Source organism: Salvelinus alpinus, chromosome 5 (genome assembly GCF_045679555.1).
Source record: "Salvelinus alpinus chromosome 5, SLU_Salpinus.1, whole genome shotgun sequence".
Taxonomy (NCBI): Eukaryota; Metazoa; Chordata; class Actinopteri; order Salmoniformes; family Salmonidae; genus Salvelinus; species Salvelinus alpinus.
This window is the reverse complement of record NC_092090.1, coordinates 77,746,553-77,890,731: the sequence shown is the minus strand read 5'-3', so window position 1 is coordinate 77,890,731 and position 144,179 is coordinate 77,746,553. Positions and strand designations below refer to the sequence as shown.

General features: G+C 43.1%; 4 protein-coding genes across 4 annotated transcripts in view; all 4 read left to right on the top strand.

The window, feature by feature from the left end:
* LOC139576862 (immediate early response gene 5-like protein) overlaps positions 1-726 on the top strand; it is a 1,548-nt gene extending 822 nt beyond the window's left edge. Inside the window, exon 1 of the mRNA XM_071403405.1 lies at positions 1-726. This exon is cut by the window's left edge and continues 822 nt beyond it. Coding sequence (XP_071259506.1) covers positions 1-213 — 213 coding nt within the window. The 3' untranslated portion in view covers positions 214-726.
* Positions 727-1,140: 414 nt separating this feature from the next.
* Positions 1,141-9,587, top strand: LOC139576860 (carnitine O-acetyltransferase-like). The gene is made up of 14 exons (XM_071403404.1): positions 1,141-1,959; positions 2,909-3,187; positions 3,535-3,653; positions 4,900-4,953; positions 5,566-5,731; positions 5,881-6,055; positions 6,269-6,447; positions 6,564-6,664; positions 7,389-7,508; positions 7,605-7,727; positions 7,838-7,973; positions 8,072-8,134; positions 8,280-8,417; positions 8,640-9,587. Exons 1-14 carry the CDS (start codon positions 1,933-1,935, stop codon positions 8,853-8,855), a joined length of 1,896 nt encoding a protein of 631 aa, XP_071259505.1. The 5' UTR covers positions 1,141-1,932; the 3' UTR covers positions 8,856-9,587.
* Positions 9,588-24,112: 14,525 nt separating this feature from the next.
* LOC139576859 (neuronal calcium sensor 1-like) lies at positions 24,113-52,610 on the top strand. Its single transcript, XM_071403403.1, has 8 exons — positions 24,113-24,493; positions 33,280-33,304; positions 42,902-43,040; positions 46,482-46,560; positions 47,005-47,093; positions 47,385-47,462; positions 48,151-48,264; positions 50,959-52,610. Exons 1-7 carry the CDS (start codon positions 24,430-24,432, stop codon positions 48,247-48,249), a joined length of 573 nt encoding a protein of 190 aa, XP_071259504.1. The 5' UTR covers positions 24,113-24,429; the 3' UTR covers positions 48,250-48,264; positions 50,959-52,610.
* Positions 52,611-56,369: 3,759 nt separating this feature from the next.
* hmcn2 (hemicentin 2) lies at positions 56,370-129,140 on the top strand. The gene is made up of 81 exons (XM_071403402.1): positions 56,370-56,917; positions 61,282-61,352; positions 61,697-61,855; positions 61,946-62,068; positions 66,130-66,301; positions 66,439-66,545; positions 66,665-66,785; positions 66,868-67,131; positions 67,231-67,375; positions 68,489-68,610; positions 68,828-69,100; positions 74,242-74,383; positions 74,718-74,845; positions 75,634-75,747; positions 75,858-76,016; positions 76,210-76,404; positions 77,655-77,750; positions 77,927-78,054; positions 78,149-78,293; positions 78,916-79,028; positions 81,333-81,492; positions 81,617-81,776; positions 83,309-83,436; positions 83,574-83,825; positions 87,126-87,209; positions 89,121-89,312; positions 89,424-89,554; positions 89,783-89,930; positions 92,776-92,902; positions 93,499-93,656; positions 93,844-94,122; positions 94,247-94,389; positions 94,502-94,652; positions 94,775-95,014; positions 95,145-95,258; positions 95,408-95,595; positions 95,782-95,878; positions 96,025-96,186; positions 96,430-96,543; positions 96,653-96,849; positions 97,004-97,085; positions 97,206-97,337; positions 97,481-97,624; positions 98,606-98,765; positions 106,507-106,631; positions 106,745-106,928; positions 107,075-107,172; positions 107,292-107,570; positions 107,717-107,907; positions 108,009-108,090; positions 108,200-108,336; positions 108,440-108,581; positions 108,705-108,849; positions 109,005-109,132; positions 109,321-109,477; positions 110,646-110,767; positions 110,862-111,026; positions 111,136-111,243; positions 111,390-111,524; positions 111,639-111,773; positions 111,931-112,200; positions 112,332-112,522; positions 112,602-112,815; positions 112,956-113,090; positions 113,197-113,387; positions 114,678-114,759; positions 114,961-115,131; positions 115,288-115,440; positions 115,615-115,752; positions 123,828-123,949; positions 124,054-124,294; positions 124,531-124,590; positions 124,867-124,986; positions 125,309-125,443; positions 125,554-125,673; positions 125,808-125,933; positions 126,060-126,188; positions 126,297-126,590; positions 126,840-126,959; positions 127,060-127,186; positions 127,486-129,140. Exons 1-81 carry the CDS (start codon positions 56,644-56,646, stop codon positions 127,868-127,870), a joined length of 12,651 nt encoding a protein of 4,216 aa, XP_071259503.1. The 5' UTR covers positions 56,370-56,643; the 3' UTR covers positions 127,871-129,140.
* The last annotated feature ends 15,039 nt before the right edge of the window (positions 129,141-144,179 follow it).

The following is a 144,179-nucleotide window of genomic DNA, read 5'->3' as shown; positions in this document are numbered from 1 at the left end:
AAACGCATTAGGTCTGATGACGTTTCTTGTTGTAATTCCGAACAACTGGACACACCGAACATCTCCAACCTCATGTCAGTGTTAGGCTCGGGGTTTACTGAGCTGTTGAACTGGCAAACGGACGTGGAACAGGTAGTAAACGGACAAACAAACTGCTGTAAACAAGCACTGGCGGGCAGCGGTGCATGGACTAGAGCAATTGAGGCTTTTTGATTGACACACGTTACATTTTTCTACAAACCATTGGTGGTCTCAAATAAAATAGACAATTGATATACTTAACACTGTTCTGCTCTTTTTCAATTTAAAAGCTGTTGAACTCAATTTAAATTGTACTTTGGGGAGAGGGCTCGCGCAATATGTGCAATGACCTATAGCAACCATTGATTGCTGATGCTATGTATGCCTATTGGCCATTTAGACGCTTTGAAGCCACGGGCCGGCCATATTGGCATTCCCCAGTACGTGCAGTCCTCGGTAGCAATGAATGGAATTTTACAGCATTTCATTTAAATGTTTCAAGGGAAAAATTAAATGTATGTAAGTATTTTTGTTGTTGTATTGGGGACAGTAACATTAGTAATGTCCCAACAATTTGACTTTAAGGATTTTTTTAACATATTTTTTTATTTTGAATGTGTATCTTACATGAAGGTGTCTGTAATAAAATACATGTTGCAAACGAATGTGGGCAATAAATGCAATTATATAGCTTCCAAAAAAAAATGTTTTTACACTGGTGGGGGAGTACCAAGATGGAGGTACGGTGGCTTCAACACAGCGCATTCAATTTGTATTCTAGTGTGTATATGTAATTCACTGGATATGGAGCTTTTTCCTGCACCATGTTGTTGCCTTCATGTGCCTTGCATGCCTTGCTCAAATGTGTGATGCAGAACCAGCTCCACCATGCGATGATGGAAAAGAACTACACCAATTTATTGCCAAATGCATTTTGATAACTCCCGTGAAATTATAAGAAAATTAGCAGGTGTGTTATGCATTTCATAGACCAGTATAGGCTGTTTTAATTAGGCCTGTAGACCAATTACATTTTTGTGTAATGATGTCTTACACTATTTCTGTGCCATCATACTTAATTATGGCACTCTACAAAGCAAGGGACTATAATTCCTTTGTAACTAAATACATTTATTTGCATATTTCCGTTAAGGAACGCCTACTCTGTTAAGTGCGCGTGTGCAATAACTCAATTCGCCTTTGCGCTCTTTCTAAACAACGCCATTTTTAGAAACGTTGGCAAAGTCTACAAAAAGCAGTCCATCCTGTTTTTTTATTTTTTTTAAAGGGATTTTAATTTTGGTAACAAACTGTATGGAGATGAAATGTTTCCTCGATGAGAAAATGTGCAGAACGTCGGCCAAATCCATCTCGCTTCATCTTCTCCCACTGCCAGCCACTTGGCTTCCTCTCATCACCATATTTGGTAGTGAGTGGAAACGCCAGCCGGAGGCTTCACATTTATACGTTTATCTGTGCCTTCTCCTTCAATGAGGGGGTACGGACGTCCCAAGGATTCCAGATAGCGAAGGCCGATTGAATATAGGCAACAATTTAGCCCTGTCCAAGGATGTATTCATTACGGAAACCTTTTGCCGTTTAACAACGGAAACGGGGAGGGACCTACTTGAATTTGTCCAATAGAAACTATCGTTTGCGTTTTCCTTTTGGAGTAGACTGTTTCTGTTGCAAAACCAGACGAAAAGTTTTGCAACAGAATTGGAGGAATGATTACAGCCCAGCTCTAGCCATATCGGTTCGGGTTATGACCGGGGGGCGGCGGAGAACACCGATATTTCTGAGTAACAAACGTCATGCGTAGGCTACGTCCTTGAGGAATGAAATGACAGTTCGAGGTGTTTTTTAAAATTAACAACAAGCAAAGCCTTGCGGGGCCATTTCTATGAAAAAATGCTGGGTCTTCTTGTGAGAGCCGTGGTGAGTCAAATGTTTTTATAGCCTAATTCATGAGTGCGCAGTTGTGCGCCCATAAGTAAGAGCAGCGCGTTCACTATTACTGCTGTAAATGAGGGTGGGGCACCAGGTTAGGTAACTGTTATTATTGTAGCCTAAAATGTGAAGTCAGGCCACTCCGAATTTCTCCACGAAAATCACATCAAATTAGCATTTACCCTATTGTAGCTATCACTCGAGTCTCTATATTAGGTTATAACATGGATAGCCGTCAGATTCAAGGTTTCATGGTTGTCTATATCAGATTAAGATTAAACAGTGGGTTAAACTATCATACAATTTTAAATAGCCAACAGATTGCTTTTTAGATGTGGTGTGGTGCATGTTCATTGCAAGTGTTCACGCACTGTAGCAGAACTGGCTATTTATATTCTAACTTTAAAAAGCTATCAGGAAACTTGACAGCCAAGCACAGTCCAAACAAATAGGCACTGTGTCATGGTGTTAACAACATACTAAACTTGATAGATCTGTTTTGGTCTCAAGTTTCTGTCATAAAATTAGATCATACAGTGTTCTAACAATCTATTTTTTCAAAAGGTTTTTGGATTCATGAAATAGGATTATTTTGATCACACCTTTTTACATTGAAACGAATGTAAATAAAAGTTAATCACTTTGTTAATCACAGTTTTGTCTGTTTTTATTATGTTGTGGTTTCTGTTGCAATGGCACTCTGTCATGGTGTTGACAGTTGCTGGCAAATATAGGCCTATAAATCAGCTCTGTGGTTGTCAACCAACATTGTTGATATTTTATATGCCAATGGGATTATCAACTGTGGATACTAATATTTTAGATACTTTAAAACACAAAATATCATCCTAGACATGTATGGTATTGAATTATGTTATATTGAATGCAGAACAAATTATTTATTAGAAATGCAATGACAGATTTATTTTATTTTTAGCTAAGGTCAGGCTTGGTGAAGCCATATCACCTGGTCAAGCCAGTGTCAGTGACTATCCTCCCAGAGAGGTCTTCGCACCACCAGGACAATTTGCCCAAGCTGCCAGTGCCTCCACTGAGGCAGACATTTGAGCGCTACCTTTTGATGCTGGAGCCCCTGCTCAGTGAGGAGGAGCTGGATCACACACGCAAGCTGGTCAAGGAGTTCCTCATTCCTGGTGGGGTGGGAGACAGGTTGCAGAGAAGCCTGGAGCGCAGAGCCAGCAACAAAGGAAACTGGGTTGGTACATACTGTAGTTGAACAGAGAAGGTCACATAAAGAAGAGGTTTATGTGGTAGGGCAGTGCATGGCCAATAGAGGTTGAAAGAAAAATTAAATAAGTCCTTAGAGGGATACAGGCAGCTAAAGATCTGTGTTGATTGGCAGGAAAAGATCCCTGTATTACATCCATTATGCAATTACGTAAATGTGATGTTAATTCCATCCATTTCCCGTACTTTTCAAGATTACATTTAACATTTACCCATAGGTTTACTCCCTTGCATATATCATAACATGTGAATGTGTTTAGGAGAAAATTATCTGATACTTGCTGGACTATAGCATTGTCATTGCTGTTTATGTAGCTCACAGAGTGGTGGATGCAGTCAGCCTATCTGGATTCCCGGATGCCTGTGGCAGTCTATTCCAGCCCAGGGGTGGCCCTGCCCCGCATGACCTTCCAAGATCGCCAAGGACAAATGAGGTGAACAACAAGGAACCATGCGTGTCTGAGACCACTGTACTAAAACCAGCCATTGTGACAAGACAGTTTAGATGCCTTCCCTCCATTAGCCCTCCATCACTGACAAGTCTTTATGGCTGTCCTACACATCACTGACAAGTCTTTATGGCTGTCCTACTCATCAATGAAAAGTCTTTATGGCTGTCCTACACATCACTGACAAGTCTTTATGGCTGTCCTACACATCACTGACAAGTCTTTATGGCTGTCCTACACATCAATGAAAAGCACGTTTTATAGGCCTACTGCTTCTTAGAAAGCAAGTTAGTAGAAAGTGATTGACTAGTGTTGTATTACACCATAGCTTGAGCTTGAGAATAGGCTTGAGTTTCATACTGTCCTTTAGACAGACTTCCCCTCCGTGCTGGCTATTTTAGGCACATTGGCTGTTCAAAGCATTGCTCAGCTTTTTTGGACAACAGTGATCCATAAGGTACGCAGTCAACATTGTGAGCTTACGTGGGTTTTTGTTGAGCAAAACGTGTCAGTGAATGTACTATAGAGAGAGCACGCACACATGGGTGTAAGAGTGGGCTGCCATTGAGTTCGCTTCAGCTGGACCATTCTTGCAAAACATTTGCCGCTATGTGGTACTGCTTCGATATTACGGACAGTGCCAAACTTATACAGTAGGCTAGAAGAGGATACTAGAGCAGACTCCAATGCTCATATGAAAAGCCAATTATTCAACAATATACTGTACTGTACACCATCTTAGCCACTAGACTAGAGTGACACAGACAGTTCACTAAATGTGGAGATATAGAATCAAAATAGACAGATGTTTCTTATAATAATCGTGGTCCTGAGTCTGACTTAAGCAAGACTGGTTGGAGATAAAATAATAAAAATACATTTTTATTGTCACATACACTTGATAGATGCAGTGAAATATGTTGTTTACAAAGTCAGCCATAGCAGCATGGCGCCCCTGAAGCGTATGATGGTTAAATGCCTTGCTTAAGGGCACATCGGCAGATTTTTCACCTAGTCGGCTCGGGTATTCGAACCAGCAACCTTTCGTATACTGGCCCAATGTTCTTAACCGCTAGACTAGATATGAGGCCATGGAAAACAAAATAGTGCACTAAAGTGTAGATTATGTGAATAGAACATGAGATGGGGAGCGGTGAAAGACTGAATGTCAGTTGGATGAAGAAATACCATATATGGTTTCATTATTAATTCAACAATGTTTTCTGCTCAGGTTTGCTGCAAAATTGATTGCAGGGGTTTTGGACTTCAAAAAAATGATTGACAGGTTAGTAATATTATCTCTTTTAATGATATACAGGTAACTGCCAAAATAATTGAAACTCTTGAGTAAATGAGGGATACAAAGTATATTGAAAGCAGGTCCTTCCACACAGATGTGTTTCCTGAGTTAATTAAGCAATTAACATCCTATCATGCTTGGGGTCATGTATAAAAATGCAGGGCAGGCAATTCTTTTAGCTACCCATGGCTACGCCCTCATAGGATGACAATGCCGCCATCCACAGGGGACGAGTGGTCACTGAATGGTTGGATGAGCATGAAAACGATCTAAGTCATTTGCCATGGCCGTCTCAGTCACCAGATCTCCCAATTGAACACTTACGGGAGATTCTGTAGTGGTGCCTGAGACAGCGTTTTCCACTACCATCAGCAAAACACCAAATTATCAAATTTCTTCTGGAAGAATTGTGTCGCATCCCTCCAATAGAGTTCCAGACACTTGTAGAATCTATGCCAAGGTGCATTGAAGCTTTTCTGGCTTGTAGTGGCCCAATGGCCTATTAAGACACCTTATGTTGGTGTTTCCTTTATTTTGGCAGTAACCTGTACATCTAACGTGTTCGTCACCCTGGTTGACTCTAACTCTGTGTCTTAGTGAGACGTTGCCTATTGAGTATTTGGGTGGGAAGCCTCTGTGTATGGACCAGTACTACCAGATCCTGTCCTCCTGTCGTATCCCTGGACCAAAGAGAGACACTGTGGTCAACCACGCTATCGGGAAAGTGGCCCCTACTCACATCACTGTGGTCCATAACTTCCAGGTAAACTAGAGCTTTGCTTTGCTCTCTTTGCTGCTGCTTTATGTTGCTACAACACAGAGGAGATCAATCACGTTGCATTGTTAGTTTCTTGGCTGTAACTCACTTAACCAAATCTCAAATGCTGACTAGCCTTCTCCCTCTGGCCTTAGTTCTTTGTCCTGGATGTGTATAACAGCGATGGCTCACCACTGACGGTGGACCAGATCTACATGCAACTGGAGAAGGTCTGGAACTCCTCCCTGCAGAGCAACAAGGAGCCTATAGGCATCCTGACCTCCCAGCACCGCAACACCTGGGGCAAAGCCTACAACAACCTCATCAAAGGTATGGCAATGGAGGGGGGACATCACTATGACAGTGAGGGCTCAGAGGAGCATATTGGGTGACTCACCAAATAAACAAAAGCAATTTTTGAGCCATAACGTAAGAGTAACTGGAAGCAACCTATCACTTTGGACACACTGTTTTAGAGCTATTGGTCAATGATTTCCTCTAGGTCCTTGTTGGGTTGCTTATTGTATCGTTTTTCCCCCCTAGACAAGACAAATAAGGAGTCTGTCCGTGCTATCCAAAAGAGCATATTCACGGTGTGTCTAGACGCCCCCATGCCACAGATGTCTGAGCAGCGGTACCAGAGTCGTGTCGCTGCCCAGATGCTGCATGGTGGAGGGAGTCGCTGGAACAGTGGCAACCGCTGGTTTGATAAGACGTTACAGGTGAGCTCTGAGATTAGAACTATAGAACAAAGGTTGCATCCTCCTAGATATTGTGCTTCATATTTTAATTCACAAGTCTCTTGCCATTTTTATAATGTTTGTTATTTAATCCCCAGTTTATTGTGGGTGAAGATGGTACATGTGGTCTGGTGTATGAGCATGCCCCAGCTGAAGGCCCACCCATTGTGTTCTTGGTGGACCATGTGGTTGAGTACATGTAAGGCATTACAGAATATATTTAATTAATTGATTAATGGTACACAGTATTTCTGTGGTCAATGTGTACTCTAGAGAAGAACTTTGGCACAGATTGCTGGCTGCAATGGCTACTTTTCCAACCAGATCAGGTGCATTGTGCCTGAGCATAGCAAGCATTTTGAAGATTTCCAGTTTGTCATGTTCAGATAGTGCCTCATCCTTTTAAAAACTCTTAACTACCATTTGAAGCCTACTGACCATGACCAGGCTTTGACCATGACCCTGGCCTACTGACCATGACGAGGCTGTGACCATGACCCTGGCCTACTGACCATGACGAGGCTGTGACCATGACCCTGGCCTACTGACCATGACGAGGCTGTGACCATGACCACAGCAGTTGCTACATCCATTTTTGGACTTGCAAATTAATGATATGTACCCATTTATTCTTAAAGAATATAACTTATAAATTCCTCATGAGCTTAGTTCAACTGTCGTAATTTAAACTTGTTTTGCTCCAATGTTTGTAAACAAAGTATAGGGAAACACACTGTATAGCCTCAACATGGTCAAAACTATAATTTTTATCATGGATGGTCAGACCTTGCATCCATAGCTCTGTCTATGAATTTGAGCGATTACATTTCTCCAGCCCAATCCCTCAGCTTATTACCGAAACAGTGGCGGGGCTTTGTTATTGTTTCAACAACTGATTGGCCCTTTGTTTTGTGTTTAAACAGGAGGAGGATGGAGGTAGTACGAACTCCCATGACCCCTCTGCCCATGCCTCCCAAACTGCGTTTCAACATCACACCTGAGGTGAAGAAGGATATTGAGTCGGCCAAGCAGAATATGAACATGTAAGTAGATTCTGTTTCGGTTTTCCTAGCAGTTTCTATTCAAACATGTCTGAAGTGTTTCTCGCCCTTTGGCTGACTTTTTTTTTTATACCTCAGAATGTCACATGACTTGGATGTGAACGTGGTCTTCTTTTCTGACTATGGGAGAAATGTTCCAAGGGCGCACAAGTTGAGTCCAGATGCCTTTATACAAATGGCTCTACAGCTTGCCTACTTCAGGTGGGTTTCATTACATTTCTACTATAAAAAACAGCATCTGAAACAGCAGTTGGGTTACCTTAACCTGTCACTTTGCCACATTTGAGACCTACTGATCTTTCATGTTTCAGAATGTATAAGATGTGCTGTTCTACCTATGAGAGTGCGTCCTTGCGTATGTTTGCACTTGGTCGAACAGACACCATCCGCTCCTGCTCCAACGACTCGCTCAACTTTGTCCAGGCGATGGAGGACCCAGCTAAACCGGTGAGTCAACTCTGAAACCTGGATGTTGACAGTAAATAGACACTAACCACTGACTGTTACTGTACTGCAATAATGTATGTTTTACTATATGTTGACAGAACACAGAGAAGGTTTTTCTATTGGACAAAGCATGCCAAGCCCACAGAGAATACACTCATATGGTGAGGACTGGAACTCTATCAGTTTTTGATGGAAATCTACAGTTACAATAATAATAAATCTACAGTTACTGTAATAACATGCTTGTCCCCACCCACTGCAATGTACATAGATTTTGTGCTTTTATGTATGTCCGTTACTGAGCAGGCAATTCATGGCCAGGCCATAGACAGACATCTCCTTGGCCTGAAGTTGCAGGCGATTGAAGAACTGACTTCCATGCCAGAGATATTCATGGATACAGCCTATGCTGTGGCTGAACATTTCAATCTCTCCACCAGCCAGGTATGCAAGCTGTTTATGTGAGATATTAAGCATCCCAAAATGCAACTTATAAGAGGAAAAGTTTCAGATCTGTAGCCAGTGGTAACATGACTAAAAACATTGTAAATACAAGTACTATGTAAGGTTTGGTACTCATTTTAGTTTATTAGACAATGATAAGGTTTGGACCGCATTTGTAAATGCTAATGCCTAAAATGTCATTTTTCACTGTCTCTTCTTCAGGCTGGTGCTAAGACGGACTGTGTGATGTGCTTCGGTCCGATGGTGCCGGATGGCTATGGAGTGTGTTACAATCCCATGGCAGACCACATCAACATTGCCATTACAGCCTTCAACAGCTGTGAAGAGACACATGCTGCCAACTTTGGCCGGGGTGTGAAGAAGGCTCTGAGAGACATGAGGTCTCTGCTGGAGGAGACAGCTAATGCTAAGCAGTGAGACCCCACAGGGGACATGGCTCCTCTGTAGGGCTGTGTGGTACTGAACCTGTGCTGGATGTAGTGGGAGAAACTAAAGCCACCCTGGTATATCTAGTGCTCTAACATGGAGAGAGGAGAAGCACGTTGCACCGATTTAGGTGGGCCTTGGAAAGCTTTTGGGCCCTTCAGGTAGACTTGATATGTGTGGGAAGGAAAGTCCTGTTATACCCAGAAGACTATACCTGTACGTCAGTGAAAAGTGAGTATGACTGATGGAAAGTTATACATTTCATGTTTAATGATATGGGTTTGTCCATTTCCAGATAGTTAGAACCTTATGTTAAAGAAAGATCCACACCAGATCATGGTGACTATATTATGTTTTTAAAAAGTATTTTTATTTAATTTTTTTAAGTCTACACATGTTGGTGCTGTCTTAAATGTTATTCTGGTTGTTTTTACATGCATTTATTCATTTTGTTTACCTACATGTTTGTTATTTCATATTTAAAAAAGAATCAGTTCAAACAGTTAAGTTATTTAAGTAATGAAATTGTGTGCCATACTATACCAGATGTGCCATAATAATGACTTGCTGAGTGGTTCTGCTTTGATTCACATTGGTAAATGTTTTCTATACAACTAAAAAAACTAAACCAAAGACTGCTGTAATGATAATCATTTACACTTTGAGTATTTATTTTAATGTTACAAAACCTGACAATATTGATTAAACTAAGGAAAAACTGTCCTCCAGTAACTGCCTAAATTTCATTAAATACTGTATAATAGAAAGATCAAGGCTCCACAAATGAGTATTTCGCTCGGAAGCTACCCTTGCTATGCAGGTACTTGCCATGGAATTCTATCTCCGCCATGTTTCCAGCTGAGCGCTAGTGAAAGAGCTGTTGGCCCTTGAACACGTTGGTCTTCAAGACATCTACATCTCGTATGTAATGGAGATGGTATTGGAGACATGTTTTTTACAATGGCATACATGTCAAGATGAAGGTTAATTGTTTAATGTACACTCAACTAGACAGTTTGCATTGAAATACTGAAGAATCAAAACAGAACTGTCTCCCTCTTCCCTCACCATAATGAAGGTGGACTGGGCTGCTGTGCTGTTGTCCACGGGGCCCATGCGCAGAGCCTGGATCCTGATCTTTACTGAGGGAGGGGCATTGATGAGCACTTGAAAGGTGAGACTGTCCAAAGCTGAGGTCATCGTTGGATTCTCAATGACTCCGCTGGGAGCAAACAGCTGGACATCAGTCTGTGGGAGCAACACTGAGAGGCATATGGGTATGTCTTAAATGAACCAAATCATGTTATTTGAAATGTCGCATGTCATTCTACCAAATCTTTTCTTCTATCACTGTGTAACAGCATAATTGAAATATACCTTCTGTTTCAGCCCATAGCCGCTCCGTACCGTCACACCCTGGTGATGAGTGATTACTCTTCTTGGAGGTCTTCTGACTGCTGTAAAGTGAGCAGCACTCTGTTTCCAGGAGACAGGAGATTCCAGCAGGATGTTGGTCCTGGAGGTCAGTTCAGTGTCCTCCTATTATTTTGGGAAAAGTAGCTATTACCACAACAAACAAAAAATTATTGTTTAATCGTACGTCTCACATTTGACATTACAACTTGTATGTCAAAAATAATTTGTAGATCAAAGAAAGGCAGCACAGCACTATGAAACTTTATCCAAAGTGACACTTATTTTTTATTTTACCTTTTTTATTTAACTAGGCAAGTCAGTTAAGAACAAATTCTTATTTTCAACGACGGCCTAGGAACAGTGGGTTAACTGCCTTGTTCAGGGGCAGAACGACAGATGTTTACCTTGTCAGCTCGGGGATTTGATCTTGCAACCTTTCAGTTACTAGTCCAACTTACCCTAGCCACAGGTGACCGAGAAGGATGTTGTAACAACGGTCCACCTTCCCCTGGGTATCTCTTTTCATAAATGCATTATTACTAATCGGTGTATAGAATTGGTACGTGATGTTTGGACTGGTTTGCTCTCCATATGCTTCTCCATATTTCAGATAGAACTGCAGACAGAGTGATCTTTATTTTCATTTCTATTTTGAGGATTCAGTAAATTCAGTAAATCTCTATTTGGGTGTCTCTCATAATTGTGCAGCTTGCACTGTATGTGATGGGCAACAGGGAGCCTAGCGGTTAAGAGCATTGGGGAAGTAACCGAAAGGTTGCTGGTTCGAATCCCCGAGCCAACTAGGTGAAAAATATGTCGATGTGCCCTTGAGCAAGTCACTTAACCCTAATTGTTCCTGTACGTCGCTCTGGATAAGAGCGTCTGCTAAATTACTTAAATGTCAATTGTGTGTTTTGAGTGTCTGTTGTCATGTCTGTGAATGCCTCTCCCTGCTGACCTGTATGTGTCTCCTTTGGAAACAGGTCCAGGCAGCAGCAGTTCCTCGATGAGAGGCAGGAGGTCAGGTACAGATGGTGAACCAGATGACCGTCCTCCAGAGGAGAGGGGTGAGTGATGTTTAATGCCATGCTGCAACTCCCAGGCACAACATACTGATCCCCAACCAACACCGCTATGGATAAAAACACCTGACACCTTGCTTACTGTCCTTTGTTTCTTTGGGGGGGAGGCTTTTAAAACCACCCACGGTCACCCCAGATACTCACCCAGGTGAGTGAAGACAGGTGCCCTGTTGGCAATGTGAACCTGAGTGGCATTCACTGGCAAGGTCAGGAATGTGAGGTACTCTGAGAATCAAATAAACTGGGAAGGAGAGTTTATTAACTGGAACTGGACGGAGGTAGATATGGTCATTCTCCAGACTGAGGTGTGATGTCATTACCTCTGGCCTGACCACCACTGTAAGACTGAGAGGTGAGACTGCAGGAGGAGCCATCTCCTCCACCTTCCCAGACTACAACACTCCATCACAGCCAAACAGCTGGTGGAAGACCGGTAAAAATTATGGCCCATTAGCTTATGAGGACATGTCAGGTCTAATAATATTTCAAATTGTCTCTTAGAAAGTTCTAAGGTGGAGAAACCCAAGCAGGCCTTTACCTGGCACATCCCTTCTTTGACAAGCTGTGGTGGCACCCAAGGGAGCTGGACTGTCTGTTTCACACCGAGTCCCATCCACAAACTGAGACCCAAAGGCTTACAATGAAGTTTTCTCCCTCTCTCCACATATACCTGCACTGTTCATCCCCTGGTCATGAGGAACAATCAGAGGGATATAGTGGGTGGAGGGAGAATTTCAAACTATAGTAGTTTTATTGTCCCTCCACCCCACCATTCCGATTGACGAGGTGTCTTGGCCCAACTGTGACATCCTACAGTGTTGGGGGACAGGCACAGGGGCTGGAGCACTGCTCTGCCATGAAGGCCAGCTGGGTCCTCTCAAACTGCTACTCAGACAGCATAGTGTGAGGGAGGAATGTGGAACATTGCTTGTTAAGTTTATACCCTTAATTTCAGATGACATCTGTTTAACAATCAATTGGACTGAGTCTGATGGGACCCAGCCAAGTGGAGAAGTGGCACACTCAAGAAATCAGGGACAGTAGTTAAGTGACAGACCTCATTAACTAATTTTCATGTGGGCTGAGGTAAAAAGAGCAATCCCAGCTGGTTGGTAAACACTGATGTTTATTATATTGGTCACTGAAGGATGTAATTTACAGTGCAGAACAGTACATTTGTCCACAAACCCACTCCATGCTTGTTTCATGTACAGTATTCTGTTGTGACATGGTAGTAGTGTAGGATGGAAAATTCCATTAAATCCCATGAGAGTTGGCACATGGAAATGCCATTATACACTTAGTACCAAACATTAGGAACACCTTCCTAATATTGAGTTGCACCCCTCAATTTGTCGGGGGATGGACTCTACAAGGTGTTGAAAGCGTTCCACTGGGATGCTGGCCCATGTTGACTCTAATGCTTCCCACAGTTATCAAGTTGGCTAGATGCCTTTTGGTCCACCACCGACTATTGATACACATGGGAAACTGTTGAGTGAAAAACCCAGCAGCGTTGCAGTTCTTGACACAAGCCGGTGCGCCTGGCACCTACTACCATAACCCGTTCAAAGGCACTTCAATATTTTGTCTTGCCCATTCACCCTCTGAATGGCACACATACAAAATCCATGTCTCAATTGTCTCAAGACTTAAAAATCCTTATTTAAACTGTCTCCTCCCCTTCATTTACACTGATTGAAGTGGATTTAACAAGTGACATCAATAAGGGATTATAGCTTTCACCTGGTCAGTCTGTCATGGAAAGAGCAGGTGTTCTTAATGTTTTGTATTCTCAGTGTATGCAATATTTGTAATGAAGCTCTTGAATAAGACTTGTTGACAGACCAATGCCTTTCAAAGGGAGCATAATAGGTGTGTAAATCAACAGAAAATAACAAGATGTTAATTTGGCCTGATCATTTTCACAGAAACTCTAAACTGACCTTATAAATTCACACAAGCAGTATCATAAATTCTGTGGGGTTAGAGTGCATTCTTTATAAGTTTAATATAGTACCACTAGAGGGCAGACAAGGCCTATTGTCACATTGCAGGTGTACTGCAGGACTGAATGATCCTTACATGGAACCCAAACCGGCTGCGCGCGTGCGCCATCGTGCATAAATGTATTTAGTCCCCCTACACCAAAAGCGATCACGACACGCAGGTTAAAATAGCAAAACAAACTCTGAACCAATAACATTAATTTGGGGACAGATCGAAAAGCACTAAACATGGCAATTTAGCTAGTTAGCTTGCACTTGCTAGCTAATTTATCCGATTTAGCTAGCTTGCTGTTGCTAGCTAATTTGTCCTGGGATATAAACATTGAGTTGTTATTTTACCTGAAATGCACAAGCTCCTCTACTCCGCCAATTAATCCACACATAAAACGGCCAACCGAATCGTTTCTAGTCATCTCTCCTCCTTCCTGGCTTTTTCATCTTTGAACTTATTTGGTGATTGTCATCTACATGTTTAATGCTTTTCGACCTGTCCCCAAATTAATGTCATTGGTTCAGAGTTTGTTTTGATATTTTAACCTGCGTGTCGTGATCGCGTTTGGTGTGGGGGGGACAAAATACATTTATGCACGATGGCGCACGCGGGCAGCCGGTCTGGGTTCCGTGTTAGGTTGGATTTCTACAGCAGTGGAGGCTACTAAGGGCTGGAATGGAATGGTATCAAACACATGAATTATCAAACTCATAAATGTGTTTGATACCATTCCATTTACTCCATTCTGCCCATTGTTATGAGCCGTCCTCCCCGCAGCAGCCTCCATTGGTCTATAGGGTTCAGTTGGCATTCTGTTGGTGGTGGATCGATTACTTTTCCATGATTGTTTCCAATAGAAATCTATTCAACTCTGGCCTTTTGCTTTACTTCTGGAAGCGTCACTGCTTTAGGAGGCAGTTCGCTCTGACGCATACTGAGCTTCTCACTCTTCTATCAATTTGGACAGTTTTTTACAAACTCTTTTGTGTGCTTTTGATGCATTATTAACAAGTAGCCCTTGGACCATATAATTTAGCTGTGTGTATAATTGGTGGAAAATGAAATTCTTGCACCTCAGTAATGTACTTGAAAGACAATCATTTGATGCACTTCAATTAGAAATAGAACTAGTTTCCATTAATCTAGGTCACGCTATTAAATTCCCTTTCCAATATTCCTTTGATGTTATTGGACTGTCACTTAATAAAATGAAATCATGAAAAATATATGCGAAGGCCTCTGAATAAGACAGTTCTTTTTTTGTATTTTTTTTATAGATTTTATTTCTACTTATATATTCCGTAGTTGTCTGTACTTTCTCTACGAGAATATTGCAGTCTAGGCATACAATCCAATCTTAGATTACCAATGATGTTGATTGGCAAAGATATACCCTAATCTCTGTTTGTAGGTGTTGATTGTTGCCAAACCCTTCTAGAAGTGACAAACCTTTAAAACTCGCTGAAGGTTTTGGCGGTTTAGAAAGTACTTGAGCCAAATCTAATATGATATTTCTGCTGCTGTCCTCCTGTTGGATGAAGGGAGATCAGACTGGGCAGCCAGCAACTCCAGTTGGCCCTGAGGAGGAGGACAAACTGGTTGCCAGGCTGGTTAACTTTCAAGGTGAAACCTGCTACATCTCACATCTGACCGAGTATGCACTGTATACAGTGGGGCAAAAAAAGTATTTAGTCAGCCACCAATTGTGCAAGTTCTCCCACTTAAAAAGATGAGAGAGGCCTGTAATTTTCATCATAGGTACAATTCAACTATGACAGACAAAATTAGAAGAAAAAAAATCCAGAAAACCACATTGTAGGATTTTTAATGAATTTATTTGCAAATTATGGTGGAAAATAAGTATTTGGTCACCTACAAACAAGCAAGATTTCTGGCTCTCACAGACCTGTAACTTCTTCTTTAAGAGGCTCCTCTGTCCTCCACTCGTTACCTGTATTAATGGCACCTGTTTGAACTTGTTATCAGTATAAAAGACACCTGTCCACAACCTCAAACAGTCACACTCCAAACTCCACTATGGCCAAGACCAAAGAGCTGTCAAAGGACACCAGAAACAAAATTGTAGACCTGCACCAGGCTGGGAAGACTGAATCTGCAATAGGTAAGCAGCTTGGTTTGAAGAAATCAACTGTGGGAGCAATTATTAGGAAATGGAAGACATACAAGACCACTGATAATCTCCCTCGATCTGGGGCTCCACGTAAGATTTCACCCCGTGGGGTCAAAATGTTCACAAGAATGGTGAGCAAAAATCCCAGAACCACACGAGGGGACCTAGTGAATGACCTGCAGAGAGCTGGGACCAAAGTAACAAAGCCTACCATCAGTAACACACTACGCCGCCAGGGACTCAAATCCTGCAGTGCCAGACGTGTCCCCCTGCTTAAGCCAGTACATGTCCAGGCCCGTCTGAAGTTTGCTAGAGAGCATTTGGATGATCCAGAAGAAGATTGGGAGAATGTCATATGGTCAGATGAAACCAAAATATAACTTTTTGGTAAAAACTCAACTCGTCGTGTTTGGAGGACAAAGAATGCTGAGTTGCATCCAAAGAACACCATACCTACTGTGAAGCATGGGGGTGGAAACATCATGCTTTGGGGCTGTTTTTCTGCAAAGGGACCAGGACGACTGATCCGTGTAAAGGAAAGAATGAATGGGGCCATGTATCGTGAGATTTTGAGTGAAAACCTCCTTCCATCAGCAAGGGCATTGAAGATGAAACGTGGCTGGGTCTTTCAGCATGACAATGATCCCAAACACACCGCCCGGGCAACGAAGAAGTGGCTTCGTAAGAAGCATTTCAAGGTCCTGGAGTGGCCTAGCCAGTCTCCAGATCTCAACCCCATAGAAAATCTTTGGAGGGAGTTGAAAGTCCGTGTTGCCCAGCAACAGCCCCAAAACATCACTGCTCTAGAGGAGATCTGCATGGCGGAATGGGCCAAAAATACCAGCAACAGTGTGTGAAAACCTTGTGAAGACTTACAGAAAACGTTTGACCTCTGTCATTGCCAACAAATGGTATTTAACAAAGTATTGAGAAACTTTTGTTATTGACCAAATACTTATTTTCCACCATAATTTGCAAATAAATTCATTAAAAATCCTACAATGTGATTTTCTGGATTTTTTTTCCTCATTTTGTCTGTCATAGTTGAAGTGTACCTATGATGAAAATTACAGGCCTCTCTCATCTTTTTAAGTGGGAGAACTTGCACAATTGGTGGCTGACTAAATACTTTTTTGCCCCACTGTATATAGGGTGATTGTTAACCCATTAGACTGCTGTATCTTACTCCATGCCATACTGTCATGAAACACAGATGAGTGTAGAAGTTATTTTAATAAGTATTTTAGGCCAGCAAATGCCATTAAATCCAGGAACAAATTTGACATGCCTTTTTTGCTGCCATACTCAATCATGTCAGTTTGCTCTTAAATTGTGTCAGATTGTCTACTTTTGTGAACTTTCTTCTTTCACTTCATCTAGTATGATGTGTATTTCACTTAAGTTCAAGTTGTATTAGTATGTACAGGATACACATGGTATACACCGTCCAACAAAATACTTAGTCATGGAGACAGAATTGTTTAGTTCAAAGTGATGTTTTATGAATTCATTTTTTATTTACCCACTGGGCACAAACTGGTTGAATCAACGTTTCCACATCCTTTCAAACCCCCAAAATTGATGTGATGTTGAATCTATGTGGAATCTGATTAGTTTCTAAAAAAAATAATAAATATGAGGGCATTTCGTCTCTTTTTTCACCCAACGTGTTAACCAACGTGTTAACTTTGAATTCACGTCAGTTGACAACTCAACCAAATGTAAATCAAAACTATAGACATTGATCTGATGTTTGTGCCCAGTGGGTATTGTGTTGTATTAAAGGCCTTTGATTAAATGAAATGGGTAAAAACACCCTCTCATGACACTCTCTAGGGTTTATTTCTATGTTTTTCCTGGTATTGGTATATTAGCAGTGAGTATTTAAATTCTAAATAGACTTATTTTACCCTGACACTGCTCAAGCCAGCCTACTCTGCAGCATGATTATGGAGGGAAAAGAATTGCCCCTGTTGAGATCATAGTTCCCAGACAATGTTCTAATTAACCAGAAATGTTAACTGACAGGAAGATAATTGAGTCTGTGTAATTCACTTACTGTTAATAAAGACATGATTCTTTTTCTCTCTTAATCAACACATGCTTTTGATGCTATGGAGTAGCACATACCAAATGTTATCAAACTGTAAGAATCTGGTGTTTAGATATTTTGCACTAATATGGTGTTTGGCAAATTGGAACTCTGTTGTCAAGGCAGGAATCTCTCTCTCTCACAGTGAGCATAGTTTATCTCTATAAAGCTGGGATTCCAGTCCCATCTGCCATTAGTCGGCTAGATGTCTTCCTGTTGTCAGTCTGAATTAACAGCTGGGTATTAGGCACTATACCAACAGAGCTGCTTTACTAAACCCTGCTGCCCCCCTGGAATAGCAGCACAACTCAGATAAATGTACTAGTGGGGAGTCTAGTCTCAAAGACGAGAGAGGGGATTCAGTTTTTATGAAGCACTAAATTTAACATAGATATATTTCCCCAGGTTGGTACAACAGAAATTTCCGCTCTGCGTATGCTTCTAAGCAGTTTTTTTTATATAGCATGGGAGGACAGACGGAAGGGGATTGAAACATACCTCAGTGAACGGATGTCATTCGGAGTGCTCTGTGTGTTCTGTACGGCAGGGCCATCAGATAAACTAGTCCACTGCCTCTTATATTTTGTCATGACTAGCACTGACCACCACATTCTGAAGCTGTCACAAGAAAGGAGAGCAGCACTAGCCTCGGTGGCCCAGACTGGGAGTTCCTTCCTTTGTGCTTTTTGTGCATTTTGTCCTCAGTGACACCTGCTGAGGCATTGTCCTGATGGTTTGGAACATTGTGCTGTTGTAGGGAACTCTTTATGTATTGCCCTTTGAAATTACAAAAAAATTGTGATTGTCAACTCACCAAGTTAATAAATTGTGTCCTGCTACAGTAAGTCAGCAGAGTGTTTACTTGTGAAGTTCAGTCTAACATACAAGATTGTAATTATTTGGGTTTGTCCAGTATATATTTCAGTATTTGCTCATCTTTCGTGCTGTGTTTATAGAGTATATCTGTCACTGTGATTCATCAAATGTGCATTCATTTGAAAAGTTATGTCCTTCACTATTTATGAAAGTGCAATAATGATTGATCTGATGCTGAGCAAATAGTACAGCAGCACATAAAAAATATCACCAATAGCCTCATAACCTTTATTCAAATATATGGATATTTTCTTTAATTGTTTGGGGTGTTGTTTATGCAGGAGGGTGGCTGTATTTTCACAGTTGTAATGTAATATATGATCTGTAAGATCTGGCTACACACAGGAAATCTGTGCAATATTTCCCTCCAGGGTCATGTATTTAGAAATGAATACATGGCTCTCTTTCCCTCTACTAATTTTATTGCATCCCCATGCTGTGCCAGGCATGGAAATTCAAGTCAGTCAGTAACTATTAGACAGGTTTAGCTGTGTACTGCTTCCATAACACATCCAACTGACTGGGCTGACTATTATATTCTTGTTGGATTGTTTTAAGTTATTCACTATAACATAAGGTGTGGACATGAATGTTGATTGAGGTGGATATGATTTTTTTTTTTTAATTGGTTCACAGTTCAGATCATGTGTGCTTGTGCACGGGGCAGTATGGTATAAGGTTTTTGGTGACAGATGGGCAAATGTGTGTTCCTGGTTCCTGACTGTGCCCAACACTTGGCAAACATATAGCTTTTCCAGTCGGTGCGCTGGGTGTTTTTTAACCAGGATAGTGCAGTCTGTGTCTCTCAGCACTGGCCAAGGTCCCCCTCCCCAACCCTGCATCATCCCCACAAATCATTTGAAGCTACTTTCACCCTTACTTTCCTAACGCATCAATGCACCTTTAGGCAATGTGTGTTGGTAAACCTTGAAGATACAAGCAAAATGTAGTAGTAGTATAAGCTTTACATTGTTGTAGGCAAGCATTTGCCACTTTTTGTTCTTTCTCATTGCAATAAAACACACAGCATATTTGTATTATTACTAATATGGTCATTAATCATTTTAAATAATGAGCTAATGTGGCAATTGGAAGAATTCTTCCATGTTGTGTTGTTAGCATGTTGTTGTTGTTGCTACCATGTTGTTGTTGTTGCTACCATGTTGTTGTCATGTTGTGTTGCATGCTGTGTTGTCATGTGTGGCTGCCATGCTATGTTGTCTTAGGCCTCTCTTTATGTAGTGTTGTGTCTCTTGTTGTGATGTGTGTTTTGTCCTATATTTATATTTAATTTATTTGTATTTTTAATCCCAGCCCCTGTCCCCACAGGAGGCCTTTTTCCTTTTGGTAGACTGTCATTGTAAATTACAATTTGTTCTTAACTGACTTGCCTAGTTAAAGGTTCAATAAAATAAATAAATACTGAGAGACACATAGATGATGTTGTGTGGCAGTTTATCTTAATCTATTCCTCTGAGAGTATACCTGATATTGGTGCAATATAAGGGACTGCAGGACTCTGTTGTGAATACTAAAAGTCTGGCGCGAGCCCCTGTCAGATACAGTGTGTTCTTCTCTGTTGTGAATGTGAAGAGGATGTGCTGACTGCCTCCAGCTTCTAACCTTTAGTCAACCCAGTCCCAGTTCACTTAATCCCAAACAATTTAGCCTGTAGCTGGTTGACAGATGTAGAAATGGAAACTGATGGATTGGATTCACCGTTTGTGTACCATGTCTCCTAGAGGTCTGAACCAAGAGTTTGATATCAGACCATTTGTTACATGAATAAGTCACTTTGATTTGTCTTGCCTTCCAGGTCACCCACTTGGTCATTTAGTAAATATATATTATTTTCTGAAACTACTTAGTGTACCCATGGTACATGGGCTCCTGCGTGGCGCAGCGGTCTAAGGCACTTCACCTCAGTGCAAGAGGCGGCACTAGTCTGTGGTTCGAATCCAGGCTGCATCACATCCGTCCGTGATTGGGAGTCCCATAGGGCGGTGCACAATTGGCCCAGCATTGTCCGGGTTTACCCTGGGTAGGCCGTCATTGTAAAAAAGAATTTGTTCTTAACTGACTTGTCTAGTTAAATAAATGTTATATATATTTAAACCCATCTCATTGTTATTAAATTATTAGAGCTACACAAATTGTTTTTGCACCCACCATGAGTCATGTCCGCAATGGTCACGTGAGGTGAAATGTGTATATGTGAGCACTCAGTTTGTTAGACGTAACGAAGATCCATTTTGGATCGAACCGTTGTCAATACACCAGTGAATTGGGAGCTTTAACAGTATTCATTATTAGCCCAGCAACTATGTTTTTAAGGATGTGCGTATGATCACAAACTGTGCCTCCAGCTTCTAACCTTTACTCAAACCAGTCCCAGTTCACTTAAACCCAAACAATTCATTTGAAATAAACATTTAGCCTGTAGCCCGTTGACAGATACAGAAATTGAAACTGATGGGGAGGTCTGCGCTGTGCATGTGTTTGGGGATTTTATCTGACCAGGGGTGCAGTTCTCTGGCCTAGGATGAACCGTTTTACATCGCTTTTCTGTAAAATGCTGGAAAAACAACAATAAACCCAACAGCTAGAAAGTAATCTCTCCTCTAACTGTCCTTATGTTCTTCAAATTCCATTGTAATGACAAAGTAAACCCTCATCCAGAACAACACAGCATCACTCGAGACGGTTCTCTCAAGGTGATGCGATTTAAAAGTGATCCCAGCTCCACTGCCGTTGTGCCCTTGAACAAGGCACTTAACCCCAAAATTGCTCCAAAGGCACTGCACCACTGTTTACCCGGTGCCACGTTGGTGTGCGTCTGCGGGGTTAGTAAAGGCAGAGGACGAATTTCCGTTTCTAACCAAATGGAAAATAAAGTATACTATTCTATTACACATGCAGGAAAACAAATTAGGTTTGCTTTCCTATTGTTTCTCAATTGTTGTTCATTTTAAATAATTTCACAATACCTCTGATTTACAGTTCAAGGCTTTCGAAAATAGCACAGGAAATAAAGGGTTAATAGCCAATTGTGTCCAGTGGTTCGGACTGCGATGTTCTGAATCGAGTCGATGACAGTGGAAGAGAGCGGCAAGAAATCCGCGCTCTTGTACAGATGCCTCGCGGGAAAGAACATAATTCGTCCATTTACAGTAGTCAATTCCGGATGCCAACCTGAAAATTAATTAAGGTGAGTGTTTCAAAAGAAAGCTGTTATGTCTGTTACAAGGGTAATATTTGTCATAGATTGGACAGTGAAAGTCGTTTGAGAAGTAACCGAATGACAGGTACAAAGCGAAGAGCTCACAGTGGCTTATATTAGATTTCCTTCACGGTGGCCAAATCTGTAAACTGTTAGTGTTGCTAAGCAATAGTGCTGGAACCGTCTCTGCGTCTGGTACTTTTGCACCACCTGGAAAGGTAGGTTGATGCACAGAGCCCAATAAAAGTTTCACAGATTTTAGCCTCGTCTTTCCTTATTGATTTGTTATTAAGTTATTTTGTTGTAAGAAACATCACCCAGCCTGGGTATAGTGGAAATATTGTAGTGAACTCAAACCAAAATGCATGAGGTTTGTTCAATGAGGATCAAAATTATATCTAATTTAGATTTTATTTTCAGTGCACCTTGCAGAATTGATTGTTTTTGGATAACATATATGCTACATTGAATGACCCACAGTAGGGTATTATTGATCCAATTTATGTAGTATTGGCAAGAGCAGCCCTGTATTGTGAGGGCTGCATACTGGAGCAGGGCATGTCTCTCACCCCAGTGAAAGTCAAGCAAGTTGCTCTTTGGCTGTATCTGCTTTTCCTGTTGAAATTTACCCACACACCAGTGGGTCACCTGTATTTTATGTTAATGTAGGCTCTAGTGTAATTTGTTGAAGACACACATCAGCTATTTTTTTTACTTTTCCCGTTGAAATACAATATTCCAAGTATAAATACATTAATGTACTTAAGGGTAAAAAAATATAGTATTACACAAAATTGTGTTTTTTTAGACACAACTCCCAATTACAAGGATTAGGCCATTCAAGGAGTTGGTCTGATGTGATGTCATCCCGCCTGGCTTGCAGGAACAATAGAGGAGCATTAGAGGACAAAAGATACCTGGACCAGCTTTTGAGATGTGCTTTTTGTTAAGTAAATCAGGTGATACATTAGGTGAAAAGCAGACTGGAGTAGTACTTTAAGACATGGGGTGAGCAGAATCAACAACCTCTGCATCATTCAAAACAGTTGCTTTGTGAGAAGGTGTTAAAGTTCACAGTTTTCTATTATGTAAATGTTGGCTTAAAAGTACCCACAAATTCTTATTGTCAATGACGGCCTAGGAACAGTGAATTAACTGCGTTGTTCAAGGGCAGAATTACATATTTTTACCTTGTCAGCTCGGGGATTTGATCCTGCAACCTTTCAGTTACTAGTCCAACACTCTAACCACTAGGCTACCCTGCCGCCCCATGACCTGGGCTTGGCCCCAGGGCAGGTCCGCCGGAGCCATGGCACAGTGAGACGCGGGTGCCGGTCCACGTAGATGGAAACAGAAAAGTCTTGAGTCTTTTGGGTAAAACAACAGGGTAAATCCTCAGTGGAAACTCGGCAACAGTGAGTGTTTGAGGAGAACAAGTGCTCAACATCTGACACAGATGAGTGCTCCTGTCATTGGTGTGGAGTGGGTGAGATCTCAGGGATTAAGGATAGCTGATGTTCACAGTAGTCTGGCCCTCCTGGCACTGCCTTGACCTTGCAACTGCTGTTTGTTTTCACAGTGTCTGGGTTACCCGGGAAAACAGTGCTGAGCAAACACAAGGATGATTACCACCACCACAGTTACATGCATGGAGAAGACAGTCCTGGCCAGGAACGGAACAAACACATAGGCATAGATCCTAATGCTTACTGAGATACGGTGTCCTGTCCTGAGGCTCAGTCAGCTGCTGGGGTTAAGCATCAATGAATGCCACCTCAGGCCTTTGATACAGAGAAATTCCATGATCCATCTCCTGTCGTCTGTGAGAGGCTGAAATCATTAGGTTACACTGTGCCGCCGTGAGGCCAGGCAGTAGGGAAAATTATGAGTCAGAATGGAGGAGAAAAGTGAACTGTCATTCTGTAAATCCCTCAGCCTGGAAACATACTGGGAAAACCGCCTTAGCCGTTCATTCAAAGAATTGGGACATTTCTATTTTCTCTCTCATTTCGGCATTTTGCATTTTAAATGACAGTTTAAGTCACAGAGCCCTTTTGACTTTTCTGCTGCTGTGTCCGAAGGATGCCCTACTGGGATCTGAGTTCAAGCCGGGGGTGTAATTGAAAAGGGAATGCTTTTGAGGCCAAGTATTTTAGTTTACCCACCCCCTTATCTCAGCTGTGAAGAGGGAGGATTCTCTTATAAGTTACCCGAAACCACAGAGACAGTGGTGAGAAAAGAGGGTGGGATAGAGTGAAAGGGGGAAAAGGAGGGGTGAGAGGAACAGTGAGCAGAGTGTGAGGGAGTGAGCGTACACAAAACCCAGACACTGGGTGACTCCTGTAACCAAGGACGAAGGTAGCAACGCATCACAACGCCACTCTCGCCCACTGGACATTCTAAAGAAAGGAGAGGCGAACACTCAGACTCAGATACTCAGCAGTCTCCCATTATTCAGTCCTGAACCCCTGGGGTTGGAGTGGCTGCCCTGGAGGGCTGAAGTCTTGACACATCCAGAGTGGACTGCACTGAACACAAGACTGATGTGGGTGGATTGAGTTCGATCCTCTTTCAGAGTTGACTGTTTCAGTGGTATAATTGTATTGCTTTCCTCTACTGGCCGATATTTGCATCTGTTTGACCAGCGAGGTCTGGAGTGAGAGGGTTGTTCAGTTAGTTTGTGTCAAGGTGGAGCAGGAGGAGGCGTGGAGGAGTAACCCAAGGCAGTAAGGAGAAAGGTACAGACCATGGGCAAATCAAACAGCAAGCTCAAGCAGGAGGTGGTGGAGGAACTGACCAGGAAGACCTACTGTGAGTAGCCTTCTAGCCTTTTTCTGTTCTCTCTTTTCAACGGGACTGATCAGACATGGATTGTAAAAAATGCTAATATATTTTTATTTGTGGCGATCACAAAATCATTGTAACATGCAGTAACTAATCCTATTTAGGTTAATACCCATAACAGCACTATAATAGCAGTGACCCAAGACGATCTATAATCATTATCGTTTTAAGCGTTTTATGATGAGCAACAGTGAATAGAAATAGTACTAAATGTGTGCCTCATATGAACTGGTTTGCGTGTAGCCTGTGTAAGACATCTTCGCCTCTGTTTCTCTTAATCCTCAGAATCAACAGCACAAATTAAATGTCAGCTCCACGGTGGATATAGCCTTCATATTTTTGCATAAATACTCATATGGTGTCACAAATTATGATTAGTTTAGGTCTGGAAGTGGTTCTAATCAGCGTCTTTTGAAACACTCCACTGGGAAGGAGAGATCTTTGAAAATGCTGATGGGGGTTAAGACTTTGGATCAGCAATCACACTGGTGTTTTGCCAAAGATAGCAAATATGGGCTTGCTGGAGCCTTCATACATTTCCATAAGTATGCACATTTAGGCAAAGTGTTTTAAAAGGTCTTTAAGTAGCAGGCGAAATAACAATATTTTCATTGTTGGCAATACATCACTTAATCTATGTAAGCAAAGTAGACTGGAGGCATTTGTAGACATAACAAGATAATCAAAATTATGTTATTTAGGCCTAAACTCTCTAATCACAGAATCCATATAAGCCAAGCCATCCATTGTGGATAAAAACAATAATATTTTGTTATTTTAGTACTTAACAGACTAGAGTTTAACTGATTGTTCAAATGTGTTGCCCTCACTGTATCTAGTCTAATGGATGGCTAGCCTGTAGCATAGCATGCCAGGTGTTGGGTGGGAGTTGACAGCCTATGGCTGCCTAATGACAGTGTTTTTCACACGGTGGGCTTCACCCCACCACAACCAGGGAAGGCTGCTGTGACAGGAAATTGCAGGGGTGAGGAAGATTGTGCTTCGTGCTGGGATGGGCTATTTGCTGCTGTCCTTTAGCCAGCTCTCTTTCCTGTTTTCTCCCTCTTCTGATTCTCTCTCTCTATCTCCCTCGCTTACTCTCTACATCCCCTGATTGCCCTCTTTGAGCAAGGAATTAACTAGTATAATTAGGATCTTATCTGCTTAGCTTTGCTCAGAGGGGCACCCAGCCTTTTCTCCCAGCATGCCCACTCCCTTACCCCGCTCTTGTCTAACTTAGACCCCTTATCATTTCTCTCCTCATTATGTCTCCTTCCCTCCTCTTTCTGGTCCCTCTTCTCCCTATCCTGTTGAGAAGCTTAAATATCCTTCCTCTGACTTATAGCATTTACATACATTTGAGTCATTTCGCAGACACTCTTATCCAGAGCGACTTACAGTTAGTGCAGTCATCTTAAGATAGCTAGGTGGGACAACCACATATCACAGTCATAGTAAGTACATTTTTCTTCAATAAAGTAGCTATCAGCAAAGTCAGAGCTAGGAAGGGAGGGGGGAAATCAAGTGCGAATGTTGGTTCACAAAATTCTTCAAATTTTTTTTTGGGGGGGGGGGGTGATGCGGAGGGAGGTGTTGTGGGATTATTTAAGATACTCTTTGAAGAGGTAGGGTTTCAGATGTTTTCAGAAAATGGGCAGGGACTTTCTTCCTTTCCCATAGGAAGATGTTTTCAGTGATCAATTTTGAGCTCAGGATGTTGTAGGCCTGCTTTCAGTGCCATACTAAAATATTAAAAGAAGCTGGCTTACACTCCTATCATGTCCAAGGCACACACCCAACTTAGAGGAGGAGCACCGTCTGTGCATTAGCTAAATTTAGGGATGCTGTTCTGCAGATTTTTTTTATTTTGCATCCAAGGTACTTTGACAGCCAGTCAAGTAAATCTCATAAGCAACTTTTTCACTCTTATTGCCAACCTCAGTTTGATCCAATGCCAAATTTGAGACATTCTCTTTTGATACTTCAAAGTAATTTTTATTTGATTTTATTTCAGCTTTATTTAACCAGGTAGGCCAGTTGAGAACAAGTTCTCATTTACAACTGCGACTTGGCCAAGATAAAGCAAAGCAGTAGGACAAAAACAACAACACAGAGTTACACATAAACAAACATACAGTCAATAAAACAATAGAAAAATCTATGTACATTGTGTGCAAATGTGGAAGAGTAGGGAGGTAAGGCAATAAATAGGCCACAGAGGCGAAAATAATTACAATTTAGCATTAACACTGGAGTGATAGATGTGCAGATGATGATGTGCAAGTAGAGATACTGGGGTGCAAAAGAGCAAGAGGGTAAGTAATAATATGGGGACGAGGTAGTTGGGTGTGCTATTTACAGATTGGCTGTGTACAGGTACAGTGATCGGTAAGCTGCTCTGACAGCTGATGCTTAACGTTAGAGAGGGAGATATCAGACTCCAGCTTCCGAGATTTTTGCAATTTGTTCCAGTCATTGGCAGCAGAGAACTGGAGGAAAGGCAGCCAAAGGAAGTTTTGGCTTTGGGGATGACCAGTGAAATATACCTGCTGGAGCGTGTGCTACGGGTGGGTGTTGCTATGGTGACCAGTGAGCTGAGATAAGGTGGGGCTTTACCTAGCAAAGACTTAGATGACCTTGAGCCAGTCGGTTTGGCGACGAATATGTAGTGAGGGCCAGCCAACGAGAGCATACAGGTCGCAGGGGTGGGTAGTATATGGGGCTTTGGTGACAAAACGGATGGCACTGTGATAACTGTGATAGACTACAACCAGTTTGCTGAGTAGAGTGTTGGAGGCTATTTTGTAAATGACATCGTTGAAGTCAAGGATCGGTAGGATAGTCAGTTTTACGAGGGTATGTTTGGCAGCATGAGTGAAGGAGGCTTTGTTGCGAAATAGGAAGCGGATTCTAGATTTAATTTTGGATTGGCGATGTTTAATGTGAGTCTGGAAGGACAGTTTACAGTCTAACCAGACACGTAGGTATTTGTAGTTGTCGACATATTCTAAGTCAGAACCGTCCAGAGGTGTGATGCTAGTCGGGCGGGAGGGTGCGGGCAGCAATCGGTTGAAGCGCATGCACTTAGTTACTAGCATTTAAAAGCAGTTGGAGGCCACGGAAGGAGTGTTGTAAGCTCGTTTGGAGGCCTATCTATAATGATACCAGTCTTACAGGTTTGGTTGTGCAAGACAGAAAGCAGAGAGGCTTCCTGTGCTTGGCTTCTGTCACTATTAGCTATTGCAATTTGCCACTGTAACAAGCATTTTATATAACATGTTATGCCTAAAGGCATAGTATACCCATCTTTTAATGTAGGGGGCCACAGTTTAGCCTACTGTACCTAAAACTGAACACGCCTAAATGGTTTTCCAAATGACTGGTCTGATATCACGTGGAAAGAGCAAGCCCTGTCAAATGACTTGAGGATGTAATAGGTGTTTTTGTTAGCCGTCAGACTCAGCTCAGAGGTTGATACTGACAGAGTGCAAGCTGGATGTGTGTGAGCAGGCCCTGCAGGGCAAAGGGAGCTGAGCTGCTAGCCCTGGCCTCACTGCTTTCCTCCCTCCTTATAGGCTGATTATATTACTGCCCATTGCCTTTGACTGAGTTATGTAATAAAACTTGATTGAATCGCAGGCATTGTGAATTGCCTCAATTATTTGATGCCATTGACTTTTGAGGCCATTTTAATGGTAGCTTGGCTGGCCTGACAGTCATAAGATCGACTCTGTCATTTCTGAATGTGCCACATGATGATTCCCTGTGAATCGCTGAGCGAAGCAAAGTGAAGCAGGGATGAACATGTCTCTATACTGCACTTATTCTAACTGCACCAGTCAGTCACCATATGTGATTAAATAACACCAATATTGTAACCAGTCTGTTGGAGAGAATTAATAGCCTGGCTTATGGCTGCGACCATAATAACAGTTACATTTTTCCCTTGCTTGCAATATTCCTGTAAGCTGTCACTACATAATATGGAAGATCTAGTGACCGCTGCTCTCAGAACAGGTGCGTTGACCAAAATGTAATAGAATTACAAAATTCTATTACATAGCTGGTCCACACTCAAAAAAAAGATTCAAGGTTTCTTTTTAGTATTTATTTCACGGTAGATAGACAAACATTTCGACCTAAGCCTTCGTCAGTGTCATCAGCGTCTCCTCTGAAGGTGTGCTTCTATATTGTGAACTTGTTTAGGGTAACGAGCGACAGGTGCGTTCGTGTGTGCGCTCCTGTAATATACTCACACGTCAATAATGGATATATACTATAATATAAATATACTATATAATACACATTAATTAAATAAATACTAAATACTAACCTTTAATCTCTTTTTTGAGAGCGGACCAGCTACTACAAAATATAGAGCACTGAACAAGGTCTAGACCTAGGTTTTGTCTTGTACTAAATATATAGTCTTCAATCTATGGTATATCTTGTATCTCACTATTATCAGGATGTGGCCATTCTTTCTGTAATGGACACAATGACGCAGCTCTGACTCATAGACAGTGTCTGGATGTTAGAATTAATGATGATTTTCTCTCATGCTGGTTGAAGGCTCTCCAAATTCCTCCCAAAAGAAATGCTTTCTTAATCTCTGGACTCTGCTGAGACTCATTTCCTGTTCTTTTACACCAGATACACACTTATTTCTGAAAGCCTGGCACACACAGGCCTAGGATATAGCCCAGCTTCACTGATGTAGGCTTTAACATAGTATTACAGTCAGGAATGTCTGTAACATTGTCAAAGTCACTTATCTACCTAGATAAAGTACCTTGTTATCAAGGAAAGAGCCATTGAAAACAGCACTGCACCAGGCACTGTATAAATAGCCTACCATTTGCTGCACATTCAGTGAGATGCTAATAAAATGTTTTTATTTGAACTGCTTAGCATTGAAATGGCGCTGTCTAGGTTGCTGTTAATGAAAGAGGAAAATAAAGAGTTTATATTTTGGCCTTTAAAATGAGGCATTCTTTTCCCAAAGGATATTTGATTGAGCGTGAAGGAGGAAAGGCTGACACCTACTCTCGTTTATTCATCATCCCTTTCCACTTGGAACTCACATTCAGGCAGTCACTGACATGGGCTAAATACTTGAAAGTTACAGGGATTCCTGGACATGACCTTTGCACATTCGGGGCTCTTTAGCAATTTTGACCTGTTAAAGCCGGTACTATTCTATTTTCAAACCCTAGCACCAGGACTGGTAATTTACCTGTCTTATATGAGCTTGCTTGCGCTGAGGTTGGAGGGGCTGTGTCCTTAAAAACATGCGCCAAAGTGCCAAAATTTAAGACTGAAAGTTGGTCTTAGCGTTAAGGTGGTTGGTTATGACATGGATTTTGACAAAAGAAGCGCAGCCTATCCAGCCGTGTCACACAGTGCCCATATGCACATGGAAATAGAGAGTGCACATATTTCATTTAATTTGATTAAAAACCAAGCATATGACCTCCTCTCAATGAAGACTGTTTTTCTGTCCTGTCCAATGCATTCGCCAAGTGGTCAAAACTATTGATAAAGGATTTGTCTCTAGACCGCTTTGGGGAAAAATCAACAGAACTTTATTAAAAGATCAAGAGCAAAACAGTGAGGGGACATCCCCTTTTTATCTATGGATGCTTTACATTATTTTATCCAGCGCCTGTTATTATCTTGGATTAGCGTAAAAAAACTCCATGTACTGTAGGCTATATGTCCATCATGGAACGAGACATCATGGAACGAAATGAGATAAATCAGGTGACACTTGTATTTGGAAACATTTCAGTTATTTTCCTGTAACAATTGCTTGTTTTCCGTTTCGTTTCATTAAAATACAAGTCCTTAGTAAGCTACCCTTACCTTAGTTTAAGGAAAGCTGGTTCAACAGCAATGCATCTGGGGTCTCTCTTATCCTGGCATTGCATTCACCAAGTAGCTTAGATCCATAAAAGCTTTCTAAATGGTTGTCTACTCATGAGGATTTTGCAGTACTCACAATTCACATAGGCTTACCTGCAGTGCATACTCCATGCGGCTTGTATCCATCCCCATTCACAAAGAGCGCCACTCATTTGGTTACCAAAGACGCTCTCCTCCAAACGTATTTCAATTATTCAGTCCTATAATTCAGTATCAACGTCAGGCCTAGGCTACACTATATATACAAAATGTATAATTTATACATGAATAACTTAGAAATGTTTTATTCATATATAGTTTTCATTGTTTATATCTGTGTCCATATTGTCCATGTGTTTCTAGCGGATAGACCATATGGTTCAAGAGAAAATAGCATAATTAATTTAAACAGCATCTAACCAACAATGGCATTATTTTCAGTTAACTCTGCAACTGTTCTATTGACTTTTTTCACAACTGCCAGCAGTTTGGCGCTTTACAACAAAGACATATTCACATAGTAAAATAAATAAACGTGTGTAAAATAAATATAATGTTGAAACCCTCATATTAAACAATGGTATTCACTAAATTTATGGTTTATATTTAGGACAATGTTTTACAGCTTCGTCTTTATACATTATATACACTACATGGACAAAAGTAAGTGGACAGCCCTTAAAATGATTGGATTTGGCTATTTCAGCCACTCCCATTGCTGACAGGTGTATAAAATCGAGCACACAGCCATGCAATCGCCATAGACAAACATTGGCAGTAGAATGGCCTTACTGAAGAGCTCAGTGACATTCAACGTGGCACCGTGATAGGATGCCACCTGTCCATCAAGTCAGTTCATCAAATGTCTGCCCTGCTAGAGCTGCCCCGGTCAACTGTAAGTGCTGTTATTGTGAAGTGGAAACCTCTAAGAGCAACAAGGGCTCAGCCGCGAAGTGATAGGCCACACAAGCTCACAGAACAGGACCACCGAGTGCTGAAGCGCGTAGCATGTAGAAATCGTCTGTCCTCGATTGTAACACTCACAATGAAGTTCCAAACTGCCTCTGGGAGCAACATCATCACAAGAACTGTTCATCAGGAGCTTCATGAAATGGGTTTCCATTGCCAAGCAGCCTCACACAAGCCTAAGATCACCATGCGCAATGCCAAGCGTCGGCTGGAGTGGTGTAAAGCTCACCGCCATTGGACTCTGGAGCAGTGGAAACACGTTCTCTGGAGTGATGAATCACTCTTCACCATCTGGCAGTTCAACGGAAGAATCTGGGTTTGGCGGATGCCAAACTCTACCTGCCCCAATGCATATTGCCATCTGTAAAGTTTGGTGGAGGAGGAATAATGGTCTGGGGCTGTTTTTCATGGTTCAGGCTTTGAGATGAATTGGAACGCCTAATCGCCCAACATCAGTGCCCGACCTCACTAATGCTGTTGTGGCTGAATGAAAGTAAGTCCCCACAGCAATGTTCCAACATCTTTTGGGAAGCCTTCCCAGAAGAGTGGAGGCTGTTATAGCAGCAAAGGGGGACCAACTCCATATTAATGCCAATGATTTTGGAATGAGATGTTTAACTAGCAGGTGTCTGCATACTTTTGGTTATGTAGTGTATATTTTGCTTATTGAGAACCTGCCTCACACATACAAGCCTATTTTTTTCTCCTCAAAACCCAACCATTTCGCGCTACCGCCAGCTATTGCGCTGATAATGAAGGCTGTGAAAATAGAAAAATATTTCTCGCCCACCCCCCGACCTATAGCACTATCGCCAGTGCTTAGATTTACCATTGCATTTGTTTTGTTAAAATAGAGCCCTCACTGTGTAAGGTTCAGGTAATATGATAGTTGTGACTATTCAAATCCATGAATTATTCCCTCCAAAGACTGGATAAGGTCTTGAATGATTCTATATATTAACTTTTTTATCTAACTAAGATTATGGGGACTACAACATTAGAACAGTCATTACCGAGGCAACAGTACCGCACCACCATATCCATGTGTCAGTATGACCTGTGGCAGTGGGAACAGCAAAATCTAGCCCATGAACATCTAGTTCATTATGTTGTTTGTGGTGCCTTATTAAGAAGCATCCTGTCGGTTTAGAGAATCCCCCATGTCTGTCCTGAGGCTATGAGCAGTGTACGTTCAAAACGCCCTCACAGGTCTACCAGGTTACCTACAGCCATAGATTTTTCCACCCTTGTTTTAGAAAGTATGCCTCATTGTTCAGATGGTGAAAATGGCTTTGGTTACTTTGGAGGCTGGAGGGAGAACCACGAGGGAGTGGTTGATACTAACGCTGTTTGTGGGCATGAAAATACATCTTGCTCCCCAAGCTACTCACTTTCCTCCTGCTAACCTCTCTCTGTCTCTCTCTCTCCCTCTGTCCATGAATCTGCTAAATTGACCTTTGAATTATAATAATGTGGAAGTCCTTGGGAGAAATGTAGCAGATTAGTGAATTCCATAGCTTCAGGTGTGATGAATCATTCAGTTTGTAAACAACAAAAATACTGAATTCCATTACACATTAAACAACAGAAGTACTGAATTAAATTACACATTAAACACCAAATTACTGAATTCAATTATACATTAAACAACAAAAATAATTACACATTATTCCTCAGGGTGGGTGCAAATTGATGATAAGAAACCCCAAAATGCTCAGTGCAATCATAATTAGATTATTTTTGTTACAGTCCAGTCCTATGCAGTCATGGGAATCTATGATTTTCAACTGACAGTGGATTTTTCCAAGTCATCTAAATGGTCTGAGACATGGTACATAACTTTATTCTCTCTTGCTAAAAACTCTCCTTTTTTCTTACAGTTACAGAGAAAGAGGTGCAACAGTGGTAAGTACATATGATTTCCAATGACCCTCCAAATCTCCCTTTCCTGCTGTACCCTTTTCTACCCCTCTCTTCTTCCAAAAACTCAAATTCTTCTAGTCTGCATTGGGCCTAGTCCTCAATTAGACTCTCAGAACTGTACCTGCCAATGTGGGTGAGTGACAGATTCACCTGCACCATGTGCTGTTTACTAAATTTGGCAGGTGTTCTGGTGTTAATGTCAGGTACTCCAGGGGCCATATGCCTTGCTGAATGGGTCCCATCTAAAGGCTGGCTGAAGCCTGCAGGCTCAGTCTGACTGGTCTGACTCTGGAATGGAGGTCTGCTGCTCTGTGGGCTGAGCCCAGTGACTGGGAGGTGAGCTGGCTGGGAGCTGGCTGGGCTGGAGCTTCCTGAGCAGCAGCCAGACTGTGTCAAGAGTTGTTTACTCATGTCTGACTGATGCTCCAACTCTGCTCTGGTTATTAAGGCCTTTCTACAGAGTGCAGAGAGCATGCCTAACTTTATATAGCCCTTTGATTAAATCCTCAATTTGATAGTTCCGTGGTGCACGGATATTGTTTCCATAGTGAAATCCATGGATAAAGTATTTCAGTAGGCTAGATTGTAGGGCTGGGAATTGCCAGGAACCTCACGCTACAATATTATCACGATTTGGGTTGCAAAGGGAGGGTATATTACTGGAAACTTTAGAAGTGTACCAGTAAACTACCACAATTGTAGTAACTTTCAAGGATTTTATGTAATTTATCGCAAAACATCTAGTGGCCCTTTTGGGTACTTTGGATTATCACAGGTGTCTGTAATTATCTCTGGCCCTCATGCAAAATACAGTATATAAAATAATAAAATAAGTAGCCACACTTTGCCTTGATGACAGCTTTGCCCACTTTTGGCATTCTCTCAACCAGCTTCATGGGGTTGTCACCTGGAATGCATTTCAATTTACCAAAGTTACCGGACAAAAGCTGTCATCAAGGCAAAGGGTGGCTACTTTGAAGAATCTCAAATATAAAATATATTTTGATTTGTTTAACACTTTTGTGGTTACTGTATGATACCATATGTGTTATTTCATAGTTTTGATGTCTTCACTATTACTCACTAAATGGTAAAAAATGAGTGAGTAGGTGTGTCCAAACTTTTGACTGGTACTGTATATATACATATCATATATAAATATATATATAATGACGAAGCTGTAAAACATTGTCCTAAATATAAACCATCAATTTAGTGAATAATCAAATCAAATTTTATTGGTCACATACACATCGTTTGCAGATGTTAATGCGAGTGTAGTGAAATGCTTGTGTTTCTAGTTCCGACAGTAATATCTAAAAAGTAATCTAACAATTTCCCAACAACTACCTAATACACAGAAATCTAAAGGTGTGAATGAGAATATGTACATATAAATATATGGATGAGCAATGGCCGAAAGTCGCATTGTTTAAAGTGACTAGTGATCCATTTATTAAAGTGGGCAGTGATTGGGTCTCAATGTAGGCAGCAGCCTCTCTGAGTTAGTGATTGCTGTTTAGCAGTCTGATGGCCTTGAGATAGAAGCTGTTTTTCAGTCTCTCGGTCCCAGCTTTGATACACCTGTACTGACCTCGCTTTCTGGATGATAGCAGTGTGAACAAGCAGTGGCTCGGGTGGTTGTTGTCCGTGATTGTCTTTTTGGCCTTCCTGTGACATCGGGTGCTGTAGGTGTCATGGAGGGTAGGTAGTTTGCCCCCGGTGATGCGTTGTACAGATCGCACCACCCTCTGGAGAGCCTTGCGATTGAGTGGTACAGTTGCCGTACCAGGCTGTGATACAGGATGCTCTCGATTGTGCATCTGTAAAAGTTTGTCAGGGTTTTAGGTGACAAGTAGGGCTGGGCAGTATACCGTATTTTATTATATATCGGTATTGATATAGGGACGGGTTCGGGTTTTTACTTTACCTTCTATACCGGTATTTGAATGATTTGTTTGTTAAATGTAATACGCCATGTGTAATGTCAATTTTTATAGTTTACTTCGCCACTCGAGTCATCTCTCTGCTCTTTCTCACCGTGCCACTTTCCACACAGACCTAGCCACGCCCCGTCACTCAAGGAGCACATTTGATGTTCCTCAACCACGAGACATTTGCATTCAGTCTGCATGGTCAATGCAGCACATGCAACAATGCTGTTTTCACTTTGCTTCTTAATATAAATCCACTAGCGTTCTATAATGACACTATTAGTTTGTGTTTCTTACAATAGCAAACAGCTGTTTGTATTTTCTTAGCAAGTTGTCCTAAATCTTGAGATGCTAATTGTTAGCCGCTAATAAATGTACTGAGTAAGAGCAAACGTAGCTAGCTAATACAGCCTGATAATAGTAGTGATGGCGTAGACCTAAATCAGCATGTTGTTTTTGCAACAGTATCTTCTAAATCAAAGAGGAATATGTTAGCTACATGAAGTAGCTAAGAGAAAACAAGCAATGTAGTCAAAGCTAATAGGGTCCCCTAGGAAACACATATCAACACTTTAGTTCCTACTATGGCACAATAACAACTCCCTGGCATTTTAATTTGTTTTCATCTCAAACAACACTGTATTCAAAGTGCCAACTTTATATTCTAACTATAACATTAAAATAGTCATTCTATTTCCATGATTCCAACAGTTTTTCTCTAATTCTCAAGTCAAATCGCAATTGCAACATTTGGTTAAAAATAAGTTGTCACGTGTGCTCCCTCTCCGGCCTGCCTCTGATCTGGAGGACTCACTAAACACAAATGCTTTGTTTGTAAATTATGAAATAAAAAAGAAGGAAATGTTGCCATCTGGTTTGCTTACTATAAGGAATTTGAAATTATTTATACTTTTTCTTTTGATACTTAAGTACATTTGATCAATTACATTTACTTTTGATACTTAAGTGTATTTAAAACCAAATACCTTTAGACTTTTACTCAAGTAGTATTTTACTGGGTAACTTTCACTTTTACTTGAGAAATGTTCTATTAATGTATCTTTACTTTTACTCAAGTATGATAATTGGGTACTTTTTCCACCTCTGCAATTAAGTGCAGGAAATGCAGACATGATAAGTGCTGAAATTTGTTTTGGTTGAAGTTGAATTGAACAGTATAAAACAATCCGAATGGAGAAAGACTCATTGAAATCACTTAGAATGTATGTGTTGCCACCCTAGGATCACTCACTACTCATAAAGCTAATGTAGAACTTTTATTATTCAAAAACAAAAAATACAGTCTAAATACCGTGATTTAATATTTTGGCCATATCGCCCAGCCCAAGTGACAAGCCAAATTTCTTCAGCCTCCTGAGGTTGAAGAGGCGCTGTTGCGCCTTCTTCACCACACTCTCTGTGTGGGTGGACCATTTCAGTTTGTCTGTGATGTGTACGCCGAGGAACTTTAAACTTTCCACCTTCTCCACTGCTGTCCTGACGATGTGGATAGGGGGGTGCTCCCTCTGCTGTTTCCCGAAGTCCACGATCATCTCCTTTGTTGTGTTGACGTTCAGTGAGAGGTTGTTTTCCTGACACCACACTCCGAGTGCCCTCACCTCCTCCATGTAGGCTGTCTCGTCGTTGTTGGTAATCAAGCCCACTACTGTTGTGTCGTCTGCACTCTTGATGATTGTGTTGGAGGCGTGCATGGCCACGCAGTCATGGGTGAACAGGGAGTACAGGAGGGAGCTGAGCACGCCCCCTTGTGGGGCCCCAGTGTTGAGGGTCAGCGAAGTGAAGATGTTGTTTCCTACCTTCACCACCTGGGGGCGGCCCGTCAAAGTCCAGGACCCAATTGCACAGGGCGGGGTTGAGACCCAGGGCCTCCAGCTTGATGATGAGCTGGGAGGGTACTATGGTGTTGAATGCTGAGCTGTAGTCAATGAACAGGATTCTTACATAGGTATTCCTCTTGACCAGTTGGGATAGGGCAGTGTGCAGTGTGATGGTGATTGCATCGTCTGTGGACCTGTTGGGGCGGTATGCAAACTGAATTGGGTCTAGGGTGACCGGTATGGTGGAGGTGTTATGATCCTTGACTAGTCTCTCAAAGCACTGCATGATGACAGAAGTGAGTGCTATTGGGCGGTAGTCATTTAATTCAGTTATCTTTGCCTTCTTGGGTACAGGAAAAATGGTGGCCATCTTGAAGCATGTGACATATTTCCATGACTGATCAGAACTTGTTTTCTCATGCTCTCTCTTGTCTCTCTGCAGCAGACATATGGTGAACAATATGTTTGGAACATCAAATCGCAATTCATATAGAATCGTGAGAATTGCAATACATATCGTATCGGCACCTAAATATCGTGATTAGGGTTGCAAAGTTACCGGTAATTTACGCACCCTACTGGGTCCTTTTTCAACACTGGAAATGCTTCTGTTTTTATTCTTGTAGTAAATTAGTGGTGGAAAAGAGTTGAATACATCTTACCCCAGGCTAGATCTAGCCTAAACAATAAATTGTGATTTTCAGGACCCTGTTTTTTAAAGATAATTAATAAAAATCCAAATAACTTCACATATCTTCATTGTAAAGGGTTTAAACACTGTTTCCCATGCTTGGTCAATGAACCATAAGCAATTAATGAACATGCACCTGTGGAACGGTCGTTAAGACACTAACAGCTTACAGACGGTAGTCAATTAAGGTCACAGTTATGAAAACTTAGGACACTAAAGAGGCCTTTCTACTGACTCTGAAAAACACAAAAAGAAAGATGCCCAGGGTCCCTACTCATCTGTGTGAACGTGCCTTAGGCATGCTGCAAGGAGGCATGAGGACTGCAGATGTGGCCAGGGCAATAAATTGCAATGTCCATACTGTGAGACGCCTAAGACAGCGCTACAGGGAGACAGGATTGACATCTGATCGTCCTCGCAGTGGCAGACCATGTGTAACAACACCTGCACAGGATCGGTACATCCGAACATCACACCTGTGGGACAGGTCCAGGACGGCAACAACAACTGCCCGAGTTACACCAGGAATGCACAATCCCTCCATCAGTGTTCAGACTGTCCGCAATAGGCTGAGAGAGGCTGGACTGAGGGCTTGTAGGCTTGTTGTAAGGCAGGTCCTCACCAGACATCACCGGCAACAGCATTGCCTATGGGCACAAACCCACCGTTGCTATACCAGACAGGACTGGCAAAAAGTGCTCTTCACTGACGAGTCGCGGTTTTGTCACACCAGGGGTGATGGTCGGATTCGAGTTTATCGTCGAAGGAATGAGCGTTCCAGAGGCCTGTACTCTGGAGCGGGATCGATCTGGAGGTGGAGGGTCCGTCATGGTCTGGGGCGGTGTGTCACAGCATCATCGGACTGAGCTTGTTGTCATTGCAGGCAATCTCAACGCTGTGCGTTACAGGGAAGACATCCTCCTCCCTCATGTGGTACCCTTCCTGCAGGCTCATCCTGACATGACCCTTCAGCATGACAATGCCACCAGCCATACTGCTCGTTCTGTGCATGATTTCCTGCAAGACAGGAATGTCGGTGTTCTGCCACGGCCAGCGAAGAGCCCGGATCTCAATCCCATTGAGCACGTCTGGGACCTGTTGGATTGGAGGGTGAGGGCTAGGGTGAAGAGTGGGGTAACATCTCACAGCAAGAACTGGCAAATCTGGTGCAGTCCATGAGGAGGAGATGCAGCTTACATGCAGCTTGTTGAATCTTGTTATGTGCATACAAATATTTACACATGTTAAGTTTGCTTAAAATAAACGCAGTTGACAGTGAGAGGATGTTTCTTTTTTTGCGGAGTTTATATCACGTGCCAATGATGCCTTTCCCTATCGATCTCACATGCCAGGTCTTTAATGCTATTTCATGCCATTGTTTAATATGAGGGTTTCAATATTTTATGTTTTTTACACACGTTTATTTATTTTACTATGTGAATATTTCTTTGTTTTAAATGTTTTTGCGCCAAACTGCTGGCAGTTGTGAAAAAAGTCAATAGTTAATTAAAAATAATGCCATTGTTGATTCGATTATTTTTTCATTCATTTGGGTATTTTCTCTTGAACCATATGGTCTATCCACAAGAAAATCATGGACAATATGTACACAGATATAAAAAAAAGTAATACATTTATATACAAGTTATTATGACCAAAGTTACCATATATACCATATATATTGCCATAGATGACCTGTTAATTACAAAAATTGCAAAGTATTCAGGTAACTTTGGTAAATTACCGGTAACTTTGCAACCCTAATCACGATACTTGGGTGCCGATACAATATGTATTGCGATTCTCACGATTCTATATGTATTGCGAGTCGATGTTCCAAACATATTGCTCACCATATGTCTGCTGCAGGGAGACAAGAGAGAGCATGAGAAAACAAGTTTTGATCAGTCAGGGAAACATGTTGGCTTACTATTTAAAAGAAAATGAAGAACAAGCTATAGGATTACTAATAGAGCACTAATAGATTGCGTAGTGCTACTGCATTTGAGGCTAAAGTTATTTTTTCACACATCCCCTTGGAGAGTTCTGAAAATAGAACGACTTTTTCCTACAGAGTCAAGGATTGGTGCTATTGTTGATGATGTGAGTATTTATAGGTACTCTTTGTCTTTGCATGCATGGCTTTCCCCCTCACAGTTTTTTTTACAATTTCAAGCACACAGGGAATTGGGTCATGTCCTCTGCCATGTAAAGCTATAAAACACAGCCAACTAATCTTAAAGCAAAATGATGATGTAGCTGGCTGAGCCTACTGGATCCTTATTACACAATGCAAATGCTTCTGTTTTTACTCTTGTAGTAAATGAGTGGTGGAAAAGAGTTGAATACATCTCACCCCAGGCTAGATCTAGCCTAAACAATGAATTATGATTTACAGTAACCTATATCACGTGCCAATGCTGCCTTTCCCTGTCCATCTCACATGCCAGGTCTTTAACGCTCTTTTTTCGGCCTTGGCTTTGTGTCAAAACCTGATCCTGACTGTACTTTAGGGAGAGGAGTCAGTGCCTCGTGTGCCAGCCAGTCAGTGTACTGATGCACTTGGCCCTCTCTGATAGGGCCAGTAAGCAAGGGCACATCCACACGCAGCAACAGCATAAAGACAATTCTTGGTGGGCTTCTCCAGCACGGGGCTACAGAGCTGACCAGTCTCAGGGGCTGCCTGGATGCACTGGGGCAGAATAACCCCTTGGCTGGGCACTGCAGCCAGCTCAGTCACCCTCCCATACATTATTTTACGGAAACTTTGCATGACTCTCCACTTGAAGATCAGCCGCAATCACCATGGTTGAGTGTGAAGGATGAGAAACAGTTTAAACAGGGGAAATGCCAGATGGTGTGTAATTAGTGGAGGAGCCACCGACAGACATGGAAGAATTAGCTGGGTTAGATAAATGCCGGTGCTGTACATTAAATGTCTCCTCTGTATTGATTATATGCTAATATATTCAGGGGGAGATGTCATTAGTATGCTTAGTGCTCACCTACAATCAATAACAGAGGGACAGAGCCAAGTATCCCTGTCAACTGGACAACAACAAGGGAAAATAGCTAAATATCATGGTGGATGGCTATGAGCAGTCCACAACACTGTTTATAGCCATCCACCATGATGGTAGAAAGCTGCCAGTCATGTTGGCTCGCTAATTGGGACATAATTCCACTAGCTATCTCTATGTGAATAAATACAATTATCCTGAATGGCCTGGGACCTAGTGTACCACATGGGGATGTGTGAAGCTCACTCCTTAGCCTGAAATGTCCCCACTTGCGCCGCCGAATAACTAACTTTTTGGTGGCGTTGACTGGTAAGACTCCGGGAGGGCGGTCACGTATGCTAGCAAGGCAGAGGTCCCATGGGTTGGAACCTCGGTATGAACCGAATCTGGAGGAAGCGGTACTCGCTAAACTGGCAACGTGACATCTGTTACACATGGTGCTGTGATTTGGATCTGCAGTTGCACTCAGAACAACGCTGGGGTCGTTGTGGATTAAGTTGAGGGGGTGAATCTATCACATGGGGATGTGCGAAACTCACTCCTGAGCCTGAAGTGTCCCCACTTGCGTCACTGAATAGCTAGCTTTTCGGCTGTGCTGACTGGTAAGAAGCAAAGCAAAGGTACTGGGTTCAAGCCTCGGTATATGCCGAATCAGGAGGAAGCGGTACTCGCTAAGCAGGCAGCAGGGCATCCGTTACACCAGGCTAGACTATATGTGTCCATGCACAACTCCACATATACTACTGAGTTAGCCAGAGCCACTTCAAACTAGAAAGAGCTGCATCACATTTAGTTTAGTTAGATAGGGATCATCCTGCTTAATGTCCAATTAGTAGTCAATGGCTGCTAACCAACTGATTAAATCTAGAGGGCTGTGAGTTTTTGCATGAACAGTTTTTTTGCGTAAGTTCCCCAATGAATCTACTGAAAATATTTCCTTTTTACGGAGACAATGGGAAATTCACAAATGAGTCAGACGAAATCTATCTCACTTGAAATGGGTCATTTTGGGATTATGATGTGCTTTGTATTGCCTGCACACTGAACGGCAATTAGACTTGATTCCTCATTGTTCTTCGCTGGGTTTTCATTTCTCTGCATATCTCCACATCTGGATATGCAAATGGCAGGTTTATGGTCTCCTCTTCAAACTTTTCTCAGCATATCTTCAGATATTCCCTGTGTCTTTCTGTCCTATTCCATGCCATGGAGGAGTGTGTTTTGTCTGTTGGGCAGATTAAAAGTATGCGTTTCAGAGTAAGGAGCCAAAGGAAGGACTGAATGAATTCCAGGATCTGTCCTGGGCTTCATCGTCCATGACTCTCAGTCTGGCCTTCATTACAGCAGATCCTCATCAGGACCAGTCTGTGTCTGTGGTCAATCACACAGAGACATAGGAGGTTATGGGAACTCACAGAAGAGTTGTCCACCTCTGAACATCACTGTCTAACATTGGTTCAGAAGTCATATGGATGCACATGTTTGTCCTCCAGACTGATAAGTACCCCCATGCCTTAACCAGAGAAAGATATGAAGAGAGAAATCTACACTTATCATCTAGCATACTCATCTCTGATTCATTCTCTCCCTCTCGTTTTCCCTCCCTGCCTCTGTACAGACCCATTAAAGGCTTGTTATTCGACTGATAACACTGTTTCTTTATTGAGTTGTACAACGAGACTGTCTACGTTTGATTGACTGGGAAATTGCATATGAAACATGGTTCTGTATTTAACTGTGATGTTATGTCATTCTGGATGTATCATCTGCAGAGGCTAGAAGCTCACAGATTGATCTATAATTTATGCACATTAGCAGAAGGAGACAAGAAAGTCATTTGAATTAAACTCCCTCTGCCTCTTCATCAGTTTAGAGACATTGTCTTATCTGCTAGCAAGACAAATAGCTTTGGGTCGAACCTTTTGATACAGCATGCTGTTTTATACTAGATAAATGTTGATTGCATGTGAATAGCTGTATCTGAAGCATTGAACACATTTTCATATTATATTCAATAGGCTAATTGTATCCTTATCCTGTTAACCTTCTCTTGTGTTCTCTTTACCTTCCCCTCTCATCATCATCATGTCCTACAGGTACAAAGGCTTTATAAAGGACTGTCCAAGTGGTCAGCTGGATGCTGTGGGCTTCCAGAACATCTACAAGCAGTTCTTCCCTTTTGGTGACCCCACCAAGTTTGCTTCTTTTGTCTTCAACGTCTTTGATGAAAACAAGGTTCTTGATTGTTGATTCCTTCATTTGTTCCTCCACAAGTACATGTGCTTTTTCTGTGATTTTAATTACAATTTCAAAGTCACTGCAATGTTAGTAAACAAACGGTAACATATAGTAAAAAGGTTGAGGGTGCTGTCTCTGGTTGGTACTGGTAGTGTCGAGTCATGTTACTGGTAGTGTCTGATCATGGTACTGGTAGTGTCTGGTACTGGTAGTGTCTAGTCATGGTACTGGTAGTGTCTGGTCATGGTACTGGTAGTGTCTGGTCATGGTACTGGTAGTGTCTGGTCATGGTACTGGTAGTGTCTGGTCATGGTACTGGTAGTGCCTGGTCATGGTACTGGTAGTGTCTAGTCATGGTACTGGTAGTGTCTAGTCATGTTACTGGTAGTGTCTAGTCATGTTACTGGTAGTGTCTAGTCATGGTACTGGTAGTGTCTAGTCATGTTACTGGTAGTGTCTAGTCATGTTACTGGTAGTGTCTGGTCATGGTACTGGTAGTGCCTGGTCATGGTACTGGTAGTGTCTGGTCATGGTACTGGTAGTGCCTGGTCATGGTACTGGTAGTGTCTGGTCATGGTACTGGTAGTGTCTGGTCATGGTACTGGTAGTGCCTGGTCATGGTACTGGTAGTGTCTAGTCATGTTACTGGTAGTGTCTGGTCATGTTACTGGTAGTGTCTAGTCATGTTACTGGTAGTGTCTAGTCATGGTACTGGTAGTGTCTAGTCATGGTACTGGTAGTGTCTGGTCATGGTACTGGTAGTGTCTAGTCATGTTACTGGTAGTGTCTAGTCATGTTACTGGTAGTGTCTGGTCATGGTACTGGTAGTGTCTGGTCATGGTACTGGTAGTGTCTGGTCATGGTACTGGTAGTGCCTGGTCATGGTACTGGTAGTGTCTAGTCATGTTACTGGTAGTGTCTGGTCATGGTACTGGTAGTGTCTGGTCATGGTACTGGTAGTGTCTGGTCATGGTACTGGTAGTGTCTAGTCATCGTACTGGTAGTGTCTGGTCATGGTACTGGTAGTGTCTAGTCATGTTACTGGTAGTGTCTGATAATGGTACTGGTAGTGTCTCGTCATGTTACTGGTAGTGTCTCGTCATGTTACTGGTAGTGTCTAGTCATGTTACTGGTAGTGTCTAGTCATGTTACTGGTAGTGCCTGGTCATGGTACTGGTAGTGTCTAGTCATGGTACTGGTAGTGTCTAGTCATGTTACTGGTAGTGTCTAGTCATGGTACTGGTAGTGTCTAGTCATGTTACTGGTAGTGTCTAGTCATGTTACTGGTAGTGTCTAGTCATGGTACTGGTAGTGTCTAGTCATCGTACTGGTAGTGTCTGGTCATGGTACTGGTAGTGTCTAGTCATGTTACTGGTAGTGTCTAGTCATGTTACTGGTAGTGTCTAGTCATGTTACTGGTAGTGTCTGATAATGGTACTGGTAGTGTCTAGTCATGTTACTGGTAGTGTCTAGTCATGTTACTGGTAGTGTCTAGTCATGTTACTGGTAGTGTCTAGTCATGTTACTGGTAGTGCCTGGTCATGGTACTGGTAGTGTCTAGTCATGGTACTGGTAGTGTCTAGTCATGTTACTGGTAGTGTCTAGTCATGTTACTGGTAGTGTCTGATAATGGTACTTGTAGTGTCTAGTCATGTTACTGGTAGTGTCTAGTCATGTTACTGGTAGTGCCTGGTCATGTTACTGGTAGTGTCTAGTCATGTTACTGGTAGTGTCTAGTCATGTTACTGGTAGTGTCTGATAATGGTACTGGTAGTGTCTAGTCATGTTACTGGTAGTGTCTAGTCATGTTACTGGTAGTGCCTGGTCATGGTACTGGTAGTGTCTAGTCATGGTACTGGTAGTGTCTAGTCATGGTACTGGTAGTGTCTAGTCATGTTACTGGTAGTGTCTAGTCATGTTACTGGTAGTGTCTAGTCATGGTACTGGTAGTGTCTAGTCATCGTACTGGTAGTGTCTGGTCATGGTACTGGTAGTGTCTAGTCATGGTACTGGTAGTGTCTAGTCATGTTACTGGTAGTGTCTAGTCATGTTACTGGTAGTGTCTAGTCATGTTACTGGTAGTGTCTAGTCATGGTACTGGTAGTGTCTAGTCATGGTACTGGTAGTGTCTAGTCATGTTACTGGTAGTGTCTAGTCATGTTACTGGTCGTGTCTAGTCATGGTACTGGTAGTGCAGTGTAATGGTCTCTAATCAGAGGTGGAATCCGAGCACAGAAAGGAGTCCCTTCTGTGGGGCCAATCAGAGGTGAGACGGGTTGACAAAGCACAGGTTAGAGGTGCCTGAAAATGAAAGGGAAATGGACTATGTCTTGTTAAGAACAGCCCTTCCAGGCTGGCCGATGACCCCTGGCGGCCATAGCCTGTGGGTAATTGGCTTTGTGCCATGGAGATCACACACACACTGGTTCTGCTCTTTATTTATGGGCTTCATTTGTGATAAGCACCCTGTAGTTAGAGAACACATTGGTCTTAATAGTGGGGTCAGACTCTCTGAATAGGAGCAGTGGGGAACTTCTTCTCAGGGTTACTATCCTATCCAAGGTGTCAATTCTCAGGCTTTACTAGGAGCAGCTCCTGTCACAGATATGCTGCTTTAGAGCATGAATAGCAAAATACTATGCACTATTAAAGAATAGATTAGTGCAAGTCTGGTACAGCTGAATTAGCTTTGATTTCAGAACTTCATCAAGAGAGCTGAATTTGCAGCCCGTCTGTCTTTGTTAGTGCTGCTTTATGATTCCATTTTATACTTGACCACTATCTCTTATTGGCAGACATTTCCATGTACTGCACAAATTGAACCCTTGCAGCAGTAAGCTGCAGGCCACCGATTTGCCCCCAATTTTTGGAAGGTAATTGGAAATTCTTCTGAGTGCTGTGGCAGGATGCTGTGAGGGAATCCAAGAAAGCTGGAGCGAAATAAAACTGCCTGGAGAATGCTTTACCCTGTAGGACAGAGGGAGAAACCTGTGATGTCCATTTCAGATGTATAATCGATGTGAAAGCTGTGAAACTTATTTGGCTCTAATATACAATGGTTCTATGAGTGTGTAATAACTTTCAAAATATCGTACATTATGCATCCATCTCGCTAATGACCAGCGATAACATGCTTTAGCCTTGGCGGAGAGCCAGGTGCAGTGCAGAAATAGCAGCGGACACGGAGCACAAGTCTGTCCCATTTTTCAGCAATAGACCAAACAAAGTGTATTGGGGTGTTAGTGTGAAAGAAGATATTCATTGTCTCTCTCTCTCTCTGCCTCTCTCTCTATTATCCCCCCTCTCACTCTCTCTTTCTCTTGCTTCCTGTCTGTCCCCCCCTCTCTCTTTCTCTCGCTCTCTCTCTCTGCCTGTCTGACTTCCCTACCCCTCGTTCTCTCTCTCTCTCTCTCTCTTGTTCTCTCTGTCATTGAATAGGACGGACGCATAGAGTTCTCTGAGTTCATCCAGGCCCTGTCGGTGACCTCTCGGGGGACACTGGATGAGAAGCTCAGATGTAAGGAGAGATGACCCCTTCACATTAGGCAGTGACCCCCAGATGCACTTTGACACTTCAGTGACAGGACCTGGCTCTTTGTGATCCTATTGTTATGCATGAACAAAACAAAGAGCTTAACAGGCTCACAGAAGACAACAAATAAGAGATAGTTAGACATGGTAGCGCATTAAGCTAAATTATGTTGCCTACTGTGTGAGCCCTGGGTTTGGATATTTGGGGAAAATGGTTCTGACTATGCAGGGGTTCATTCCATTTCAAAACCCTCATCCTACTCCCCTCCCCCACACACAGCCACTCATTTTCAATCTGATTGGCAAGCATACAATACATTAGTACAAAATAAAGGCTACATACACTCATCGATCCCCATCTGCACAATCTCAAAACAACTTTATTTACAGTCAGTACTGGGCATTCACCATTTTTTTGCTGTCGTTACAGGGGCTTTCAAATTGTATGATCTTGATAACGATGGCTATATCACACGAGACGAGATGTTAAACATCGTAGATGCCATATATCTGATGGTGGTAAGTTATGCAATGCTAAAATGTCAAAGAGAAATGGTAGCATGCACATAGTGTTTAACATTTAACTAGGCAAGTTAGTTAAGAACAAATTCTTATTTACAATGACAGCCTAGGAACAGTGGGTTAACTGCCTTGTGCAGAACAACAGCTTTTTTTAAACCTTGTCAGCTCAGGGATTCGATCTAGCAACCTTTCGGTTACTGGCCCAACACTTTAACCACTAGGCTACCTGCCGCCCCCAAAAAATACATTGACATGTATATTGACAGTATATTTGCCTCTGTATTCCAGGGGAACACTGTAGAGTTACCAGAAGAAGAGAATACACCTGAGAAGAGAGTGGACCGTATTTTTGCCATGATGGACAAGGTATATCGCTATATAAAACACTGTAGTAACCCAAAACCACCACCTTGGGTTATGATATCATTATGTAACTACGTGTTGATCTTTGGTATGTTGGTAGCTATTTTTACTTTGTTGTACAAGTAAGTGGGAGTACTATTGTAATGAACTGACGAGCAAAATCAACAGAAAAGACTGAATGTGGATTTGTTCTTACTGTTGTCCCTGTGCTGTAGTGCAGTGAGGCGGGGAGTGTAGTTTAACTCTTAGCCATAGCCATCCCAGCGTCACTAACACTGCCTGCGGTGTATAAACACCACAGATTTATCCTCACCACCACAGCCCAGTGCTAATACCCAGTCAGCTCACTCAGGCCCTCCTCGTCCTCGGCTTAGTGAGAGATGAGATAGAGCCAGCTTGGGTGTTTGTCAGTTCAATACCCGGTGCCAGAATCAGCCAATAGGATTGACTTCAGAGCACAGCAGCAGCACTCATTTATATGGGCAGAGGGAAGAGAGCTGACCATCCGAGCTGACCATCCAAGTGCACTGAACTAGATCAGCCAAGCCGTGTAGAACAGGCTCTGGTACTTTACTCGGGATTTGTTTGAGAAACACTTTTGCCCCCTGCTGGTAAGATAGAGTAAAAGTAGCCTGATCTGCGATACAGCTGCAGTTCCATTGCATTCTTTTCTCCTGTATTCCTATTCCAGAATGCTGATGGCAAGTTGACCCTGCAGGAGTTTCAGGAGGGTTCCAAGGCAGACCCCTCCATTGTGCAGGCACTGTCACTGTACGATGGGCTGGTATAAGGCAGAAAGTGTTTGGTGAGTAGAGCAGTGAAAACCTGTATATGTATGTATGTGTAAAAACCTGCATATGTACAGTTGAAGTCGGAAGTTTACATACACCTTAGCCAAATACATTTAAACTCCTTTTTTTCCACAATTCCTGACATTTAATCCTAGTAAAAATTCCCTGTCTTAGGTCAGTTAGAATCACCACTTTATTTTAAGATTGGGAAATGTCCGAATAATAGTAGAGAGAAGGATTTATTTCAGCTTTTATTTCTTTCATCACATTCCCAGTGGGTCAGAAGTTTACATACACTCAGTTAGTATTTGGTAGCATTGCCTTTAAATTGTTTAACGTGGGTCAAACGTTTCAGGTAGCCTTCCACAAGCTACCCACAATAAGTTGGATGAATTTTGTCCCATTCCTCCTGACAGAGCTCGTGTAACTGAGTCAGGTTTGTAGGCCTCCTTGCTTGCACACGCTTTTTCAGTTCTGCCATCAAATTTTATATAGGATTGAGATCAGGGCTTTGTTATGGCCACTCCAATACCTTGACTTTGTTTTCCTTAAGCCATTTTGCCACAAATTTGGAAGTATGCTTGGGGTCATTGTCCATTTGGAAGACCCATTTGCGACCAAGCTTTAACTTCCTGAACGATATCTTGAGATGTTGCTTCAATATATGTTGCCATCTATTTTGTGAAGTGCACCAGTCCCTCCTGCATCAAAGCACCCCCACAACATGATGCTGCCACCCCCGTGCATCACGGTTGGGATGGTGTTCTCCGGCTGCAAGCCACCCCCTTTTTCCTCCAAACATAACTATGGTCATTATGGCCAAACAGTTCTATTTCTGTTTCATCAGACCAGAAGACATTTCTCCAAAGTATGATCTTTGTCCCCTTGGGCAGTTGCAAACCATAGTCTGGCTTTTTTTATGGCGGTTTTTGAGCAGTGCCTTCTTCCTTGCTGAGCAGCCTTTCAGGTTATGTCGATATAGGACTCGTTTTACTGTGGATATAGATACTTTTGTACTTGTTTCCTCCAGCATCTTCACGAGGTCCGTTGCTGTTGTTCTGGGATTGATTTGCACTTTTCTCACCAAAGTACGTTCATCTCTAGGAGACAGAACGCGTCTCCTTCCTGTGCGGTATGACGGCTGCGTGGTCTCATGGTGTTTATACTTGCGTACTATTGTTTGTACAGATGAACGTGGTACCTTCAGGCGTTTGGAAATTGCTCCCAAGGATGAGGTCTTGGCTGATTTCTTTTGATTTTCCCATGATGTCAAGCAAAGAGGCACTGAGTTTGAAGGTAGGCCTTGAAACACATCCACAGGTACACCTCCAATTGACTCAAATTGGCCTATCAGCCTATCAGAAGCTTCTAAAGCAATGACATAATTTTCTGGAATTTTCCAAGCTGTTTAAAGGAACAGTCAAATTAGTGTATGTTAACTTCTGACACACTGGAATTGTGATACAGTGAATTAGAAGTGAAATAATCTGTCTGTAAACAATTGTTGGAAAAATTACTTGTGTCATGCACAGGGTAGATGTCCTAACCGACTTGCCAGAACTATAGTTTGTTAACAATAAATTTGTGGAGTGGTTGAAAAATGAGTTTTATGACTCCAACCTAAGTGTATGTAAACTTCCGACTTCAACTGTATGTATGTGTAAAAACCTGTATATGTATGTATGTGTAAAAACCTGTGTATGTATGTATTTGTAAAAACCTGTATATGTATGTATGTGTAAAAAGCTGTATATGTATATGTAAAAACCTGTATATGTATGTATATGTAAAAACCTGTATATGAAGGTGTAAAAACCTGTATATGTATGTATGTGTAAAAACCAGTATATGCATGTATGTGTCTTTCGGAGGGGTTGGGTTAAAAGCTGAAGTAACAGTTTGGTTGGACCTTGTGTGTAATTGACCAATAAAGTGATCTTCATCTCTTTATCTTAATCATGCAGCATCCCAGTGATGGAAATGTCACATGGTTCTACATATCATACAATCACATTTTTTTGTTGTTGCTATAATTAGAGAAACTATGAATTTTATTGTCAATTGATCTGTTGAGGATGACATTATAGTACAGTGGTCAGAGACTCGCATGGTCTAAAAACAATGCAGAGCAACCATTGTCAGACCACCATTTGTTCTTGTGCATTATCCAACGTTTGGGCCTCCTGAGTGGCGCAGCGGTCTAAGGCACTGCATCTCAGTGCTAGAGGCGTCACTACAGACCCTGGTTTGATTCCAGGCTGTATCACAACTAGCTGTGATTGGGAGTCCCATAGGGCGGCGCACAATTCGCCCAGCGTCATCCGGGTTAGGGTTTGGTCCGGGATAGACCGTCATTGTAAATAAGAATTTGTATCTTTTAAAAAAAATAAACGAACCTCTGCTGATTGCTGCCGATCAAACATCCATGCAGTGCTCAGAGAGGAGAGAGGGCAGTTAGCTGGTCTCCTCCCTCTGTCTAATGTATTCAACTGACCATTATTGCCAATTGTAGCTGATGTTCTGCTCAACATGTGACAGAGTTTTTGAGCTCAATATAGACAGATACACGGGGCCGCTTGGGTTTAAAGTAGCCTTGCATTTACTTCTTATAGAGTTCAGGGTCCCTTATTGTCAATAGGATCTTGCACTGTTTGTTTCCATGTCTGATTTCATTGCCACATTGAACTCACTGGTGATTATTATTACAGATTCCCAAGTGAATCTAACACAGTGCCATCACACCTGCTATGAGAAGAAGCATCTACAAACATCAACATCCCTCCATGCACCATCCAGAAGGAGACGTGGGAGGGTGAGGAGGCGGGCACGGACTTGTGTAATACTGTCCTCAATTGCACATATTCATCTCCACTAAGCATTGAAAACAACTCTGAGCCCTCTGATATTACAACATGTAAAATAAAACAAGGGCAAGAGGGTAAGAGACACTGAACGTAACATGCGAGGAAGGAATTTGTTGATGGTATATGTCTGTGGACTTCATTCAAGAACTCAAACAAGGGATGGACAGCACTGAAGACCAGCTTTAGAGAGAGTGTAAAGGTTGTTATTCCCTGTGGTCTACACTGGAGGATACCCCTTGAGGTGTGTGTGAACTGTGAACGGCGCTCAACAGAGCCCTAGTGGTGTTACTGACATGTGGAGAGCTGTCACATGGCTACCTGAAAGACTACAGCGGGAGACATCAACAGGCACTGATTTGAGAGTGTGGAGAGAGATCAACTTGTTTATAAACCCATGTGAATATGATATAGTATACACTGAGTGTACAAAACATTAGGAACACTTTCCTAATATTGAGTTGCACCCCCTTTTGCCCTCAGAACAGCCTCAGTTCTGTTGAGTGTGAGAAATCCAGCAGTGTTGCAGTTCTTGACACACTCAAACCGGTGTGTCTGGCACCTACTACCATACCCTGTTCAAAGGCACTTAAAATTGATGTCTCAATTGTCTCAAGGCTTTAAAATCCTTCTTTAACCTGTCTCCCCCCCTTCATCTACACTGATTGAAGTGGATTTAACAAGTGACATCAATAAGGGGTCATAGCTTTCACCTGAATTCACCTGGTCAGTCTATGTCATGGAAAGAGCGGCTGTTCCTAATGTTTTGTACACTCAGTGTTAATAGGTGTGTAACATTTAATATTTGTTGCCTTGCTGCATTTGTTGGAGTGCTGTTTATTCACATGAAATGAAGCTTAAGAGTTTTTTTTAAATGGAATACCTTTTTTTTTATCCTCCTTCAAAAACAAACTGCTTCCTTCTGAGGAGATTTCTTTTATATTTTTATTTGAGGGGAAAGTGGGCAGGGAGGGGCTTTTGTAAGGATTCATTTATTATGTTTGTGGTATGTGCCTCCTATTGTGTTAGATGTGTGTTCCCTTTCCCATCAGCGCTACCATCAAGGCACTGTAATGTTTAAAGCCACTTCTTGAATGGCAAGACCAAGCAACACAGTGTAATTCTTCACAGTTGACATATCCCAATTGAGGCTCATTATTTCCTTTGAGCGCATCTTACTCCACCCTGTGTATACACAAGGCTTCGGCTATTGAGAACAAACAGGCATACATTCTCATTGGAAAGCTGTTTGCGGGCTGTGTGTTTGAGTCTGTCGTCTTTGTGTCTGTCCTGTGTGTTCAACAGAAATCACAGATCCCAGCATGTGATGATGCTTTTTCCCCTCCAGTCTTGGTTATTTCAGTCTGAACATTAGGTATTTGTCAGCTTCATTGATTTAGCCTTACTCAAGTGAGAAAGATCATTTCCCCCTGTGCTGTCATTTACATTTAAGAACACAGAGCACAGAATAAAAAGCATTTTAAAAGTGGCTGCCTTTACATTTGTGTGATTGAATTTGTTTCCTAAATCGTGGCTCGGTTCCCTCAAATACCCTTTATTCAAAATGGGATACAGGAACAGAACTCAGGCAGAAAGTGGTTGAAGTAATTGTTCAATGGAGATTCTGGCTTTTGTACAATTTAAACATAAAATACCCTGTTATCCTTAATCAGGGATTTATCCATCAAAGCCTGGTGGTCTCACTTGGTGAAACAAAGACTAACTTGTTCATTAAACAGTGCTTTATGACAGTTCATAGATATGAGTAAAGAGTGCTTTCCATTTCAAACCCATACTCTAGTCTAACACCATAGGCTCACAGTGTAAGCTTTAGCCCTAACTTGAAGTATTCCTACAGCAGACTGCCTCACTTCAAATAGTCCATAAAGAGTAGTGATGTTCTTGATGTGCCATCACTGTGTGGGTGAAAGTCATAGTGATTGGGTTTATAGTGGCTGGGTACAGGCTAGGCAGGTCCTCAGCAAGTTCAACACTGTCTGTTCATTCTTATCCATCTGATTGAGTGCAGGAGATCTAAGAGCCATTAGAATTGGAGTTACTACGTGGTGCAAAAGGAGGACGAAAGTGTGCCATGCTCATACAGTGCATTCGGAAAGTATTCAGACCTCTTCGTGTTTTCCTAATGTTGTCACATTACAGCCTTATTCTAAAATGTATTCAATCATTTTTTCCCTCATCAACCTACACACAACACCCCATAATGACAAAGCGAAAACAGGGTTTCAGAAACTTTTGCAAATGTATTAAAAAACAACAACAGATAGATACCTTATTGACATAAGTATTCAGGCCTTTTGCTATGAGACTCGAAATTGAGCTGAGGTGCATCCTGTTTCCGTTGATCATCCTTAAGATGTTTCTACAACTTGATTGGAGTCCACCTGTGGTAAATTCAATTGATTGGACATGATTTGGAAAGGCACACACCTGCCTACATAAGGTCCCACAGATGACAGTGCATGTCAGCAAAAACCAAGCCATGAGTTGGAAGGAATTGTCTGTAGAGCTCCAAGACAGGATTGTGTCAAGGCACATGTAACGGATGTGAAATGGCTAGCTAGTTAGCGGTGGTGCAAGCTAATAGCGTTTCAATCGGTTACGTCACTCGCTTTGAGACCTTGAAGTAGTGGTTCCCCTTGCTCTGCAAGGGCCGCGGCCTTTGTGGAGCGATGGGTAACGATGCTTCGTGGGCGACCGTTGTTGATGTGTGCAGAGCGTCCCTGATTCGCCCCCGGGTCGGGGCGAGGGGACGCCGTAAAGTTAAACTGTTACATTGATGCTGTTGACCCGGATCACTGGTTGCTGCGGAAAAGGAGGAGGTCGAAAGGGGGGTGAGTGTAACGGATGTGAAATGGCTAGCTAGTTAGCGGTGGTGCGCGCTAATAGCGTTTCAATCGGTTACGTCACTCACTTTGAGACCTTGAAGTAGTGGTTCCCCTTGCTCTGCAAGGGCCGCGGCTTTTGTGGAGCGATGGGTAACGATGCTTCGTGGGTGTCAGTTGTTGATGTGTGCAGAGGGTCCCTGGTTCGCGCCCGGATCGGGGCGAGGGGACGGACTAAAGTTAAACTGTTACACACAGATCTGGGGAACGGTACCAAAAAAGGTCTGTATCATTGAAGGTCCCCAAGAACACAGTGGCCTCTATCATTCTTAAATGGAAGAAGTTTGGAACCACCAAGATTCTTCCTAGAGCTGGCCGCCCGGCCAAACTGAGCAATCGGGGAAGAAGGGCCTTGGTCAGGCAGGTGACCAAGAACCCGATGGCCACTCTGACAGAGCTCCAGAGTTCCTCTGTGGAAATGGAAGAACCTTCCAGAAGGACAACCATCTCTACAGCACTCCACCAATCAGGCCTTTATGGTAGAGTGGATGCCACTCCACAGTAAAAGGCTCATGACAGCCAGCTTGGAGATTGCCAAAAGGCACCTAAAGAACTCTCAGACCATGAGAAACAAGATAATCTGGTCTGCTGAAACGAAGATTGAACTCTGGCCTGAATTCCAAGTTTCACGTCTGGAGGAAACCTGGCACCATCCCTACGATGAAGCATGGTGGTGGTAGCATCATGCTGGAGGATGTTTTTCAGCGGCAGGGACTGGGTGATTAGTCAGGATCGAAGGAAATATGAATGGAGCATGGTGGTGGTAGCATCATGCTGGGAGATGTTTTTCAGCGGCAGGGACTGGGTGACTAGTCAGGATCGAGGGAAATATGAATGGAGCAAAGTACAGAGAGATCCTTGATGAAAACCTGCCACAGAGCGCTCAGAATCGCAGACTGGGTCGAAGGTTCACCTTTCAACAGGACATTGACCCTAAGCACACAGCCAAGACAACGCAGAAGTGGCCTCGGGAAAAGTCTCTGATTGTCCTTGAGTGGCCCAGCCAGAGCCCAGACTTTAACCCGATCAAACATATCTGGAGAGACCTGAAAATAGCTGAGCAGCGGCGCTCCCCGTCCAACCTGTCAGAACTTGAGAGGATCTGCAAAGAAGAATGGGAGAAACTCCCCAAATACAGGTGTACCCAAGAAGACTCAAGGTTGTAATCGCTGCCAAAGGTGCTTCAACAAAGTCCTGAGTAAAGGGTCTGAATACTTTTGTAAATGTGATATTTCCATTATATATTTGTAATTAATTTGCTAAAATTTCAAAAAAAGTTTTTTTGCTTTGTCATTATGGGTTATTGTGTGTAGATTGATGAGGGAAAAAGCATTTTAGAATAAGGCTGTAACATAACACAATGTGGAAAAAGTAAAGGGGTCTGAATACTTTCTGAATGCGCTGTTTGTCTGAATTATGACCTGGTTGGTTCAGAAAGAGAAAATGTCTATCATTGTAGCAAACAGCTTTAATTTATTGTTTTCTGGCGTTGCAGCAGCATCATATAAAAGGTCTTGTTTCTCTTTTATATGCTTTTTTAGGGTAAGAAGAAATGTGGAATAGGAAACTGAAATGATAATTCCTTTAGTCACAGAAGTGTGACTCTAAATCTCTGTCGATTTCCTGTTATTTCCTGTCAGACACCAATGGTTATTTTTTGGGTCTCTGAATTGTCCACAATCTAGACATCCCCTTTCCTTCCTCATGTAGGTTGCCTTATCTCCTCGCCAAATGTACGGATATGCTACCTCGGTCTCACGGCTTGCATGGCGTGACAGTTACATATTTATTTGGGCTCAAATAAATCGAATGAAAAAAAAATACAGAAAATAGATCACTGAGAGCGAATGCTTCAGCATGTGATGCAATCGAAGTATCCGCTCTTATCAGTATGTGTAATCTGAAGAGAAAGGGACGTTTGGCTTCCTAAACCTTTCCTCTGAAAACACATCTGGTACAGTATTTCTCTGTATCTTGTCAGGCCACTGATTCCATTCATGCACCAGAGGGATAGTATACTGTTATGACAGGCTACTACCAGAGAGTAGCATGTACAAAATTAGATGCCAGCTGAATATAAACGCTGCTATTAATAAAACCCAAGCCATTTGGACAATGCTCTTGAGTCATGACCACAAATATTCTCCACTGTAAAAGTTGTGCACAATTGCTTTGCACCAGACTAGGTTGGCCAGATCCAATGCTGTTAGATAAAGTGTACCCAGCCAGGAGAATGTGGGATATAGGGTTGGGGCTGGAAGTCATAGCCGGGTCAAGTTACACACACAAAAAAATCTGCTTGTTCCTACTCAGGACCCGTTTAACACCCATCTCCGCCCCCGTTCTGAGCGCTCAGCGTTCCATTTCTCCAGGGGAGCAGCTCGTTCCAGTCCCTCCAAACGTTTGTACATGGATGTAACTCGGAGGAAATAACGTGCTACATCATCTACTCTAGATCGGCGTGCATTTCAATTGAGGCAACATTTCCAATGATTTTTGGATTTGAGTTGTTTTTGGCAATAATTGTATTTCCATAGGCCTAGGTGATTTTTTTTATTCGCCAAAAGTTTTGTGTTTTAACTGGTTTGTTACATTTCTGGAAAACAAATACAGATGCAGTGAATTGATAATGACCGGTATTATGTTGAAGTGCCTTGTCTTGGCGCTCTTTATTTGCGGGTCCAAAGTACTGGCTGACCTGCGAGTTGAGGGGGTCCAGGAGGACTTTGATTCCATGGACAGTGACAGCGCTTCAACCCTGGCCTTTGTGTTCGACGTTACCGGCTCAATGTACGACGACCTCAAACAGGTGATAGAGGGCGCTTCTCGGATCCTGGAAAAGACCCTCAACCGGAGGACCAGACCCATCAAAAACTTTGTCCTCGTCCCGTTTCATGACCCAGGTAAAAAAGAAAAGATGAAAAGTTGCAGAACTCTAATTATTTATTACAAGAGTAAGAGATTTAGCATAAAAAAAGAAAGAAAAGACAATAGGCCTACATTATTTACATTAAACAATTGACATGAACAATTGATTTCAGTCTCCTGCATTTCACTCACTACATGACTTATCGTAACATTTACTAGCCAAATCAACTGTAGCCTATACAGTATAGCCTTGTCTGATTTATATTATGCAAATTATTATCCATTGGCTAATCTGAGGTTTTTAACTGGAAGCAAACTACAAATTACAGATGTTTATCGCTCTGTTTCAAGATAAACAAATTCGAAAAATAAGACACTAATTGGGTCTTTCCACGAAATGAGTACCTTTTGCATCCCTTTGATATTTTAATTAGAAGTTGTGCACCAATGTTGAATAACGTTTTAAAAGCTTGTTGTATTCAATTAAGTGCCCTTTAATATAGACCACATGGAGAATTCAATAAATCTGATTTGTATATGAATAAAGACTTGCCAATGTGCCAAAATTCCAGGAAGATTTTAACGAAATTAACCAAGTTTTCGCCATCATTGTAAAGTCCTAGTTATTTTGTTGCTTTGACAACGTCATTTCTGGAGATTATTATTTATTAAATGTGAGTAGTGATTAAATTTAACAAAAAACAACCTGTCCCTCATTTTAAGGTCAACCCTGTTATGTGAACTGAACTCTTGTTTTAATATGTTGAAACTATTCCTTTTAAAATCTATTTTTCAAAAGAAACATTGAACATCTATCTAATAGTCAAATCATAATATAAAAGCAAGCGAGCTGGCTCTACTCTTTTTGCCCATTTTCTGGTGTTTTGTGGTGGAAAACCGAGTGAGTCGAGCATACTGTAACACTTCAACCCTGTTACCCATAGATAGACAACCTAGAAGTATTTTAACAATGTGTTTTTTGTTGTGAAACATGCATTCAAGTGCCCCTCCCTGTTGCACACAACAAGCTTCCATTTCCCCTGTCACAAGGGGATTTATGGCTGATTAAAGATAAAATCGTCAACCCTGTTATGGTCAACCCTGTCACTTTATTTGGCACTTTATTTAACCTCTTGAAATGGTAAAGCAGGTGTTGTATTAAGTTGAGCATGTGCTCCTTATGACAGAATGTTAAAATGGGGTGAAATCAACAACAACAAAAAATCTCAAAGTTACACATCTCAAAAGGCACGACTTGGTGGAACAACCCAGCTACATTTGAGTTAGGCTACAGTCAGTGTGCTTAACATGACTCACACAGAGGAACAGGATAACTGGGCTAAAGGGGATGGCAACAGGTAAGCTTCTTCCCCAAGCGTCCCTCTTCCACTCTCCCTCTATGGGAAAGCTGGAGTTTGAAAATAGAGAGTGCCCTTTTGGGGGAGGGTGTTTGAGCCCTGATGAGAAGCATATGCTGCCTGCTTGTGTGTAATTACCCCAATCACCCCCCCATCCACCCCTCCGGAAAGCCTACCAGCCCCAGTAACCAAGCCTGGGTCTAAGAGCTGGAAGTTGGGAGGGGGATGTTGTGCTCGGCTAGCTACACTAACGCCACACATTCTGTCTTTGGGGACCTTGTTAACCTCCTGAGATTGCAAAGAAACTGGGTGATTGACAAAGAGGCGTGACAGTATCCATGTTTTATGGGCTTTTATGAGTGAAGTGGGGACAAAGATTTTAAAAGTCTGACAAGAAAAATACAGTGGGAGAGCGAGAGAGAGCGATCAAGAAATAATCACCAGTGTCACGTTCCTGACCTATTTCTGTTAGTTTATGTGTGTTAGTTGGTCAGGACGTGAGGTTGGGTGGGCATTCTATGTTTTCTGTTTCTGTGTTGGTTTTTGGGTTGCCTGGTATGGCTCTTAATTAGAGGCAGGTGTTTGGCGTTCCTCTAATTAAGAGTCATATTTAGGTAGGCGTTGTCACAGTGTTCGTTGTGGGTGATTGTCTTCCGTGTCGGTGTCTGTACACCACGCGGGACTGTTTACGGTTTGTTCGGTTTGTGTAGTCTATATGTCCTATTTCGTGCGTTCTTCTTGTTTTATGTGAGTTCGTCGTATAGGTTTGTCTACACCGTTTGTTATTTTTGTTAGTTTATTCAAGTTCGTGTTTTTTCGTTAATAAAATGTAATTTCACTACGCTGCGCCTTGGTTCCCTCAATACTCCTCCTCTTCAGATGAAGAGGAGGAGGACTGCCGTTACAACCAGGCAGACTGACAGCCTGACATGTCCACAAATTATCAATGTCTATTGTAATAGTTATATTTAGTAAGCAAGGCTTGCAATTTGATGGCAAAGCTTGACGCACACACGCCACACGTACACACACAAACACACACACAAAAACACACACACACGTTGGCCCCACCCCAACCAACCAGGCCCATCCCTCACACTAGAGTGAAATACTGTTCTATATGCTAACCTATTCTCTATCACAAACAATATATTCTCTGTTTGTCGGTTAATGTTTACTGCTACATCAATCATCCCTTGAAGGAGTCCAAATAAGTGTCAGATCTTAGCAGGCTGTTATTTGTCATGCTGGGGTACACTGACCAGGTCACCCTCTGTTAAAGGTCCAATGCAGGCGTTTTTATCCCAATATCAAATCATTACTGTGATTGTTTTCAATTAAAATGGTAAAAAAAAACTCACTTTTTTGACTTTCATTTATCCCTTATTTCTCCAGGTAAGTTGACTGAGAACACATGCTCATCTACAGCAACCACCTGGGGAATAGTTACAGGGGAGAGGAATGGGCCAATTGAAAGCTTGGGATGATTAGGTGGCCATGATGGTTTGAGGGCCAGATTGGGAATTTCAAAACCAACACCTTACAGTGAAATGCTTAATTACAAGCCCTTAACCAGCAATGCAGTTTCAAGAAAAATAAGTGTTAAGTAAAAAATAGTAAAACATTTAAAATAGAAGTAACAAATCATTAAAGAGCAGCAGTAAAATAACAATAGCGAGGCTATATACAGGGGGTACCGGTACAGAGTCAATGTGCGGGGGCACTGGTTAGTCAAGGTAATATGTACATGTAGGTAGAGTTAAAGTGACTATGCATAGATAATAAACAGAGAGTAGCAGCAGCGTAAAAGAGAGAGAGAGGGGGGGGCAATGCAAATAGTCTGGGTAGCCATTTGATTAGCTGTTCAGGAGTCTTATGGCTTGGGGGTAGAAGCTGTTAAGAAGTATTTTGGACCTAGACTTGGCACTCCGGTACTGCTTGCCGTCCGGTAGCAGAGAGAACAGTCTATGACTAGCGTGGCTGGAGTCTTTGACAATGTTTAGGGCCTTCCTCTGACACCGCCTGGTGTAGAGGTCCTGGATGGCAGGAAGCTTGGCCCCAGTGATGTATAGGGCCGTACGCACTACCCTCTGTAGTGCCTTGTGGTCGGAGGCCGAGCAGTTGCCATACCAGGCAGTGATGCAACCAGTCAGGATGCTCTCGATGGTGCAGCTGTATAACTTTTTGAGGATCTGAGGACCCATGCCAAATCTTTTCAATCATCTTAGGTGGAATAGGCTTTGTCATGCCCTCTTCACGACTGTCTTGGTGTGTTTGGACCATGATAGTTTGTTGTTGATGTGGACACCAAGGAACTTGAAGCTCTCAACCTTCTCTCTACAGCCCCATGAGAATGGGGGCGTGCTCAGTCCTCCTTTTGCTGTAGTCCACAATCATTTAGCTAGGACACCGGGATTAACACCCTACACAGGGCAATGTCTCCAATCACTTCCCTGGGGCATTGGAATCTTTAAAACATTTTGACAAGAGGAAATAGTGCCTCCTTCTGGCTCTCCAACTGTCCCTCCAAAACTACGTTTAGCAGCATCTGGTCTCCCATCCAGGACCAACCCTGCTAAGCTTCAGTGGCAAGCCAGCAGTGGGATGCAGGGTGGTTTGCCATTTGACTACACTGGTGCTTTAACTTCAGCACTAAATACAACTAATGATTACTCAATCATCATGGGCTTTTTGACCCAGAGATGGCACAATAACCCCACAGACATGCTATATTATTATATAATCTAGCATGAATGTGATACTTAATTGTCCACCACTAATGAATTAGGGTATTACAATAAAAACAATTTGAGGGAGCAGCATGGACTACCATTTAACCATGGACTATCATTTAACCATGGACTATCATTTAACCATGGACTATCATTTAACCATGGACTATCATCCAGAAGCCTATAATTATCCAGTGCAACTGACCTATCTTATTATCTTTAATTTTTGTCTTTTATTGATTGTCCTTTGATTATCCAGCCATTCGTCATGTATAATGTTAATAGCGTCCACATGATGTGTTCTCCTAGACATTGGCCCTGTGTCCATCACCACTGACCCAAAGAAGTTCCAGCAGGATCTGCAGGAGCTGTTTGTCCAGGTGTGTACCAGAACCAAAGCATGTTACAACATTAGAGCTATACCACCTCTGCCAGAACATCTGCCAGACTCCATAGGATAGGCTGTACATGCTTGATATCAATCTGTAGACCAGGAAAGAGGTAGGCTATGCAGGATCTGTACAATAGAAATGCAGACTACTTAGAATATAAAGCCCGTAGTCTCTATAGTCAATACAGTATAGTATAGTTTTCTAACCTCAATAAGATTATGGTTAGGCTACACAGCATAGCACAGGTCTATGCATAGTGATGTATTGCTTGTTCCTATTGAGGCCCTCCGTGATGGCATTGGATCAATGGTCTGTGTGTTGTCTTCTCTCAGGGAGGTGGAGACTGTCCAGAGATGAGTATAGGAGCCATAAAGAAGGCCCTGGAGGTGTCTCTACCAAGCTCCTTTATCTACGTGTTCACTGATGCCAGGGCCAAGGACTACCACCTGAAAAGGGACGTGCTGCAACTGGTGCAGCTCCGACAGTCACAGGTAATGATTGATTGCAATGTATGATTACAATAATCTCAGTATAAGTTCAGTAATAATAACCTTCCATTGCTGTCCTCTGTGTGCACCCAGGTTGTGTTTGTCTTGACTGGGGACTGTGGAGACCGCTCTCAGCCTGGGTACAGAGCCTATGAAGAGATCGCTGCCACCAGCTCTGGACAGATCTTTCACCTGAACAAGCAGCAAGTCAATGAGGTGAGAGTCATCAAACAAATGGATATTATTTTCAAGCATACTGACGAGGGTGTGCTGAGTAAATGGTCAACCATAGTGTGATTTTTCTGTAAGAAGCAAAGGTTTATTGTCTCTTCAGGACATGGGTTAAAAAAAATGCACGTGGGTTCAAGTGAACAAATGGTTTATGGAGAATATTTGATATGTAAAAGCAGTTGAAAGACTAGCGATATGAATCCCATATCACCCGAACATGTAATCATTGTATATTTCATAGACACACATCAAATATTTTCGAAGTTAATATTAAACTCACCAGGAACTACATAGTAGGGGTGAGTGATTCCTTTATCTTATCATGTAACTGAACCCCAAATCTTGGAAGCCAAATTCAACGGGGCTCAATAACTCCCAACCAAACATAAAAGAAGCCGGTTTCCTTTGGGAGAGACACTGGTATCCTGAATATCATCACATGAGATCGCTGGGCTGAGGAGAGGGCAGCTCTACACTGGAGCCAAGTATGACTGTTCACTGGGGGAGGTGGCCCACTGAACCCCTGAACCCAGTTCTCAATGTCTGTTTTTATGTGTGTCTGCTTTCTTTCAACTCATGCCGGTCTTTATGTATGCAAGTATGTATGGTGCATGTGTGTATGTGTGTGGGATATGGTTCTATGAACACTTCATAGCCTCCACAGTTCATTGAGGAGTGTCTGAATGTCATGTCCACATTGCAGGACAGTGCTGTGCTACGTTATAGTGGTTAATAGTGAGGAGCTGAGGCACCACATTCACCCCCCCAACAGAAACCAGTCCTCTCAACCTGGGCCCGAGTGTGGATAGTGGCAGGAGTGCCTTTATGTTTTAATGTGACCCATTATACCTTTAAAATGTCATGCTATTCTCTCTGCTCATTTAGTATGGAGCCACATGGAGAACTACTACCGTATTTCAGTTGCATTTACAACCAGTGGGATTGTAACTTCTAGGTGGCATGTTATTACTAAATGAATGTAAATCCTTTAATCCTTAGAAACCGCATGAATACCTGACATCTAACTAACATCTTCCCCCTTAATATGAGTTTAATAAACTGTTGCCAAATCAAATATACATAGTGTTTTGTGGTCTCGGGGGGAGAGGTGGAGAGAAAGCAGACTGCTTATTTTACTGTCTAATCCCAGGATATGATCTGTCATGGCTTCCCTTTCCAACACAGCTGCCCACTGGAGCTGGCTCCAAGTCCACACACAACAGCTCATTGTGAAACCTTGTGTGTGACACTCCTTCAACTCTTAAGACTTAACTTGTTGTTATCACTGGAGCAAATAGCCAAACAATCCCGAGCTCGGGTAGAAAAAAAACACTAATGCGTTGATTCTGGTCCTAATGATCACAGAGGCTATCCTCAGTTCTCAGTGTGTGAAGGATGTAAGAGGACTGAGAACCTGGCCAAGAGAAATCGTTCTGGGCTCTGGGAGGTTTCATCCATGCACGAATCCATGCATATTGTGGATGTCTGTTCTGTTGCCTCAGCTTAGACTCAATAAGGGTGATAAAGAGACAGGACAGGCCATGAGCTCATGAGTTATTGCCCTCCCATCTATAATCTACTGTAGACTGTTTATGATTACCTTGGCAGTATCCTGGCCAATGCATGTTCGTGTCTCTGTGTTTCAAATCCACACCTGTGGAGACTGCTGAGGGGAGGACGGCTCATAATAATGGCTGGAACGGAGCTAATGGAATGGCATCAAACACATGGTTCCGATGTGTTTGATGTATTTCATACCATTCCACCTATTCCACTCCCGCCATTACCACGAGCCCATCCTCCCCAATTAAGGTGCCACCAACCTCCTGTGATCCACATGCACTCCTCTGAAATAGCTGGACTTCCTTCCATAAAATAACCACTGGAAACATTGGCCTAATGATTTCAGGTGGGCCCAGTAGTGAGTTAAAGCGACAGGAGTGTTTGTGAAAATATAAATGAAATCCAGTTAACCTGTATCCTCTGTCGTGTTCCTGAGGTTAGTGAACAAAGCCATTCTCTGTGGTCTAGACCAGAGACAGGAAGACAGATGTGGTAGACTCTTGTCTGTTGACTGGGGGAAAGGCAAGGCAGGTGTTTTGACATTCCCGTCCAATAGGAGAACGGGGATCATCTGGGACTGATCTGGCCTAATAGCCTGGTTCCTGGCACCCTGTCTCTTCTCTCACCGCAATGGTGGTAGCATCTTAACCTCAGAGCTTGAGCTTGGTGACCCCTGTCTGCAAGGAGGGCTGTAGTCTGTAGGTTCCCCAACCACGATGAGAGAAACCATCAGTCAGGCGGTCTACTGGAGGGGTTCAAAGGGGCATGAGGAAGAGGAATCCCTGTAGACAACCACCAAGCTGGAGGAAGAAAAGAACAGTCCATGCTTCTTCCTGACACACCGCCATGTGCCTGTTCAGCTGAGACCCAGCGGATGAGGTTTCAAAGACCCGTAGATTCTCTGGATTCCCCATGGCTCAGGCAGGGAGCGGCTGTAGCAGCACCATCAGAACACACCATGTTCCTTGAGACACACCTTGGTCAGACCAGACAGTCTCTATGTCCCTTTGTCTAAGGCTGTGGGGAGATGAATGTCTCGGAGTCTCCATGTCCCTTTGTCTAAGGCTGTGGGGAGATGAATGTCTACTCTGTGTCCTCCCTGGGTGCTGGAGATGAAATAGACACCGGTTTGTGGAAGATGTAGCTCACTCTACAGCAGTTTCCTGCTCCCTTGGGGACGGCTGCACATGTGGCAGACCTTACAGCTGTTTCCAGTTGTAAACTCTGAGAGGAATCAGCTGCTGAGAGGAGCCAGTGGGCCGGTACACAGAGAGGGGAGGCCTGCTAATTAAATTATCAAAGGCTTTGCTCACTCCAATCTCCATTATTCCTAAATATATGAAGATGTGTTGAATAAGCCCCTTTTTTCAGAGCGGCCACTAAAGCATTGTTTTCAGTTTGTTTTATTATAGACACAATGCAACCACAATGTCTGCCCTCACGATTATGGGGTCAAAACAAATACAAGACCACAGTTGCTTGTAAAGCACTTGAAAGATGGAAAAAGGATGGTCCAGCCAGTGAAATGAATAAGACACAGTTACACAACAGGTTATGCTCTTCTTTTCCTGTAAAGGAGAAAGGACAGAGGTTGTTTTTCTTCTGATTCATAACCACCAGCATGATTTCACCTACAGGGTTGAAAACTCAAAGATAAAAATTCTACCGGTCAAATATTCTACAGTAATAGTCATGGGGGAAAAGTATACTCAATGATGTTTACTACTGGAATTGAATGCAATCAAGCCACCCAGGGTTTTTTCAGTCTCAGCAGAAGCCAGGCATTGGGTCATATTTTCTCTGATAACAAGATAATGAGCCTCATTTCAGTGAAGCCGCCACAATCCCATCAACTCCAGACCAGATCAGTCCTCTCAGGCCACATCTGCTATTTAAAGCCCACCCAATTTTTCAGATAACAAAGAGTAAAACAGTTGATTCATTGATAGTCTTCATTTATCCTGCACAGTTGGACCTGTTTATAATCTGGAATAGATCTCTCCTAGACTCTTGTAAAGCCAGGACAGGAGAACCAATCCCATGATTCATTAAAGGTAGTTTGCAGAAGGACAGTGTGTTGCCTTCCACTGTGTTGCCTTCCAACTCCTCTGGGGAATTCATGCTTAAGAGTGCAGAAAACTGTATGTTATCTTTTTGACAGTTGAGCTGTTTCATTTTCCTTTTGTTTATGGAAGATCCCTTTGAGACATACTTTGGCGATGGAAGAATGGTCCAAAGACAAAGACCAGCTTGCAGTGTTGAAGCAGACAGTTTCAGAATCAGAGATGGGTCATGAGGTCACATGCACATCCTTCCTGTCCTTTCGCTCTGATTTGGTTTCCAGTAGAGGTCTTTGCCAGAATGTTATATAGCCTAGTCTAGTGTGACAGGTTCCAGACCACCACTGTCTAGTTTGTCCTCTAGCTGTGTGGGGTGTGAGGTGTGCTGCTGTCTTGCTGAGATGATGTCTTCTTTCCTGCCAGGTCTTGAAGTGGGTGGAAGAGACAGTACAGGGCCTGAAGGTCCACCTGCTCTCCTCCAACCATGACAGTGCTCAGGAGAACCAGTGGGAGGTGCCCTTTGACCCCAGCCTGAAGGAGTTCACTGTGTCACTTAGTGGGCCAGCCCCTCAGATCGAGCTCAGGGATCCCCTTGGTACATTATGCTTTCATTATGTATTCTCACTGAAAAGATTGCCACTACTTGAGAATAATACTATATATCCATTTAGCTGAACATCAAATGCTATTTCACATTTTGAAATTACATTGTTATGTGTTTCAATTGCTTAGGTCGCATTGTTGGAGTGGAGCAGGGCCTCACAGAGCTACTGAATATCCCAAACTCAGCCCGTGTTGTCAACCTGAAGTTCCCCCGACCTGGAGCCTGGACTCTGAAGGTACTGTACCGTAGAGCCTCCTGACATGGTTGTGATCATCCTGTATTGAGAATGTGATAACTGATTTAGTCACCTCTGATGTACAAAACAACAACTGAATGTCCCCTTTCTATGTCCAGGTGGGCTGTGGTGGCCGCCACACTCTGAGAGTTACAGGGGTCAGCAATCTGGACTTCCGGGCTGGGTTCTCCAGTATACCAGTGTCTGAGTTCAACTATACCAGGGAGAGACCCATCAAAGGTAATGTGTACATGTCATTTTACATCTTTGTATGTATATGTGATTGCATTGAATAACATTTGGCTTTCCTCCCCTTTCATAGGAGTTCCAGCCCATGTGTTACTGAAGTGTACAGGACTGAAGCCACCAGGTCAGCTGAGTCTCATGGAGTTAGTGTCAGGTTCAGGACGCTCCCTACGCACCCTCCCTGTGCCTCTGCCCTCTGACAGGGGCAGCCGAGGACTCTGGAGTGTCCCAGAATTTCGCACTCCTTCCCAAAGTTTCTTCCTCAAGGTGACAGGGAAGGATGAGGAAGGTTACCGCTTCCAGAGGTTGTCCAGTGTCTCCTACACAAACATCATCCCAGGTAAGAGACCCTTCTCCTCAGTCTCCACCCTACTGTCTCACAGACAGCCCTAGTCCGGTGTGTGACCTCTTCCCTCCTCTCCTTTTTGTCTTGAAACAGATCCCCCAGCTGTGAGCATGCCCCTTGTGGTGAACAGCTTTTATATGCAGCCCGCTATGATTGGCTGTTCGGTAGAGAGCGATGTTCCCTATAGGCTGAGGTTCACCCGGAGTGGAGTGTCTCTTGGAGAGGATAAGTTGTTCCAGTGAGTATCTGTTCGTTGAACACACTAAGACACTAGACTTGGCAGCTTCATTAAATAGTACCCGCAAAACACCAGTCTGAACGTCAACAGTGAAGAGGCGACTCCGGGATGCTTGCCTTCTAGGCAGAGTTGCAAAGAAAAAGCCTTATCGCAGACTGGCCAATAAAAAGAAAAGATTAAGATGGCCAAAAGAACACAGACACTGGACAGAGGAACTCTGCCTAGAAGGACAGCACCCCGGAGTCGCCTCTTCACTGTTGACGTTGAGACTGGTGTTTTGCGGGTAATATTTAATGAAGCTGCCAGTTGAGGACTTGTGAGGCGTCTGTTTCTCAAACTAGACACTCTAATGTACTTGTCTCTTGCTCAGTTATGCACCCGGGCCTCCCACTCCTCTTTATATTCTGGTTAGAGCCAGTTTGAGCTGTTCTGTGAAGGGAGTAGTACACAGCGTTGTACGAGATCTTCAGTTTCTTGGCAATTTCTCGCATGGAATAGCCTTCACTTCTCAGAACAAGAATATACTGACGAGTTTCAGAAGAAAGGTCTTTTTTTCTGGCCATTTTGAGCCTGTAATCGAAACCTTCAAATACTGATGCTCCAGATACTCAACTAGTCTAAAGAAGGCCAGTTTTATTGCTTCTTTAATCGGAACAACAGTTTCCAGCTGTGCTAACATAATTGCAAAAGGGTTTTCTAATGATAAATTAGCGTTTTAAAATGATTAACTTCGATTAGCTAACACAACGTGCCATTGGAACACAGGAGTGATGGTTGCTGATAATGGGCCTCTGTACACCTATGTAGATATTCCATAACAAATAAGCCATTTCCATCTACAATAGTCATTTACAGCATTAACAATGTCTACAATGTATTTCTGATCAATTTTATGTTTTTTTAATGGACAAAAAATTTGCTTTTCTTTTAAAAACAAGGACATTTCTAAGTGACCCCAAACTTTTGAACGGTAGTGTACATTAAATAATGCCGACCTCTGGCGAGAGGAATTCACTGTGTCTCTGTGCCAGAGAGGCTAATTTGTCAGTGCTGTAAGACAGTATCCTGTTCCCATCATCATTCACCTGCCAGCTAACTGTTCATATGTCTCAGGTTCTCTGGCAAAGCATCATGGGAAATTCCGCATGCCTCAGGTGAGGATGAGGGTCCGTACGAGTGCATCGCTCAGAGCAGCGCGGGACTGGGACGAGCCCTCACACAGCTGACTGTGAGAGGTATGTCAGAAGAACACACACACACACACATACACCACTTCAAATATATGAATAGCATTCCAAAATACTTCTTATATATTGCTGATATAAAGTCCACAGATTTAAAAAATGTAATTCCAAATGTTTACATTGACAGTAAACTATGTCTGTACTGTTTAGTCCCTGCTGATAGTGTGTTGTTTGTCTCACTGTGTTGACTGTGTTTCCCATGAGACAGAGCCTCCTCCGGTGCTGAAGGCCCCAGTGAATGTGAGCTCTACTGTGGGGGCCGTGGCTGTGCTGGCCTGCCAGGTGGAGGGCTCCATGCGCCACAACCTGACCTGGCAGCGGGCAGGCCTCACTATCCTGACCCGCTCCGGGAGGGTAAGGGTCTTGCCCAACTCCTTCCTGGAGATCAGTGGGTTGCTGCCCCAGGACGCCGGCCAGTACCAGTGTGTGGCCACCAACGCCCATGGAGACAGCCGAGTCACAGTGTGGCTGCTTGTCCCAGGTACTGTAGCTCACCGCACCCCAACGGTTATCTGCTTACAGTGTTTTCCAACTGCTTACACACATTTTCAAAACTGTCTCCTTTTTTCAAAACTCTACACACAATTCCCAAAACTGCACACACAAAATGCAAAATGCCTCACATCTCCTTCAAAATGTAACACTGCATTCAAAATGCCATAAACACATGTCAGAATGAAGCATTTGCATCAAATGGCAAACACTGCTTTCATAATAGTACATTTATGGATATACCATGTAAACACTGTTGTTCTAAATCTAAAGCTCTTTGGTCTTTCATAGGCTTATATCTACATTTCAATACAATGTTCTACAGTGAAAGTCATCTGCTGAGAGGGGTAACAAGTACACTGTAAACACCAATGCAATGTAGAAACAGAAAATATTTATTAGGCCAAAAATTACTGTTGTATACAGTAGCATACAACAAAACCATAAACATATGTAAACCAAAAGTATATTCTTTAGAATACAGTAAATAACACAATTGTGTGTGTGGGGGGTCCCGGGGGGGCAGTCCAAGAATTGGTAGGGGGGGGGGGGCAGTCACCAGTGCTAAGCTACGCTTCATCTCTTCTCCGGCCTGGGTCTGGCCACAATACTTCGTCCACATCACAAGATACGTTTTCTCTTGCCAAACATCGAGGGAAGTATCTCCTAGCATGGCGTATCCAACCTTGGACAGAGGCAACCTCTATGTCCCCACATGTGTCCTCCGTTGCCTAGAGAAGCGGCATGCGGGCATAGGGTTGGCGATCATACACTTTCCAGCGCCAGGCTGAGAAGAATTCCTCTATGGGATTTAGAAAAGGTGAATATGGGGGTAGTTACAAAACTACAAATTGTGGATGGGTGGCAAACCACTTTTGGACCAGAACAGCCCGGTGAAAACTAACATTGTCCCATCTAGCAGGCTCCTGATCTGGATCAGGGACAAGCACTGTGTAAATTGCATCCAGAAAAGTGAGCATATGGCCGGTGTTGTACGGTCCGTAGAGGTTGCCTCTGTCCAAGGTTGGATGTGGCATTGTGATGGAGGACCCTGTTTTGAGTGATGGCAGCACACATAGTTATATTACCCCCACGCTGTCCAGCGACATTGGTAATTGCCCTCTGTCCTATTACATTTCTTCCGCGGCGCCTGGTTTTGGTGAGGTTGAAGCCAACCTCATCCACATAAATAAATTCATGGTGAATCCGACAATGTGATTTTCTGGATTTTTTTTCTCATTTTGTCTGTCATAGTTGAAGTGTACCTATGATGAAAATTACAGGCCTCTCTCATATTTCAGTTTTTTTTGATTGCTTAAGCACGATTTTCAAAACAGGGCCCGTGTTTTCAAAACACTACACACAATTAGCACAACCACACACCCAATTAGCAAAACACTACAGAGCCTTTGCAAAATTAAACACTCTTGTAAAAACTATACACTTCTTTTTAAAAACCACACTTTGTTACCATATGAAACACACACGTTTCACATTACTATACTCTGTTTGCACGAGTTACACTCTGCTGTGATAAACCTAAAACACTTTTAGCACTTCTACTTCCCTATGATTAGAGTAGGCTACTATCAACAAAGTTGACCAAACGTCACTTTACGTATTGTAAGTTCAAAAAAATAAAATAAAAAATAACTAGACAATGTCTCTTCGCCTAGCTGGATCTGGCCAGATAATTTCATCAAACCACGCAGGCAAAGTTGTCATTAGCAAGACACCTTGGAAAGAAACGTCTTGAATGACGAATCCATCCTTGCATTGCTGCTACCTCCATCTGGTCACAGGCCTCCTCCATGGCTTGGATGAGGGGTACCTCAGCCTGGAGACAGAGATCATATACCTTCCACCTCCATGCAGAGAAAAACTCTTCTATGGGGTTGAGGAATGGAGAGTATGGTGGAAGATATAGAACGGTGAAATGTGGATGTTGCTGAAACCAGTTCTGAACCAGAGCAGAGCGGTGGAAAGACACATTGTCCCAGACAACAATGTATTGCATATGATCGATTTGATTTGCTGCTGTTATGTTGTGCAATTGGTCCAAGAATGTAAGTATGAGTCCTGTGTTGTAAGGGCCCATATGGGCATGGCGGTGGAGGACCCCATTCTGTGTAATGGCTGCACAGAGTGTTATATTACCCCCACGTTGCCCTGGGACATTGACTATAGCCCTGTGGCCAATGATGTTTCTTCCCCTCCTTCGTGTTCTCATCAGGTTGAACCCAGCCTCATCTACGTAAATGAACTCATGCTGGATCTCCTTTCCATCCATTCGTAAAACTCTCTGAAAAACAGTGTCAGGCAAAATTGTGTAGTTCAGTGTAGATCTAGTATACATATTACAGTACAGTAAAAGATTATGAGACAGTATGCAAGATCACACTGCTAAAGTGAATACATACCTCTGCATAATCATGCCGCAGTCGTTTCACCCTTTCGGAATTGCGCTCGAAAGGCACTCAATAAATTTGCTTCATTTGAATATGTTTTTTTTTTAGGATGCGTGCCAGTGTTGATGTTGAGACCTGATGGATATCGTTGAAAATGACGTGGTTATTGACAATGTTAGCTTGGAGCTGCTTGAGTGTTATAGCATTGTTGGCCAAAACCATGTTAACTATCTCCCTCTCTTGCTGTTCTGTGAACATAGGAGGCCTTCCCCCTTGTCGTCCCTGACCCTCAATCCTATGTAGAAAAAAACCCAGTATACAATAGTACAGTAATTTCACAGGAAAAGGTAACAGAAGTGCTGATAGTGCATAGAATACAGTACTGTAAGCAGTTACTGAAACCGTGCAGATGTTTTTGATATGATGATATTTTTACAATACCTATTTTCCAGTCGAAATGTTCTCATCACACTTGCCACTGTATATCGGCTTAGATTTGTCTGTACTCGCAGTCCAGCCTCCCTCAGCGTCAGGCCGTGGTTGACAACGTGGTCAACCAGTGTTGCGCGGATCTCATTTGTCAGATTCGGTCCTCTTTGAGCACCTTCTTGTCTTCCTCTTTCTCTTCCTCCCCTTCCTCCTCCTCCTCGTCCTCCTCCTCGTCCTCCTCGTTCTCCTCGTCCTCCTCGTTCTCCTCGTCGTCCTCCTCCTCGTCCTCCTCCTCCTCCTCGTCTTACTCTTTCTCTGACTCTTTCCATTGTCCTTGAAGACCGATGAACTCACCTGCTGCTTTTTATAGTGCTTATACACCTGATTGGTGTGTCTACAATTAAGCAAACAAGTGTTTGCAGACCTGATGACTGTGTTGAACCAATTGGTTGGACGGTGTGGTAATTTGACAGTCAGTGCTTTGGTATTGCAAGGACGTGACTTCATGATAGATTTTTGTGTGTAATGTATGTTAAGTGTGTTTAGTGTTTTGCAAATCACTGTGTGTAGAGTTTTGCAACAAGTGTGAGGTTGACAATGTGCTTATAGTTGTGCAAATATGGGCTGATGTTTAGCTTCTTGAGTGTAAGGTTTTGCTAATAGTGTACTACTTTTAATTTTAGTGTGTAAGCAATCCAAAAAAACTGTAAGTGGGAGAACTTGCACAATTGGTGGCTGACTAAATACTTTTTTGCCCCACAGTACCTCTACAAAGTCATGTCGCATATTCTTGACTGTCAGAGTTTCTCTCAAATGGCACCTTGTAAAGTTGTTTCATCGTCACTCGGTGCCGTTGGAGGATGCGTTGTATAGTCGACAGGCTTACAGCATTGATGTTGTTAAATATGGTGTCATTATTCAAGATATGCTCTCTTATCTCTCGATTCCTAATTGCATTGTTGGCCAAAACCATATTTACAATTGCAGTCTCTTGTACATCTGTAAACAAGCGTCCTCGTCCTCCATGATGTCTTTGCCTTTCCACTCTGTACAGAATTCAAACACAGTATGTGTTCAGCATAGGAACTGTAAACAATGTACAAAAAAATGTAGTACAGCATGATAACCAACCTCATTCATTCAACGCAGTGCAGTAAATGGATGGCTTAGAGTTACAAATGTTTACAAATGTTTATGCAATCATATGTATTTTACAGTACATTACTGTAATGCTAAAATAGTCATTAGATAGTTGCATACCTGTTTTCATTTCTGAAGGTTCGAATTATGGACGCCACTGTAAATCGACGGAAGTTGGGCTGGACTCTCAGTCCATCCTCTCTCATGGTCAAACCGTGGTTGATCACATGATCAACAAGTGTTGCCCTAATCTCATCAGAGATGGCTCTCCTTCCTTCCTTCTCTTCTTTGCCCTCGTCCTCTTCTTCCTCTTCCTCTCCCTCCTACTCCTCTTGCTCGTTGTCCATTGTTGGCATCCATTGTTCAAAACAGATAATTTGACCTATTTATAGGCCTATACTACAGTAAAGCAGTGATTGGTTAGTGATCAGTTAAGCTATTAGTGTTTGCACATGTGAGGAGTGTGTGTGTGACCTGGTGAATAAGTGTAGCATTTTGATTGGTTGTGTTTGGAAAAGGAAAGCAAGTCACTTCCTGTTAGATTTTTGTGTTTTAGGTAGAGAATTGTGTGTAGTGTCTTGAAAAAAGTTTTTATGCAATTGACAACTGAGTCAAAGGCTGAGAAATAGCTTATGGTTTTGGATATTTGGTGTGTAGTTTTGCACTTTGAGTGAGAGGTTTCAAAAATCGTGTGACATGAAAAGATTTTGTTTGTAAGCAGTTGGAAAAAACTGTAAACACTAAACACACCAGGGCCTCCTCCATACCTCCTCCAGGCCTCTGGCATCTGCTTTCCATTACTGCCTTAGTAGAAGGACTTATCCACTTCTCCAGAAATGCTCCCAGTCAGAACATGTTTCAAATCAGCCCAATTGATGCAAGTTGAAAATTGCAGGTTCTATCATGGGCATGGCATCAGACGCTTGAAAATGCGTTTGAAAACGATGAAACAAATTTGAAACGTCTCTGACTGTGATCCGCTGTGATCATGACGTCAGGCCCTCCCTGTTAATCCTGATCTGCCCCCAGACTAGCAGAGGTTCACCACAGTTTAGCCATGATCACCGCTGCCTGTAATAAATGACTTATCATAAAGCCATGACTGGGACTTGAGTCATCAGCCCTTTACTATGGATCCTCTCTGTCTCTGTAGAGGCCCCTTCTGTGGTAGTCAGCCCCCAGAGCCAAGCCTTCTCCAGGGGGTCTGAGGTCCACTTCATCTGCACAGCGTCCGGCTCCCCCACTCCACAGCTCTTCTGGAGTCATGGAAACATCTTCCTCACTAATCAGCCAAGGTAAAGGAACTCTCAGCCCACTCAACACCTACACGACAGCAGCTGCAGAGACTTGTTTGATTCTATTTTAAATGCCTACTATGAATATACAAATGTCACATCTTGTTTGCTTAATTTTATAGTTACATCTAACCACAAAACTATATTATTCCAGATTTTTTGTACATTTACATATGGCTGCCAATAAATACATTTTCAAAAGAGAAATGCCTTAAGCAATACAAACATTTCCTTGGACAGCTAGTGATGAATTTCACTGAGACATCTGCATTTGTAATCATCTAAATCAACAAACATTAATTCCCATGACTGATGTCTGTCTTACATGATACAGGATGGCTATATCCAAACATGGTAGCCTAACAATCAGAGATGCCCTCCCTGAGGATGCTGGGAACTACACATGCCTTGCAACCAATAAGGCTGGAACTGCTAAACAGACTGTGTCTCTCAATTATGCAGGTAGGTAGAGATGTCGTTACAGCCCTAGTCCTACCATAGGTTAAGTGAGACAGCTCTATAAAGGCTATGACAGGTTCTCTCTAGACTAGTTCAACTCAAGATTATCTTCCACTGTTTCCTCAGGCATACATTTTCAGAGTAGGGTCACTATTGTATGGTTTATTTGTTAGAAAACTTTGTTGAGTGCTGTTTGAATGAATTTCTCTCTGATCCATAGTGTTTGGGCTATGTTGTCTAGCTGTGAGTAGAGCTCAGATTGACAGTGGCATATTTCCTCCTGTCTTGCTCAGTGGGTTGAAACTTCCCTGTGTGGGCAGGGTTGACAGTCATCAGGATGTATTTTTAGCCTTGCTGTCAGTGAGTGCTTGACAGAGGGCACACCACTGATGGACCATGGCAGCTTCTCCCTGGAGTGTGCTTGTATTATACTCACTTTTGTCTGGGAGTGTCATTTTGAACAACACTGGTCTGTCAAGACACCATCATGCCGGTCTCTGGCTGGATGCATCGTCTTATCCTTTCAGCTGTCTCTCTCTCTTGACTACTGAAGCATCTGTCTCTGTCACGTCTCCACTGACGTACAAGGCGTGTGAAATGTCAGACAGCGATACTTCTATTTTTACCTCCTGCCTGGGCCGCGGCCCAGTCAATTTACAAAATTAATTTCACATTACTTTGCTATTCTGGTCATGTATAGCATTGTGAACTTGTCTGCCGAATTGGCAGATAATAAACATGTTTTGGTCATGTTTATTATTTAAGCTCTATCTTGGTTCCCCTCCCTACAGAGGAACCCAGTATCTGGGTGGTGAAACAGGTTGTGATGGTAGCCGTTGGAGGTGATGCCACTCTGGCATGCCAAGCAACAGGTGTCCCCCCTCCTCTGGTCAAATGGTCCAAAGGTAAATACTGATCACTGAGTGATTCGTTGTGATGTGATACCTGTTAGGTTGATATTTGCATTCATTAATAAGTCACTGTGTCTGAGTGTAATTTTCTTGTTTTTTCTCAGGTGATCTGCAAGTAGGCTCAGTTCCTTTTGCTGAGCAGGACGTGCATCGTGGGACGCTGCAGATCCGAGGGGTGCAGGAGAAGGATGCCGGGGAGTACAGCTGTGTGGCCAGAAACCCGGCTGGAACCTCCTCTGCTACCGTTATTCTGGAGGTTGGAGGTGAGGGCCTTACTGAATTAATGCTACTTTCAGATAACCAGTAATAATGGCAAGGCATTTCACTCTTTATATAAACCAAGTAGGTGTAATACAGACTGTTTATGTATTTTAAGTAGAGTAGTTATATGTCCTTTTTATACACTATTTGTGTATAGAGAACTTCACGCTGATCTCCCCACTCTTTCTCCCACAGCGGCCCCTCTGTTCTCAGAAACCCCCGTTGACATGATGGCAGATGTGGGGGAGAATGTCACCCTACCCTGTGTCGCCCATGGTTTCCCATTGCCCAAGGTTACCTGGCGTCGAGATGATGGGAGACCGATTCTCACTAACGTAGACAGCAGCGGTAGCCAGGTGCAACTAGAAAAAGGGCATCTCCTGATCCAGAGTGAGTCTTATGTCCCTTTCCCACTATTGTTCTTTACAATATTTCACTATCCCACTATTGCATTCCATACCAAAGCAGCAGGCACCAAAGAGACCAGAACCTCCATTGGCGCCAAGTGTGTGACTGGCACGGCTGACATTCTTTGGGTTCATAAATATTGAAGAGGTGGAGCCCCTCAGATCAGATTCAGTAAACGTTTTCTTAAGAGAGTGAGCGTAACAGGATACAGCTGGCACTGCTGAATAAATAGAGCGTCTCCCCTTTCTCCTGCAGTGAAGCAAACTGAGGCACTTTGAGGGCCTTAGAGATCTGACAGAGATTTCCATGTTAAATCAGGGTTGAGTCGAGTTTAACTGTATGATGTGGATATAATATCTTTTGGACCATGACTTTAGCCTTGGCCAGTGAGGGAGGGAGGGAGGGGGAGAGAGAGAGAGAGAGAGAGAGAGAGAGAGAGAGAGAGAGAGAGAGAAAGAAAGAGAGAGAGAGAGAGAGAGAGAGAGAGAGAGAGAGAGAGAGAGAGAGAGAGAGAGAGAGAGAGAGAGAGAGAGAGAGAGAGAGAGAGAGAGAGAGAGAGAGATTGATATATCCACAGCATAGATCCTCAATATTTATAGGCTGGGTTATTTTTTATTGGCGAGGGAGAAACAGTAGTATTTGCATGGAGAAGTGGACTTCCATCACTCGCCCTGTCTGTGTCTGCATACTGACCTGATTTGCTTAAACGGCAGCAGATGCTTCTGTCTTTACCTGCCGTTGTTTATAGTAAGAGAGTCCAGTGTCCTATTAATTAATGTGTCAGATTCTGCATGTAGGCTAAATATTGTACATGCATGAACCACATCACTCTCACTGTTTACTCTTCACATGGGTTGACATCAGCCATGTAGACACTGGCAATTTAATCATGTTTCCATCTGTCATCATGTGTTCTAAGTAGAATATACTGTGTAAGACATGTTGTATAGGCAGCTGTACTACTTTGCACCTAATTGTATTCATCAGTTTTCAATTAACCCTAATGACATTATAATTCAACCAAGATAATGCCAGTAAACGGTTGAAACAAAGTTGATGAAAATGAAATCTTGTTCGTATTGCCTTGTCAACTCTAAATACAGTACTTCCACATGTTACCTTTCTCATACTGAGGTTTGCATGGAGATATATTTCCATCCTATAGAGTGCAATCTGTATATATCTTTGGTTATGATAACAGTATTCTCCCCCCGCTATACATTGGTCCACAGGTGTCTGGTTGGATGATGAAGGCGTGTATGTCTGTGAGGCCAAGAACCAGTTTGGAACCATCAGGACTGAGGCCAGAGTCAGTGTCAGTGGACTGGGTATGAACTAGTGTTTGTGTTCAGTCTTACCTTTCTCTGCTGATAGATAACACTAGTATCCATTGCTTCCTCTCCCCATAATAGTTTCAGTTTGATCCTTCATTATTTTTTCTACTGCTGCTTTGTATCTCTGTCTGTCTGCTCATGTAACAATATCCCCCCGCTTTGTCCAACAGAGCCCCCTTTTTTGGCACATGGTGCACCAGTCATCACCACTGGGATTGGTCAGTCTCTGAGCATTCCCTGCATGCTATTGGATGGAATACCCCTGCCAGAGAGACACTGGACCCACAATGGAAATGAAGTGAGGATGACCTGTCCCAAATAATCTTACAATCTTACTACCTCTTGCAATGTGTGTGTACCATTGTCTAATTGAATCCATTGCTGTTCCCTAGCTGCGGCTGAGTGGCAGGACATTCCTGAGGAGTGATGGCAGCCTGTACATAGAGAGGGCACTCCCAGAGGATGCTGGGACGTATGTTTGCACTGCGGTGAACATAGCGGGGTCGGTCAACATATCTGTCAGCCTGGAAGTCCATGGTGAGAGGAGAAAGGATTTACAGTATGGTCAATACAGGGCTATAGCAGATCCTCTAGTGTCATGCAGGTTGACCTTTATTGAGGGGAACGGAGGAACTAGATGAGCTAGCTGCAAAGTCAAAATTGGCTGCATCGTAGAAATGCATGAAAACAATAAGTTGATTTTTGGTCTTAATTTAAGGTTAGGGTTAGGCATTAGGGTTAGCAGTGTGGTTAAGGTTAGGGTTAGGTTTTTTCAGAATTCATGACTTTGTGGCTGTGCCAGCTAGTGACCACTCTGCAGAGCTGCCTCCAGTACATGAGTCATCCCAATAAATGCCAATCTGTTATAGTCATGGGGTCATTTAATGATCTTAAGAACATGCTGACTATTAGTATGGGAAAACAACCTCTGAGTAACTTTAGTACCCTGCAGTGTTATAGTTAAGACTGCATACATTGATGAACAGTCACTTTGTCCATAGACAATAATGACAGACACACACACAGATTAGGGTTCATCAACAAGTTGTAATGAAGAAATGCCTTGAAGGCTGATGCTGTGAGCTAAATCCAGGGATAATTCTGCCTCCATGGTTGTCCATGCTCAGTCGACAGCTGTACTTGTGACCTACTTTTCCAGTGCCCCCAGAGATCAGCGCTGGTCCATACCACTACATAGCCAATGAGGGTGTGGCCATCACCCTGTCATGTGAGTCCAGTGGAGTTCCCAAGCCAACTATTGTCTGGTCCAAGGTAGGATGTTATGCTTTCTGCTCGGAAGCAATTTTTTCTCTAATGATGGTTTTGGCTCCATCTCTCGAAACACATATGACAAATGGCCCGTGACAAATCATGTAATTTAGCACAAGGGAATCTAGAGGGGATTATAATCACAGCCCATCTGTTTTAAAATGAATGGCAACTAACATCATGTTAATAACCTTTAAACTAACGTAACACTTGTTTATATATTATACGGCTGCCTGTGTTAAGGAACGTTTTTTCATAGCCTTGTTCCATACATTCTCAGATTAGTGCACTAGAGTGAACTAAATGTATATTCTTGTCAGATGAAAGGTAGTCTGCAAAAGCCATATTATGTTCAAAAGGGAAGTGTGTGTGTGTGTGTGTGTGTGTGTGTGTGTGTGTGTGTGTGTGTGTGTGTGTGTGTGTGTGTGTGTGTGTGTGTGTGTGTGTGTGTGTGTGTGTGTGTGTGTGTGAGAGAGAGAGAGAGAGAGAGAGAGAGAGAGAGAGAGAGAGAGAGAGAGAGAGAGAGAGAGAGAGAGAGAGAGAGAGAGAGAGAGAGAGAGAGAGAGAGAGAGAGAGAGAGAGAGAGAGAGAGAGAGAGAGAGAGAGAGAGAGAGAGAGAGAGAGAGAGAGAGAGAGCATCTATTTAGTTTAATTTGGGAAGGGGGCTCGGCTCTGTAATTATAGCAGGCATCAGAAGTGAAGTTGGGTTTTGAACCTTTGGCCTAGATACAGTGGGGAGAACAAGTATTTGATACACTGCCGATTTTGCAGGTTTTCCTGCTTACAAAGCATGTAGAGGTCTGTAATTTTTATCATAGGTACACTTCAACTGTGAGAGACGGAATCTAAAACAAAAATCCAGAAAATCACATTGTATGATTTTTAAGTAATTCATTTGCATTTTATTGCATGACATAAGTATTTGATCACCTACCAACCAGTAAGAATTCCGGCTCTCACAGACCTGTTAGTTTTTCTTTAAGAAGCCCTCCTGTTCTCCACTCATTACCTGTATTAACTGCACCTGTTTGAACTCGTTACCTGTATAAAAGACACATGTCCACACACTCAATCAAACAGACTCCAACCTCTCCACAATGGCCAAGACCAGAGAGCTGTGTAAGGACATCAGGGATAAAATTGTAGACCTGCACAAGGCTGGGATGGGCTACAGGACAATAGGCAAGCAGCTTGGTGAGAAGGCAACAACTGTTGGCGCAATTATTAGAAAATGGAAGAAGTTCAAGATGACGGTCAATCACCCTCGGTCTGGGGCTCCATACAAGATCTCACCTCGTGGGGCATCAATGATCATGAGGAAGGTGAGAGATCAGCCTAGAACTACACGGCAGGACCTGGTCAATGACCTGAAGAGAGCTGGGACCACAGTCTCAAAGAAAACCATTAGTAACACACTACGCCGTCATGGATTCAAATCCTGCAGCGCACGCAAGGTCCCCCTGCTCAAGCCAGCGCATGTCCTGGCCCGTCTGAAGTTTGCCAATGACCATCTGGATGATCCAGAGGAGGAATGGGAGAAGGTCATGTGGTCTGATGAGACAAAAATAGCTTTTTGGTCTAAACTCCACTCGCCGTGTTTGGAGGAAGAAGAAGGATGAGTACAACCCCAAGAACACCATCCCAACCGTGAAGCATGGAGGTGGAAACATCATTCTTTCGGGATGCTTTTCTGCAAAGGGGACAGGACGACTGCACCGTATTGAGGGGAGGATGGATGGGGCCATGTATGACAGCATGACAACGACCCGAAACACACAGCCAGGGCAACTAAGGAGTGGCTCCGTAAGAAGCATCTCAAGGTCCTGGAGTGGCCTAGCCAGTCTCCAGACCTGAACCCAATAGAAAATCTTTGGAGGGAGCTGAAAGTCCGTATTGCCCAGCGACAGCCCCGAAACCTGAAGGATCTGGAGAAGGTCTGTATGGAGGAGTGGGCCAAAATCCCTGCTGCAGTGTGTGCAAACCTGGTAAAGAACTACAGGAAACGTATGATCTCTGTAATTGCAAACAAAGGTTTCTGTACCAAATATTAAGTTCTGCTTTTCTGATGTATCAAATACTTATGTCATGCAATAAAATGCAAATTAATTTTGGGATTTTTGTTTTAGATTCATCTCTCACAGTTGAAATGTACCTATGATAAAAATTACAGACCTCTACATGCTTTGTAAGTAGGAAAACCTGCAAAATCGGCAGTGTATCAAATACTTGTCCTCCCCACTGTATGTGTCCCAGTGCAGTTGAGTGTGTATCTGGGCCCGGGCCTCATTCTGCCTGCTCTGCCCCCAGGGAAGGGAGCCCCTGCCCAGGGACATGTCCTCTGCCCAGTCAGACAATGATGGTTACCTCCACATCCTCAACCCCACTGCAGAGGATGCAGGCATATACATCTGCACAGCCACCAGTGCAGTGGGCTACGCCAGCCGTGAGATCCAGCTTAGTGTCAACAGTAAGCGCTGCAAATGTACTTACTGCAAAGGCTGTCCAGTGCCTGCAATGTCAATGGCCTCTCTTCAAAGTGTTTCATTGATAGAGGTACTGTGTAAAATATATAATGTTTACTTTTCCCCCAGCCAAGCCTAAGATCGTAGGTGTGAGCAGTCAGGAGAACACAGTTAAGATGGCTGCCGAAGTGGGCTCTGAGGTCATCCTCCCCTGTGAGGTCCAGGGCAGTCCCTCTCCCCTGGTCACATGGAGCAGGAACGGCCAGCCCATCCCTCCAGTCACTGCCTGGTAAGAGGAAGTCCCATCTCCCAGTACTGGTCACATAAGAGTATAGCAGTGAAAATGTTAAATAGGCAATAAAGGGCAAGTTTCTCACCATACCAAGGCGATTACCTTACCCCTGACTTAACTAACCAACTCCTTTTACAAGGGATGTTGATTGAAGCCGGCTGCTATACAAAGCAGCCATTAACGGTTGAGTAATAACAACTTCTCTGAGGAATAACATCTGGTTCCACACATGACTCTCTCATGCCTGGGTCTGTGGTCGCTCGGTACAGACTTCACTGTCTGGTGGTGTCTGTCTGTAGGGCACAGATTAGAGACTTACTGGCCATGACCTGTCCCTGGAGGAACTGAGCAACAGTGTTGAAAGCTATGGTTGTGGTAGAATGAGGATGATTCATGTGGAGCCAGGAAGGAGAGAGGGAGGAGAGGAGGGGTGTGCTGACAGGAAGAAGGGAGGAACACTGACGGAAGAAGAGACAGAAGTAAAGCCTGTTTGACGTTTGGCTCCCCTGTGGATCTCTTGCCATAAAAGAGCATGTTGACTCTCTACCAGCCCTGTCTGTCTGATGAGAATAACACACATCCACCAACAACCCTCTTAGCCCTCAGCCAAGCCACAGGAGCGGACAGATGCATTCTCTCCATCCGGCAGTCTATTTACCCCCCATCCCCCCCATTTACCCCCCATCCCCTGGCCCAGCCGGTGTGAGCAGGGGGAGCTGATTGTTGGAATAACTCAGTCAGTGGGTGTTCTGAGTGTCTGCTGCCGTAACCCTGTTCTCTTCCACCTCCTCCACCACAAGTCCCAGTGCTGTATACAGAGAGAGCTAGCACAGCTGGAGAGGAGAGGAGCACTAGCCCACACTGTGTCAGTTAGGGTGGCTAGGGAGCTGCACTCAGACCCCTCTAGCTCAATTTGTCCCAGTCAGCCTGTGTACACAGATGAGTGTACACCACAGTGGATAGTGATGTGGGGAGATGGATGGGACTGTGATTTGGGTCCATGTCTCCAGTGTGTGCTCGGCTCCCTGCTCTCTGCTAAGGTGACTTAGACACTGACTGCTGAGCCAGTCATTCTGTTTCAATGATGCATGCTACTGGTTGGGTTTGAAGCAGTAGGGGAGCAGAGTGGTACGGCAACATGTGCAGTGTTGAAGAGGAGTCTGTGGTTCCAGATCGTTTTCACTTAAGCAAACTACATTTGAGTTGTTTAGCAGACACACTTATCCCAAATAAATCTCAGAGCACTGTTTATATTTGTGCATATAATCAATTTCTGCAGCTGGGTAGGTACTAAAGCAAATAGTTATGACATTCTGCTGGGGATTTCAGTTCAGTTGAGAAGTTTAGTTACAATTGTGCAATATGAATGGTATTACAACAGCCAGAACTACACAGGCATGCACGGTCACATGTATACACACACACTCACATACAGTATATACACAGAAACACCTACAGGGTTGCACATATGCAGTGTAACTCCTGACAGTGTTATCCCAGCTTGACCTCTGACCTCTTTCCATGTCCAGGTTCACCGTGCTGCCTTCTGGCTCTCTGAAGATCACTGATGTCCGACTGGTTGATAGTAAACTTTACACTTGCTCAGCAAAAAACCCAGCAGGCAACGTGTCTATCAACTACAATTTACACATACAAGGTACCTCCTTATGGATAGTCACGTTGTACAGCCTGTTTCACTTCACTGTTCAAGATGCTGTCGTGCATCTAAGACCCAAAATGCTAAACAGGCAGATAGATATCATGAGAAACAAACCTTGTTTGTTTGTTTCCAAGCTAAGCCCAAGATCCAGGCAGCTCCGTCCCCTCTGAAGGCTCTGATAGGCCAGACAGTGGTTCTGCCATGTGTGGTTCAGGGGGAGCCCAGCCCTGAGATCAGCTGGTTCCACGACGGACGTCCTGTCTGGGCCAGGGACACTGCAGCCCTCAAGATCCACAGGGCCAGCCTCACTGACCAGGGCATCTACAGCTGTGTGGCCAAGAACACTGCTGGACAGGACACCATGGAGGTCAAACTGGAGGTGCTAGGTGGGTAACTTGAGGGATCTGATTGATCAATGTGATGCAGCTTTTCTCTTTCCAAATACTGTACACCCATGTATCCTTTTGTCAGCTGATAACACCCCTTACCATCAGCACTGAAAACTAACTGAGCCAAACCATTACATGTTAAAAGAAGTTCACACAGCAAGAACTGTAATATTCTAGGTAGAGCAGATACCTCCAGGTTTACATGAGAGTGGTGCTGAGCGATTAACCAACATTTAAACAACTAATTGACTGACTCCGGTTCAACTATTTGAATTCCATTTGTTCGTTTTTTTTTCCTTCTGTGAGCTCAATGCACACATTGCAGTTTCTCTAGAGATAAATCAAATAAAGCCCGAACTGTGCGATGTAGTAGGGAGTTGTAGTTTCCAACAGGCCAATATTCTAGATAATTTAGCGCAGAAAATGTGGTAATTAACTACAATCAAATCAAATGTTATTGGTCACCTAAACATATTTAGCAGAAGTTATTGCGAGTGTAGCGAAATGCTTGTGTTCCTAACTCCAACAGTGCAGTAGTATCTAACAATTCACAACAATTCATACATTTAAAAGTAAAATATTGGAATTAAGAAATATATAAATATTAGGACGAGCAATGTCGGAGTGACATTGACTAAAATACAGCAGAATAGAATACAGTATATACATATGAGATGAGTAAAGCAGTATGTAAACATGAAACATGATGTAAACATGATGTAAACATTATTTAAATGACCATAATCCATTGTGCACCTACTTGTCACCTCTGTTTCTTTTACGCCTGCTACATAAAAGAGACAGTAGAATGCACGATCGAGAGAGATAGAGAGCAGTTGCTTCGCAAGGTATTTCTACCTGGAAATACATGATCTAAGTGATTGATAATTGGTATGACTTATTTTCTTTGAAGAACTACTCAAATTGTGATTTTGTCAGAGTATAGGCAGCAGCTCTATAGAGAGATGATGACTTTGAATTAAATAATAAAGTCATCAAATAAAACAAATGTAATATACATAATTTAAATATAGTAAAGTCATGTAATGTGAACAAATGATGGTTAATAGGCCTAAGTGGTAAGCAGTCACTATCATCATGGGACTTTTATTCATTGTTTTGTTCTGTGTTGTTACAGCATTCAACCCACGTAATGCATACTGCTTTATGTAAAAAAATTAAAATCTAAATGTGAAACCGTGATATTTAAAAAAAATAATGGGACCAAAACCGAATCCACTTCAAAAAGCACTAATCGCTCAGCACTACATGAGATAAAAATCTGTCCCAGTTGAAAGACAGAATAGACAAGGACAGTAGTCTTTAGAGGTGCTTTCTCTGGAAGCAGCACCATAGTCAGAGTGCAAGCAGCCCTATAAACCCCATTCTATTTGACCAGTGCATGGATCAGTCTGTTAATGTTAGGGGGTTGATTGAGGTGCTCTTTGACCTTAGAGATCAGCTTTAGCTGAGGGAAGGATTAGAGGAAGCCAGAGCTGGAGGTTAACGAGTGAGTATGGGTTATAGGAGACATGACTCACATTGTCACAGGCCAAAAGCACATCTTCACCCTACCCCTAGGATTAACCCTCACACTGTCTTACCCTAATGCTGCTCTACCAGAACCTTCAAACAAAAATGAAGACCATATCTTATAAAAATCTCAACCTAACTTTTACACTTATGATTAGAGTAGCCCTTGTGGATTTATATAACTCATGATGCCAAATAAACCCTTTACATTATACATACAAAAGTATGTGGACACCCCTTCATTTTATACACCCGTTGCTGACAGGTGTATAAAATCTAGCACACAGCCATGCAATCTCCATAGACAAACATTGGCAGTATAATGGCCTTACTGAAGAACTCAATGACTTTCCTTTCCAATAAGTCAGTTCGTCACATTTCTGCCCCGCTAGAGCTGCCCAGGTCAACTGTAAGTGCTGTTATTGTGAAGTGGAAATGGCTAGGAGCAACAATGGCTCATCTGCGAAGTGGTAGGCCACAGAACGGGACCGCCGAGTGCTGAAGCGCGAGCTCCAAACTGCCTCTGGAAGCAACGTCAGCACAATAACTGTTCTTTTGGGTTTTCATGGACGAGCAGCCGCACACAAGCCTAAGATCACCATGTGCAATGCCAAACGTTGGCTGGAGTGGTGTAAAGCTCGCCGCTATTGGATTCTGGAGCAGTGGAAATGTGTTTTCTGGAGTGATGAATCATACTTCAGCATCTGGCAGTCCGACAACGAATCTGTGTTTGGAGGATACCAGGAGAACGCTACCTGCCCCAATGCATAGTGGCAACTGTAAAATCTGCTGGAGGAGGAATAATAGTCTAGATGTCAGGACTTCTAGAAGTAGTGGGTGGAGGAGTCAGGCGCAGAGAGCAGGGTAGTTTGATACGTGGATATTTATTCCCAAACAACAGAGTGTCGGTCAACGCCACACACACGGCGCTAAAAGACCCAGTCCAAAACAAACAGGACCAAACGGTTCGGGAAATAAAATCCACCAAAATATACACACACCAATAACAGAAAAACAAGCCCGCACAAAAGCCGGCGGGCCTACCGGGTTTAAATAGCCCAAAACCCAAACAAGAAACAGGTGCACTAATCAGACAACACTAAATGAAACAGAAAAGGATCGGTGGCAGCTAGTAGGCCGGCGACGACGACCGCCGAGCGCCGCCCGAACAGGAAGAGGCACCATCTTCGGCGGGATTCGTGACACTAGAGCTGTTTCTCATGGTTCAGCCTAGGCCCCTTAGTTCCAGTGAAGGGAAATCCTAACGCTACAGCATACAATGACATTCTAGACAATTCTGTGCTTCCAACTTCGTGGCAACAGTTTGGGGAAGCCCCTTTCCTTTTCCAGCATGACAATGCGCCTGTGCACAAAGCGAGGTCCAAATAGAAATGGTTTGTTGAGATTGGTGTGGAAGAACTTGACTGGCCTGCACAGAGCCTTGACCTCAACCCCATCGAACACCTTTGGGATGAATTGGAACGCTGACTGCGAGCCAGTGCTAATCGCCCAACATCAGTGCCCAACCTCACTAATGCTCTTGTGACTGAATGGAAGTCCCTGCAGCAATGTTCCAACATCTAGTGGAAAGCCTCCCCAGAAGAGTGGAGGCTGTTAAAGCAGCAAAGGGGGGACCAACTCCATATTAATGCCCATGATTTTGGAATAAGATGTTTGACGAGCAGGTGTCCACATACTTTTGGTCATACAGTGTATCTCATTCCCTGTGTTGTCATCATGCTCTGTCCTTTATCGGTTCCACAGAGGCCCCGTCCTTCGCAGAGGCTGGAGATGCCATCATGGAGAAAGTGTCTAACAGCAAGGTCACCATTCCCTGCCCTGCTGAAGGTAGGATAAGATTTATGATGTAGAGTATGTCCGTTTTACGGGAAACAGATACACGCTAGAGGGAAACATACAGTGCAAGTCTGGTGTCAGACAAAACACACAATTTACACAGCCTGACCAAAGTGAAAAGATCCAGTGACTCTTTTTCCAGGTATGTTTGGATGAAACCGTTTTGGCTCCATATGAAATGTAGGACAAAGGTGTGGACTTATCTAGCTACCTTCAAAGCATTGCTCTGCTATTTCCAGAGGCTTTCATTAGTCTGTGGAAACAATTGTGTGTTTCAATAACCCTGCTATCCTAATGTTGTGCTTTCATTCATTTGCATACTGTTTCTTTCTCTATTTTAGCATCTTGGCAAAGGGGGAGGTAGCACTCAGCATGGCTGAGAAAGGGTGTGTGTGTGTGCATTATTTCTTATGCGTGGGCCCATTGAGCTTCTTCTTGACAGGGCACTTAAATAGGTGTTGTTTGTATGGAGCCGTGCCATGGTAACGGGGCATGTTTGAGAAGGTGAGGAGTAGGCTAATGCGGACACACCAACAGCTGGAACATCATTCTCCCTGTTCCCTCAGCGGGCCACATCTGCTTTCCTCTCCGCTCTGCGAGGGGGCCTGCTGGGAGAGGAATCCTAATTACAGGCTGCTGCTGCCAGATAATGGACAGAGATGTCTGTGGTGCTCCTCCGCTGAGGAGGCTGGCTCCACTGGCCCTCCCTGTAGAGCCCACACTGTTACTGGTACTGTTACAGGGCCCTCACAGCGACGCTCGCAGGCAGCCACAGCTCCAGGCAGGCAGCACTAGGTGTCTGGCAAAGGAAACTAGGAGACAATAGCTTTTTCATTCCCCATTGTATCATAGAAATGTGTCTGTCTGTGTGAATGTTGGATGGCAAAATGAAAAGAGATTCTGCCATCAGGAAATTATTATGTTTTACCAATAGGAACACTTAATGCCCCATAATAATGGAAGTACTTGTTTAAAAAACACATGAAAGAGATAATGGAAGGAAGCTAGTGAACTCAAGCAGATAAATACAAGAAACAGGTTTTAATTATTTTTATCTAAACAGAACATCTGTATTTCCTCCCAGCAATGAGATTATACATTTGAGTCAGTGCTGTAAAGTGTAAACATGTGCTCCGCATGGGACCGGGTGATAACATTACCTTTGGTTCCTCTCTGTGGTTCCTCTCTGTCCCCTCAGTATTTTTGGACGGGGGATGAAATATGTGTTTAGTTTCCCGTACAGCCTTCTCTCTCTCTGGTGTTTGGATATGTTCTGTAAATAGAGATGGGACAGGGATTTACTTCCTCCTTTGCTCTTAATGCAAAAAGCTGGACTGGATGTCCGCACAGCTATGTATGTCCTGTCCTATTTATGTAAGAGAGACCTCAGACTGGGTTATATCGGGTACAGGTGCGCCCTCCTAACCCCATTCCGTCCCGTGCTCCACCTCTAACTCCATCCCAGACTTCTGCCAATGCTCCCGGCCCTTTTCCCCATTGTAAAGCTCCAAACACATCTGTTTCAGGTGCCTATACATCACATCAAGGCTTAGAACTTCTGGCCCAATCACTATTCTTACTGTCCAGGGTCCTCAAGCTATGATTCTGGTAGTAAATCACAACACTAACACTTTAAATCAGGCATCTACCAACATATTGTGTTTGGCGTTCATGTGCTACTTTCTAACCTTGAAGTATCCCAGCCCACCGATAGGGCTCTCAGTCTCTATCTGTCCTGCTGTCCAACAGATACATGTACGGCCTGCTTTTTCCAGTCTGGGACACTTTCCCATTCAGCCCTTCCTGTAGGTGGGGGCGCAGACAGAAGTAACTTTTGTTTCTGTCAGCTATGATCGATAAAGAATCCTCTCACTACCCTCTCTGCTATCTTTACACCCGCAGGCTCACCCCCTCCCAAGGTACGCTGGTTCAAGAACGGTCTGGAGATACACCCTGACCAATCAGAGCTATCTGTGGCACAGGACGGCTCTCTTGTGATTGGTTCAGCATCTGCCAGTCACAGTGGGGACTTCACATGTGTAGCCAGCAATGATGCAGGCTCTGTTGAGCGGAAGACCCGCCTGAAAGTGCATGGTGAGATCTTATCAATTCCATCTTTATTCAAAACTGATGTGAGTTCAGATAACAATAAAATGTCTTAACAAAGGGACTTCTAGATGATGTCTGTCTCCCGTACTTCTCCAGTTCCCCCTGAGATCAAGGATGATGGACAGCCCCTGAACCTGACAGTCACCCTGAAGCAGCCACTCACTCTGGGCTGTGATGTCATTGGTATCCCCTCCCCCACAATCACCTGGACTAAAGACGGGCAGAATGTGAGTCACCTACCAGGCATTCAAATACACTTCTTAAAAACACTTTTTTTTTTTGTTGAAACGTATAGGTATAGGTTGTATAGGTGACCATACTTCTAATGACTTCGATGACAACCATGTTATTTATATCTAGCAACACAGTGACACCAAGTGGTCATTTAGTTTATCACAGTCCAATATTGATCTTACAGTAACAATCACGTACAATGTATGTCTGGCTGTGTATAGGTGGTGGACTCCCCTGGAGTGTATCTACAGAATGGGAAGAGACTTCTGAGAATCTACCGGGTCCAGACAGAGCACGGTGGCCAGTTCAGCTGCATAGCTAGTAACACAGCTGGGCAAGCCCGAAGGGACTACAACATTGTTGTACAAGGTGAGCGTCCATAGTGCTTAAAATCAAGTCGGTGTCCTACCTCTCCCATTGATTTTACATTTAAAGTTTAAGCAAAGTCAGTTGTGTAAAAAAATATTTTTAAGTACTACTTAAGTTGTTTTTTTGGGGATATCTGTACTCGACTTTACTGTAATGTATATTTTTGACAACTTTTACTTCACTCATTCCTAAAGAAAAGAATGTACTTTTTACTCCATACATTTTCCCTGATACCCAAAAGTACTTGTTACATCTTGAATGCTTAGCAGGACAGGAACATTGTAAAATGTCAAAATTAACGCACTTATCAAGAGAACATCGCTGGTCATCCCTACTGCCTCTGACGTGACGGTTCTAGCTTGGAGCTTGGCTCCCTAGGCGAACCTTCCTTCAGCCCCCCCCCACCAACAAAGAAAGAAACTATCCTGCACTAACTGTAATTTTTATTCAGACATTTGGAACAACACAAATAAATAATCATAACATTTAAAACTATATAATAATTAAAATATATACAAAATTAAGACTCCTAAATATCAAAAAGAAGTAACAAAGACAAATAGAAACAAATTTGTGTTGATTTGGCACTCGAGCATCAATACATTACCCATCCCCCAACACTGTCAACCAAGAGTCAAGACTAAACCAATTCACCTTGGTGGTGTGCAGACGGGTTATATATTATTCTTAACGATTTCGCTCAAACCAGAAAAAAATGCAACAATATGTCTGTGAAACTATATATTCACAGTATTATGAGTTAATTGTAGTTTATTTGGTAGCATTTTGTAGTGTGACTAATTTTACTAATTGCATTAGTACTGTACAAAGTTAGAGGTGCGCTATTTGATAGATTCCCCCGCTCCCCCTACCTCGGGCTTCCAGTGGGGAGACCTGAGGTCAAGCTGACCCCACCTTCCTCCCCATCTTGTACTTCTGAGTGGGAGACCTTCCCAGGCAGTAGCCTGCCTAGCTCACAAACTAGAATCAGGGCACATACTCCGACAAGGTTAATTGACCCCTAGTCCCACACGGTGACATGATATCATTGACGTGACGTGCAAATGAGCGATAGCAAACCGATCGTGCAAATGTCACCAAATGTCACTCTCCTGTACTCCCTGTTCACCCACGACTGCGTGGGCCATGCACGCCTCCAACTCAATCATCAAGTTTGCGGATGACACTACAGTGGTAGGCTTGATTACCAACAACGACGAGACGGCCTACAGGGAGGAGGTGAGGGCCCTCGGAGTGTGGTGTCAGGAAAATAACCTCACACTCAACGTCAACAAAACAAAGGAGATGATTGTGGACTTCAGGAAACAGCAGAGGGAGCACCCCCCTATCCACATCGACGGGTCAGTAGTGGAGAAGGTGGAAAGTTTTAAGTTCCTCGGTGTACACATCACGGACAAACTGAATTGGTCCACCCACACAGACAGCGTTGTGAAGAAGGCGCAGCAGCGCCTCTTCAACCTCAGGAGGCTGAAGAAATTCGGCTTGTCACCAAAAGCACTCACAAACTTCTACAGATGCACAATCGAGAGCATCCTGTCGGGCTGTATCACCGCCTGGTACGGCAACTGCTCCGCCCACAACCGTAAGGCTCTCTAGAGGGTAGTGAGGTCTGCAGAACGCATCACCGGGGGCAAACTACCTGCCCTCCAGGACACCTACACCACCCGATGTCACAGGAAGGCCATAAAGATCATCAAGGACAACAACCACCCAAGCCACTGCCTGTTCACCCCGCTATCATCCAGAAGGCGAGGTCAGTACAGGTGTATCAAAGCAGGGACCGAGAGACTGAAAAACAGCTTCTATCTCAAGGCCATCAGACTGTTAAACAGCCACCACTAACATTTAGCGGCCGCTGCCAACATACTGACTCAACTCCAGCCACTTTAAAAATGGGAATTGATGGAAATTATGTAAAAATGTACCACTAGCCACTTTAAACAATGCCACTTAATATAATGTTTACATACCCTACATTACCCATCTCATATGTATATGTATATACTGTACTCTATATCATCTACTGCATCTTGCCATCTTTATATAATACATGTACCACTAGCCACTTTAAACTATGCCACTTTATGTTTACATACCCTACAGTACTCATCTCATATGTATATACCGTACTCTATACCATCTACTGCATCTTGCCTATGCCGTTCTGTACCATCACTCATTCATATATCTTTATGTACATATTCTTTATCCCTTTACACTTGCGTGTATAAGGTAGTAGTTGTGGAATTGTTAGGTTAGATTACTTGTTGTTATTACTGCATTGTCGGAACTAGAAGCACAAGCATTTCGCTACACTCGCATTAACATCTGCTAACCATGTGTATGTGACTAATAAAATTTGATTTGATTTGATTTGATGCTGCCCCCTGCAAGATGCTGCCCGGGGCGGCTGCCCGTGTCGCCTATATCTAAATCCGCCATTGCCTGGCGGACTCATTAAATACACATGCTTCATTTGGAAATGATGTCTGAGGGTTGGAGTGTGCCTCTGGCTATCCGCAAATTTTAAAAACAAGAAAATGGTGCTGTCTGGTTTGCTTAATATAAGGAATTTGAAATGATTTATACTTTTACTTTTTATTCTTAAATATATTTTAGCAATTCCAGGTCTAATTTTGAATTGCATCCTACCATGGCCTAACTTCTCTGTGTGTGTGTGTGTGTGTGTGTGTGTGTGTGTGTGTGTGTGTGTGTGTGTGTGTGTGTGTGTGTGTGTGTGTGTGTGTGTGTGTGTGTGTGTGTGTGTGTGTGTGTGTGTGTGTGTGTGTGTGTGTGTGTGTGTGTGTGTGTGTGTGTGAGTTAGCCCCACCAGTGATCTCGGGGATGTCCAGGGTACAGGACCTGTCAGTGGTGTCAGGACAGGAGGTGGAGTTCCAGTGTCGGGTCAGTGGGCGCCCAGCCCCCAAAGTTGAATGGAGCCGGGATGGAGAGTGAGTCTTTTTGACATTGACTCTTGTGCATATAGCTACTACCCATCACATTAAATTGTTTATTCACACTCATATACAAATGTAGGATCTTAATTTGATTACTCTTTTGTTGCTGAGAATTTTCTTGCACGGCAGGAAATGCAAACTTGTAGTGTATTTTAGTTTTAAAAACGATTCTAAAGTTTGTAATTTCCACTTTGAAGTTTCAGACTTGATTTGTCCAAATGAAAAATGTATCAGACCCAACAAAAATGTCCATGAATTACAATCCACATAATAATTCACATTTCCTGTTGCTGCAGGATTATTTTCCTGCTGTAGCAAAGTCACTAAAATTAAATATTTTAAATATTTTTCTGTATTGCAAAAGCTTTGTAAACATTTTCGGGGTTGCTGGTTTTTACATTTCTAACAGGAGTCAATAACCCCTAAAACAGGAATGTTTTGGTTTTTATGACTATGATGGTAATTGTAAACCAATTCATCAGTTGGTCATTTTGTGACATCATGTGTCAGATATCACTTTTTGTGTGTGGATTAGCCTAGTCAATACACTGTCAGGCTTTGGAGTATTGATCCCTCTCCCTCCTCTCCAGGGTGCTGTCCAAGGACGGGGACCCCCATGTGGAGTTCCATGAGCAGGGCCAGGCGATGAAGGTGAAGGCAGTCAGACTGAGGGACCAGGGCTTGTACCAGTGTCTGGCCAGTAACAGCGCTGGGACACAGATGCGCCAGTTCAGACTCACTGTGCAAGGTACTGTTCCCTCTCTCATGTTTCCTTCTCAATGACCTCATACTAACAACACAAACTTCCTTCTGCATCTCAGAAATAATCACAATGTTTATCACTGAAGCAGATTCACCTTCTATACTACAGTATAACTTGAGAAAGTCACCTTTCTCTCTTCTCACGCTCCTCCTCTCTCCTCCTGTTTTTCCAGCTCCCCCCACCATCATGGGCCCCAGTGAGACCTCAGAGGTGTCTGTGGTGTTGGGTTTCCCCACGGTTCTGCCCTGTGACGTAGAAGGTTCTCCCATGCCCAGTATCACCTGGCTGAAGGACAACCAGCCCATCGTGTCCAGTGCCCAGCTCACCTACACCCGGGGTGGGCAGGCGCTGCGGTTGGGGGCAGCACAGGGAGACAGTGCCGGTCTCTACACCTGCCGAGCCTCAAACCCAGCAGGCACCACTCTTAAACACTACTCACTCAGTGTGCTGGGTAAGGGAACCAGACAAGGAGAGGGTTGATTCTGGTGTATGTAATGAACAGTAGTCTAACATCATTACAATTCAATGTACATAAATACCGGAGAGGTATTTGACTGCCTGTTTGATTTGATCAGTTCCACCGCAGATTGAAGGGGACTCTACATCTCTGAGTTTCGGTAGCCGAGATGAGAAAGTCCGGATCAACGGCTCATTAACCCTGTCCTGTCTGGCTAAAGGCTTCCCTGAACCGAAGACCCAGTGGTTCAAAGATGGACAGGTTGGTTTGTGTTTCTGTCTAGCTACTGCATTTCACATAAGTTCATTTAGCGCCATAGATGTCTATTTCTGCTTATTTGAAACATTTTTGTATTTATTTTTGCTGTTTCTAGTTGTTGACTAGGAACTCCCACACTGGTATCCGTGAGAGTGGTCGCCTTCTTCACATAGACAATGCCATGCTCTCCCATGAGGGACAATACACCTGCATGGTCACCAACACTGCAGGAGAGGACAAGAGAGACTTCCACGTCACTATTCAGGGTTAGTGTCCACGTATGGAATTTAAACTGTCTGCCGTTGGCAAAATTAGTTCATTCACACTATGCAACCTAATCTCACTGCACTCTTGTGAAACTAACTGAACATTCGTTCTCTCTCTCCAGTTCCTCCCATCTTCCATCGGGGGAGTAACGGTGCAGCAGCCTGGGGTCTGGGAGGAGAGGAGGAGGAGGAGGAGGAGGAGGGAGGGGTTAGAGATGATGAGATGACAGAGAGAAGGGAGGTGGTCCTGGGGCATCCCATCAGCCTGTCCTGTGAGAGTAACGCCATCCCTCCGCCCCATCTCAGCTGGTACAGAGAGGGACGCAAGCTCTCCACCGCTGACAGAGTAGTACTGCTGCCAGGTGAGAGGGGGACCAGCCCTCTAGGTCTAGTTCTACGATATCAAACTGGTACAACGACCAGAATGGCACTACTGCAGCATCAGCTTCACTGTGATCCAATAAGATGCTCTGTTATGTTGTTGTCCTCTAGGTGGGCAGGTACTCCAGATTCCACGGGTCCAGCAGGAGGATGCTGGGAAATATACGTGTCAGGCGGTGAACGAGGCAGGGGAGGACCGCATGCACTTTGACCTGGAGGTTCTAGGTAGGCACGCTTTGTTACTACTCCCTGTCATTCTGTCAACGTATTATTCAATCATGGTCCTCGTACAGTCAAAAGCTTTAATGCCTAAACCTGCAAAACGTATGCGCCATTTCCAAATGTTTTTCTCTTTTGGCGTCCTGTTTTCCCAGTCCCCCCAGTGATAACGGGCCAGTTGGATGAGTTCATGGAGGAGATAGGAGCAGTGGTGAACAGTACCGTGGCTCTCCACTGTGACGTGACGGGTCACCCAGAACCAGCCATCTCCTGGCTGAGGGACGGCACACCGCTGCCCTCCGGACAAAACCACAGCATCAGTGAGGACGGGAGACAACTACAGGTCAGAATCCTGTATACCAAAGCACTGCACTGCTTAGTACAGTATAAGGACTTCCCTTGGAATAGAATGGCCCCCGTCCTGCGCTGATGTCACTCATTTGATTTAATTCAATATACAGCTCTCTCTTGTTTCATCTGTCTCAGGTGGCAGGTCTATAATGTTATGTTATTAATTATTCTCTTTCAGATCCTCAGTGTGCAGGTGTCAGACATGGCCAGCTACCTTTGTGTGGCTGAGAACAAGGTTGGAGCAATGGAAAAACTCTTCAGTCTGACTGTGCAAGGTGAGATGGAGCCCACAAGTACAAACATCTCTTCAAATGCCACATCAAGCAGATTTCTTCAATTCACACAGGAAGGACAGAGACATCCTGTGAATGTGTTTACGTGTTAGCTGAGTGTGAGCTGATCTATTCCTGTTTCTCTCCAGTTCCCCCAAGGATGGTAGCTGGCAGGGAGGAGGAGGTGAGTGTGATAAAGGGTCACATGGTGTCCATGCTGTGTGACGTCCAGGCGTACCCTCCTCCAGAGATCACATGGACCAGAGATGGACAGGTCCTCCAGTTCAGCACGGGCATCCATATCCTGCCAGGTCAGAGCTGGCTCCTCAACACACTGCCCAGAGCCCATAACACACTCCATAACTCATACACAATAAACGCATAGCAATTCAAAATGCATTTTATCTGTGATTTGCCTACTGTCCACTGTCTTTCTGCTGTTCTCTGCTGACTTCCTTTGATACCTGCCATCTAGTTTACTGTACTGTCATTCTGATTAATTCACTGAACATAAACTATGCCTTCTGAATGACGTATTGTTGTCTGTACTGTAGGAGGTCAGATGCTGCAGCTGCCCCGGGCCAGACTAGAGGATGCAGGACAGTACGTGTGCACTGCCACCAACTCAGCAGGCCAGGACCAGAAGAGCATACTGCTCAGTGTCTATGGTGAGAAGCGTCATAGTCCTGTGCTGCCCTCATCAGTGTCACACTTCACTTGCTACAATATCTGAATTAGCACTTAAATATTGTCTATTTTATTCCTATGGGTTTACAGTCCTGCCCACGCTGAAGCCCCGCCTTGACTCTGAGTCAGAGGTCCTGACCCCTCAGGTGGGGTCATCTGTCACTCTGCGTTGTGAAGCTCTGGGCATTCCGACGCCTGAGGTCACATGGTACAGGAACGGGCTGCAGCTGGCAGCTAGGACTGGACTGAAAGTGGAGCAGCATCAGCTGGAGATCATGGGAGTGCAGGTAAACACACTGTCATCACCTTCAGTTGGTGCTGTCTTAACTGCTTTAAAAGAGTTAGCACTGATAACTGAGGGCATGAGATTAACCCTGTTTTAAGCATCAAAGTGAAACACTGTTGTTCTGTTTCATGCTGACTATGGTTCATGGTCCATAGGTGGCTGATGGTGGAATGTACATCTGCAAGGTGTCCAATGTGGCTGGACAAGTGGACAGGACCTTCCGCTTGACTGTTCATGGTGAGACTTGCCTCCCATGTAACCTCCATTAGATCTGTTTCTTACATATGGTAATACTGGCATATCAGATGTCACAGTATAATACAAATCTCATTGTTTCTATTCTGTTCTCCTCCTTAGTACCCCCTGTCCTGGATGGACCTCTTCATGAGTCCCTCACCCAAAACCTGGGCTCCCATGTCACCTTGCTGTGTGAGGCTACAGGGGTCCCAGTACCCAGTATAACCTGGCTGAAGGATGGCACCCCTATTGGTAAGAAGCTGAAGTTTTATAAATTAACTGTGACAAATTCAGTTTTGACAAGATCACATTTTGACACTTGTATTAATGCATTTGAATGAATGAGACCTCCAGCTGCTGGTTTAGCCTGACCTGTGTGGTTATTTCTTTCCCAGAGAGCAGTCTGCAGTGGCAGTGGTCGGTACGAGGCAACAGGCTGGAGCTGGGTCCGCTGACCCTCTCTCACGCTGGAACCTACACCTGTGTGGCCAAGAACAGGGAGGGACAGACTCAGAAGGACTTTGCTCTCACAGTGCAAGGTAGGCTACAGACTCTCCCACAACAGTGGCAGTCGGTGACGTTTAATGATTTTAACATTTTTATAAGCATGGCTTTATTTCTATTACAGCATATTGGATGACTGTCATTCATATTACATTCACCCAGTACAATGTAATATCGATAGATTTAGACTACTACATGATACTCAAAGTTTCCCTATACCCATCATGAGTTTGCTATAACATAGCCTATGAATGAAAGTTTACAACGTAAGTGCACACAGGTTGAAAGAAAGATTTGAGGAAACAGTGACACATTGACAGACAGTAACACATTCAATATCGCCTTGCACACTCTTGCCTGCATCTAGCTGATCTAGGGTGTAATCATTAGTCCAACAGTTGCAAACTAGAGTTCCTGTTGGACAAATTCAGGTATGTTTATCCGTGTTTCGTTTGCTTCCGTTTGAATACACCCCTGATCACACGCAAACAGTTCATTTTTATAGCCAGATACAAAACAACTCGTTGTATTCCTTCTCGCATCTATGCGCTCTCCTCCTCTCACCTTTTCCCTTCGCTTGTAGACATCAATGCACAACACATCAGCTGTCTGTGACCAGGCGATTAAACCTTTTCAAGCCAATTAAACCTTGTCATAATTACTGTGTAAGTCTATGGAAGCGGGTGAGAACCATGATCCTCTTATGTTTTGTATTGAAGTCAATGTACCCAGAGGAGGACGGAAGCTAGCTGTCCTCTGGCTACACCATGGTGCTACCCTACAGAGTGCTGTTAAAGCTATATTGCAAGACATTGTGGTTTAATAATTTATTTGGTGACATGAGAATATATTTAGTGTAGTTTTATCTAAAAAGGATAACTTTTTTAATGTTTTACCTCCATTGTCCCTACATATTGTAAATTAGATTACACCCAAGAAAATCACATTTTGTGAAGAGAATCAAAGACCTTTGGCATGTCAGGGTTGTGAGTCATAGTGCTGATCTTTTGTTTCAGTGTCGCCCACAATCCTGGACTCTGGCCATCCATCTGACCTGAGTGCCCCAGTGGGCGATGAGCTGACTCTGGAGTGCAAAGTGACAGGCACACCCACACCCCACCTCAGCTGGCTGAAGAATGGAGTGACTCTGGAGGGCTCAGACACCCAAGAGATAGAGTGAGTCCCTCTCACTTACAATTGCCAGCCTAAGTACAGTTGAAGTCGGAAGTTTACATACACCTTAGCCAAATACATTTAAACTCAGTTTTTCACAATTCCTGACATTTAATCCGAGTAAAAATTCCCTGTCTTAGGTCAGTTAGGATGACCACTTTATTTTAAGAATGTGAAATGTCAGAATAATACTAGAGAGAATGATTTATTTCAGCTTTTATTTCTTTCATCACATTCCCAGTGGGTCAGAAGTTTACATACACGCAGTTAGTATTTGGGAGCATTGCCTTTAAATTGTTTAACTTGGGTCAAACGTTTCGGGTAGCCTTCCACAAGCTTCCCACAATAAGTTGGGTGAATTTTTGCCCATTCCTCCTGACAGAGCTGGTGTAACTGAGTCAGGTTTGTAGGCCTCCTTGCTCGCACACACTTTTTCAGTTCTGCCAACAAATTGTCTATGGGATTGAGGTCAGGGCTTTGTGATGGTCACTCCAATACCTTGACTTTGTTGTCCTTAAGCCATTTGCCACAACTTTGGAAGTATGCTTGGGGTCATTGTCAATTTGGAAGACCCATTTGCGACCAAGCTTTAACTTCTTGACTGATGTCTTGAGATGTTGATTCAAATGATCCACATATATTTACTTCCTCATGATGCCATCTATTTTGTGAAGTGCACCAGTACCTCCTGCAGCAAAGCACCCTCACAACATGATGCTGCCACCCCAGTGCTTCACGGTTGGGATGGTGTTCTTCGGCTTGCAAGCGTCCTCCTTTTTCCTCCAAACATAACGATGGTCATTGTGGCTATAACGTTCTATGTTTGTTTCATCAGACCAGAGGACATTTCTCCAAAAAATACGATCTTTGTCTCCATGTGCAGTTGCAAACCGTAGTCTGGCTTTTCTATGGTAGTTTTGGAGCAGTGACTTCTTCCTTGCTGAGCGGCCTTTCAGGTTATGTCGATATAGGACTCGTGTTACTGTGGATATAGATACCTTTGTACCTGTTTCCTCCAGCATCTTCACAAGGTCCTTTGCTGTTGTTCTGGGATTGATTTCCACTTTTCACACCAAAGGACGTTCATCTCTAGGAGACAGAATGCGTCTCCTTCCTGAGCGGTATGACGGCAGCGTGGTCCCATGGTGTTTATACGTGCATACTATTTTTTGTACAGATGAACGTGGTACCTTCAGGCATTTGGAAATTGCGCCCAAGGATGAACCAGACTTGTGGATTTTTTTCCTGAGGTCTTGGCTTTTTTCTTTTGATTTTCCCATGATGTCAAGCAAAGAGGCACTGAGTGAAGGTAGGCCTTGAAACACATCCACAGGTACACCTCCAATTGACTCAAATGATGTCAATTAGCCTATCAGAATCTTCTAAAGCCATGACATCATTTTCTGGAATTTTCCAAGCTGTTTAAAGGCACAGTCAACTTAGTGTATGTAAACTTCTGACCCACTGGAATTGTGATACAGTGAAATAATCTGTCTGTAAACAATTGTTGGAAAAATGACTTGTGTCATGCACAAAGTAGATGTCCTAACCGACTTGCCGAAACTATAGTTGTTTGCAAGAGATTTGTGGAGTGGTTGAAAAACGAGTTTTAATGACTCCAACCTAAGTGTATGTAAACTTCCGACTTCAACTGTATGTGTATCAGTGTTAATCTCTTAACAGGGTTCGACATACAGGGCTGCCTGCTGGCCTGGGGAGGTTTTGGAAACGCTCAGTCGAGCATCCCCATCAGTGGCCCGCTTGGGCCCGCTTGGGCCAGGAAATATTGTAATAAGGCTATTTTTAAACTAGGCTATATACAGTGGGGAGAACAAGTATTTGATACACTGCTGATTTTGCAGGTTTTCCTACTTACAAAGCATGTAGAGGTCTGTAATTTTTATCAAAGGTACACTTCAACTGTGAGAGACGGAATCTAAAACAAAAATCCAGAAAATCACATTGTATGATTTTTAAGTAATTAATTTGCATTTTATTGCATGACATAAGTATTTGATACATCAGAAAAGCAGAACTTAATATTTGGTACAGAAACCTTTGTTTGCAATTACAGAGATCATACGTTTCCTGTAGTTCTTGACTAGGTTTGCACACACTGCAGCAGGGATTTTGGCCCACTCCTCCCTACAGATCTTCTCCAGATCCTTCAGGTTTCGGGGCTGTCGCTGGGCAATACGGACTTTCAGCTCCCTCCAAAGATTTTCTATTGGGTTCAGGTCTGGAGACTGGCTAGGCCACTCCAGGACCTTGAGATGCTTCTTACGGAGCCACTCCTTAGTTGCCATGGCTGTGTGCTTCGTGTCGTTGTCATGCTGGAAGACCCAGCCACGACCCATCTTCAATGCTCTTACTGAGGGAAGGAGGTTGTTGGCCAAGATCTCGCGATACATGGCCCCATCCATCCTCCCCTCAATACGGTGCAGTCGTCCTGTCCCCTTTGCAGAAAAGCATCCCCAAAGAATGATGTTTCCACCTCCATGCTTCACGGTTGGGATGGTGTTCTTGGGGTTGTACTCATACTTCTTCTTCCTCCAAACACGGCGAGTGGAGTTAGACCAAAAAGCTCTATTTTTGTCTCATCAGACCACATGACCTTCTCCCATTCCTCCTCTGGATCATCCAGATGGTCATTGGCAAACTTCAGACAGGCCTGGACATGCACTGGCTTAAGCAGGGGGACCTTGCGTGCGCTGCAGGATTTTAATCCATGACGGCGTAGTGTGTTACTAATGGTTTTCTTTGAGACTGTGGTCCCAGCTCTCTTCAGGTCATTGACCAGGTCCTGCCGTGTAGTTCTGGGCTGATCCCTCACCTTCCTCATGATCATTGATGCCCCACGAGGTGAAATCTTGCATGGAGCCCCAGACCGAGGGTGATTGACCGTCATCTTGAACTTCTTCCATTTTCTAATAATTGCGCCAACAGTTGTTTCCTTCTCACCAAGCTGCTTGCCTATTGTCCTGTAGCCCATCCCAGCCTTGTGCAGGTCTACAATTTTATCCCTGATGTCCTTACACAGCTCTCTGGTCTTGGCCATTGTGGAGAGGTTGGAATCTGTTTGATTGTGTGTGGACAGGTGTCTTTTATACAGGTAACGAGTTCAAACAGGTGCAGTTAATACAGGTAATGAGTGGAGAACAGGAGGGCTTCTTAAAGAAAAACTAACAGGTCTGTGAGAGCCGGAATTCTTACTGGTTGGTAGGTGATCAAATACTTATGTCATGCAATAAAATGCAAATTAATTATTTAAAAATCATACAATGTGATTTTCTGGATTTTTGTTTTAGATTCCGTCTCTCACAGTTGAAGTGTACCTATGATAAAAATTACAGACCTCTACATGCTTTGTAAGTAGGAAAACCTGCAAAATCGGCAGTGTATCAAATACTTGTTCTCCCCACTGTAACTGATTAAAGACAAACAAACAGATTAAATCCCTTAGCTGTCTGCTCCTTATGTCAATTATTTATCACCAGTGGTGATTTTATCATGTACATCTTGGTGGGGCAAGCTCCAACAAAGTATTTTAGATGCATGCCTGCAAGCCCCTACACAATATAACACAACACTAAACAATACATTAATTGCACTATAACAGTGACAAATGGTGCCCACAAACTGTTAGGGACTCCTTAAAGCTGTCCCAACAGCAGTCCCAACACCTACACTTGGCTATCAGCTATCAGCGAAACAGTTCATTCAGTATAATTTACTGCCTTTAAAAAAAACATACAGTACCAGTCAAAAGTTTGGACACACCTACTCATTCAACGGTTTTCTTTATTTTGACTATTTTCTACATTGTAGAATAAGCACTTGTTGACCGCTTTTCCTTCACTCTGCGGTCCAACGCATCCCAAACCATCTCAATTGGGTTGAGGTTGGGTGATTGTGGAGGCCAGGTCATCTGATGCAGCACTCCCATCACTCTACTTCTTGGTCAAATAGCCCTTACACAGCCTGGAGGTGTGATGGGTCATTGTCCTGTTGAAAAAATATAATTTCATCGTTTTTGATGTATAAACCCTGGAATGAGTAGGTGTGCTCAAACGTTTGACTGGTACTGTAGAAGATATGGCAGACTTGCTTAAACAAATGTGGTTTCTACTGACAATTGAGATGTACAAACTATGGCATAAGAGGACGACGAGCGGATAAGAGGCAATCCGTAATTTCGATTAAGATATTAATGACCGAGCTAGGATGGACTTAGTCAAATGTAACTATTTGTTCAGCACTTTTGAAATGTACAGCGACATAATTCAGAAAATGGGCCTTTCTTACAGTATTCTCCCTGAACACTAAGTCAGAACCATAGGATAAATAAAGGGGGCATATAAGCAGACAATGAAAGCTCTAACAATATTCGATGATGCCATTTCTCTAAAACAGTTTATAGGCTACATGTGCACCACCAAGTCAGAACAGTAGGCTACGTTATGAGGGGGAAAGGGATCAAATTATTAGGGTGAGGCACATGGGCTACTAACAGCTTACGACACAACATACACTTAGTATTACTTTCTTAGCTACAGTATACATATCTCCCTGGCAAATTACATAATTTACACAGCAGCATACAATATATTTTTGGACTCACCTTGTTGTGTTGTGCTTCCTTGAACAGGGAGGTGGCGCAGCGGTCCTTCGTGGGCAAATTTTGTCATCAAACGTTGTTATCAAAGTCTGGCATTCTCTGGATTTATGGTGCTTTCAAGACAACTTGGAACTCGGCAAAAAACAAGGTTGAATCATGACGTCAGTGATCTTCAAGTCAGAGCTCTAGAAAAAGGCCAGAGTTCCTGACTTGGAATTCCGAGTTGGATGACCGTTCAAAACGTATTTTCCCAGTCGGAGCTCATTTTTTTCCCTGAGTTCCTAGTTGTCTTGAACTCACTGAAGTCTGAGATTTCCCAGTTCTGAGTTTCCAGTTGTTTTGAACGCGGCAGAAGTCATGCTGGATTGACAGCATGGCCAAAGTTGAATGTTTATCCTTTTAAGCTTGGAAAAGAAACCCTTAAACCCAGACTTGGACCATACACCCTCTCCACTGAATAGCAGGCCAGTGATTGCTTTGCAATGCTTGCAGTTAGCCACTGATTCCTTACAAACCACTCATTGTTGAATTTGCGATTTCCAACATGTCGTGTAATGTTTATGTCCAATGGCCAATGAGCACCGATACGTTTTATCTGTAATTTCTCTTCATAATTTCTCTTCATATGACAAGGATTGAAAAGGATTTTCCAGTAGATTGTAGACTTGATTCATGATGACTGCCAGCTTGCTAGCTAAGATTTTGAAAGTATGATGTTGACATGATCAGTCCAATCAACGCTACGGTAGATATAATGTGATTTTACATTATTTTATCTGTGGCCAATGACCTTGAGCCTTCTTGTATGGGCATGTCTAATGTAACTCTATGTCAGCACCCAAGGGGCTTGAATTTACGAGCTCTCCCAGTAGATTTTGCAGTGACGTAGTATCCGCATGAGTGACGGAACACTAAGCCAATCACAGCGCAACTAGAGAACATTACCAACCTCTACGCTCTGTATTTTCCGCTGGCTGCCCCACCTCCACAGAAAGCACTGAGCTAGGCTGAAACACCTGCATCTTGGAGCTGCCTTACACAAGGAAGCAAAAAAGAGACCATGTTTGAATGCAGCTTTATTAATCAATAATTATTATTATTATTTTTTTATTTTTTTTTACATTGTTTGCAAACTGATATGTGACACATATTAATCCAAAATCACATGCAAAACAGGCACACAAAAGAAGAAAGCTAAACAGGTGGGGCTCAAAACAGTTGGGGGTAGGGGGTCGCTCGCCACTGCTTATCACATTCGCGGTGCACACATAGCATTGATAATCTGTCGAGCAGAGAGAAAGCAGCTTGGAAAACAGCTTGTTGTTGCATTGAGCAGCTCACCGAAGACCGACAGCTGTAGGGGTAGGTAAGATGTTATGATATCTACCAGTAAATGATAAGGCAAGAATAGGTATGCAAACCAGGTATTTAAAAAGTTCAAGGTCTTGGTTGAATATTTGCGATGTGCAATTCAGTCATAATGGACTAGCCTACCTTGAAATTCAGATATTTCCTCTAGGCTATTTGGTCCTTGAAAAGTCAAGGAAGTTATGGGAGCCGCTTTAGAGGTTCTACTGCTCCAATAGAATTATTCCGTGATTTCATTTCTGATCAGTTTTCATGAGAGATGTAGCCACGTTCGTTTGTTTCCCGCTGTTTAAATTGAAGGGTGTTGTGAAGTTATTATGATTAAGACAACATTGAATGTTGGCTTGAACTTTGTTTTCCATACAAAGCGTTTCATTTCAAATGGAAACCGATTTTTGGTCGCCTTCTAGTTTTTAAAACTTCTTCAGGATTGGTGGGTCCGCTGCGGGATGGTTGAGATAACGTAGGCTAATGCGATTAGTATGAGGTTGTAAGTAACAAGAAAATTTCCCAGGACATAGACATATCTGATATTGGCAGAAAGCTTAAATTCTTGTTCATCTAACTGCACTGTCCAATTTACAGTAGCTATTACAGTGAAAGAATACCATGCTATTGTTTGAGGAGAGTGCAGTTTTGAACATGAAAAATTATTAATAAACAAATTAGGCACATTTGGGCAGTCTTGATTCAAAGTTTTGGACAGAAATACAATGGTTCATTGGATCAGTCTGACATGTTGCACATACACTGCTGCCATCTAGTGGCCAAAATGCTACAAATGGTAAAAAAGAAACGTTTTCTTTTCTTTGTATTATCTTTTACCAGATCTAATATGTTATATTCCCCTACATTCCTTTCACATTTCCACAAACTTCAAAGTGTTTCCTTTCAAATGGTACCAAGAATATGCATATCCTTGCTTCAGGGTCTGAGCTCCAGGCAGTTAGATTTGGGTATGTCATTTTGGACAAAAATTTAAAAAAAGGAAGGATCCTTAAGAGTTAAACATGATACAGTAACCCCTCAATAACTCTTCAGCATCTCAAATGGCGAGACTGACTAGTGACCACATGTACAGACTTAATTAGTGAGTTTGTGTCGGGAGCATGATGTCTATATAGTCAGGCAATGCCCACATTATTCTGACATATTTTAGAATGTAAAAATGCATTATGCTTAGTGGTAATGCATACTTTTTTTCTGTAGGCTATTACAACAGTGAAATATAAAATGTCTGTTCTTGAAAATTACAATTAAGTGCTCAAAAAACAAATTGAAAGACCTTGAATTTGACTTGCCAATGACTGTATAAACCTTGTATAGGCTACTTGCTTAGCTCGCAAATGAAAGAGAAAAATCACCTGCTATTGAAATTATGCTACATCATTTGCTTTCCTGTCAGATGTTGATATGGCTGTAGGTATCCTAGTGGTTAGCACATTGGGCCAGTAAACGAAAGGTTGCAGACCGTATACCCAAGGCGACAAAGTGAAAAATCTGTTGATGTGACCTTGAGCAGGGTTAATCATTCTAATTTGTTTCAGGGGCTCTGTACTACTATGGCTAACCCTGTAAAACAACACATTTCAATGCACCTATGTGGTTTATGTGACAATAAAATGGTTTATATATTTTTTCTTTCTTGGATGGGCCAGTAGACTTCAGTTGGCGCTGGACCTGTGTGACACTGGCAAATTTACCTGAATGTCCAGCACTGCTTCGTAATCACTGATGTGTGTGTGTCCTGTGTTACAGCATATCCCCTAATGGGAGCACTCTAACCGTGCTAAGGCTGAGGCCTGAGGACTCTGGGACTTACACCTGTCTGGCTGTCAGCCCTGCTGGCCAGGAGAGCAAGATCTTCACCCTCCTTGTACTGGGTCAGTTGTCTTTTATCTACCTGTTAAAGAAAATATTTCCTAACTAAATTAGTACTGAGCATCCTAGAAACAATCTGGATTCTTGGTAATAATGATTGTGTAATTCCGCACAGTGCCCCCCTCTATCTCGGGCGAGACCAGTGCCCCCAGAGAGGTGCAGACCACCCAGGACAGTGTGGTGACCCTAGAGTGCCAGGCAGCGGGTAACCCTCCACCTCAGATCAGCTGGCTCAGGAATGGACGCCCCCTGCTCCTCTCTCCACGTATCCGCCTTCTCTCTACAGACACTGTACTCAGGTAAGATTCTATACATGGCAATGTCTAGTTTGGTGGCTCTCTCACAAAACTGCCTTAATGAAGGAATAAACAGGATATTGTTTTAGTAAGTATGCCTGAGTTTCAGGTAAGGTGAAAGTGAATGTGTATGCCCTCTGTGTGTGTAGGATCTCTCCAGTGCAGCTGTCAGACTCTGGGGTCTATACGTGTGTGGCACGCAGTCGTGCTGGCCTCGCTGAGCTTAACTTTGATGTACAGGTCCAAGGTACTAACTTATACTCCCCACCTCCTTTTGATGAATACACCACTGAGCTGTAAGTGCTATACCTGTAAACAGATATCTGTCTGTCTGTCTGCCTGCCTGTCTGTCTGTCTCTGTCTCAGTTCCTCCAGGTGTGGACCGTGTGGAGCCTGTAAAGCCGGTCACAGTGGTGCGGGGGTCCCTGGTGACGCTGACCTGTGAGGCGCAGGGTGTCCCCCCTCCCTCCTTGAAATGGCTAAAGGACGGCCAGCCTCTGTCCCTGCATCGCAACCTGCTGCTTGACGGCCAGGAGACGCGGCTGCAGCTGCCTGACGTGGGGCTCTCTGACAGAGGCCTCTACAGCTGTGTGGCCAGCAACCAGGCTGGCAGCAGCACCAAGAGCTTCAACCTCACTGTGTTGGGTGAGCAGGCAGAACAAACATTCTCCATTCACCCAAACAGCACCTATGCACAGATGAAAAGTTGAAGCTCCGCTGAAGCAATAGGAATGAGATGTCATGTTCATATTTGTTGTTTAACAATGATGTCATTTTCTATTATTGTACAGAGCCTCCAAAGATCTCCATCAGCTCTCCAGAGGAGTTGATGGTGGCCGTGAACACTGCTCTGGAGCTGGAGTGTATTGCAGAGGGCGTCCCCTCTCCTACCCTCAGCTGGCTCAAGGATGGGCGCCCTCTACAGGGAGATAGTGAGATAGTAGAGGAGGACGGACACTTCCTCAGGATTACCAAAGTGCAAGTAAGTCACAAACGTAATGACACAGCATTTAGTTGACATTCAGATCTCACTGCTGTATAATGGTAAACACCAGATCATACCAGTGATATCTCTGTTGTTAGGTGGAGGATGCAGGTCTATACACCTGTCTGGCTAGCAGCCCAGCAGGCGAGGATGGAAGTAACCACTGGGTCCGTGTTCAAGGTGATACATGTGTTTCCTAGCCGTATATTGTCAATCCTGCCAATAGATAGCAAGGTACTCATAAATCAAATCCTGATCCTAATCATCAACGCTTGTTTCCCTGCTCCAGTTCCCCCAACTCTTCTTGGTTCTGATGATGTCAGAACGTTGTCAGTCCCAGCCAAGGGACACCTGACTCTGGAGTGCCAGGCTGACAGTGACCCTCCACCTGACATAGAGTGGTACAAGGACGACGTGAAATTACAGGTCAGACTGGACGTCATGGAAACAGAGGGTGGCAGGAATCACACAATATAGTACATAATTGACTCTCTCTTTTTCTGTCTCCCTCTTTCTCCCCTGGTCCCAGCTGGGGGGTCGTATCCAGAGGCTGGCCGGGGGTCAGTACCTGGAGATCCAGGACGTCAGGCCTCAGGACAGTGGCCAGTACAGCTGTGTGGTCACCAACATGGCTGGAAGCACCAACCTCTTCTTCACTGTGGAGATCCTCAGTGAGTTGATAACATGATGAGTTAAGAAGAAGATTGAGATCATGCGTTCAGTGATATGGAATAGATCTGCAGTATAAACCTCAATCAATTATAATGTGTATTTTCATGCCTCTTTCCCCCCAGTGCCACCAGTCATCAGAGAGAGCAGCTCTGTGGTCACTGCACATATCAGTCAGGATGCAGTCTTGCCCTGTGAAGTAGAGGGGGAGGCCTCACCTACAATCCTGTGGAGGAAAGATGGCATCCCTATAGGTCCTGACGACAACAAGTAAGGGCTTCCTGCTTTTTGTTCCACTGACTTAGCTGATAGAGGTTATTGGGATACTGTCTTTACACATAAAGCAGAATGTGTCATCTTCTGTATGACTGTAGATGTGTAGATTGTCAGGGGAGCTGACTGATTGTGTGTGTCCTGTGTCCCAGGTACACCACGCTGTCTGAAGGCTCTCTGCGTGTGAAGGCTGTTCAGCTGAGTGATGCCGGACGCTACTACTGCACCGTGTCCAATCAGGCCGGATCAGATCACCATGGGATGGACTTACGCGTGTTTGGTAAATAAATACAACTCAAAGAAAAACAGAATCACACCATAATACAGTAGATTTACCTTTTTACATTAACATTTTGGATCAGACACTCTTATTCAGGTTTTCAGCCACTGCATTACAGTCAGCACCTTACAGTCAGATTGGTTTGTATGCCATACATATGTATTTTTTTATGATTTGGGTCCCTGTAGTTGGTCCCTCGATCAACCCTGGTCCCTTCAACGTGACGGTGACCACAGGGGTGAGAGCCGTGCTGAGCTGTGAGGCCACAGGTATACCTGCACCTAAAGTCACCTGGAAGAGGAATGGGACTCCCATAGACCTCAACCATCAGCCTGGCACATACAGGTACGTGAAGCAGAATGGCCTGTCCTCCTGTGAATTATTTGTTATTTTATTTTTATTTCACCTTTATTTAACCAGGTAGGCTAGTTGAGAACAAGTTCTAATTTGCAACTGCGACCTGGCCAAGATAAAGCATAGCAATTTGACACATACAACAACACAGAGTTACACATGTATTAAACAAAACATAGTCAATAATACAGTAGAACAAAAGAAAACAAAAAGTATATATACAGTGAGTGCAAATGAGGTTAGATAAGGGAGTTAAGGCAATAAATAGGCCATGGTGGCGAAGTAATTACAATATAGCAATTAAACACTGGAATGGTAGATGTGCAGAAGATGAATGTACAAGTAGAGATACTGGGGTGCAAAGGAGCAAGATAAATAAATAAATACAGTATGGGGATGAGGTAGGTAGATAGATGGGCTGTTTACAGATGGGCTATGTACAGATGCAGGGATCTGTGAGCTGCTCTGACAGCTGGCGCTTAAAGCTAGTGAGGGAGATATGACCCTCCAGCTTCAGATTTTTGCAGTTCGTTCCAGTCATTGGCAGCAGAGAACTGGAAGGAAAGACGACCAAAGGAGGAATTGGCTTTGGGGGTGACCAGTGAGATATACCTGCTGGAGTGCGTGCTACGAGTGGGTGCTGCTATGGTGACCAGTGAGCTGAGATAAGGCGGGGCTTTACCTAGCAGAGACTTGTAGATAACCTGTAGCCAGTGGGTTTGGCGACGAGTATGAAGCGAGGGCCAACCAACGAGAGCGTACAGGTCGCAATGGTGGGTAGTGTATGGGGCTTTGGTGAATAAACGGATGGCACTGTGATAGACTGCATCCAGTTTGTTGAGTAGTGTTGGAGGCTATTTTATAGATGACATCACCGAAGTTGAGGATCGGTAGGATGGTCAGTTTTACGAGGGTATGTTTGGCAGCATGAGTGAAGAATGCTTTGTTGCGATATAGGAAGCCAATTCTAGATTTAATTTTGGATTGGAGATGCTTAATGTGAGTCTGGAAGGAGAGTTTACAGTCTAACCAGACACCTAGGTATTTGTAGTTGTCCACGTATTCTAAGTCAGAGCCGTCCAGAGTAGTTATAAAACAATGGACATACATACAAAAGATTCATTTTGAATTATTGTGTGTGACTTTGTTTTGTTTCAAGGTTACTCTCCTCTGGATCTCTGGTCATTTCCTCTCCATCCAATCAGGATGAGGGATACTTTGAATGCACAGCAGCCAATGAGGTTGGAGAGGAGCGCAGTGTCATTGAGGTTATCCTACAAGGTATTGTTGCTTTTAGGTCCTAATCCAACATTGGTGGAGAGCCATTTCATCTAAGATAAAGACAGACTGAGATTTCTTCTCTCTTTCCCTTTAGCCCCCCCCACCATTGAAGATGACATCACAACAGTCATTGCTATCAAAATGGCCCCTGTGGTGCTGCCATGCCATGCCCAGGGCCGCCCAGAGCCCAGTGTCAGCTGGACCAAGAGTGGAGCCAAGCTGGGTTCCCGAGGGGGGAGTTATCGGGTCCTGCCCACAGGTAGGTCAAACTGCTGCTCAGAGTGTAACATGGTGCTATGGCCATCAGTGATTCTGTCATGTTAGTACTTTGGTCTTCGTTGTTGTGGTACTGTACTGTTTGGATCCAGGGGTGCTGGAGATTACAGCTGCTACCCCCAGTCATGCAGGGAGGTACACCTGCTCTGCCCGGAACCCTGCAGGGGTGGCCCACAAACACATCACTCTCACAGTGCAAGGTGGGTCCTCGGGTGGATTGTTGTTACGGTTATACAGTAATGGTTCATGTTTTTGCTTTGTAACACTCTGTCTTAAATTTACCATTTAACAATTTTTAGTCTGTATGTGATAAACCACGTCAATGGATTTGCCCTCTCCCACTCAGAGCCCCCTGAGATCAGGCCCATGACAGAGGAAGTACAAGTAGTGTTGCATCATGGGACAGTTCTGCCCTGCGAGGTGAAAGGTTTCCCTCGACCCTCCATCACCTGGCAACGAGAGGGTGTTCCCATATTAACTGGTGAGAATGTCCTCTTTTAAACACTTGATCAGAAATCAAGCCATTATATAACACAATTGTCAGTTATACTCTGCTGCTTCTGAATAGTGATGTCTTCTTTCTATGGCTCTACAGGTCACAGACTGGCTCTCCTCTCAAATGGAGCTCTGAAGTTCTCTCGGGTCACACTGGGTGATGCGGGCACTTACCAGTGCCTGGCACAGAATGAAGCTGGCACAGCAATGGGAAGGACACGGCTCGTGCTGCAAGGTAACACACTACACCTCTACAGAGCATAGACATTTTGTCAGAAAAGTATGGAGGCACTTGTTGATAATTAGTTGAATGCTTGTGGGCCCCAGAGAAATTTAAATAATGCATACCTCAATAGTGAAAGGTTCAACTATGTGTGATGGTGTTGCTCCAGTTCCCCCAGTACTGAGTGTTCCTCGTGTGGAGTACACGGCCGTGCTGGGCCAGCCAGTGAGCATGGAGTGTGTGGCAGATGGACAACCCCAGCCAGAGGTGTCCTGGCACAGGGAACGCAGGCCCGTCACAAAGGGTGCACACATACAGCTCTATGCCAACGGCACCCTAAGGATTGCGGCCTCACAACGTAGTGATGCTGGCCTGTACACCTGCTCTGCAAAAAACCTCGTTGGCAGGGCCAGCCATGACATGAGGCTTGTCATAATGAGTAAGTGGATAGGAACTGAGGGCATGAGACAGATTTATCCGTAATTTAACCTGACATTAGGATTAACAGTGTCTCATAGAATGACGTAACTGATTTGCCAGTAATAAACTGACTCTTTCTCTCTCTTCTAGTCCCGCCTATGATTCCTGGTGGTCAGCCAGAGCTGTCTGTTGTCCAGGGCTTCCAGGCCTTGTTGCCGTGTGCGGCTCAGGGTTCGCCAGAGCCCCGGGTGTCATGGGAGAAGGACGATAACACCGTGCCCAACCTGCCTGGCAAATTTACTGTTCTGCGATCAGGAGAGCTGATCATTGAGAGGGCAGAGGTCAGAGACATTTCTACTTTACAGTGTATAATCAAGGTGATTTAGGTGAAGATTCTGATCAACTTTTTGGCCCTTGTAGCCAGGTGATGGTGGTGTGTTCACCTGTGTGGCCACCAACACAGCAGGCACAGTAAGACAGGACACCCGCCTGTCCGTCAACATGAGGCCCGCCTTCAAGGAGTTACCTGGTGACGTGACCCTGAACAAAGGCCAAAGTCTCAGCTTGTCTTGCCATGGCCAGGGCACCCCTACCCCTGTCATCTCCTGGACCGCTAACAACAGCCCCTATCCAGGTACTCCACGGGCTCCAATATTCTGTTATGATTGATATTATGTAGTCATAGGTATATAGTAATAATGATCTTGATTGCTGCAATAGTCTCTCTCTCTAGATCTATATCCATCTCTCTCTCTCTAACTCTATCTATCTCAGGTTCCAGTGTGGATGAGGCAGGCAGAAGCTCCTTGGTCATAGAGAATGTGACCATGAGTGATGCGGGAACCTATGTGTGCCTAGCAGAGAACAGTGTGGGCACCATTAGAGCACTCTCATTTGTCCGCATTAGAGGTGAGCACTTTGAAGACATGACCAGAGTTTAGACTGTTTGTATTTGTATTGTTCTATTTGTTGATAGGGGTACACTGTATGTAAGGGATGTGTCATGTCTCCTTAGAACCTCCAGTTTTGAAGGGAGAGGCCCATATCTCTCAGACTGTGGCCCAGGGTGGCACAGCCATGCTGGACTGTCCTGTCCAGGGAAACCCCAGTCCTGTCCTCCGCTGGCTCCGTGACGGCAGACCCCTTCTCCGCTCCCTTCGCCTGCAGCCCCTCCATAATGGCTCCCTGGCCATCTACAGCATCACGGTAACACATCACGTGTCCCATCTGTCTCCCTCAGAAATATTTTTATCCAGTGTTCTTTGAATTTGAGAGTTCATATCTTGAGTTAAAAAATGTCTGTACAAACAAAAAGTGAGTAGGCTTACACAATAAATTATGGACAATTTTGAAGTCAGCTTGATGGACCACTGACTGCAGTCAATCTGCACTCCATCTGCAATCCTGGGTCATGGAACATTGTGTGACCTACAGTAACTGCAGTGTACGAGTCTGGCCGTAATCAGATTGGCGTGAGTTCAGTCAGAGGCTAACAGTATTAGCTAGAGAGGGAAGGAGGGAGCTCAGATATGGATGTTCCCAGACTCTCTCTCTGTTCTGCCGGCTGTAACGTTGTTAACTTTGTTACCTCTATAGTTGATGCTGGAATAGTACACCCTGCAGCTGACACTTTCTCAAAGACAAATAGTTGTTCTCACAGAGAGCTCTGTGATACTCTGTTGTCATACTGAGTTATTGCAAACAAGCTAATGGAAAAACCTTAAACTTTCCTTTTTAGAAAATGTCAGCTTTTAAATGTGTCAATGAGGGATGGAAGTTCCATAAAAAAATCAGAAATATACATTAGCCTTTTTCAACAGAAAAAAAATGAAAACATTCTGTGGAACACAATGTTTATTGTAAAGTTGACTGACGCACTCAAAGAAACTCAAAGGGGACTTCTTAGGACGGCAAGACCTTATTCAGCAGCATTCAACAGTACACCATACTTCAGCATATGGAAACGTATTTCTGACCAGTCAGTAAGCTAACACACCATTTTAGAAACTTTGAAACAGGGCAGGACCTTAAAGACTCATCCCTTGGTCGTCATACCAGATTGATACTTCGCGGAAGGATATAATGCTGACAGGTTATGATGATCAGTTTGGAAGTCAAGATCACCTATTTTATATTATCTTAGACATACACAAAGTTGATACAGAGGATTAAACAAAGATGTTTTAAGACATCATCAGCTTGATTTATAAATGTCATAGTTAATAATTGCCCAATTAATGCAGGTTATTGTTAGTATATGAATATGACAAGTACAGCTTCTAGTAGAAGCCTACACACTCACAATCTTCACACACACACTACACACTCACATTTAGCTGAGCCACTGGGGTAATGTCACTACATTCTATGATGTTATTTGGAAGAGTGAAAGGATGACCAGCATATCAATCCTCATATTTCAGAGGAACAATAATAATGTGCTTGTGTTAAATGTGTTTATGCCATAACATGTCTATCTGTCGCCATCGGTGTCAGAGAGGAGATGCAGGAGAGTACCAGTGTGTGGCTGAGAGTGAGGCTGGAGTTGCTGAGAGAACCGTCTCTCTCAAAGTACAGAGTAAGTGATGTGTGGACCATGAACACAGTCACACCAACATCTAAATACTGTTGTGAAAATATGAAATAGGAGTATTCTTAAAATTACACACAAGAAAATTAAACCTTCTGTTCAACTCTGGTCAAGAAAAGCAATGGATTGTTTATTTCATTCTCTAAATGTATTCGCTCTCTCTCTCTTTCTCTCTATCTCTCGCCACAGTTAAGGGAGGTTACTCTAATTGGGAGGAGTGGGGCCCATGCAGCACCACCTGTGGACGAGGGGTTCAGGAGCGAATCAGGTTATGCAACAATCCAGAGCCAGTCAATGGGGGGCGATCATGTGACGGTCCCAGTATGGACTCCAGAAGATGTCAGACTGGACTCTGTCCAGGTACGGCTGATTGAACTGATCTCCTGTCACTCCAAACAGATGCAGCTGAATTTAACAATGGAATTATATTATGTAAATAAAAAGTTTAGTACTATATTCCCCTCTCTCTCTCTCGCCACTCCCCCCTCCATCTTTCTCTATGTTTGGTGACTGAAGGGGAGGCCCCTCGTAAGGCCAGGGGCAGCCTGATAGGGATGGTGAATGATAGGGAGTTTGGGGTGTCGTTCCTGGAGGTTAACATCACAGAGAACCTAGACGATGGAACCAGCACCCTGCAGGCTCACCTGGACAACATCCCCCCTAGTGTGGGTGAGTATGGGAGTGGGAGAGGATTCTGTTAGAAATACCAATCAAGTCAGTAACTTAATCAAGTTGTGAAGACGTTGAGTCAGTCACTGTCATTGAGCATGTCTGTACCCTGACCTATCATACTCTTAGAGATATTTCCATATAAGCTTTGGTCTTACTGCTGATGTTTTGCAGGTCCATTGCTGCGGGCGCTCGTGTCTGTGTTTGCTCCCATCTACTGGACCACAGTGCTGCAGACTGGAGCAGCCAGGAACGGCTACTCACTGACCCAGGGCCTGTTCAGACAGGAGTCCCAACTGGAGTTTGACACAGGTCAGTTAAGAACAGATACAGTTACATCCTGCAAAATAACCTGAATTGTTTTACTCTACTTTAAATGTAGTCCTACAACAGTGTTTGTCTCTACTGAACTGAATTTTCCCTTTAAATCTGTAAAGGTGTAGGATCTTAATTGGATCACCCTGTTGCAAGAAATGTTCTTGCAAGAAATGTTCTTAACAGCAGGAAATACAAACTTGTAGTGTATTGCAAGGTTTAAACAGGCTTCTCAAGTTTATAATTTCCACTTTATCCCCCCTAAGGTCGATGTCCGTGCCCCCCTGGATATTGAATTAGCATAATAATAAAAAATCCCCATAAAAATCAGTCAGTTTAAGCTAGAGATATTGGATGCGTCTCAATCCACTGCGTCTGCCTATGTCGCACTTCAGCATCTGTGGTGACAGAGCTAGAGCGGTGTCTGTCAGCCCATGAGACATCCCGAAGATCGGTCTTCTCACAAAATTGCCTGTAGCGTCGGTTTGGCCCCTCTATGGAAAGTTGAGACTCTCACGAACATGATGGGGTTCCTAGTTTTGCTCTATGACTCCCACAAGCGTCTTGGGACTCGTCTGAAGTCGGTACAGCCGATCTACCAACTTCTGTCTGTAGCGTCCGAACAGTTTGGGCTACACACTAACCCCTCTGTGGAAAGGTGAGACTCTCACAAACACGTACATATATGTTGTTTTGCTCTAGGTTGCCCACAGGCCCCACAAGACTGAAGGTCCTCAGTAGCAGTTGAAAAAATGTATGGTAGTATATATGGAGACTGTTTAGTGCCAAAGATAAGGGGTTAAATACATGTAAGAAAGAAATATCAAATGTTTCCTGATCTTTCTTAAATCTCTGTTTCATGTAGTGAATCTGTTATTCAATGCATTTCTATGGCCAAATAGCAGTAAGGCCAAAAATAATGTTTCATCAAATTATATATATATATATTTTTTTTTGATACTTCAAGGTGTCTTAAAATACTAAATCAAATGACAAAATGATCCCTGGTAAGACCATCTTAAAACAATTCCATATAGCTTATTAGAACCTCCCACATCTTAGACAGGTCTTAGAAACTTGTCAGACTTAATTTTCCCTAACAAAAAAATTTATCAACCCCTACACAAATGTTCATTTAACTATAATCATCACAATAATTCACATTTCCTCTTGCTGCAGGATTATTTTCCTGACATTATAAAGTGGTCAAATTAAGATCCTACGTATGTACGTTGTAAGAGAACCAGCAGAGGGCATATTGCTCCATGACTGCAGTTAATTTTTGCTCACTTAAGAATTCAGATTCCTAGTCCTTTATTGTCCACAAATTAAGTACAGCCTGAATTCATAATTGATTAAATTACTTTTTTCTCTCACCAATCTACACACAATACCCCATAATGACAAAGTGACAACATGTTTTTAGAAATGCTTGCAAAGTTATTGAAAATGAAATACAGAAATATCTAATTTCCATAAGTATTCACACCCCCGAGTCAATACTTTGTAGAAGCATCTTTGGCTGCGATTACAGCGGTAAGTGTCTAAGAGCTGGATTGTGCAACATTTGCCCATTATTCTTTAAAAAATTCTTCAACCTCAGTCAAATTGGTTGTTGATCATTGCTGGACAACCATTTTCAAGTCTTGCCATAGATTTCCAAGTAGATTTAAGTCAAAACTGTAACTCGGTCACTCAGGAACATTCACTGTCTTCATGGTAAGCAACTCCAGTGTAGATTTGACCTTGTGTTTTAGGCTATTGTCCTGCTGAAAGGTGAATTAATCTCCCAGTGTCTGGTGGAAAGCAGACAGAACCAGGTTATCCTCTAGGATTTTAACTGTGCTTAGCTCCGTTTCATTTATTTTTTTATCCTGAAAAACTCCCCAGTCCTTTACTATTACAAGCATATCCATAACATGATGCAGCCACCACTATGCTTGAACATATGGAGAGTGGTAATTAGTCATGTGTCGTATTGGATTTGCCTCAAACATAACACTTTGTGTGAAGGATAAAAAGTTAATTGCTTTGCCACATTTTTTGCAGTATTACTTTAGTGTCATGTTGCAAACAGGATGCATGTTTTGGAATATTTGTATTCTGTACAGGCTTCCTTCTTTTCACTCTGTCAATTAGGTTAGTATTATGGAGTAACTACAATGTTGTTGATCCATCCTCAGTTTTCTCCTATCACAGCCATTAAACTCTGTAACTGGTTTAAAGTCACCTTTGGCCTCATGGTGAAATCCCTGAGCGGTTTCCTTCCTCTCCGGCAACTGAGTTAGGAAGGACACCTGTATCTTTACAGCAGTGACTGGGTGTATTGATACACCATCCAAAGTGTAATGAATAACTTCCTAATGCGGAAAGGAATATTCAATGTCTCTTTTTTTTACCCATCTATCAATAGGTGCCCTTCTTTGAGAGGCATTGGAAAACCCTGGTCTTTGTGGTTGAATCTGTGTTTAAAATGCACTGCTTAACTGAGGGACCTTAAAATTATCTGTATGTGTGGGGTACAGAGATGAGGTAATCATTCAAAAATAATGTTAAACACTATTATTACACACAGTGATTCCATGCAACTTATTATGTAGTTAAGCAAAGTTGTACTTCTGAACTTATTAAGACTTGCCATAACAAAGGTGCTGAATAGTTATTGACTCAAGACATTCAGCTTGTAAACTAAAAAAAAACAAAAAAACATTATTTCACTTTGAACTTATGGAGTATTGTGTGTAGGCCAGTGACCCCCAAAAATCTCTATTGAATCCATTTTAAATTCAGGCTGTAACCTAGCAAAATGTGGAAAAAGTCATAAGGATCTCTAGGGGGAGGGGGGTGAAGACCACAACCTCATGAACCAGGGCTTCATGTGCACCATCCTCTACAGATGGCCAGGTCCTCTGGTTGGGAGACAGATCTATAGGTTTAGTGTGGAGGGTCTGGTGATTGGCAGATTTGACTACAGCAATAATAACTACCGTGTCACTAGCATGCAGGCCATGATCAATGAAACTTCTCTTCCCATTGACCTTAACCATTATGATAACGTGACTGGAAGGATTGAACAGTTTGAGAAATTCAGTTTCATGAACTATTACCTCAGTGATCACACATCATGAAGCAGAGTAAGATATTTAATGCCAACGGACAAGTGATGGAGGTCCAGTATGAGATCCTGAAGTCTAGTGCAGTATGATAAAATGGGTCGCATCATTATCCGTAACATCAGGATCAGTGGAGGCTTGGGGGAGGAGCTATAGGAGGATGGGCTCATTGTAATGGTTTAAATGGAACGGTATCAAACATATGGAAACCATGTTTGACTCTGTTCCATTTATTCCATTTCAGCCACTACAATAAGCTCGTCCTTCAATAGCTCATCCCACCAGCCTCCGCTGATCAGGACCGGTGTGGATAACACGCTACTCATACAAGTATGATGCTGATAGTCAGCTTATAGTTACGACCTCAGCATTAATTGACTGATTCATGGCAACAGTGCCAGACTAATGCCGTTGCACTACGACTTACAAGACCGCATAACAAGACTGAGAAATTCAGTACGGATGAAGATGGCTTTCTTCGCCTGCGGGGCAATGTCATGTTTGATTACAGCTGCAACTGACAGTGTCGGAGAGGAGTGTTCACTACCGCTATAACGGCCTAGGCAGGACCCGTGACGGCTCACAGCTGCAGTTCTTCTATGCTGGCCTGACCAAACCTACCAGGGTGACCGACATGTTCAACCACTCCAGCTCTGAGATCACTTCCCTTTACTATGACCTGCAGGGACACCACCTCATCGCCATAGAGCTAAGCAGCGGGGAGGAATACTACGTAGCCTGTGATAACTCTGGCACGCCACTGGCCATCTTCAATAGCCAAGGACACATTGTCAAGGAGATGCTCTACACCACTTACAGAGACATTTACCAAGACTCAAACTCTCCTTTTATCTGATCATCGGGTTCCAGGGCGGTCTCTATGACCCGCTAACCAATCTGGTGCACCTGGGGAAGAGGGACTATGATGTGGTGGCTGGGAGGTGGACCACTCCCAACCATAACCTGTGGATGGAGCTCAGCATCAGCCCCAAGCTGATGACCCTAGTAAGATTCTGTTGGGTATTCAGTGTGAGTTGCAGAAACACCTGAAGAACTTAATCACTCTGGACCGGCTGCCTATGAGTAAGGTGAGTGGTCAGCTGGGGGCGTGGCATGGCCGAAGGCCACGCTTCTCTGCCATCTCCTCCATCTTTAGTAAGGGCGTCAAGTTTGCCATCAGAGATGATGTCGTCATCTCCGAAATCATTGGGGTTGCTAGCGAGGACAGCCTGCGTGTGGCAGCAGTCCTAAACCACGCAGTCTACCTGTCAGGCCTGCACTTCATGGTGGGTGTTCTGGATACTCACTACTTCATCAAGCCTGACCTGCTGGAGGGGGACCTAGAAGTGGTCGGCCACACCGGAGTGGGACGCGTTCTGGACAACGGCGCCAACATGACCTTGTCCCAGATGACGACTGTGGTGGGAGCTTCGCTGACATCCAGATGCAGAACAGGACTCACTTCAACATCCTCTATGGTGTCACAGAGGAGAAGGAACATGTGCTGGAGGAGGCCTGGGTCATACAGCACAGGAGGCTGGAGGAAGGAGAGAAGGGCTCCAGGCTCTGGACACAAAGGGGATGGTTTCCATGTGTTTGATGCCATTCCATTTACTCCATTACAGCAGCTTCCACTGAACAATGTTGTGAATTGCTCTCATTTCAGTTTATACAGTACATATCTCTCTGTGATCTGTGAAATTGTAGTGACAGTTACTGTCTTTTTTTGTGACTACAAGACTCACTGGCATCTAGGATTTTGCTTCTTCCTGCTTATTTGACATTCTGGTGGTACAATGGAATAGATTGTGTGAGTTTAGACAAATGAAATTGTATATAGCAAGTGCTTTATTAATCTCGTTAATCCGATCAATAGAATTGATCGCTGGAGTTACACAGCAACGGGAATAAGTATTCAAGCTGAACCTGTACAGTATAATTTACTTTTTTAACAAATTGCTTACTGTAAAATATGTCATGTATTATCTGGGTGGAGCTCCTTCCATATCATGACAAGTATTATTTGTATAATTTATTTACTGGACTAGAATGTGGAGCTTGCAGGGCAGACTATAGTGGCCTACACAAAGTGCTAAATCATTGTGTAAATGCTGCAAATAGCTCATCATATTGCAATTCACAGGTATTACATTCATTGTACCTTAATTATCCTGATGCCATTACAAGGCTGTCCTTACCTGTTCAGTTAGACAGACGTGTCCTAGTAATAGAAATATCCGAGCTAGCAGGTCAATTGGCAGACAGTCCAGAAGATACATCTCACTGAGTAATCCGAAAGTCATGAATTAGTTGTAAGAATAAATGGTTTTCATGGTACAAAAAGGTGATAAGCTTGTAAAAAATGTCCAAAACAAATGTAATTGGTCACGTACACATGTTTAGCAGATGTTATTACGAGTGTAGCAAAATGTTTGTGCTTCTAGTTCCGACTGTGCAGCAATATCTAACAAGTAATATCTAACAATTCCACAACAAATACCTAATACACACAGATCTAAGTAAAGGAATGGAATAAGATTTTATATGGATTGGCAATGACAGAGCGGCATAGGCTAAGATGCAATAGATAATATAGCATACAGTATATACATGAGATGAGTAATGCAAGATATGTAAATATTATTAAAGTGACTAGTGTTCCATGTTTTAAAGTGGCCAATGATTTCAAGTCTGTATGTAGGCAGCAGCCTCTCTGTGTTAGTGATGGCTGTTTAACGGTCTGATGGCCTTGAGATAGAAGCTGTTTTTCAGTCTCGGTCCCAGCTTTGATGCACCTGTACTGACCTCGCCTTCTGGATGGTAGCAGAGTGAACTGGCAGTGGCTTGGGTGGTTGTTGTCCTTGATCTTTTTGGCCTACCTGTGACATCGGGTGCTGTAGGTGTCATGGAGGGCAGGTAGTTAGCCCCCCGTGATCCGTTGTGCAGACCGCACCACCCTCTGAAGAGCCCTGCGGTTGTGGGCGGTGCAGTTGCCGTACCAGGTGGCGATACAGCCCGACAGGATGCTCTCAATTGTGCATCTGTAAAAGTTTGAAGGTTTTAGGAGACAAGCCAAATTTTCTTCAGCCTCCTGAGGTTAAAGAGGCGCTATTGCGCCTTCTTCACCACACTGTCTGTGTGGGTGGACCATTTTGTAGGACAAGGCACACTTAAAGTTTATCAAGTGGGTAGAAGTATAGACTAATAATCAGGAGCGGGAAGTCAGAGCAAGGTGAAAAGCAGACAGGATGACAAATTCACAGTGGGTGTCTTATAAGAGCCTGAGTGTATACTAGTTACAGGTCAAATGTAGTAGATGTGGAGGATGATTTTTCAAAGAGAAATGCACACAGAGAGTAGCTGTTTCCCACAGATAAAATTGACTGGAAACAGCAATGTTTCAATATTTGCATGTATTTGGTCTGTGCTTAATTTACTACAACGAAGTCACATTGTGTTCCAGCATTAGTCATTCCCATTCCTATGTGAAAAGTTTGTAAGTGATGCTGTATGCCTCTGTCTGGTATTCCACAGAAATGATCTGAGGAAATTCGATGTGCATAAGAGTACACACTCTTCACAACAGCTAAAATATTTTCCATGTAGCCCCAGTTAAACAAGCCTTAGTAAAGCAATGGTTTACGCCATCCTTTGAAACCTATAAGAATCCTCTTTATTTCCCAAGACAGACTTTCATGTATGGGAAAGAATTTTAAGTATTTAGTATTTATTTTATTTTTGATCAGAGTATGACATGTTTGAAGTTTATAAGGTAAAATGAAGTGAAGAAGTGAAGAAAATGAAGAAGTTTATAAGGTAAAATGTTGTCTCGTCATTCACCCTCACGTGTTTCCCATACGCACAATTTGGTTGTATTGTTGTCAAGTATTTTTGTCATTGGGATGTGTGTGGTTTGTGTGCTGACATTTGTTTTCTACGCTTTCATACGTAAATGAAACATTTAGCGCTGTGGAAAAGGCTGAACCAAAAGCATGAAGTGCTGTTGGGCGGAGCCAAACACCATATATTCAGTATCACTTTAATACTGTCCAGTTCATCACAAATATCATTCTTTGCAACCTTATGTTGTTTTTTACTTTCCTTCTCATTGGGTTGTATTGCAAAAAGGAATTGTATAAAACATAGGCTATATGGTATACTAGGAAACGCTTTACTTGACACCCAGCGTCATAATACATTATGACACGGTCATAACCATGTCATAACAGCTGACATAACTTGTCATAACCTGACATAATTGCATTATTTTATGGTTATGACACCTACATAAGTGTGAAAACGTATATATAAATCTTTTATTTACCTGCTAAATTATTGTAATTGTGTACACATTGATGTCAGACATGCAGCTTACCCCAATGCTCTGTTGCTGATGACTGAGATGAATGCAGGAACAGATTTCAGGAGCAGGACCAGACACCCTCTTTTTGACTGATGACTGATATAACGGCCTATCACGTACATGCCCATCTGGCATATATGATTATGATGGTCATAATGCTTCATGACAGTGTCAAAGTGTACTTTCTTAGTCCAAGTAAAGTGACACAGGATGTTATAATGCTTCATGACAGTGTCATAAAGTGTATTTTCTGCAACTTATTTAAAATATGATGAGAACAACATGACTGTAAAGCATTCATTACATCAAAACAAAGGATTTAAGAGAGATTTTCAAACGAAAGTTAACTTCTTGGCAGGGAAAATTCTAATTTGAATAAATTTGGGTTTTGACACTAATGTAAGTGTCATAACCAGCCATAAAATAATGCAATATATATCACAACAGATGTAAATATATGGGTCATGACAGTTATGGCCATGTTATGTCAGCTGTTATGACACATGACATAGTTATGTGTTCAAAACAAGTTTTTTTTGTATTTGTATTAATCCATGCTGTATCTGAATGTTCTGTTTGTGTGTGTGTGTAACCAGGTGAGAGCCTTCGGGTAACACATGTAGCCAGAGGTCTGGACTCAGAGGGGGTTCTTCTCATGGACATCGTTATCAATGGCTTTGTCCCTCCAACATTATCAACCTCCCATCTCAATCTGCAGGTGTGTAATGACTAACACTCTCATTCTAAAGCCAGCTCAAGTCCCTGACCGTGACTAACCATGACACTCTATCTCTAATATGATGATTGCTTTGTGTCCTGGAGGAGTTTGATGAGTCATACGTGCAGATGGGTCCAGGGCAGCTGTACTCGTGGTCGTCCCAGGCCCATCAGAGAGCAGGCGGTCCCATGGTGCTGCGCTGTAACCACTCCATCATCTACGAGGGCCGAGAGGAGCGCCAGGGGCCCCTGTTGCAGCTGCTTAAGGTGTCCCAGATGAGTGCCATCTACAGCATATTCAGTCTCAGTTTGGACTTCCAGATGACAGCCTCATTACTCCTACCAGGTCAGTGCAAACACAAGACAGACAAACACAAGACAGACAAACACAAGACAGACAAACACAAGACAGACAAACACAAGACAGACAAACACAAGACAGACTAACACAAGACAGACAAACACTTGACTTTAAACTGATGTACTGTAGCAAACATGTTGCATTTTTGTCATTGTAATTGTTTAAATGTAAGTTTCAATTTAATCGGTTCATAGACTTAAGGTGGTGCTCTGTATTTTTAGATGGTGATGGAGAAACATGCCCGAAAGGTTTTGTCCTGGATACAGCCTCTTACTGTGCTGGTATGTTTTTGTATACTTTTGCCTTCTGTGATTTAAAATAAAAAAATAAGCTAAAAAAAACAAACAATGTATACCGTAGAAAATTGTTGAAATGAAAATAATCCAAATACCCTTTTTGGATTGACCAATCATATTTTGTATTGTAGTGTAATAATGTACAGTGTAATACAGTGTAATAATGTGTTATAATGTATTACAACAATACAATTACAAAGTATTACAATACAATGAACTCATGCAGAAAATCTTAATAAACTGTAACTGTTGAATCGTTAGATGAGGATGAATGTGCTGCAGAATCGCCCTGCTCTCATTCCTGCAACAATGTGATGGGTGGCTTTTCCTGTGCCTGTCCCTCCGGCTTCACCATCTCTCCAAAGACCAACACATGCCAAGGTCAGCCACAGGAAACATTCTCAATGAATGCTGCACACTTTATCACACCATTTTATGTCTCCTATTTAGATACGTCATTACATTAGGTGATCTGTCTGTATATGGCTCTGGTATCATGTTGATTTGTAAGCTTTAGAAGGCAATCTATTGTGACAGATAGAAAAACAAAAATATTTACATTCATTTAAATAGTCAGATAGCTAGTGCACACAATATCTGGTTCTGAGATTATCTGAACTGATGGTATCGCTGTGAATGTATAAACACTTATTGTAGACAGTGTTCTTATGTTTCACTTCACATTTGTGGTACCTCTCTGCAGATATTGATGAATGTGCCCAGGGTTCCCACATGTGCCACTACAACCAGCAGTGTGTGAACACGGTTGGCACGTACCGCTGCCAGGCTAAATGTGGCCCAGGGTTCAAGCCCAGCGCCATGGGAACCAGCTGTGAAGGCAAGTCTATTCACAACAAATGAAAAGTTTGTTTTGGATTTTCTTTCAGCCGCTCATCAACTGTATAAGGCATATTAGTAACAGAGTTAGAGCTGTGGTGTGTGTTTCAGATGTGGATGAGTGCCAGGAGTCGTCTCTCTCCCCGTGTCAGCAGCAGTGTCTGAACACCCTGGGCTCCTTCCGCTGTGTCTGCAACCCTGGCTACCAGCTCTCTGGGCACCGCTGTCTAGGTCAGTGGTACCTGCGGCTCACTGATGATATTTTCAACAGAATCAAATGTTTCACACCAGGAAGCAGTAAACTGTAAGTTATGGAAGCAGTTAACTTATGGAATCTCAAACCCTTTATGCTTGTTTATAAACAGACATCAACGAGTGCGGCAGGAATGTGTGCCCAGCTCACCAGCAGTGCCGCAACACAGAGGGAGGCTACCAGTGTTTCGACAGCTGCCCAGCTGGCATGAGAATGGGAGAGAATGGGGCCTGTGTGGGTATGATGCCATTCATAATTAATGCGTCTGTTACTCTGACTGTTGTTGCATGCAGGTACAGCTTTGTGCCATGAGAATGATGACCCTCACATTAAGCCCTGTGTTTACCAACGTTTTGTGTCACAGATGTGGACGAGTGCCAGGATGGGAGCCACATGTGCCGCTACAGCCAGATCTGTCAGAACACCATTGGGGGGTACGGCTGTGTCTGCCCTAGAGGTTATCAGTCCCAGGGGGTGGGACGTCCATGCCTCGGTAAGACGCTTCATTTTGGCATAGTCATGTTTTACTACACAAAACAATATGCTACTGTTCAATAAAATGTTGTTCTAAGTAGTGTCTGAGTCTTGTTTTGCCTTTCAGACGTTGATGAGTGCCTACAGACGCCGAGTCCATGTGCCCACCAGTGCCGTAACGTGCCAGGCAGCTTCCGGTGCCTCTGCCCACCAGGCACTGTGTTACTGGGGGATGGGCGCTCCTGTGCTGGCCTAGAGAGAGGACAGGCCTTCTCCAACGGTACCCGCATCAGGGAAAGACTGCGCCCACAGCTGGTGTCATCGCTCGGTAGGCCCATCCTCTCACGGCATCATGGGGTATCCCGCATCACCAGACAGAGCTGCCCCATAGGCTACACCAACCGAGATGGTACATGTGTCGGTGAGTGTTGCTCCCCCTAAAGTAGAAGTCCCTTTGGAAGTATTTCCCCATATAAAGATGTTGTTATTAAATAACCCAAACCACCAAGGGCACTTTGGTTCTGTCATCTAATTGGCATCTGTGTTTGTGGACAAGATGGAGAAGAAGTTTCTCATTTTCCTTGAACGTCTGTAAGCAAAGGCCACAAGCAAGGGACTTTAATCTGGTACCACTGGTGCTTACCTCATCATGCCATTGATCTCTGTACAGATGTGGATGAGTGCTTGCTGAGGAAGCCGTGCCAACATGAGTGCCGAAACACAATAGGCAGTTTCCAGTGCCTCTGTCCTACAGGCTACCAGCTCTTACCCAACGGCAGGAGCTGTAAAGGTATGGAGAAAACGTACAATTCACATAACCACCCATCACAACTGGGTTTGCATTGCCAAGAACATACACAGGTACTGAGTTTCCTTTCTGATGCTTGCAGACATTGATGAGTGTGCAGTACAAGGCATCCAGTGTGGACACAACCAGATGTGCTTCAACACTCGTGGAGGACATCAGTGTCTGGACACGCCCTGCCCTGCATCCTATCAGAAAGGAGGGAGCCCAGGGTAAGGGGCCTCAATCAACACCACTGTGTGTTGCAATGTGTGGCTAGTTAGACAGATTGTTTCCTGGGTATTTTTGTAATATTGTAGTTACCGTAGTTACTTATCACACAACCATAGTCATTTTTTGTGTAGTTAGCTATGTATGTAATAAGTCACTGACCATTGATGCCACAAAACCATGAATTGGTTGTTGTGTACAGTAGGTATGTATTGTATGTATCACTGAACTTTAGAGCCAGCTGACAACAGTATCAGTACCTCTGGAAGTGTAACAGTTGACTCTTCTTTCTCCATGGCAGGACGTGCTACAGACCCTGCTCTTGGGACTGTGCCTCTGGAGGTTCCCCTCTGCTACTCCAGTACAAGCTGCTGACCCTCCCCCTCGGCATCCTAGCCAATCACAATGTGGTGCGCCTGTCGGCCTTCTCTGAGGTGGGGGTGTTGCAGGAGAGAACATCCTTCACCATCCTGGAGCAGGGCAGTGAGGGGGATCCGGGGGCAGGGGGCCAGATATTTGGCATCAGGGATGAGGCAGGCAGGGGCATCATCTTCACCCTACGGCCCCTGCAGAGGCCAGGCCTGGTGCGTTTGAGGGTGCAGGCCACCACCCTCTCCACACAGGGCCGCATCACATACCAGAGCATCTTCATCATCTACATCTCCATCTCTAGATACCCCTACTGAGCCCCCCCTCAGCTGGAGGGTGGAACTGACTGTGTTTTTCCCTAAAATGCCCCTGTCCCCTTCCTCAATCTCTGTAGAATCAGGCCCCCGGCCTGGGAGAACGAGCATGCCAACCAAGCCAAGCCAAGGACGCACTAATCAAGAGACAAGGCAAACAGTATTATCACTAAGGATTTCACTGATATTTGGACCCTTATCTGTGGTACAATGTAAACTGTATTGAAATGGATCTTAAACTGTGAGGACATGGTTTAGTCAAAATCTGTTCTGTTTTGTTGGATTTATCACAATGAACATGCCAAAGAAGGTCCTATAGCATTAGAATGGCGTGCAGCTATTTATATTGTGAAAATGCTACAGGTTTGTCAATATTATTTTATCTCGTGTTTTCCTATTCTTTTAAGTCATTGTTGTCACATGAATCAGCTATAAGGTGCTATTCTGAATGTACTGTACTTGAGTGTGTTTACGTTTATGGCCTTAGCTTCATCGAAGCAGTGAGCCATATGGCGTTTGTGTTACAAGAACAAACGGATGAGAAAGCATTTCCTCCCCCGGCCTGGACTAAACCATCTTAAGCAGGAAGTAGAGGACCATTTGAGTTTGATTGCTCTCATTGGACTCTGTGCTGAATGGAGTTGGCCTCCACTAGCAGGGCCACAACATGGACATCAGAGAAAATGTCCCTTTCTGCTTAATCACGTTTAGTCTGTAGGCTGTAGTATTCTGATTTAGCCATTCATCTTTCTAAATGTGTTTCAAAATTCCATGGTTAAAAACCATAGAGGGAGGGAAGCAACAAAGACATCGTGCTGAGCAACAACTATTTATTGTTAAACCAAAAGCATACTCAGTGAGTAGTATGCACACACACACACACACACCCCAAAATGTGAAGAACCACATCCAGTGGGTGTTTGTGAAACAGGGAAAGAGGAAGCAGACGAATATTAATAGAAAATATGCACAATATACTTGTGAATTAAACATGCTGAACAAACTCAGCAAAATCATGGCTACAATAGTGCAGTGTACATTTCTTTAGAATTTCGACTGCACCCTCCCTTCTATTAGCTGTGTGATGAATTAACCAACATTTCAGTGTCACTGTATACACATGTAAAACCATCAAATTCATCCAAAAATGTCTGTTTTAGAAAATGTGTATTACTGTCCGCTTTGATCATTGGTAGTAATGCACGTTAAATGTGTTTTAACTGTAAGTCAACCAATGAGAAAATGAAATTAAACTTTGCCATTTATGACACAATTATATTTGGACTGTTTCAGTTACCTGCAGCACTACCTCCAAGGCTGGTCTTTGCTGTTCTGCTGCCCGTGACGATACCAAAAAATGCCGCTCCCTCCATGTATATTCCAGAGGTTGAAGTTTGGTTCAAATGTAGGTTCTGAATGAAAGGTGAAAAGGTATTTTCCATATGTTTAAAACATATATTTTCCAGGACGTTGAAAAGGAATCTTTTCCAGATGTTGAAAAATACGTATTTTCTATACATCGAAATAAGGTTAATTTTCGGTTCTGAATGAAAGTTGAAAATTCATATTTTCCAGGCATTGAAAATATGTATTTTCCAGATATTGAAATCAGGCTCATTTTTGGTTCTGAATGAAAGTTGGAAATAAGTGATTTATTAACAGCTAAGTTATGACCGGACAAAATCTGAACCAAACATAGACATCTATGATTGGTTCAGATTTGGTCCAGACCGGACCAAAAACCAATGTCAGTGGATGTGGAAATCAAGGCCGACCATTCTACCCCCAAAAAAGACTTCCAAACGGCATCGCAGTTAGTCCGTGCTTACTGAGGGCTACAGTGCTGCCTGAAATTACATATTTTGAATGCCCATCTGTGGTAAGCCTACCGTTTGTAAAACACCAAAAAAATATGTCCAAAAGATGGTAGGCTACACCCCAGTAAGCACGAGCTAACATGTCGGCCCGCAATGGAATTTTGAATACCGATCCATGTTGTAGTCCCACCGTTTGTAAAACAGGCCGTTGCATTGGCTTTATTAGTCCTAATTCCTGTGACTAATCAACTTGGCCATTTAAACTCTGAATATCAGCAGGGTTGGGGAGTAACGGATTACATGTAATCCATTACATGTAAGGGGTCACAAAAACGGTAACTGTAATCGTTATGTTACCAGCGAAAACATTGTAATCAGATTACTGATACTTTTGAAAAACTAGATTACTTTGAGGATTACTTTTAAATTCAGAAAGGATGTTTGCAAAAAAAAATCTTTGACACTTCTCTGTTTTCTCAATGACATTCAAATCAGAATTGAAAAAGGCGCACTTTTAAATTTGTTCCACCTGAGCACAAGTCAGAGACCACTATGATGACACACAAAATGTGTTTGATGGATCGCGGGAAAAAAGCAGGAATATGCTTTTGTAGGCTACAGTCCAAGCTATGTCTTCCAATGGTGCGACTGCTGTCGGAATCCAAAGATTATCCAATTTGAATAAACGCTTGGAGGTAAGGATGGCAGTAGCTGTGAAACTTACGCCGATACGGATATCACGTATTGATATCTACATAGCGCATTGATGTGAATCAGACTGCTGCTCTGTCATTTAGATATTTATGCCTTACGGATTGTGGTTGTTGTTCACAAATATAAATGTGTATTTGCAACCAATAATGGTTGAATTCAAGAAGTTTAAGCTGCCTATGTCACGCCCTGATCTGAGATATCTCTGTTTTCTTTATATTTTGGTTAGGTCAGGGTGTGACTAGGGGGATACGCTAGTTTTTGTATTGTCACGTTCGTCATACGAATCGGACCAAGGCGCAGCGTGGTATGCGTACATTCTTCTTTATAATAATAATGAACACTGAACAAACTAACCAAAATAACGCTATACAAATGAGTGCTGACAGGCAACTACACATAGACAAGAACCCACAAACACCAAAGGGAAATGGCTACCTAAATATGATCCCCAATCAGAGACAACGATAAACAGCTGCCTCTGATTGGGAACCATATCAGGCCACCATAAACATACAAATACCTAGAATACAAATACCTAGACATACAAAACCCCTAGACAATACAAAAACCCTAGAGAATACAAAAACTAGCGTATCCACCCTAGTCACACCCTGACCCAACCAAAATATAAAGAAAACAGCCTATCAATCATTGTTTTTTAAACCAGTGGACAGCCTGTGAAAAATGCGCTCTTGCAACAGCTGCATAGTGTGGATCCAAGCCTATGGAATAAAAGTGGGGATTTTATTGCTCAATCTAATTCATGCTGATAAAAAAAAAAAATCCATAGGCCTAATGGACACATGCTCAAACTTGCACACTTTTGATAGACTTAAAGGGGCAATCTGTAGTTGCTACATCCATTTTTGGACTTGATTCTTGAAGAACATAACTTATAAATGCCTCATGAGTTTAATTGAATTGTCACACTCCACGAGAACCCAAAATATAAGCTTGTTTTTCTCCCAATGTTTGTAAACATTGTAAAATGTAAACAAACACTGTATAGCCTCATAACATGGTTAAAACAAAAATTTAAACAGTAGGCCTATAGCAAATGCAGCATATGGCATTCATTTTTCACATGTAAATAGCACTTTTCAGTAGTGCTCAAAGCATGCCATTCCATGAGCGCAGCATTTATTTTTAACTCAAATCAATGAGCCCAATCAGCCCTCCATGACAACAAAATCATAAACAACAGAGTACGGCTGGCTAATAAGTCCTTTGCTTTGAGGTTATGCTCAGGTAAAACAGTTTGGCTAATCTATACTTCCATATTTCCAAATCGTATTCTTGAAGATTAAGAGGTATAACATTTATTGAAATGACTGGAATTCTGATACTTTGGTTTTTCATGTAAAGATATAATTTAATCGTACTATTATATGTAGTAGAAAGCGATGGGTTAGAAGAAGCCTAAAATTGAACATCCATATATGGCCAGCTATGTAAACCTTAACATTGATTTATCCTGCAATAGATGTCATTCAATTGGTAACACATTTTTGTTTTCTTCTAATGCCTCTTAAGGGGAAAGTAATCTAAAAGTACCGAAATGTAATCAGATTACGTTACTAAATTTGGGTAATCCAAAGTTTACGTTTACAGGTAACTAGTAACTGTAACGGATTACATTTAGAAAGTAAACTACTCAACCCTGAATATAAGTATTTGTTCTCAACTCACGTGCCTAGTTAAATAAATGTTAAATAAATAAATAAAATAAAATAAAAATATCAGCTACCCAACTTTATCAAGAGTTATTGTGAGCCTATTTGCAGTGTGTTTACACAGGGGGAATTGCAGAAGTATTTTATTTTTCGCAATGATCAGCTTGTCAGAAATTCACGGATACAAACGTGAAACCATTGATCATGACAATGGGATGAAATTCCTGGACAACAGTTGTGATTGTCCAATTCCATATTGTCCATTTTACTGTCCTGTCCTGTTTACCTGTCCTGTTTTTAGGATATGTTGTTTGTTAACATGACAGGTAATTTTTTTATTTGATTGAGGGACATTTAGGTTAGGCTATTTGATCGAGGAGACCTGCATTACGTAAAAAATGCCCATCTCATTACATTGTCATCCATTTTATATCCAGCCTGTAGGCTTCAGAAAAGGCCACATGCTCTTTCTACCATATCCTATATCTGCTACACGGAAAAGATGCGAATTAAAAGCGAGGGTCGACCTCTGCCTGAGATCAGTTTCATGAAGAAGGATGAAAAGATGTGAATTAAAAGCGAGGGTTGACCTCAGCCTGAGATCAGTTTCATGAAGAAGGATGAGAAGGTGTGAATTAAAAGCGAGGGTCGACATCAGCCTGAGATCAGTTTCATGAAGAAGGATGAAAAGGTGAGGGCGTTCAATACCAACTGGTATCAAAAGTATATCTGGTTAATAACAGGGAGCCTTTCATCAAGCCGCCTGTATTGCTGGCCTTGCCTGCTTTTTGGAAAGTCTGAGCCTTGGTCGGAAGGTGGGTACAGTGACCTGAAGAACATCGATCGTTCAGCTAAACGGCAAACCAAAAGCTGGGAGCATGTAAATGCTCACATCAGATTCAAGCTTCTGGGAAAAAGCTGCATCGATAGAGGACACGACGAGAGGGAAAGTTCCGCCAACAAGGGCAACTACAAGGAGCTTGCAGAGGTAATTGCACGTTACGATGCTTTACTTGCTGTTTTTTAGTTTAGTTTTCTTAATTTGGTTTGGTTTTTAACCTTATGGTCCACTTAGGAGCCTACAACAAGTCACAGTAAAACATGAAAATTTTCAACCATAACATTTAAAAAAAAAATTGGTATACAATCTACATTAACAATCTAAATTGACCAAAAAGAGACAATAGAAAAAACTGTCAATGGCAATGTGAGAAAATTATGGTAACTAGTCTGGCCCTAATTCAGGTTAATTGTTTTTTTTCCCCAGACCCCCCTCCACACACACACAGGCTGTGCTGGCTCACAGAAAGAGTGGGTCATTGTCATTTTGGTCAAAGCTCTCTATGGCAGGTTCAGCAACTGAGGGAGCTGACTTAAATGAGTAAGCAGCTGACGTGCCAAAAAGCTGCAAAACATTATCAGGCAGCTGGTGCTCATTGCAAGCCTCACCAGACAGCTTCAGTCCATATCGAATGTACAGGATGCAGTTAAGGGTCTGCAAGGACATCCCATTTCTAAGTTTGCTTTTTACCACACTCATCTGGCTGAATACTCTCTCGACTTCAGCATTCGAGTGTGGCAAGGACAACACAGACACAGCAGCCATGGCAAGTTCTTGAAACGGGTTGATATCAGCTGCATCCCTGAACTTCCAAATCTCACTCCAGAAGCCCAGTGTGTTTTTTGTCTCATTCCATTTACTAAGATGGATGGCACGCCATTGCTGGACAATCTTGTCTATCTCTGCAGGGGAGTAGGCAAGGAGCTTGGCTATTTTTTCTATTTCTCCAGGGCTCTTATTGTGCTTTAGAGTTTCCTCCACATTGAAAACTGACATGTACTGCAATGCTTCGATGTTGTCCGGCAGTATCACCCTCAACTCATTAGTGAGGGAGATGGTGAAGGCTACACACCGCTTTCGGACATTGTTTTCATCCTCAGGCGCAAGGTGGAGCTCAGCTGCCTTTGATTCAATAAGGTAACCAAGGTACGGTTAGGGACTGATGTATCCATGTATTGGCCCTTTGAGTACATCAACATTTGCCAGTGGATTCAGCACCCTGCTGCTCACAGACTTGATCAGGCTAACCAAGCTGTCAAGTAGCTTAAGAGGATCTACTTGCTCTCCCTCAAAAGCCTTGATGGCCAACTGTACCTCACCCAGCGATCACCCAGCAAAGTCAGATATAATATGTTTTGAGGATCACTGTACATGGAGTATAAAACCTCAGCCATGTAGCAGTGTTCACTGGACTTGGTGACTGTGAAATGCAGCCTAAGCTCCTCCCACTGGTCCAAAATGCGTGAAACCGCGGGTTCAATGGAGAGCCAACGTGTGGCACACACCTTGGTTATCTGTAAAGGTTTCTCCCCACAGTTGATGGTCTCTTATATGGCCTTGTAGGCCTCCCTGCACTTTGGAAACACTGAAAACCAGGTATGAGTCTCTCGTACCAAGTACTCCACACTACGGGGATGGGGTCATTGGAAGCATGACTTACAGCAAGCTACAGAGAGTGGCACACACAGTGAATAAGAACCAGATATTTGAGGCCATACTCCTCCTTCAGCACTTTATGGACCCCATTTTTAATCCCCGTCATAACAGAGGCATTGTCAGTCCCTATCCCCAGGAGTTTCTCTTTAAGACAACACTTCTCGAGGAAAGCCACAACAGCACGGGCTATAGATTTGGCTCCTCCTCCCTCCAACTCAACAAGCCCCAGAAATGTTGATACAATTGTCTGCTTGGTGTCACTATCCCATGTACTTAGAAACACTTACATCCGTGGGCTCATCGAGGAGGAGGCTGAAACGCTGGTCACCCACATCTGCGACCAACTTTTTCAGAAAGTATGGTGCTAGAACATCATTAATAATTTCTGTGCACTTTGTGCTGTGCATTTAGAAGTGGGTAGCAGCAGTGGAGTCTGAGAAAGCAGCTAGCTCTACATGCTTCTCCAATGTGATCACATGCCAGCATGGAACAGTGTTCAGCGATAGCTAATGCCATGGTGGCCTCAGCCTTTTTTGCAGAGTAAATTTTTTTAACCATAAATGGCAGCTTGTTTTGGGTGGAACTGTTATAAGGCTTTGCCTTTTGAGTATGTTTTTGAGTTGTCATGTGTTTTTTTACATCACTAAGTTTGGCGTAGAAATCAGCCTTATAATACAGGCAGTATGCCTGTGTATCATCTCCAATAAACGGCTTCAACCAGCCTTTGAATTCAGGGTTTGATTCCCACTCCTTTCTGTATTTTTGAGTGTACAGTTTTAGACTGAGACATGATGATCTAGCCAGCTAGATGTTTAGCTTATGTCACAGAGAGGCACACACACAGTGGACAAGGTGAGTAAGTGACTGAGGCTGTGTGAGTCAAATGCAATGATTTATTTTTGTGCAGTGATTTATTTTAGACAAAGAACATTTTACATTTACATCCCGCCCTGAATGTAAGCCAGGACGGGATCTGCCAGCGGCGGCTTCCCGCATGCGCGATTCATTTGCAGTCTGGACTCGGAGGGGTGAACATCTCCTGCCCTGACTGCAGCTGAGAGGGACTGCTGCGCGAGGACTGTGAGTGCTGTTGGACAGGGGTGGGGCCCACAGCAGCCTGCTGCTCGTTGAGAAGAGTAAGAACGATATGTGCTTTCATGTCAGAGTCTCCAAAAGTCTCCAATAACACCAAAAAAAGTCGCTAGATTTGTCGCTAGTCTTTTTTTTTTTTTTTAAATGTGTCGCTAGAGGGATGCATCCACATTTTCTATAGGGTTGAGGTCAGGGCTTTGTGATGGCCACTCCAATACCTTGACTTTGTTGTCCTTAAGCCATTTTGCCACAACTTTGGAAGCATGCTTGGGGTCATTGTCCATTTGGAAGACCCATTTGCGACCAAGCTTTAACTTCCTGACTGATGTCTTGAGATGTTGCTTCAATATATCCACATAATTTTCCTGCATCATGATGCCATATATTTTGTGAAGTGCACCAGTCTCTCCTGCAGCAAAGCACCCCCACAACATGATGCTGCCACCTCCGTGCTTCACTGTTGGGATGGTGTTCTTTGGCTTGCAAGCCTCCCCCTTTTTCCTCCAAACATAAAGATGGTCATTATGGCCAAACAATTATATTTTTGTTTCATCAGACCAGAGGACAATTCTACAAAAAGTGAGATCTTTGTCACCATGTGCAGTTGCAAACCGCAGTCTGGCTTTTTTGTGGCGGTTTTGGAGGAGTGGCTTCTTCCTTGCTGAGCGGCCTTTCAGGTTATGTCGATATAGGACTCGTTTCACTGTGGATATAGATACTTTTGTACCTGTTTCCTCCAACATCTTCACCGGGTCCTTTGCTGTTGTTCTGGGATTGATTTGCACTTTTCGCACCAACGTACGTTCATCTCTAGGAGACAGAACGCGTCTCCTTCCTGAGCGGTATGATGGCTGCGTGGTTCCATGGTGTTTATACTTGCATACTATTGTTTGTACAGATGAACGTGGTACCTTCAGGCGTTTGGAAATTGCTCCCAAGGATGAACCAGACTTGTGGAGGTCTACAATTTTTTTTCTGAGGTCTTGGCTGATTTCTTTTGATTTTCCCATGATGTCAAGCAAAGAGGCACTGAGTTTGAAGGTAGGCCTTGAAATACATCCACAGGTACACCTCCAATTGACTCAAATTATGTCAATTAGCCTATCAGAAGCTTCTAAAGCCATGACATCATTTTCTGGAATTTTCCAAGCTGTTTAAAGGCACAGTCAACTTAGTGTATGTAAACTTCTGACCCACTGGAATTGTGATACAGTGAATTATAAGTGAAATAATCTGTCCGAATAGGGCTTATGAGGCTGGAACCCTACTGGCAGCACGTGGGCATAGGGCAACAAGATGTACAATTATATTTAAGTGTAAGTGTTAGTTGTTCTAAAAGTTGTGAAAAATATTTGAATAATTTTGGAGGTTTTACCATCATACAAATTATATTTATCACCTCCAATTGACTCAAATGATGTCAATTAGCCCATCAGAAGCTTCTAAAGCCATGACATAATTTTCTGGAATTTTTCAAGCTGTTTAAGGCACAGTCAACTTATTGTATGTACATTATTGTGATACAGTGAATTATAAGTGAAATAATCTGTCGGATGGGATAAGTTTTACTGGGGGAGCTCAGGTAATATAATTATGTGCACGAGCACAAATCACCACATCCGTAATGTTAGTCCCATCCGAATCTGCCATGTCATTCATATTTTACTTGGCAGAAAGGTTAATATCCCAGCCCTAAAAACCTACTGTTTTTTGACAAATTCCCAGGTCCTCTGATAATACTTATCCTGTGTGAATCATCATCCCTGTATTTTGAGGGATATTACAGAGTTTAACAGGTGCTGCACCCGATTTGGGAAAGAACATGGGTACAAATTGATACTTGAAACAAAGTTATATGTGTAAATGACATCACTCTGCTTTGCTGAACGAGTGCCACTTCCTCCCGATTCGGCCCATACCTGGCGCAAACTCGGGATCTCTGCCTCAAAAGCTAGATATTGAGGTGATGCAAGTGGGACACTAAGGCTGAGGAGTAAGTTTCACACATTCATTACATATGCAAGTAGCCTACAGATGAATTATATGTTTTGTCACATAGCCTATCAACTTTCCTAGTGCCATACTAGGATCTTTCCTAGTGCCAACTGAATCTTTCCCCCTTGGTATCGTGATACAACTCGGTATTGATACTTGGCCTTGTATCTTATCATTAGTAACAATTCGGTATCGTGACAACACTAGTTGATTCAACCAGTTTTTGCACAGTGGGCAGTCTTGTTAACATGGCAAGTGAGGCTATTCTATGGGAACCGTGTTGATACTTGGAGAAAGAGTGCCCTCTTGTGTTTTAGAAGACAATGTACAGTAAATCAAACCTTTTCAAGCATTGCTATTCATCCAATGCAATAAATTATGGTGTGATTAAACAATATCTCAGCCACTGTGTCAAACTGATTGGTCCAACATCTCCAAGCACTGTTGTACAGTATATCTTCCACATTAGGGCCTTACTTCTTCCACTTTGTCTAGAAGCAAAGACAGTTATACAACCTATAAAACATGTGTAGTTAGTTACCAAGTAGAATATGTGTACCTAGTACCAAGTCAATATGCAGTCTGAACCATTGGAAATGGGTGGATGAGGATAATTAGGACAATAGCAATCACACAAATCAAGTAAAAGTTGCATCAAAAGGGAAATCAACATTATTGTTGGGGAAAAGCAGCATGACTACACCTCATTTGGGTTGAATAAAATAAATGTGAGCATCTTATAAAGTTTTTACGTTTACAAATGTCTACTAACACATGCAATCACGGCAGTCTTGGGGTCTTTTTCCACAGTGCTATAAAAAGTAGAGTATTTGTGGAAGTGAAGCAGCATTGGTTTGTTCCTGCTGAGGATGGCTTCTAACCTCGTCTCCCTTACTGCTTTTAACAGTCAGGATGTCAGGACACATGGCCACGCTATGGGCTCCACTCTAATGAGCACAACATTTTACCCAATTACTGTGTGGAAGCTATGGAACTCTGACCACAACCATCGGCATTACAACTTTAAGCCTTCCAGCAAAAGAGAGGTTTGGGAGCAAAGTGAGGCTACTAGGTCTAGTCTACTGTATCCCATATACCGGTAGGAAATAATATCCTAATATTAAAAATACATTGCATTCGGAAAGTATTCAGATCCCTTGACTTCTTCCACATTTTGTTACATTACAGCCTTATTCTAAAATTGCTTAAATAGTTGTTTTCCCTCATCAATCTACACACAATACCCCATAAAGACAAAGCAAAAACAATACTCCCCCCAATTATGCCACTGTTAACTCATGGCACAAAAAGTCTAACAACCATTGTAGACTCAACACACATCTTATCACAGATCAGAAATGAAATAACAAAATCATGTACATTCTGTCATTGGAATCCTCAAAAATAGCAGCATGAGTAATGTACTCTGGTTCAGACCATCATAATAACTCATCAGTCTGGGCAGTTTAAGTAATACTCTCAACCATCATGACATGGTGTGGTAGAGGACTTCAGCCGAGGGTAGGCACTTTAGCCACAGAATGAGCAATCCTTTTAAATAGACAACAATACTGTTACTGTACACATTGATAATACGTACTGTATGTGACGCTGCACTTCTCAAAACTTTGAGATGACCACTAATACAGCATACTTTCTGGTGGTGTTGCATCTGATTGACAAACCTAGGTAATGCAATGTTGTTTGCCTGCCATGAGTCTTGACAGAAATGTCAATGGCGTGCCTGTGTAAATCTTGAGTAATTTCCAATGTTCTTCAGTATTCAATTAATCAGTCCAAGTGCATTCCTGCTCCATGACTCCTGTCCTACTGCTTAAAGTTAAACATGCTCTCAGACTATATAAGAGGGTGAATAAATACAAAGCTGTTGGAAACATGTTTTTAGAACAATTAACAGGATTTGTTAGTAAGTGTTTAGTCAATGTTATGCTCAACTGAGAAGCCAAATATATGAAGCCAAATATTTCTAAATGACAATAATTTCCCACAGCCCAGTTACTAAGACATTAGTGAATGTGTTGATTAACATATTCTTATTCTTAGTCCTTCCATTTCCACTGGCCCACCAATTAGGCATAAAGGATGAGATGGTAATGGTTTACTGGTCATGGAGATGGTTTACTGGTCACTATGGCAGCTACGAACAATCTTCCTAACTGGGTCGTTGAGAGAACCTTAAACACCATCACACCATTCAATATGCAGCCATTAAATCCAGTGATGCACGCACAAATTGCAAATTTGGTAGCCTAGCGGTTAAGAGCATTGGACCAGTAACTGAAAGGTTGCTGGTTCAAATGCCTAAGCCAACTAGATGAAAAATCTGTAGATGTGCCCTTGAGCAAGGCACTTAACCCTAATCGTTTCTGTAAGTCGCTCTGGATAAGAGTGTCTGCTAAATGACTAAAATAAATAAAAATAATTGTGTAATACATTTAATTGAAACTACTATGTAACAAAGCATATAGTCTTCTCCTTCATTACTGTTCATAATATTATAACAAACAAACTTTGGGTAAAAAGTTGAGCTGCAACAGACAATATTTCATTGGAAGTCTCAGTCATGCCCCCTCAATCAAGTCTCAGTCATGCCCCCTCAATCAAGTCTCAGTCATGCCCCCTCAATCAAGTCTCAGTCATGCCCCCTCAATCAAGTCTCAGTCATGCCCCCTCAATCAAGTCTCAGTCATGCCCCCTCAATCAAGTCTCAGTCATGCCCCCTCAATCAAGTCTCAGTCATGCCCCCTCAATCAAGTCTCAGTCATGCCCCCTCAATCAAGTCTCAGTCATGCCCCCTCAATCAAGTCTCAGTCATGCCCCCTCAATCAAGTCTCAGTCATGCCCCCTCAATCAAGTCTCAGTCATGCCCCCTCAATCAAGTCTCAGTCATGCCCCCTCAATCAAGTCTCAGTCATGCCCCCTCAATCAAGTCTCAGTCATGCCCCCTCAATCAAGTCTCAGTCATGCCCCCTCAATCAAGTCTCAGTCATGCCCCCTCAATCAAGTCTCAGTCATGCCCCCTCAATCAAGTCTCAGTCATGCCCCCTCAATCAAGTCTCAGTCATGCCCCCTCAATCAAGTCTCAGTCATGCCCCCTCAATCAAGTCTCAGTCATGCCCCCTCAATCAAGTCTCAGTCATGCCCCCTCAATCAAGTCTCAAACATGCCCCCTGTGTGGTACTGGTAAATCATTGCAGTTTCCTTGATGGCGCGAGACAATGTTCCCTTCCAACACATGGGAGTATGTACATTATAAATTAGTTTCAGGTCAGGATCTATTTCCATTGGCCTGTATTAAAACTTCATATGTCTGCTTATAGAATATGTAGCCGATGACATCATATTCCACTGTTGAGAGGGGGCCCACAACTTGACTTAAAAACCACCCACCATGTTCCCATTAACTCCGAACCCACTCGTACCCACCCATATCCAAGTTGCCCCCATCCCATTCCATCCCCATCTGTTTAAGAGAGCATCACTTTCCACCCTACCATCCCTCTCACCCTTTACCTGTCTGCAGCGACAAGACTTCCGGGATGCTGAGCAACAACTGCTGGTCAGTGAAAACCCTTCATTTTTTGGGCTTGTTTTGCATGTTATTTTGGCAGTAATATATCACCTATCAGTTTGCAAACAATGTAAAAATAAATATATAATTGAGTTATAAAGCCGCATACAAACTTGGTCTCTCTTTTCCCCCTTGAGTAAGGCAGCTCCAAAATGCTGGTGTTCCAGCCTAGCTCAGTGCTTTCTGTGATGGGGCAGCCAGCAGAAAATATGGAGCGCAGGGCTTGGTAATGTTCTCTAGTTGCGCCGTGATTGGCTCAGTGTTCTGTCAATCTAAGGGTAGAGCTCGAAAATTCAAGCCCCTTGGGTGCTGCCATAGAGTTACATTACAAGTGCCCATCCAAGAAGGCTCAAGGTCATTGGCCACAGATACAATTATGTTAAATCACATATCTACAGTAGCTTTGATTGCACTGATAGCAGTTATCATCATGAATCAAGTTGACCAACTACTGGAAAATCCTTTTCAACCCTTGTCGTAGGAAGATAAATAATGAAGAGAAATGATAGATTAAACATATCGGTGCTCATCAGCCATTGGACGTAAACAAATCAAATCAAATGTATTTATATAGCCCTTCGTACATCAGCTGATATCTCAAAGTGCTGTACAGAAACCCAGCCTTAACCCCCAAACAGCAAGCAATGCAGGTGTAGAAGCACGATGGCTAGGAAAAACTCCCATGAAAGGCCAAAACCTAGGAAGAAACCTAGAGAGGAACCAGGCTATGAGGGGTGGCTAGTCCTCTTCTGGCTGTGCCGGGTGGAGATTATAACAGAAAATGGCCAAGATGTTCAAATGTTCATAAATGACCAGCATGGTCAAATAATAATAATCACAGTAGTTGTCGAGGGTGCAGCAAGTCAGCACCTCAGGAGTAAATGTCAGTTGGCTTTTCATTAAGAGTATCTCTACCGCTCCTGCTGTCTCTGTCTCTAAACAATACACAACAAGTTGGAAATTGCAAATTCAACAATGAGTGGTTTGGAAGGAATCAATGGCTAACTGTAAACATTGCAAAGCAATACTATTCAGTGGAGTGGATGTGTGGTCCAAGTCTGTGTTTAAAGGTCTCTTTTCCAAGCTTAGAATGATAAACATTCAACATTAGCCATGCTGTCAATCCAGCATGATTTATTCTGTCAATCCAGCATGATTTATGCTGTGCTCAAAACAACTGGGAACTTGGAACTGGGAAATCTCAGACTTCAGTGAGTTCAAGACAACTTGGAACTCTGAAAAAAACTAGCTCTGACTGGGAAAATGGTCATCCAACTCGGAATTGCAAGTCGGGAACTCTGGCCTCTTTCTAGAGCTCCGACCTGAATATCACTGATGTCATCATGATTTGACTTTGTTTTTTTCTGAGTTCTCAGTTGTCTTGAAAAAAAAATTTATCCAGAGAATGCCAGACATTGATGACAAAGTTTGATGACAAAATTTGCCCACGCAAGACTGCCTCTCCACCTTCCTGTTCAAGTGAGCACAGCACAACAAGGTGAGCCCAAAAATGTATTTTATGCTGCTGCATAAATTATGTAATATGCCAGGGAGATATGTATACTGTAGCTAAGAAAGTAATACTAACACCGTACCCAAACCGGCCGCGTGCCATCGTGCGCAAATTGATTTTGTCCCCATACACCAAAGCGATCACGACACGCAGGTTGAAATATCAAAACAATCTCTGAACTAATTATATTAATTTGGGAACATGTCAAAAAACATTAAACATTTATGGCAATTTAGCTGGCTAGCTTGCAGTTGCTAGCTAATTTGTCCTATTTAGCTATCTTGCTGCTGTTAGCTAATTCGTCCTGGGATATAAACGTTGAGTTGTTATTTTACCTGAAATGCACAAGGTCCTCTGTCAGGTTTTGGCCAGGACTGTTCTGGTTTTTGTCACTAGATGTCCCCATTGCACCTTTTTTGAACCTTTTGTTTTTTCCTTGCTCTATTATTGTTTGCACCTGTGTGTCGTTCCCTTGTTGGTATTTAAACCCTGTGTGTTCCTCAGTTCTTTGCTCAGTGTTTGTATGTTAGCACCCAGCCCCAGCCCAAGCCTTGTTGTGAACATATATTTTCTCTTGTTGGATTTTCCAGAGGTTCTCTGGTTTTGTTCTTGTGTATTTTTGGATTAGTCTTTTGAGGTTTGTTTTTTCCCTTGCTGTTCTTACCACTTTGTGGATTTTCTTTGTATTTTGGAAGATATCCATTTTTTGCCTCTTGGCTTTATTTTGGACGTTGTGGATTTATATTCTTTGCCTGAAGATCTTGTTCTTTTATTAAACCACCATCTCTAGTACTGCTGTGTCTGCCTCATCTTCTGGGTTCTGCCGATTATTAGTGACTGTTTCTCGCACCGGGTCCTGACAGTCCTCTACTCCGACAATTAATCCACACATAAAATGGTCAACCGATTCGTTTCTAGTCATCTCTCCTCCTTCCAGGCTATTTCTTCTTTGGAATTTATATGACGATTGGCATCTAACTTTCATAGTAACCACAACGACCAACTGACCTCAGTTCATCTTTCAATCACCCACGTGGGTATAACCAATGAGGAGATGACATGTGGGTATCTGCTTCTATAAACCAATGAGGAGATGGGAGAGGCAGGACTTGCACCGCCGTTCAGTGTCACAAATAGAACTGACTTCTATTTTAACGCTTGGCAACGCAGATGATTGTTGGTGTGCGCGAGCAGTGTGGGTGCAGTAATTAAATAACATGTATGTTTAAATGTATTTTGCAACGCTCGTGGCTTGGTCAGCATGTAAGTGTGTGTTGTGTAGTAAGCTGTTAGTAGCCCATGTGCCTCACCCTAATCATTTGGTATATTTTCCCCTCATAATGTAGCCTACTGTTGGTGCACATGTAGCCTATACCATGTTTTAGAGAAATGGCATAATCAAATATTGTAAGAGCTTTC

What these genes read in the sequence shown, in the direction of transcription:
- LOC139576859 (XM_071403403.1), top strand. Translation starts at nt 24,430, where the DNA reads ATGGGCAAATCAAACAGCAAGCTCAAGCAGGAGGTGGTGGAGGAACTG. An exon ending in ACTGGATGAGAAGCTCAGAT is followed by an intron (nt 46,561 to 47,004) that starts GTAAGGAGAGAT and finishes CTGTCGTTACAG; the next exon opens with GGGCTTTCAAATTGTATGAT. An exon ending in TTTTTGCCATGATGGACAAG is followed by an intron (nt 47,463 to 48,150) that starts GTATATCGCTAT and finishes TTCCTATTCCAG; the next exon opens with AATGCTGATGGCAAGTTGAC.
- hmcn2 (XM_071403402.1), top strand. Translation starts at nt 56,644, where the DNA reads ATGACCGGTATTATGTTGAAGTGCCTTGTCTTGGCGCTCTTTATTTGC. An exon ending in CTACACAAACATCATCCCAG is followed by an intron (nt 67,132 to 67,230) that starts GTAAGAGACCCT and finishes GTCTTGAAACAG; the next exon opens with ATCCCCCAGCTGTGAGCATG. An exon ending in CTTTGACCTGGAGGTTCTAG is followed by an intron (nt 95,259 to 95,407) that starts GTAGGCACGCTT and finishes CTGTTTTCCCAG; the next exon opens with TCCCCCCAGTGATAACGGGC.
- LOC139576860 (XM_071403404.1), top strand. Translation starts at nt 1,933, where the DNA reads ATGCTGGGTCTTCTTGTGAGAGCCGTG. An exon ending in CCAGCAACAAAGGAAACTGG is followed by an intron (nt 3,188 to 3,534) that starts GTTGGTACATAC and finishes CTGTTTATGTAG; the next exon opens with CTCACAGAGTGGTGGATGCA. An exon ending in TCAATCTCTCCACCAGCCAG is followed by an intron (nt 8,418 to 8,639) that starts GTATGCAAGCTG and finishes TCTCTTCTTCAG; the next exon opens with GCTGGTGCTAAGACGGACTG.